This window comes from Caretta caretta, chromosome 2 (genome assembly GCF_965140235.1).
Source record: "Caretta caretta isolate rCarCar2 chromosome 2, rCarCar1.hap1, whole genome shotgun sequence".
NCBI lineage: Eukaryota > Metazoa > Chordata > Testudines > Cheloniidae > Caretta > Caretta caretta.
In genome coordinates, this window is record NC_134207.1 from 37,092,214 (window position 1) to 37,193,949 (window position 101,736).

A 101,736-nucleotide genomic window follows, 5' to 3' on the forward strand; every position below is an offset into this window, starting at 1 on the left:
TTGCAGTCAAGTTCAGAACTCCACATTTGTCCCTGTAACACTTGATGACAAGTATATAATACAATGATCTGCACAAGCCTGTGCAAGTTTCCTAGTAAGCAATAAATTTCATTTAATCTTGGTCTTCCCTAGCATTACACAGATTTTGAGAAAGAAACAAAGCTTGACTACCTACTGTTTAACCTTTCTTTGTTCAAGTGGATAGTAGGGTCTGTATGTACAAATAAGATTCAATTTTTACTTGAATGCTCTTATTCCAGGGGATAGAGTTGGAGGCAAGGAAGTCTGAGTTCCTATATATCCAACCTAGTCTCTTATCAGGAAAGTCCCAAAGCCCTTTGTTCTAAGAATGCCAGCCAGTATACTAATCCTTACTGCCAAACACCTTCATGCCTTTTCCCATGCTACCTCTATGCTCACAATATCCCGCAAAGTCCAAGCTTCAAAGCCACTCTCTCTCCCCTCCCTACACCCACAATCTTTCCATAAGGATTCACTTCTTCCATACTGCCTGCAAGTGAGACAATAGCTATTTAAGAGAATTACTTCCATTTCCTGCTGATTTGTTACCACCACTTGTTGCATCTTATCTAAAACTAAACTGCAAGCTCTTCAGGGCAGGGATCATCTCTTTGTTGGTACTGTAAAGTGCCAAATACTTGTGTGCAATAATATATGAAAGTAGTAACCAAGCCCTGCTCTAGATGATATGAAAGGTAGGGCAAGAGATGAGGCAGAAAAGTCTCCATTTTAACAAGAAACCCTCTGCTTTCCCCTCCACTACAATACAATTGCCTCCCCTCTCACTGCTTTATCTATTCCACACCTTCAAGTCGCATCTTAACACCTTTCCCCTTTGTCAGTGCACATTAAAATCAACACGGGAAATAGTCACAAGGTCTAGGAAATAAATTTCTTATTTATTTGTGTCCAGCTCAGGTGCCCATAATTCAAGAAGGACATTGATAAACTGACGCGAGATCAAAGAAGAGTCAGGAGAATGATTAAAGAATTAGAAAAAACATCCCTTTTAGTGACTGAGCTCTTTGAGTCTATCTGTTCAATTTAACAAAGAGAAGGCTAAGGAGTGACTTGATTCTGGTCTATAAGTACCTACACGATGAACAAATATTTAATAATATGTTCTTCAAGCTATCAGAGAAAGGACTAACATGATTCAAGGGCTGAAAGTTGAAGCTAGACAAATTCAGACTGGAAATAAGCCATAAGTTTTTAAATGATGAGAGTAATTAGTCATTGGAACAATTTACTAAGTGATGGAGTCTCTATCACTGGCAATTTTAAAATCAAGATTGGATGTTTTGCTAAAAGATCTGCTCTAGGAATTATTTTGGGGGGAAGTTTTCTGGTCTGCACCATACAGGAGTTCAAACTGGACCACAATAGTCCCTTCTGGGCTTAGAATCGATGAATGATTTTGTTTTGGAGTTTTGCTACTTTAGCTCAGAACTCCTTCTAAGTTCTTATACACAAGCAGGTCCTTCCTTTAAATGGGCCGGGAGTTTCAATGAAAGCTGCTGCCAAGTCTGCCAGACATATGCCTGCAAGAGTGTTTATACTAAGCAATTAGAAGTCACACTACTGATCTTCCTTGAGCCTTTCAACATTGCTTAGATCCCGATTACAGGGGAAACAACTGACTAGGGGGAAACAGTTCCAAAAGACTACAACACTCCAGAGAGGCACTGATTTACCAAACATTATTTCAAAGCTCAGGACTTGTCCGGATGACTACAATAAGCTTTAGTGTTATAAATCCAGTACTTGGAATCCATCAGTGTTGAAGTAGTGAGTGGAAGATACAGTTTCAAATGCAAATGTCTTGAGAACAGTTACTAGAAATGTTAATAAACTCTTTCTGACAAGAATTAAAAGGATGCTGTCTTGTGTGATGAGGATATAGGGTAAGTAGCAGCTCTTTCTCTAGAATTTTGCATGCTACGTTATAAGAGTAGCCACCATTGCAAATAAGTGAAAACAGAGTAATACATATATATAAGTAGAAATACTGACTAGGCCCAGGGCGTAAGAAGCCTATATCTCTCCCACTCCTCCAGAGAGTAAGGCCATGACTGTCTCCTTAAGAGAAGTTGTGTACGTATATTCACACATGGAACTTTAAATTATAGAAATAAAATCTGCTCCAGTATTTCTCACAACAATGCAGATGTTTATTTTAGTTTACATCGCATCAAATATTTATGTTAAACTGAAAACTTCATTTTTATATGGTCAGATACAGCATATATCACATCTTTACGTTACCTGTATTCATGTTTGGCTGGAGATTTTTACAGTTCTATGCATCAGAATAAGACAGACCATACATTTGCACAGGTATTTTTATTTTCTCCGACAGTGCTTATGGATTATAATTTAAAATATTCTGAAAGCACAGACTGTATATCAATCTCACATACTTTACATCACAATTCAACAACGTTAACATCTGTATCTACTAAATACAGAGAACAAAATGGCATGTTTACACTATCTTCCTTTGTAAACAAGGTCTTTATGAACAATGGTAAATGAAATTAATGCAATCACCATATGAAAGAGGAATTATCCTTTTCTTTAAATAAATGACTGTTTATAAATACTTTCATTCTCTCAATATACATTTACAGACTTGATTGATTAAAAGCAGTAATACCTACACTTTTCTTTAAAAGAAAATGCCAAGAGATGGACCACCATGGGGAAAATTCACCTAAGTAAAGGGAGTAAGAAGCAAGCATAGGATTAACAGAGTTAAAAGTATCATTGTACTTCAACCTCACTTCTGTTTGTTTACACCAACACTATCAGAGGATTGTCAGGATAAGAAAAGGTTTACTTGAAGTCCAGCAAATTGCAATCAATCTTGTAATACACATATGGGTAGTACTCCTGTTGACTGAGGTTTAAGCCTGGAATATCCATAGTTGCCTGTGAAAAAGTTTTTAAAAAAAATTACTAAACATTTTACAATATAATTTGTCAGTGTCCCATTCAGGAGATTACATGACATAGTCAAACATTTAAGATGCACAAAAGTCATGCCATGTTTTGTCTGGTAATGTAAACATTAAGGGAAGAAAAGGATAATATGCCATCAGGCTTCTCAAAATGGAGTAAGATGAATAGAGGAAAAAAGATCTTTCCTCACAAAATATTGGTAGGTTAGCATCAGTAATACATGCCATATTTTCATATGAAATGACATTTGGCTTTGTTACCATAACATAACTATATGGAGCAAAAATGTAGTTACTTGTTTCTTTTTTTCAGTTTCTTAGCTTAATACAATCTTCAGCAAATCACATGCGTTACTGCTACTCCTCTACAATAGTTTGTATTAAAGGATTTTCCTTTACATAACAACATTTAAGTAATGCAGTTTTGTCTAACTATTTTCAAGTGTGGAAATCTAAAGGAGACCCTGAAGAATCAGTATAAATGAAATTTAGATTTGTTTATTTACATCCCTATTTCATTAAACTATTGTATTTAATATTTATGCAAATTTAAAAATTGTACTGGAGGACAATTCAGCTGATCCAAAAGTTTGAACATTAGTCCGCAGGATTAAATATGATTTTTCATTCCCTATTTCTGATCAACATTGACTTCTTACATTAAAAGAATTTTTGAAACATTTTCAGAAGGAACCTTCATGATTATTTGGCTGGACTCCACATTTCACCTGCATTTTGCTCTGAAGACATTGGCTTGTTTTAAGGTCAAATGCTCATGAAAGGTAACAGCTATGGACACTGAAGTTTTATCTAGACACAGAACAAGTATAGTATTGGCAGCAGCAGTACAAGCTTTCCTTGCACTGAGGACCTCTAGAGGTGGAAAGGGTAATTCTGAATTCATGTCCATTCACTCCTTTGCATCTCTGCTGAAACTGCCAAGTAAAAGTATGCTTTTCTTGTTTTTAATAAACAGAAGCAATCCCTCAGATTGGAGATGGCAAATACTATCTCCTGTATTATTTGTGCTTAAAAGTTATGAAATGCCTAGAGATGAATTCTAAACTAAGTTTAAACTTGACTGAAGGCATTTTTCTCAATCCATTTGACTTAAAGTTCTATTTTCTTCTTACTGTGCCACCATGGTACATTGGCCATGGAAAGGTGCTTTAAAAATTGTACAGTGTCTGTTGGACCCACAGCAATCCCCAAGAACACAGAAACAGCTCTTCAGATGACTTGGTTGTAAATTGAGTACTTCCTCCTTTGCAAAAACCCATGCACAAGGCGTCTGGAGAACTCCACTGAATTAATTCCAATAAGAAAAAATGGCCTCTGCAGTAGAGGAGAGCAATGAGGAACGGTTGTACTTAATGGAGAGGATGAGCTTTAAACAAACAAAACAGCTCCTGAAACATGTTTTGTGACCTGCCCCAAGACAATCCATGGAGCATATTTCTTGTTAAACAGCATCCAGAAGAGCCTAGAAGCCTGAGTCTCTTTCTTTCTCATGGAGCAATTCCTTTCAGAGGATTAACACTGTACAGTGAGGCAGACCATTCCCACTTCGTTTTAAGAAAAGACTAATCAATGTAGGGTTGAACGTGGGTGGCAACTGGACACCATAAACACTAGTCATAGAAATTACACAAGTTACTTACATCAATGATAGCTGCTGCACTGCTATCGAGGTGTTTGTATAAATCATTCAAAACCTCTCTCAGTTTCTTCATTGTTTTCTTATTGGGTTGAAGGAGCATTGCCTGGAAATTAACTGGCAAACCATACCTGAGGGAGCAAGCAGAAAGCTGTGACAGATGCTAATGAGATTTTTTTAAAGTGGCTTAAGAGTTTATTCATTCTTACTTCAAACAGTGCTATATCACTTTTTAGGGAGAAGAGACCTTGCTAAAGGTTTCTGGTTCCTGAGAATAAAACATCTGCTTATTTTTTAATTTTGGGAAGACCATATTGTTATTACTGTTTCATCATATTGAGAACTTTGGAAAAGAATTTTATTTCATGTTAAAGAAGAGGAGATATCTAATATTTAGACACCTGTTTTTTTATTCCTTCCATGGTCAATATTGAACTCCCATATTCATTCTTACCAAGCTTCATCCCCCACTTTATTATTATTATTATTTATTATTATTTTAAGTTTTGAAGACTTCAATTAGCTTACTTCTAAGTCTTGGGGTTGCAACAAAATAATTTACCTAGGTTGAAAGATCTCATTTGTGTGGAAAGGCTAGCCCCCTTTCTTATCAATCCCTTCTCACAGCCACCTTTTAACTTCTCTAGGTGCATATTCATCTTCAACACTTTTCATTCTAGTCTCTCATCTTACTTTCCTTACCCACATTGTCTCCCAAGGTAATAAGTCTGCATAGTTGTGGGATGGGCTAGCTGTGGAAAAGACCTATCAAATTAATTTAAGATTCTATTATCAATCCCTACCATTCTTTCAACACTACTCCTTCACTTACCTCATTCTATTCTTTACACTGTTCCGTTATTGTAAATGTAGTATCAAGAAGGTTTCAGTAACTGTCCAAATTAGAAAGCTGCAAACTTCAACTGAGAACCAGATGTTGCTATCCTAACAATCCGCCTTCTTCGCAGAATTCATCCAGTTATTTTAATCAACTTATTAGCTATGCTTCTTGTTCACTTATGAACAAGAGAAAAGCAGAGCATGAGCAAATAGTAAAGCCACATGCTGGGGAAAAAATAAATCTAGTGGTTACTGCTACGCAGAGTCTTGGGTTGCTTTGTATGCCTCAAAGCCTGAGCAATTTTGTATTAAACTGTGTTTACCTAATAATATGACTGAGTGTTTTGTCTTCTGTGTACAGTAACTCCTCACTTAACGTTGTAGTTATGTTCCTGAAAAATGCGACTTTAAGCAAAATGATGTTAAGTGAATCCAATTTCCCCTTAAGAATTAATGTAAATGGGGGGGCGTGTTAGGTTCCAGGGACATTTTTTTCACTGGACAAGACTATATTTTATATTATATTATATATATATATATACACACATACATATACACACACACACACACAGAGTATAAGTTTTAAACAAACAATTTAATACTATACACAGCAATGATTGTGAAGCTTGGTTGAGGTGGTGGAGTCAGAGGGTGGAATATTTCCCAGGGAATGCCTTTCTGCTAAATGATGAACTAGCACTCGGCTGAGCCCTGAAGGGTTAACACATTGTTGTTAATGTAGCCTCACAAGCTACAAGGCAGTGCAGATGGAGAGAGGCATGGCAGACAGTGACAGAGACACACACCGTGTGTGTGTGCGTGTGTGTGAGAGAGAGGCGCATCGCCCCTTTAAGTACGCTGACCCCACTCTAAGTACATTGCCTTTTTAAGTAGATCTGCAAGTTGAGACAGCAGCTGCTGCCAGCAAGCTCCCTCCATCCTGAGCCCTGTTGTGTCCCCCCCTGCTCTATGGAGATGGGGTAAGCGGGGGCCAGGAGCAGGGGGGAGGGGAACACCCTGACATTAGCTCCCCACCCTTCACCCCCCCCTCCCCCCGTACAGCAAGCAGGAGGCTCCCAGGAGCAGCTCCAAGGCAGAAGGCAGGAGCAGCACATGGCAGTGGGGGGAGGGAAAACTGCTGGCAGTTCAGCTTTCCCTTCCCCCACTGCTGGGTGGCTGCCACACAGGGAACTTAGGGGAACGGGGAGCTGATAGGGAGGCTGCTGGTCCACCCTGATGCCAAGCCCCCACCAGCTAGCTCCAACGGGCTGCTCTTCCTGCAAGCAGTGGACAAAGCAGGTGGCTGCCAAAAAATGTTATAAGGGAGCATTGCGAAACTTTAAAAGAGCATGTTCCCTAACTGATCAGCAACGAAACAACATTAACCAGGAAGACTTTAAGTGAGGAATTACTGTATCTTGAATAGATCACTTTATTTATTGCTTGCATTTCTAAGTCTAGAAAGTTTTCTTCTACAAGCCATTCAATTAAAGCAAACCATTAACAGTCAGTGAGGACCTCTTGCTCTAATATACAGAAAGCCCAAGATGCTTAAAGGAGTAAGGCAAGAGCACCTCCAAGAACACTACAGAATGAGCTGAGCCAGATGGTGCATGGATTAAGATCCTCAGTTATCTACACGTCGCTCCAGATAGGTTTTTTAAAATCTAGGAAAAACAGTGACACTCAGCTCCAGATCTATTTACCTTAGAACAGATTCAACAAAAACTCGTAATGCTTTCACATGAATCCATGCAATGAATGCTTCACTGAAATTCACTTTCAGCCACCGAACCAGAGGTCCCTGTTAGAGGGGGAGGAGAGAGGGGACAAGAGACAGGAAGTTATTCACAAGCATCAAAGATTCAGCCTTATTAAAATTTGTTTAAACAGATACTCAGTGTTAAAAATGGTATTACTACAGACACAGAAAATGGATGGATGGAATAGGCGACGCTGGACAGCTAACTCCAAAATGTTTTAGTATAGAGAAATTACAGTAGGGATCTCATATGAAAACTGCACTTGGGTTTACTGAGACTACTCTGGACTTTAAGAATAGCCAAATATCTATTAGTGAAGTTCATAATCACTCTGCTACTGTACTTTTAGCCCATAGAAATCTGTTAACTCTGAAAATTAGGGCAACAATCCTGAGTCATGCCTCATCTACTTTGCTCCACTCCAACGGTATGAAGCAGCCCTAAACCCAGAAACCATACTGTTAAGATCTTCTTTGCATAGGGAGATCTCTGGACAGGATAGAGTCCCCACAGAGAATCAACGTCACTCCTCTTAGCTGCTGGTATAGGGGATGTGGACAGGGCTCTTGTGCACTGGGAATGCCTTAGGTCTGCTGGCAGCAGGCACAGGTTAGATCAGTGATACTGAGACTTCAGTGGTTTAGGAGCCAAACTAGCAATCAACATTATTGAAAAGAGAAACAGTAGTGTGAATTCATTGTTTAATTTACTATAGCGCTATATATTCATAGAGTTTTATATTTTTATATATATATATATATATACACACACACATACACACACACACACACACACTATTCTCACAGCAAAATAATTGACCAATTATCATCTTATCAACTACAATTAACAGTAAAAAAGCAACCTGATTGGTTAATAACTTAGATCAAGTAAAAACTAAATCACACAGTGTTTAAATATGTGCTTTAAAGAGCCACAGGAGACACATTAAAGAGCCACTTGTGGCTCTTGAGCCTGTCTGCCTAGCATTGGGTTAGACTGACCCACTACACAGCAGCCCCAAGATCAGGGGAACACAGAGAGCATCACTTCAACCCCCATCCTCATTTACTTTAGCCAGAGCTAAGGATCTGGCTGGGTATATTGTACCACTGAAGGAGGACAACTTAATGTGTGGTTTCAGAGGAACAGCCGTGTTAGTCTGTATTCGCAAAAAGAAAAGGAGTACTTGTGGCACCTTAGAGACTAACCAATTTATTTGAGCATGAGCTTTCGTGAGCTACAGCTCACTTCATCAGATGTATACCGTGGAAACTGCAGCAGACTTTATATACACACAGAGAATATGAAACAATACCTCCTCCCACCCCACTGTCCTGCTGGTAATAGCTTATCTAAAGTGATCAACAGGTGGGCCATTTCCAGCACAAATCCAGGTTTTCTCACCCTCCACCCCCCCACACAAATTCACTCTCCTGCTGGTGCTAGCCCATCCAAAGTGACAACTCTTTACATAATCAAGTCGGGCTATTTCCTGCATAGATCCAGGTTTTCTCACATCCCCCCCACCCCCATACACACACAAACTCACTCTCCTGCTGGTAATAGCTCATCTAAACTGACCACTCTCCAAGTTTAAATCCAAGTTAAACCAGAATATCTGGGGGGGGGGTAGGAAAAAACAAGAGGAAACAGGCTACCTTGCATAATGACTTAGCCACTCCCAGTCTCTATTTAAGCCTAAATTAATAGTATCCAATTTGCAAATGAATTCCAATTCAGCAGTTTCTCGCTGGAGTCTGGATTTGAAGTTTTTTTGTTTTAAGATAGCGACCTTCATGTCTGTGATTGCGTGACCAGAGAGATTGAAGTGTTCTCCGACTGGTTTATGAATGTTATAATTCTTGACATCTGATTTGTGTCCATTTATTCTTTTACGTAGAGACTGTCCAGTTTGACCAATGTACATGGCAGAGGGGCATTGCTGGCACATGATGGCATATATCACATTGGTGGATGTGCAGGTGAACGAGCCTCTGATAGTGTGGCTGATGTTATTAGGCCCTGTGATGGTGTCCCCTGAATAGATATGTGGGCACAATTGGCAACGGGCTTTGTTGCAAGGATAAGTTCCTGGGTTAGTGGTTCTGTTGTGTGGTATGTGGTTGTTGGTGAGTATTTGCTTCAGGTTGCGGGGCTGTCTGTAGGCAAGGACTGGCCTGTCTCCCAAGACTTGTGAGAGTGTTGGGGTCATCCTTTAGGATAGGTTGTAGATCCTTAATAATGCGTTGGAGGGGTTTTAGTTGGGGGCTGAAGGTGACCGCTAGTGGCGTTCTGTTATTTTCTTTGTTAGGCCTGTCCTGTAGTAGGTAACTTCTGGGAACTCTTCTGGCTCTATCAATCTGTTTCTTTACTTCTGCAGGTGGGTATTGTAGTTGTAAGAAAGCTTGACAGAGATCTTGTAGGTGTTTGTCTCTGTCTGAGGGGTTGGAGCAAATGCGGTTGTATCGCAGAGCTTGGCTGTAGACGATGGATCGTGTGGTGTGGTCAGGGTGAAAGCTGGAGGCATGCAGGTAGGAATAGCGGTCAGTAGGTTTCCGGTATAGGGTGGTGTTTATGTGACCATTGTTTATTAGCACTGTAGTGTCCAGGAAGTGGATCTCTTGTGTGGACTGGACCAGGCTGAGGTTGGTGGTGGGATGGAAATTGTTGAAATCATGGTGGAATTCCTCAAGGGCTTCTTTTCCATGGGTCCAGATGATGAAGATGTCATCAATATAGCGCAAGTAGAGTAGGGGCTTTAGGGGACGAGAGCTGAGGAAGCGTTGTTCTAAATCAGCCATAAAAATGTTGGCATACTGTGGGGCCATGCGGGTACCCATAGCAGTGCCGCTGATCTGAAGGTATACATTGTCCCCAAATGTGAAATAGTTATGGGTAAGGACAAAGTCACAAAGTTCAGCCACCAGGTTAGCCGTGACATTATCGGGGATAGTGTTCTTGACGGCTTGTAGTCCATCTTTGTGTGGAATGTTGGTGTAGAGGGCTTCTACATCCATAGTAGCCAGGATGGTGTTATCAGGAAGATCACCGATGGATTGAAGTTTCCTCAGGAAGTCAGTGGTGTCTTGAAGGTAGCTGGGAGTGCTGGTAGCGTAGGGCCTGAGGAGGGAGTCTACATAGCCAGACAATCCTGCTGTCAGGGTGCCAATGCCTGAGATGATGGGGCGCCCAGGATTTCCAGGTTTATGGATCTTGGGTAGTAGATAGAATATCCCAGGTCGGGGTTCCAGGGGTGTGTCTGTGCGGATTTGATCTTGTGCTTTTTCAGGAAGTTTCTTGAGCAAATGCTGTAGTTGCTTTTGGTAACTCTCAGTGGGATCATAGGGTAATGGCTTGTAGAAACTCGTGTTGGAGAGCTGCCGAGCAGCCTCTTGTTCATATTCCGACCTATTCATGATGACAACAGCACCTCCTTTGTCAGTCTTTTTGATTATGATGTCAGAGTTGTTTCTGAGGCTGTGGATGGCATTGCGTTCCGCATGGCTGAGGTTATGGGGCAAGTGATGCTGCTTTTCCACAATTTCAGCCCGTGCACGTCGGCGGAAGCACTCTATGTAGAAGTCCAGTCTGCTGTTTCGACCTTCAGGAGGAGTCCATCTAGAATCCCTCTTTCTGTAGTGTTGGCAGGGAGACCTCTGTGGATTAGTATGTTGTTCAGAGGTATTTTGGAAATATTCCTTGAGACGGAGACGTCGAAAATAGGATTCTAGGTCACCACAGAACTGTATCATGTTCGTGGGGGTGGAGGGGCAGAAGGAGAGGCCCCGAGATAGAACAGCTGCTTCTGCTGGGCTGAGAGTATAGTTGGATAGGTTAACAATATTGCTAGGTGGGGTGAGGGAACCATAGCTGTGGCCCCTTGTAGCATGTAGTAGTTTAGAAAGTTTAGTGTCCTTTTTCTTTTGTAGAGAAGCAAAGTGTGCGTTGTAAATGGCTTGTCTAGTTTTAGTAAAATCCAGCCACGAGGAAGTTTGTGTGGAAGGTTGGTTCTTTATGAGAGTATCCATTTTTGAGAGCTCATTCTTAATCTTTCCCTGTTTGCTGTAGAGGATCTTGATCAGGTGATTCCGCAGTTTCTTTGAGAGCGTGAGGCACAAACTGTCTGCATAGTCTGTGTGGTATGTAGATTGTAATGGATTTTTTACCTTCAGTCCTTTTGGTACGATGTCCATCTGTTTGCATTTGGAAAGGAAGATGATGTCTGTCTGTATCTGTACAAGTTTTTTCATGCAGTTGATAGATTTCCACTCCATACGGCTAAATGCAGTGCCACCCTGACCACACCACACGATCCATCGTCTACAGCCAAGCTCTGCGATACAACCGCATTTGCTCCAACCCCTCAGACAGAGACAAACACCTACAAGATCTCTGTCAAGCTTTCTTACAACTACAATACCCACCTGCAGAAGTAAAGAAACAGATTGATAGAGCCAGAAGAGTTCCCAGAAGTTACCTACTACAGGACAGGCCTAACAAAGAAAATAACAGAACGCCACTAGCGGTCACCTTCAGCCCCCAACTAAAACCCCTCCAACGCATTATTAAGGATCTACAACCTATCCTAAAGGATGACCCAACACTCTCACAAGTCTTGGGAGACAGGCCAGTCCTTGCCTACAGACAGCCCCGCAACCTGAAGCAAATACTCACCAACAACCACATACCACACAACAGAACCACTAACCCAGGAACTTATCCTTGCAACAAAGCCCGTTGCCAATTGTGCCCACATATCTATTCAGGGGACACCATCACAGGGCCTAATAACATCAGCCACACTATCAGAGGCTCGTTCACCTGCACATCCACCAATGTGATATATGCCATCATGTGCCAGCAATGCCCCTCTGCCATGTACATTGGTCAAACTGGACAGTCTCTACGTAAAAGAATAAATGGACACAAATCAGATGTCAAGAATTATAACATTCATAAACCAGTCGGAGAACACTTCAATCTCTCTGGTCACGCAATCACAGACATGAAGGTCGCTATCTTAAAACAAAAAAACTTCAAATCCAGACTCCAGCGAGAAACTGCTGAATTGGAATTCATTTGCAAATTGGATACTATTAATTTAGGCTTAAATAGAGACTGGGAGTGGCTAAGTCATTATGCAAGGTAGCCTGTTTCCTCTTGTTTTTTCCTACCCCCCCCCCCAGATATTCTGGTTTAACTTGGATTTAAACTTGGAGAGTGGTCAGTTTAGATGAGCTATTACCAGCAGGAGAGAGAGTTTGTGTGTGTATGGGGGTGGGGGGGGATGTGAGAAAACCTGGATCTATGCAGGAAATAGCCCGACTTGATTATGTAAAGAGTTGTCACTTTGGATGGGCTAGCACCAGCAGGAGAGTGAATTTGTGTGGGGGGGTGGAGGGTGAGAAAACCTGGATTTGTGCTGGAAATGGCCCACCTGTTGATCACTTTAGATAAGCTATTACCAGCAGGACAGTGGGGTGGGAGGAGGTATTGTTTCATATTCTCTGTGTGTATATAAAGTCTGCTGCAGTTTCCACGGTATACATCTGATGAAGTGAGCTGTAGCTCACGAAAGCTCATGCTCAAATAAATTGGTTAGTCTCTAAGGTGCCACAAGTACTCCTTTTCTTTTAACTTAATGTGTGTTTTTTCTTCTACTTAAAAGGAGAGAATTGAGTTTTAGCTTTCTGCTTGGACACCATAGTCTTTCTAACAGTGTTTTTGGACTAGAGACATAGTTGTATATTTTATAGAAGACTTTGTAATGCTAGGTTTCAGAGTAACAGCCGTGTTAGTCTGTATTCGCAAAAAGAAAAGGAGTACTTGTGGCACCTTAGAGACTAACCAATTTATTTGAGCATGAGCTTTCGTGAGCTACAGCTCACTTCATCGGATGCATACCATGGAAACTGCAGCAGACTTTATATACACACAGAGAATATGAAACAATACCTCCTCCCACCCCACTGTCCTGCTGGTAATAGCTTATCTAAAGTGATCATCAAGTTGGGCCATTTCCAGCACAAATCCAGGTTTTCTCACCCTCCACCCCCCCACACAAATTCACTCTCCTGCTGGTGATAGCCCAATGCTAGGAGCTACCATCTGTAATGTTTTCAGGCAAGCTACAATGCCTTTAACTGGTGTTCATAGCCAGGATCCACCATATTTCAAGCATGAGTGTAATGGAAACAACTTACATATTATCCAAGTCCTTTTGGGACTGAGTTACCATTTTGGTGAGTTTATTCAATATCAAAAAGACATTCAACAGTTCACATGCAACTGAGTATACCCTTATCTCAAGGATTATCATCTCTGAGCATTATGTCTCAAACCAAAAACAGATATAACAGAGAAAAGGACTCTTGTTGTGAGCTTTGTAGTTGGAGGATGATTGCAACAGTGACCTTTTCATGCCTAAATGCTCAGTTATAGTAATTTCTGTCCAAAATAATATTTAGTTTATGCCAACTTACAAACTGTTTTTTTTTGTCAGTAGATAGCCTGTTCATTTCTTCTTTGTCTGCTTTCATCTCTTCTTCATTATACTGGAAATCACGGACCATAAACCTACATTTGGAGAGGAACAAGAACACTGCAAGTGGCTGCGTAGAGTACTCTTAAATAGGAAATCAATCTGAAGAAGTGATCTTACTTGTATTCCCTGGCTTTGTGTCTGAAGTCATCCACTGCCTTCCTGAACAAGGTGACATTACATAGGTAACTATCTTGGTCCTCAGAAAGAACACTGTAAAAGGAAAAAAAAAAGCGTTACAATTCGCAGGTTTAGAACCTTTATGGGGCTGAAGCATCACAATCAAAATTCTAGTCTGTGGTCACTCAGAACTAGTAAGATCAAATTAGTTGCTTATGAATGGTTCTAGAACAACCCTACCACACCCAGAATACTTAATTTCCAGAGTTTAACTACATTAGAGAATAGTAATTGTAGCTCAGACATGTGCCTTTGTCATCCTTGAGCAAGAGAGGAACTGTTTACATTTTACATTCACATGCTTTCTGGAGTAAAACTGTTAGCTGCGCTAAACCAGATATTTCTCCAATTTAAAGCCATATTTTATTGGAAATGAACTTGAGTTGATTTCATTTCAATGTACGTAGTCATGAGACTTTTCAGTAGTCACATTTATTTTGGTGTCTTTCAGGTGAAAGGAAATGGGTGCAAGTACGGAGGGACAGGAGTTGAGGTAGCAGCGAACTAAGAGTAGGTGATTGGGTGGCATAGAGCTGTGTTAGCCATCTTGGAAAGGGAGTTCTCTAAAGAAGTCCAGCTAACGTCCCAATACAATGTGGCTTTTCTCACAAAAGTTAATCTTTCTAAAAGCCCAAATGCTAAAATGTCTGTAGCGAACAATTAAAGGGATCTAGCTTGTTCCCCACTGCCATGAAATCCATCATCCAACCCACCTGATTTACACCACCCACCCATCTAAGAGCAAAGTGTGCAATATACCTAATTATCAAAATAATCTACAAGGAAACTACTGAAAAATGATGCCTCAAATAGAAAATGACAATTTTGCCTCAGTAATTATAATGCTTTTAACACTTGGAACACACTGTTTGCCTAGCCATCTCCCTTGCCACATTCAAATCCCTCTAAAAAAATCATTTCTATCTCCAAGTAAGATAGGGGCAAGAATAGTAACAAAACAGAAAGGACTGGAAGTTAGGCATCAAGCTTGCATGTGCTCGAGTTACCACGTTATATTACTGTTGCCCTTGTTCTCTCTCCCACTACTGCTATCACATTTGTCTTTACGAACATTTGTTGTGTTAAATTTACATTGTAAGCTCTTAAGGGAAAGGATCATATCTAGGCACTCTTAAAAATCCAGTGTTGCTTAATATGACTTGCAGACAAAGGAAAATGCATTTGCCCATTCCCCCTTCCTGCATGATTTTTTTTTTTTTTTAAATAGTAAAGTTCACTGGATTTCCCCTAGCCAATCCTCTGGCATGTTCCCAAATATTCTCCCCACCAAAAAAACCCAATCTAACACCCACACTCCCCACTCCCATCAAGGATTTGCACTTACACAGATCCATCCTGTTTCTCTGCACCACCCCCAAAACACTACACAATAGTCACCTCCACACCATCATACAGAGGCACACATGTGTGCCTCCTCACACATTTTTTCTAGGTAATGTGCTGACCTCCATGGTTATAGAGTGCCAAAACACCCATTACTCATCTCCAGATCTCCATCCTATCCCCTGCCCAGAACCATCTGCATCAGGTTTCCAGTGATATAACTTATTTGTTTCTAGCCCTTCTAGTAATGGCAACACAGTTACCACTATCAAGCATTGTTTTGTAGAGGGGGGTTTTGTTGTTGTTGTTTTTTAAAATAAGACACTGGGGCCCAGGACTAAAGCAGCACATCTAGACTAGTTTAATTTTCCTGCTTCAATTCTTTGGTCCATGCCTTATAAACACTGGGGCTGACTGACACCTTTGTGAACTACAGAATTTAGAGAGAATCTTAAAGTTTAGAATATTGTACTTGGAGTTGAATTCAGATGAATTATTTAATAAGAACATAGGTAATGACTTTATAATCAATTACTAATCAGCAATTAAAACCCAATTACAAACAAAAGGTCCCAAAGATTTAGGGTGAAGAGGTACTCTTATGCATCATTAAAACCCAATTCAAGCAAATCAAAGATTTACTTTGGAAAAAGCTGAATCATAAAAAACCACTTACTTGCTGGATCGTGGAACTACCATCTCCGATAATGTTTCATATTGCTTAACCCAGTCATTGTAATTTGACCTACAGAATAAATAGGTTATAATTCAAGTTTAGTACTACAACAATAAAACCATGGTAAAAATCAAATGGGTCACAAGAAGCTGGCAGAGAACCCCTGAATATTAAGATACCCACAGGAGTATTTCAAAATTCTTTCTTCCTCTTGCTAATCAAGTTTCCTTCCTATCACTGGAGGACATCAGAAAGTATATGAAATAGGGAATTTGGTCCCCTGTCCTATTTTTCATGGCACGAAATATTGCAAAGAAAACACTCTGAAATGAGAACTCAGAGAAATTGAGAAATAGTATCTGATTTTTAAAAATATTGTTTATAAGTTTACACGTGTATTGTATAAGGTGGGCTATTTTTTAAAGTGAAAAGCAAAGTTTTTCTTAAATCTGGCACAGCTACACAATGAAGTTAATAATTACATGTTTAACACCTCTCAGAGGATCTCCAAATGTCTGACAGACATTGTTCAATGAAGTCTCTCAACACTCCTATGAGATATTTACACCCCTTTTAGGAGTTGGATAAATGTAAGTACAGAGATTAAGAACCAGCTTTTCAGAGACATTATGCACCCCAGCACTCAAAATTAATATGATGCATTTGTGGGTGTTTTATTCCTATTTATGGGAATGGAACCCATCCCTACGCAACCTGCCCAAAGTCAAAACAAGTCAAATGCAGAAGGAAAAATACGATCCATGAGTCTTCACTCTCATTCCCTTGCTACTACCACTAGAATAGATAATATTGCTTTCCTATGGTGTTACACTTAATTCTTACTGAATACTGAACTACTATTTAGTAATGTTGTGTGTATATATTGTAAATTAGAAGCCCACCATCTGCTCCCCACCCCAAAGGGATAGCCTGGTGACGTAAAGGCAGCACAACAAAATGCCTTGAGTTTACTCAGTTTTTGAATCAAGAAATAGTCAGTCTGCTATTTTCCATCCCATTCGCTCTAAAAAAAGATTTGGGTTTCTAGGTTAGCACTTTTTGGCAGAGGAGCAGATTTTCAATTTGAAGCTAATACTTCAAAAATTATCTATACAGTACTCAGCATGTACCTGACAATTCCTCTTGACCCTCATGCCAGTCAGAGCATTCCTTTAGAAGACTTAATGAGATTTCAAGACTACTGAAAGGAATATTCCTTAAATTGCTAGAGGTTGTACATGATTCTAAAGGCAATGCTCAAGCTCTTTGAGAAGATGGGATAAAGAAACTAAATAGAACCTTAATGTATTAAAATTAATGTATGAAAAAAAAGCTTAAGTTAAGTGGTACAAGCTAATACTGAAATTACAAGGCAAATCAGTGACTAGTTCTTTTAGGAAAATTAGGAAAGAAATCCTGGCTTTCATCCAGTATTTTGCTTGGATTTTATTATTTTATATGGACAACTTTTGTAACATTAGCAAGGGGAATCACCTTTCCATACAAAACATTAACGGCCTAATTCCAAATTTTCTCCAAGGGGATTTGTGGATAGTGAGCACCCCCTATGATAAAGCCAAAAAATAGCAACAGTGAGAAAATATCCACACAGGCTTATTATGCCACAGGTGAGCATCCAAAAGTTTGGGCTACATTGTTTTCAGTCTCAAAATTGTCTAAAAGCCATACTATAAACGGTCCTTTCCTACTTCTAACAAAACATATTGTACAAAACTTACATTTTTGCTTGCATTTTGGTTATATTTGTATTCAGTATTTGGTACCACAAGATTACTTACTTTGGTACAACCACCACCAATGTAATTAAGTATTCTGAATCAAGTACAAAGTCCTCTTTCTTTACAATATCAGCCAGACTTCTAGTTAGCAAGCTTCCCCTGTAGAGGAACAAAAACTGCTATAGTAAGTGTATAGTTCAAATCTTAAACTTGGTCTGGATAACTTCTAGTGTTTGGTTAATAACATTTTAGAAAGTACTTCACTTAAGAACTAATTACTAGTATGCAGAGTGCACTTACTACTCTTTCTGTAACTGAAGTTTTTGTAACATAAGAGTTATCAGTGGTTCCACTGTCACTACTATAGCCCATGTGGCGTGGCAGCAGCTGAGGCTCCTGATCAGTGATGAGCTGCCAAAATCTTAACAACGGGTTCCCTCCTCACCCCACGAGGGGGTCGTTGCCTGCCCCTGCCCCCCCGGGACTCCTGCCCCATCCAACCCCCCCGCCCCCCCAGAACCCCTGCCCCCTGACTGCCCCCAGAACTGGGCAGGAGGGTCTCGTGGGCCACCATAGTGGGTGCCCACTCCTAAGAGCCAGAGGCACCCGCCGGGGGGTGACGTGGGGAGTCCCGGAGGTGCTTACCTGGGGCAGCTCCCAGGAAGCATCCGGCAGGTCCCTCTGGCTCCTAGGGGCAGGGGAGCATAGCTGGGGGGGAGCAGGGGGAGTGGCCGCTCCCCCACTGATCACATCAAAAGTGGCGCCTTAGGTGCCGACTCCCTGGGTGCTCCGGGGCTGGAGCACCCAAGTGGAAAATTTGGTGGATGCAGAGCACCCACTGGCAGCTCCCCGCCCTACCCCCAGCCCCAGCTCACCTCTGCTTCCTCCCCTGAACATGCTGCCCTGCCCTGCTTCTCCGCTCCCTCCCCCGGCTTCCCGTGAATCAGCTGTTCGGCGGAAAGCCTGGGAGGGCTGAGAAGCAGGCGGCGGCTTCCCACTCAGGCTCAGGCCGAGGGTGGCGGAGGTGAGCTGGGGCGGGGAGCAGTTCCCCTGCAGCCCCCCCACCCCCGGGTTTACCTGTCTGCAGCGCGGGCAGCCCTCCTCGCGCCCCAGCTCACCTCCACCTCCCTGGGCCTAAGCAGGAAGCCACGGCCTGCTTCTCAGCCCGCCCCGGCTTCCTGCGCAAACAGCTGATTCACAGGAAGCCTGGGGGCAGGGGGTGGAGAAGCAGGGCGGGGCAGCACATTCAGGGGAGGAGGAGGAGGCGGAGGGGAGGTGAGCTGGGGCTGGGAGTAGGGCGGGGAGCTGCCAGTGGGTGCTCTGCACCCATCAAATTTTCTACTTGGGTGCTCCAGGGCTGGAGCACCCATTGAGTTGGCGCCTAAGGTGCCACTTTTGGCCACTTAAATTTAGAAGCCCTTTTAGAACCGGTTGTCCCTCGTGGAACAACCGGTTCTAAAAGGGCTTCTAAATTTAACAACCGGTTCTAGCAAACCAGTGAGAACCGCTCCAGCTCACCACTGCTCCTGACCAATCCATATGTGAGGGTTTGCGATAAAAGTTCTTAAGTCAATTACGTGTTTTTAAGTCCCATTTTAAAAAATGACTTTAAGAGGCAAAAGTACAATTGACTATCAGAGAGACTTAGGAGCCCAAATCACTTCTGAAAAATGTATCCTTAGGGCTTGTATATAGCCACTGGGCATACCCTCCCAAAGTGCATGCCTCCACACAGGAAACACTATAGTCTGGTTACATTAAGGACCTTTCACACGCAGAGAGGAAGGACAGAATGTTACCCTCAGTTACTTAAAGTTACTCCGATTCCCTATTTTCATTACGTTTTATCTTTACCCATTTAAGACATTGTATCTACATTGCTCAACTAATCTGGGTTTTTGGGGACAAGTCACCTATTACTGGAGGAATATATCAAGTTCAATATTAATTGATTTCTTCAGACAGCAACAATAAAAGGAGAAACTTCCTCAAGAGAAGTTTAGGTAGATACTTAAATTATAAGGAAACCAATAGCAACAGGCTCAGGTAATTAGTAGCATTATTCAAGTAGAATACTGTTTGCGTATAACTATAGTGAAGTAAAAATTACTATTTTAGGCCTGTTCACCCCCGTAAACAAGCTAATTATCATGACACACCAGAATTCTGAAACATAGGCACCTCTAAAAACCTACCAAGCCGAAATATAGTATATTCACATTACCAACACTTTGCAGTTAAACTGCCATTTTTCTGTGCTGCATTAGCAAGGTCTAAGATCACTTACGCATTCTTTCTTTCCAAGTTCTGAAGGTTGCCTTTCAGATTGTTATATGCTGATGCTCTTGATTTTAAGTCATTATCAATCTGGGTTACTCCCTTTAAAACACAAGATTCAAAAATCAAATTGTTCACTTTAAGTCTCATAAAAGGATAAATTTAGCAAACAAATTATTTTTTAAATTGTCTCTAAGAAAAAGTTAGAGATTTCATTATTTGTAAGCAGAAATTTGACAAAATTGGAAAAACAAAGCACTGAACAAGTTGTATTGCTACACAATTCTAAAACTGGGAACACATTGCAATCATCTCTAAGGAAATCCAGTGAGTAATGTAGACTGGAACTTGACATTTATGAACCACAAGTTCTATGCTGACATGCGGTTTTTGTTTTCAGAAGTGTCATGAAGTGATGCACACTTCACTCACCTCCCCCTTACCAAATAATATTTCATCTGTATTTTCATGTCAACTATCTTTACAAGATATTTAATTTATTCCAGAAACTTTCAGAGACCCCACAATCGAAATTGTTCATCCATTTTGCTTTGTGCTTCTATAGTGCATTACATGTCCAAAAAACACTATACAAAATATAGTCGCAGAAACAGTTTACCACAACTCTTCTGCCATAAAACACTCTCATCCATTTAAGTGGAACTGACCAACTGCCAGTAGTGAACAGACTATTTTCTAATGCATGATCTTCACTTGTATCATAAAAAAAAAAGTGAACTGTGACCATATTTCATCCCCTACCCAATATATCTCCATATACTCTTCTGTACACTAATGGGAGTTCAAACATGTTGCTCTGTATTAATATTAGATCCTCCAAGTTTAGTTTCCAGACTTCAAAAGGAGTACAAATTTTGAATCTTTAAAGCAGGCTCTCTCTTTACTACTACACACTAAGCTATTTACTAAGTACACTTTTAACTTCCTCCCTCTTGACCTTGATTTCTAATCATATTATTATTCCTTCTATCAAGCCATTTCTTGGCCAAAGGATGTCACTGAGGCCAAGAATTTAGTAAAAAGAAAAGGAGTACTTGTGGCACCTTAGAGACTCACCAATTTATTTGAGCATAAGCTTTCGTGAGCTACAGCTCACTTCATCGGAGATCTTCTACACTTTCCACAGTATGCATCCGATGAAGTGAGCTGTAGCTCACGAAAGCTTATGCTCAAATAAATTGGTTAGTTTCTAAGGTGCCACAAGTACTCCTTTTCTTTTTGCGAATACAGACTAACACGGCTGTTACTCTGAAACCAAGAATTTAGTATGATTCAAAAAGGGAATGGATGTTTACATGGATACAGACTTACACTAGTTAACAACAGTATTTTAGGAAGCAATATAGAACTTCATGCTTCAGGGTTTAAGCCAGTCTGTATCAAGAAGAGACATGAATGGGGGCAGATTACACAGATTACACTGCCTATTGCATGGTTTCTTATACCTTCCTCTGAAGTATATGGCACTGGACACTGTCAGACAAGATACTGGACTAGATGCACTGGGTCTAAATCCAGTATGAAAATTCCTATGTTCCAATTCTAAATATTGTCGTGTTTATACTACACCATTTTTTTTTAACTAAGCAGTTCCCTGATTGTATACTTTGAAGGGAAGATGTAGCAAAGTTTGCATCAGAAAGTCACTTGCCAATTCCATTTAGGAAGTTTCAGTCCTGTTTTATATCTTGGCATAACACCAAGCTATCTCTGCTGAAGGTCTGTAGCAGTTTGTTATAACTAAAATGGTGGGGTCGGGGGAGGGCTGTTTCAGCATGTTTTATGAGAGTTTTCTTCATTTAGTAAAGAGTGCCATGAGATATTTTGGCTTGTGCTGAAATTGCACTGGGCCACATCCAATGTAATTATTGCTGGTTAAAAATCAAAGCATTTCAAAATTAAAAATCAGAGCCTGACTTATTTTATTAGCTACAGATAATTGGGTATGTCTTAACTCCTTTCTTTCTTTCCTCCAGACTATTTTGCCCCCCTTATTCATTCACTGTTTTGGGTCTGATTATTTCCAATTACATTAGCCTACATGCTAGTTTCAAATATAAGGTATCTTTGGCATTACAGACAGATTCTCTGCCCATCTCAGAGCCATCTTGTTATAAGATTCTATTAAGGATTTACATCTGTAATTAGAAGTCTAGTCTCTTAGAATTGCCTACTTCCTCCATGGCTACTCAAGCCAAGTATAACTTGTACTCCACCTTTAAGATTTAGGGGGTCACTGTGAACCTTTAATGATCTTCGATAAAGAGATGGTAAAACAGATATTCCTTTATCACATGGAATTTAGGAAGGCTCTACATGCTGGCTGCCTGTTAAGCATATTGATTTAAAAATGTTTAGTTTATATTATATATATATATATATACACACACACACACACTAAAAGGACTTAGTACAGTGTACCTCTCTGGTCTTATAATTAAACCTAAAACCCACCTCTACTGCTTCTATCTCAAGTATCTAGGTACATATACATTACACAATAATATATGAATGCCTTATTAATAGACAAGAGCAGCAAAGAGTCCTATGGCACCTTATAGACTATCAAATGTACTGGAGCATAAGCTTTCATGGGTGAATACCCAGTTCGTCGGATACATGTCAGATCCAGACTAACACACCTACCCTTCTGATTATTAATAGGTAGTGCCTTTATTTGGGCCTACATTGTTGTCAGAGAGTTTTTCAGTGTTTTTTACCATGACTGCTTCCAAGGTTAGGTTTTTTAGTTACTGGCAACAGGTGTCCCAGTCCCAGCTCCCAGGATTATGTCTGGGGGGACTCAGCTCAGAACCTTTTTCTCCCTATGTGCCAGAGAACACGGGAGTTTGTAGCCAGCTTCAGTTGCTTATCTTACTGGCTCCCCAGGCCTCAGCTGCTGAACTGGTCTTCAGGTTGCCTAGTTTGCCAGCCTACACTTCTGTTTCCTTTGCTCCCTGGCTGCGGGTTGGACTTGGACTCTTTCTCAAGTCCCTGCTCCATGACTCCAGGGTACAGTGAAGGGAACATGCACTGTGATGAAATTAACTCCCCCTTGTGGGGAAAGCATCAGAGTTTTTTTAGGACAATAATATGGAAGACGAGAACCACCAGAGTTATACTTAATGCAAAAGGTATTTTGGAAGTGATCTAAAAACCTCATGCTTCAGGGTTTAAGCTAATCTTTAACTATTAGGAATCAGCAAGAAACTTTCATGTGCGGCAGATTATACCACAGCTGCCTACAGTGAGGTTTCATACATCTGGTGTTGGCCATTCTCAGACATGAGACTGGCTAGATGAACCATGTTGTGATCTAGTATGGCAATTCCTGTGCAGTAAGAGGAAGCTGTAGGCAGGTCCTGGAAGGGTAAGGCAACAGACAGAAACAAGATGTCTGGCCCTGGCTACAGCAAAATGGCAAAATTTCATGCCACCTTGAAAATTCCCAGGTATGCACAGTTGCAGAATTGCAAAGTGCATGGAGCCTGGATTGAGATCAATGTGGCTGGTCACCCCTCAGGACTATTGTTTCAGGTTCTCTACAGACTCAAACAGATGACACTATCAGTTTACACTGTTCATTTCAGGTTCTCCGCAACTCTCAATGGCTAGAAACAGGTGGCTTTAAAAAATAAAAATAATCAAAAGTAAGGTCTGGTGCACAGTTTTGTGGCAGGTGGGCAAGAGCTTTAGCAACTTCCAAGGCTGGGAGGGAGCGGGGAGAGAAATCACAGAGTACACTATCCTGCTTATGTTTGAGCTATTTTTGAAATGCAATTAAATTACACTTACGTTTGTGTAGTTCTCTAAGTGATTTCCATCCTCTACCTCTGGACAGATAAATTACTATAACTATGATTGTTTCTATAGCTAATTTCCATTGCAGGACCAATAATGAGAGAAGATATAGTGGCAAAATCTTCTGTTACTTGTCCAAGTACTCCATACTCTTACTTATTAAACAAAACCAGATTTCAGAGACTGTTTATTTCCTCAAGTATCAGCTCAATAAGACTTTCACAAATCTACCAGTGAAGTTACTGTAAAACTTTTTCCAGAGTTTAAATTCTAGGAGTGGATGAACATTTTACAACTGATCAATTGCCAAAAACAAATCTCTTCATTTTTTCTGCTTTCTTCAAGATTACAAAGAACTCATGACCTTACATAGTTTCACATTTTAACACAAACACATTTCACATAAGAAATATTAAGGTCATGCAGTTTTTATCAAAGCCAGAAGTCAGCCTTCATACTTCCAGTAGGACTAAAGTACTGCAGACACAAAATATATGAAAGTTTAATTACCAAGCCTAGGAACATGATTATTGATAAAGAGGTGATCTTAAGCTATTTATCTAATTTAAGAAATGACAGTTACTACAGCTTGAATTTAGTCTTCCATAACACTGCATCAAACTAAGCGTCAGTTACAGTCTGGATCAGCTACATGGTATATACTGGTATAACAAACTTAGCAAGAAGTTCAAACCAGAGGATGCAATCTGTAAACAGCTGGGGTATGCACCCTAATTGCAGAGCGCATGTCAGCATTCTAGCACTGATCCTTCCTTTTACCTGCAACCTACTTCCATGATTCTCAGTTTTGACCAACTGAACTAAAGAAGAAAAGGAGTACTTGTGGCACCTTAGAGACTAAAATTAATTTGTTAGTCTCTAAGGTGCCACAAGTACTCCTTTTCTTTTTGCGAATACAGACTAATGCGGCTGCTACTCTGAAACCTGAACTAAAGAAGGTACTTCTATGTGCCCTGTGCAGCTGCTTCATGGTTGTCTGGATTTTCTTTTGTGCAAATTCCACCATTAGCCAGTTCAGACACCACACAGGAGAACAGAAACAAACCGTAAAGTACCCTGGAGCTATTAACGCAGTGGAAGAATATACTGAAATCTCTTGTTGCTTTAACACAAGGGGTCATATCTGGCCTGACCTGTGTAATCCCACAGAAATCCATGAGATTATACACGGTGAGAGAACAGATTTTGTTTTAGGAAGAAAAAAAGAGCACAGATACCAAACAAAAGACATAACCAACCTGCCAAACCAGAAGCAAGTTTTGTTTATATATGGTGTTAATATTGAATTTTTTGCTGTAGCCAAATACTACAGTTGTCACAGAACTGGTGATAGGTGGAAAGGAGGTGACCCTTAAGAAAATCTCTCGTTTTGTAAGTAGTTCAGAGTGGAAAAAATTGAGAATCATTGTCAAACTAAGTTCTCGTATCAAGGATGAAAGCAACACAATATATATGTAGTTTGAATTACATGTCATCTTACCTTTGCAATTATTTCTGAAATATTCTTCAGGGACTGTTTGATGGGATACTTGGCCATATCCCACTGGAACCTTATTATATAGGTAACCAAGTCAACTAAAAATGTGAAGGAATGAATGTGTTAAATTTGGTAATAAAGAAAATAGACTTTAATACTTTACTTGTTTGCTATAGTATTGTTTATGATGCCATGGAAGGTACTGAGAAAGACTGCAGACTTTCAGATATATTGGCCCTATTACTAAGGCTGTGTTTACACTGCCACTTTCAGCGCTAAAACTTTAATTGTTCAGGGGTGCGAAAAAGTGACAGAAGTGACAAAAAATTTAGCGCTGAAAAGCACCAGCACGCTCTTGGCAATAAAGCTACCACCCCTCATTTGCGGTGGGTTTTGGTTGTTTTTTTAAAAATCGCCAGGAGAACTCTCCCCTGGTGATAAAGCATGACTACACTGCCCACATCACAGCGCTGCCGTGGCCGCGCTGTAATGTGGGCAGTGTAGACATACCCTTAGACTTATGGTATTAGAATTTCTGATGCTAAAAAGTTATAGGTGCATTAATTGAGATTCTTGCCTTCAGATATTGACTGCTGTAGACCCTTAAAATTGAAGAAATATTAACCTGGAGAACATGGCAGTGATATCTCTTGAGAACCAGCAAAGTGATGAAGACAAAAACAGTATGTCTGCCTACCACCTATGACAGGGATGGCCCAACTGCAGCTTGTGAGCCGCATGCAGCTGTTTTACAGTTAAAGTGTGGCTCACTAAGCCCCTCACACCTCCCCCCCATTCTCCAGCTGCCAGACTGGGGCAGGGGGCTTGTGGCTTCTGCCCTGTGGCAGGGTGGTGGGACTTGGGGCTTCTCCCCTGCTGGGGAGGTACCTGCTGGGGCTCCAGAAGGAGCAGGGCTGAGGCCCTTACCTCCGGCAGGCACGCCCGGCTCTCGAACCTTTGAAGATTATTGTGTGTGGCTGGGAGGGTCAGTAAGTTTGGCCACCCCGACCTATGGCATTCAAGTCTTGGATTTGCACAAAGCTGTTTTTTAATTTAAAAGTTAATTTGGCTCTCAGAATAGCAGCTTCATGCATAGGTGCTGGGAGCAGTTTCTATATAGATATGTATGTATCAGATTTCCTTTCTGTTGAGCACTACTTCAGCAGTTATTTTAACTGAATTTTGTATCTGTCTTTAATATCAATACCAGGCAATAGTAAACTCAGTTTGAATTTGCCAGATTACTTGGTGACAGAATGCTGACATGAGGGATCAGTGCTGTGTTCCACCATAGCCAGTCTTCTGTTTCTAAGAGAAAACTAGCTTGATAAAATGCCACTTGAAAACTTGGGGGAAGGCAGAGATTCTCAGCTAGCTTATGTGAAGAACTTAGTAAGTAAAATTTGGACACCCTTTTATATTAACATAATTTATTGATGGAGTATTGGATTCTAAACAAAATCTTTAAAAATGTATAAAAAGTAAAGAAAAAAATTGGACTTTAAACTGGTGGAGGTATCAAACCAGAGTACCCAAAAGGAACTCAAGGCTTTTCTTGGAAGTGGACAGTTACCATACAGATCTGTACCTATATTTTCTACCCACAATTGGAGGTATCATCCCCTCCGATATAAGTGACTTATGTAAGACTGGTATAAATGACTTATGCAAGAGACAGATGAAAGCATTTTCATGTTTAAACTAAGTTCTCAGTCTGATTCTTTACATGATCTGTTAAGTCGGTAGGAAAAAAAGCAGAAAATCCTGAAACACTTGAGAGAATAAAGTTAACACTTTACCTCCATTAGCCAATAGATTTTCCTGAACTTTATCTTTACTGTCTTCCAGAACATCAGCCATGTATTGGGCCACCTTCTTGACCACTCTGGAGAACAAAGATAGAGCAACAAAACATGAACTGCTTTGAGGATGAAGAAAGCACTGCCATCTTATAAGAGAATCTGTTACATTAGTCCACTGAGTCAAAGACAATTTGGCCCAATCTTTTTTAATACTGTTTTCCAAACAGTTTCAGATCAGTTACATCAAACTTAATTTTTAAATTGCGTTCCTGGAAGCCTCACCTTACAGAATTTTTCCATTTGCAGGAAGCCATCTCCCCAACAACTGCAGACATATCTGTTTTGTTTTTAGGCTTTCATAGGTGCTTGTCATTGTGATGTGACTATCTTCCAGAGTTCCACAGTATTTATATTCTATTTATATTCAGTGGGATTTGGGTGCCTGCCTCCCTTAGGCTCTTCTGAAAAATCCCAGCCCAATGAGGTTGGGAGCATGATTATCTCTATTTAATACAAAGGAAACTGAGACACAGACTGATTAAAGCCATGTCTACTATGCTACTGTAACTCCGTAGCATAGACGCAGATACAGTGACAGAAGGGGTTTTTCCGTCGCTATCAGAACTCCACCTTCCTGAGCATAACTATGGCGTTAAGGGTTGTGCCTTTTCACACACCTAAGCACTGTAGATATGCTAACCTAAGCGTTAAGTGTAGACCAAAGTGTTAAGTGAGTTACCAAAGGCACAAAGACAGACTGTGGATGAGCCAGCAAGAGAACCCAAGTCTCCTGAGTAATAGTCCAGTGCCTTAAACACAAGGCCATCCTTCCTGTCTAGGAAAGTAGAATGCTATTTTAACAGTATTTCAACCATTTACATGTACAAACCTAAAAGATTATTTGCTTTGTTTGAAAGCTTTACAACAAAGTTACCTCACCATTAATCATTTCGCTTTCCCTCCCTTTAAGACTATGTCATCAAACTGTTAACTAACAATTTTAGATTTGGATAAGACAATGGTCATCTATATTGAATGCCTTACTATGTCTGTATCAGTAAGACACACACTGGTTTAGCAGGGACACTGTGAACATAATGCTGTGAAAGGAAAAGGAGTTGTGTTTATTTAGCTCTTCATTTTAAAAAGCAGTTATGTTGCCCAGGCTACAGATACTTTCCCCAACACAAACCTCCTCAGACAACAATGAACAAACTCATGTAAGGCTATACCTAGCAATTTGTAAAATAAACTACCACAAGCAACTGACTGCAGATTTGCTAAGGAAAATGTCAGCCCCACTACTAGTCGGCCATTTGATTAGCTGAGCTTGAAGGCCTTACTCAAGGAAATTGGTTAGTCTCTAAGGTGTTACAAGTACTCCTCATTCTTTTTGCTGATACAGCTAACACGGCTACCACTCTGAAACCTGTCAAGAGCATCTGTTTCTCATGCAGTAACTTTTGAATGTCACGTCTGATCAATTCCAAAATTTCAGGGAATGTTCTAGGCATCAGTGGCCAAAATCCTACTTATTTGGGAGAAAACTGGAAAACCAAAAGGGGACAAGTGGGGAAACATAAGAATGGCCATACAGGGTCAGAGCAAAGGTCCATCTAGCCCAGTATCCTGTCTTCTAACAGTGGCCAATGCCAGATGCCCCAGAGGGAATGAACAAAACTGGTAATCATCATCAAGTGATCCATCCCCTGTTGCCCATTCCCAGTTTCTGGCACATGGAGCTCCTGCCACCTGATTAACAGTCACAGCTTCAAGCACCTCTACAATTGTCCACAGATCAAGCAGGTTGATGGCATTCATTAATGCCTTCCATCATAACTATAGCCTCTTATATTTCTGCTTATCCTCCCAACACTTTAATTTGTTGGCACTCTGAATAACTCATCTTCTAGACAGAAAGAATAATGCTGAATAATGTCGGTGCCAGGGGCAGAGGCATGGTGCCTGAGGAGAAGCTTGGTGTCGAGTCCCCTACTGGTACACTCAGTGCCATGGAGGAGGCATTCTTTGTGCCTCAACTCCATCTCCTTCGCACGGACCTCGGTGGTGCCAGAGGTGCCCGGAGCGCCATAGCTGCTCACCCAAGCATATATTGGCATCAGGGGCAGCGACCTGGAAGGAGACTGCCTCTGTTTTCGAAGTGTTCTCTATGAAGAAATCTGAGCCCTCTTTTTTCCATTTTTCAGAGGGTATGTCTCCTTTCCCATTTGGAGGAGTGCCCAGAGAGGCAGTCTGCTTGTCCAACTCTGGTTGGAGGGATTTCTCCATTAAAATAATTTTTAGCCGGAGATCCCTGTCACATTGGGCTCTGGCTTTCAAATTGCTGCAGTGGGGGCATTTTAGGGGGATATGCCCCTCACCCAGGCAGCGTACATGCAACGACCATAAGGAGCCGCAGCATTTGAAGCCTGAAGAACCAGGCATCTTAGCAGGTAACCATCCCCTGAGGGGAGGTAGCTAACAAAAGAAAACTTTTTTTTTTCCCCAATAAACTAAAACTAACTTTCTATCTAACGATCTAATTAACTATTTTTCTAATGGTTTTAGAGAAGAGTGCTAACACTGCCCCAGAGCTCCATCTTCAGCCGAGGACATTTGAGAAAGAACTGGAGGGCTCAGATCATGCACATGTTACATGCAACACCAACAGCACGTGCAAGAAGGCTACTGGGCACGTGCAATCAGTGTGGACACTGCTACTGTAAATCCCTGATCAACAGCGCCGGGACACACCGACACCTGAAGTGGAGCACCCACAGGAACAGCACTAGAAGAAGAATTATAGCATTAAATGGAAAGATCTTCTAATCTCTTCCTTTTCTTCCCCACCTAAAGAAAGACCAAACCCTTGCCCTTGAAGATAATGAGTCTTTTTTGGAATTGGTAAACTCCATACCACACAACCCGTAGAACAGCAAAGATGCATTCTGTTGAAACAATGGCCCTACAGCAAAATTAATTTCTTTGTAATCCTATATACTTTACCTCAGAGTTAGCTAAGAAGGTATTAACTACTCCTGGGGGAATTCTGCGCCACTGTGTGCCTGAAGAAACATCTCCCCCGGCCCTGCAGAATCCCTTTGCCTCCCCACACTAGTGCTCACTCACCCCTCCCCAGCAGCCTGGAACCATCTGATAGGGCACCTGGAGCAGCTGTGGGAGAGAAGTCACCGCACGGGGGGGGGGAGGGGAGAGGAGAGGGCAGGGGGAAGGAGAGACAGAATTCCCTCTACCCTGCATGGAGCAGCCAGGGCTGGGTCAGATCAACCCCCAGAAACCTTTCCCCCCGCTGCAGGAAGCTCTGCACAGCAGAAGGGGTGTCTGGGTGCAGAGGGTAAGACTCAGCATAGGGGAGCAGGGGTCCAGATGCACTGGTGTCAGGTGGATGGGAGAGCAGCTCCCCATACAGTGACCCCTTCCCCCACTTCCTGGCCCCATCGCACCTCGGCCATTGGGGGAGGGGTCACTGTATGGGAAGCTGCTCCCCCTGTCCACCCGACCCCTGTGCATCTGGACCCCCACCCACACCAAAAACCCCTTTCCCCACTGAGAAGTTTTGTTGTATCTGCGTTACTGAAATATGTTGTGAGGTTGGGAACACCCACAACCAGCCTTTCAGGTGCAAAAATGGAGGAGCTAGACATGCTGATGGCCCATTAAAGGGAATCCACGCTCCCAAGGACTATCCCGAGAACTGTATACAACGGAGACTTCTCAGGAATAGCATGTAGACAGTGGAGACTGCTTGACCCATGTCATAACAAAGGATCTTTCCAGCAAGGTGGAAGAAGCTTTGAAAGGAGGGGAAGTGATATCATCACTTGGCCTCATGCTCCCCACAATTCACTACCTGGAAACATGTTTGGTGGACAAAGACTTTGAACTGGGGAAGTAGTCCTGGGCTGGAGGAGAATTCCAGCCTGTGTACTGAAGATCTGTAACCTGCTTACACTATCAGGGTGAGACACCACTTGATTCAAATCTTGTTTAATTTATAGAACTTACATTGTGCAATTATTTTAATTTTCTTTGGTAACCATCTCTATCCTTTATTCCTACCACTTATAACTTCCCGTAGTTAATAAACCTGTTTCATATTTTACCTAAAACAGCGTATTGTGCTTGAAGTGCTGGGGAAACCTCTGCTCAGTGTATAAAAGCTAGTTCAGGTCCTCTCCACATTGGGCAATAAACTTACACTGGTCAGGCTTCTGACCAGGGCAGGACGGTACATCCCTGGGGTCCTAGGCTGGGGAGCTGGGGGAATTGGCTGGAGTCTCTCTACTGTTAGTTCATGAGTGGCTAGGAGAAGCATTTATGTAACTCAGCTGGATGTGTCCCTGCCTGTGGATGTCACACAGACAGTATCTGGAGAGGTTTGTAGCTTGTCATAGTATAACAGTGTGAGAGGGAGTCCAGGTTGGTAAGCCAGTGGGCTCAGCAGTATTCCAATTCCAGTTGCACCCCAGGAAAACCCGTCATACTCACCATCACTTCCTGTGATTCTTAAGCCAAGATCTGAACACATTTCTCCTGAATCTGGCAGCACACAGCACTTTTTTTTTTTTTTTAAATTAATGAAGGTAACCTTAAGCCTGTTTAGATCTCTCTTTTTATAAAAAGTATGCGTACTACTAAACAATAGGTCAATCTGCTGAAAGGTTGACTATGGAGTTTGACATTGTGAAGGTTGACATGAAGCCTGAGCAACATCAATTATACAATATATACATATATATAGTTATATTACCCCTCCACAAATGCGTCCAACTTAGCCAATTCATCTGACAAACCAACTAAAATATCCAGTGTGCCAACCTAGAAGAGAAAAAATAATTAAAGTTTATTAATGGATTTTAGGTTCAAGTCAAGTCTTAGAGACCAAGCACTTAACAAAAAAAGCTTTACACATTCCATACAAACCCAGACCTTAAGGATTCAAAGCAGTACAAGATGTCTGAATTTGATAATTACCACGGACTTTAATAGGAGTCACACAAATCAAACTTTAAACATTAATTGCTTCCTGAAACTGTCTTAGACTTGACTTAATGTAGCTTGCTACAACAGGGCTTTCTGCACTATACCCATTCAAAATCCTTTGATACTGTCCATCGATACTGAAAAGTCAATTGTGATTTGCTGCAGTCTTTTTGAGTTCTGTATGTAGAAATTGCCAGTGGCTAGTTCCAGATGGTCCAATGGAAGTTATAAGAACACTGAAGTAGGCAGATGTGGGATAATTTGCCACCCATATTAGGTCTCACTCTTATCTAATAATTAGAGATTGGTTTAAGCCCTGAAACATGAGATTTAACATCCCTTCCAAGATTTGTTGCTATTAATAACAACAACTCTGGAAACTCATTATTCATATAAGTGTCCAAAGTACAGTAATGAAGTGTAGTTTTTTAGCATTGGTTCTTACTTTTGCCACCCTCCAAAAAGCAGTCATCTTCCTTTCCTTTTTATATATAAGATATTTGCAGCTACTTTTGCACATTTACTTTCAGGAGACTAAAACGTAACCATTTTAGATTCAATTATTGTGTAATAAAGTGTGGATTATATGAAATATTTTGGGTGCTAGTTATTTGATGTTTAAGTCACAGGAAGGTCTTGGAACTTCATATATGGTTAGACTTCCTCAAATATACAGACAAAAATTGAAGGGTTTTTTTTTTGGGGTGGGGGGAGAGGACATGTAAAATAAGAGCTCAGAAAAATCTCTTGACATGTGCTGGTACATGTTGTTCACATAAAGAAACAAATGTTTTACAAAGAACAAGCACTAAGTCTACGACCTTTAAAAGCCACATTTAAATGCCTTGATTATGTTACACTGAAAATTAAATAAAGGTGCGTTACAAACCTTTATGTAGACACAATCGTTAACCTAAGCTGTTGAAGACTCCAAATCTAACAGATTTCTGTTCTATGCACTCACATGTACATAAAAATGTGCCTCAGGTTGCAATTTTGAATACAATCCCTGTGCCCTTTTCTTGCCTTGAGGGCTAGGGAGGGAAAGAGGATGTTTCACATTCTAATCCCTGGTAGTGGCCTACTTACAGGTTCATATACAGCCAAAAATCCTAAAGTGAATGATTTATGAGATTTTGGTCTCAACAGGGAGAAATCTCAAGAACATCTTGTGATATTTTGATGCCATCCAAACCTTAACCTAAGCTCCCTCTGCACCTGAATACAGCCTCTTTGTCCACACAATGTTTAGGCTGGAAGAACACAACTTTTGGCCATAAAGCGTACACAGGAATTAGAAAGGTTATACACAAGCACAGCACAAAACAGTCTTGACTCCATGAGGAAAGAGTCTTACTTCAGCAAGATCAGAGATAAAGGAAAAAGGGAAGAAATACCCGCTTAGGTCCCCAATGAGGGGTACAACAGTAAAACCCACAGGGAGCTGTCCTTGGTAAGTATTGGCCTCACCCCTGCAGACAGACAATTATTTGATTCTGTGCCAGATCCACAGATGCATTAAGCTTGTGCTTGACACAACTGAAGAGAAGGAGAGGGAAGATTGTTTTAATCTACCTTCTACTCTCAGGATGCTGGATCTGAAACTTCTACCAGCATAATATAAAGTATTTCCAGGGGTGCTTTAAATTATACCAGCTGGAGACGACTCCGAAGAACCTCACCACCCACTGAGAATAAACTGGAGCATTGTGCTCTCTCACTCTCGCTCCCAAGGACAGCGACAGGTAAGCCGGTGGTAGGTAGCCAGTGGCCTCCTATTTAGGAATCATTCCAGTGACAGGCAGGTTTTCCTACCTTCTTCCTTTTCTCCTTCCCCTTTGGTAGATTTTTCTTCTTTTAAAAGTTGATCTGGACTTATAATTTCTTATTGTTTCTGAGACTAGGATGTGTCTTTTCTTACTTAATGTACTGGCTCCCAACTGTGACTGACAGGAAGAAGTAAACCAATTCAAGAGAAACTGCTTTTCAGATTTCCTTTTCCTTGCAATGGTATCCACTGTCTCTTACTACTTTTTTACTCTTGGGGGAATTCTGCACCATTGCACATGTGCAGAAGGCATGTTCCCTCCACAGTTTTGTTTTTTTCTATGCAAAATACGGATTCTGCTGGAGAGGTGTTGCTATTACACCTTTTGCCCAACCAGGGGTTGCTGTGGCACCAGAAGAGAGGGAAGTCAGCTGGCAGAGAAGCTGCGCTCCTCACAGCAGGGCCGGGTGACAAACCATGGGATGGACAGAGTGGGGCAAACAGGGCTGCTGGGGGGGTGGGGGCATCACAGACTGGGGTTCAGAAGGGCTAGTAGGGCGACAGACTGGGGCACAGGCTCAAGAGCTAGTGGGTGACAGCATTGAGCCAGGGGCTGAATGGGAGGGGGGCTGCAGGAACTCATGGGAACAGGGGCACATGCGCCTGACTGAATGGGAGAGGGTAGGGGTCTGACAGGGTCTGCATGGGGTAGGCTTCCCAACTCCCTAACAATCCTTCCCCCCCTTCCCAAAAACAAAACAAAACAAAAACACAACCAACCTTGTTCCATACATCTCCCACTCACATCCAACAACCCTCCAGATTAACTCTCAGACTCCTTCCCAGGAATTACTTCCCCTCCCTCAGTTCTTCCATTACCCCTGACCACCACCCAAACCTTTGCTCTGATTCTGAGGTAAATATATTTCTGTATTGTAGTGTAAATTAATAACTCAACGCTCTGTATTAATATGCCTAGTAAGGTATCTATTTGTCCTGAATTTTTTTTGTCTGTATTGTTAGAAATACTTGCTGACAGGTATTTCAAAATAGATTACCAAAATAATTGAAACTAGTGTGATTCTGTTTTATTTTGACCAAAAAAATGAAGAATTTTAAAATATTGTGTGCAGAGTTTTTGGGGTTTTTTTGCCATAGAATTCCCCCAGAAGTCATTTTTCCATGCAATAACTTGGCAAGACACACTGAGGCAGCACCATTTGCACTGAAGGAGGAAGTGCTGTGTCTGGATATAGGTTCTATCTCTGACAAAGACTCTGATTTTAATCAAGCCATTTCATGGTATCTCATGTGAAAAAGGAGAAGCAGACAATTCAGAAGTGGACCATAGAAAACCCTACCGCAGACAGCTCATATTACAAATCTTAGTTGATCAAAATACATTTATATCTTCTCCTCCATTTAACTACTAACTCATGGTTTCAACATTCTTTTTTTCTTATACAGCAGTTGCCAGATCTAGAAGAATGCAGTGAGTGCGATTTATTGCATCTTCAAGCCTTGCAGAGTAAATAGAATCCAGAACTCAGAATATGTTAAGCAGAATAATTGATTTTTCAGTTATTTTCTTTAAGTGAATTTATTTCTGGTGTTCCGGTCTACATAAACTTCTAATTATCTGCAATTTTCTTCATTAAAATTAAAGTTTCACAATTCAAACCACCAATAACTACCTAACTAGAAACATAAGTTCACTGAGTTTTTGCAGCAGAAGAATCCTGAATTAGATAAAGAAAATATGCACATTTTAGGAAATATGAGAGAGTATTTACGTACCTTTAAGTCAGGAATATTGAACTTTGAATTGGTAGAGAGATTATTATTTTTTGTAGTAGCAGCATGTAGTTTCTCCCATGTCTGTTGACACGTTTTCTCCCCAGGAGCAGAAATAAGCCAGAACTCTGTCATTTTTGTCACTTTATCTTTACACTTAATATGTCTGAAGATAGATGCGAGACACTGGAGAGAAAAAGGATCTATACTTAGCCACAGATTAGTGTCCCTCAAAGTAGTACTGTAACTTTAAAAAAAGTCTACTGTGTTTTCAGAGTACAGTTCAACACACTGCAAAAAGACTACTAAAATACCCCATAATGTTGTTACATTTGTTTTTTTCATTACTTGCCATTTTACTTTTAAATTACCAGCCCTGCAAACTCAACCTAGAAATTGCAAGTTAAGGTGGGTTCTTTCAACTACATAGATTCTCCAATAGGACATAATTTACAAGTCTACTGAAGGTGCACAAGTGATAACAGAATTCAGCTCAAACTCCCACAGCCATATTTACTCTGCAGTGCCAATATAAAGAAGGTTTTTTTTTAAAAAGCCCAGAGAGCAAGCAAATACATCTGAATATATAAGGAGAACAAATTGGCTCAGTAAGGTGGCGTTAAGTTTTACCTGACCACTTTTCAGAGTAGAATCACACTTGAAGAGCTATTGCTTGACAATGAAGTAATTTTTGGACGTTTACTGCTCTGAAGTTAAGAGTGTTTTCCAAGTGGCTAACATGAATAGGGAATTTGTTACACATAATCTAATAGTCACTGAATCTCTGATCTCATCATGGTACTTTACAAAACTGTACACATAATAGACAATTGTTCATTACAACAATGCAAGTACTGAAAGAAAATTACAGTGAGACAAGTAAACTTTTCAAAGAAGATCAAAGAGGAAGTATTTAGGCACTGTTCTAGACATGAAAAACAGAACCAAGCCTATTGAGAGTTACTGGACTTTTTGAATTAGTAAATGAATTTAAAAAAAATCAAGTTTAACACATCACTAAGTGGGCTTTGTTCATTTGACAATTATGGCTTAGTTCTGTTAATTCCTAATATTTTTTTCTATAGTATATTTTGGAAAAGTTGTGAAGTTTTAATGAGACCTCACTAAAGCACTTATAATCTTTCTTGAGAAAGGGGGCCATATCTTTAAGAATCAAAGTGTGTGGGTTAGCAAAGCTCTACTGTACTTTAAAACACATGTATTCCCTTGATTGTATGACTTCCAAATTAATGCAAGTCTCTTCCAATTAGAAGATAAACAGGATGAGGCTCATATTACTAAACTCTACTGTCTGCCCACACAGAAGATTTCCTCAAATGACAACTGCCAATTTATTTCCTCCCTTAATAATATGCCCTTTCACCACCACCAAGATCCCTCTTATAAAGGAAGCTACTTAATGCAATAACAGAATGTGGCACATGACTGCAAAGATTTTATGCCCATGAGTGTGATGTCTATGCAGGGGAAGGAGGGGGTATAATTTTCTGGTACATAAAGCCTAGACATCTACATGAAAAAATGCTAGCTATATTATCTCACATCATTTGACTTCCATAGAATTTGGTCTGCTAAATGTCCCATGTTTCTTGAGAAAATGAGACTTACACCCTTCCCTTCTCATGACTTAGAAACACTCTTTCACTTAATATATGACAAAAATCCAGCATTCCAGGTGCAACGCTAGATGCCTCTTCCACTACCCTCACTCTTAGTTTCTATATACACACTTACAAAGCAAAGCACTGATGTTGCTTGGTGCGTGCATTGTGGGTTCCCTACTCCAACCACCTTTCACATAATTTGTATATTTTATCTGAAAACAGTGGCAGAATGGCTTTGGTTTACTGTATAGCACTTGAGCATTTTACAGCTAACATTTGCTCACAATCTCTTCTGAGTGGAAACTCCCAATCAGCTTTTGGTTCTGCCACTGCATGAGATGGAGCTCCACTCTTCCCCTGCCTCCTAACCCTATCCACAGGAAAAGACCAGAGTTCAATTTAGAGACACACACCCTGACATCTGAAATGCTAAAGTCATTTGTGCTATTTTCTATTTGCCACACTTAAGGTTTGACTAGAATTCGAAAGTACTAAAACTTATTTTTAAAACGGATTTTGTGGGAAGACGGAGGAACTAAAAAACAGGCCTCACTGCAAAATGAGGAAGTAGTTCTTCTGAGAGCATAACAGTGCAAGCAAATATCCTAGCAAAACCAAATCTGACTCATTCACTCCAATAAGTGGAACATTACATGATTCCACTTAGATCTGAAAGGCTCCTCATGCACGTGTTATAAAGTATTTCCAAAAGATGTCTCAGATATGATCAATAAGAGAACAGTTACATTTTCAAGGTGACATGGTCTCACATTCTTTGCATTACAGATAATTATGTTGTGAAAGGTAGCTTCTCTGAACAGAACATGCAGTAATCATTAATAAATTCTTTTAAATACTTAAACTTTTTTCTGAAGAAAACAGTGAATACAGGCTGACTTCAGAATGTCAAGTTTTAGGGATTTTTACAGATAGTACAGAACACCTTTGAAAACTATTTTAACATAGTTCAACGTTTAGTCTATGGTAAAAAATTATAAACTATTGAAAAGAGGGACTTGTAGCAAATCTTTAATTCGGCTGGTACAATAAAAAATACAAGAGGCTGCATTGTAGCCTTATATTGTTATATTCAATTCCTCTTTCTGATAACCAAGACTGGTTTTGACTTAGACTATCTTTACACTAAAAACACAGGAGTGGCACAACTGCAGCTGTGCTGCTGTAATATTTTACTATAGATTTCAGAGTAGCAGCCGTGTTAGTCTGTATCTGCAAAAAGAAAAGGAGGACTTGTGGCACCTTAGAGACTAACCAATTTATTTGAGCATAAGCTTTTGTGAGCTACAGCTCACTTCATCGGATGCATTCTGTGGAAAATACAGTGGGGAGATTTATATACCCAGAGAACATGAAACAATGGGTGTTATCATGCACACTGTAAGGAGAAAAGGAGTACTTGTGGCACCTTAGAGACTAACCAATTTATTTGAGCATGAGCTTTCGTGAGCTACAGCTCACTTCATCAGGAGAGTGATCACTTAAGATGAGCTATTACCAGCAGGAGAGTGGGGGGGAAAAATCCTTTTGTAGTGATAATCAAGGTGGGCCATTTCCAGCAGTTGACAAGAATGTCTGAGGAACGGTTGGCGGGGGGGAAAACAAGAGGAAATAGTTTTACTTCGTGTAATGACCCATCCACTCCCAGTCTCTATTCAAGCCTAAGTTAATTGTATCCAGTTTGCAAATTAATTCCAATTCAGCAGTCTCTCGTTGGAGTCTGTTTTTGAAGTTTTTTTGTTGAAGAATTGCCACTTTTAAGTCTGTCATTGAGTGACCAGAGATTGAAGTGTTCTCTGACTGGTTTTTGAATGTTATAATTCTTGACATCCGATTTGTGTCCATTTATTCTTTTACGTAGAGACTGTCCAGTTTGGCCAAGGTACATGGCAGAGGGGCATTGCTGGCACATGATGGCATATATCACATTGGTAGATGTGCAGGTGAATGAGCCTCTGAGTGTGGCTGATGTGATTAGGCCCTCTGATGGTGTCCCCTGAATAGATATGCGGACACAGTTGGCAACGGTCTTTATTGCAAGGATAGGTTCCTGGGTTAGTGGTTCTGTTGTGTGGTTGCTGGTGAGTATTTGCTTCAGGTTGGGGGGCTGTCTGTAAGCAAGGACTGGCCTGCCTCCCAAGATCTGTGAGAGTGATGGGTTGTCTGGGTACTCTTTAGTGTAGACTATGTTTACACTAAAAACACTAGAGTGGCACAACTGCAGAGGTGCCGCTGTAATACTTTACTGATAGATGTTCACTATAGAAATGGAAGGGGTTCTTCCATCACTGTTGTAAATCCACCTCCCCCAGAGGCAGTAGCTAAATTAATGGAAGAATTCTATCAACCTAGCACCATCTACACTAGGGCTTAGGTCAGTTTAACAACATCTCTCGGGGTTGTGAATTTTCCATACCCCTGAGTGACACCAGAGTCGACCTAACTTTCTAGCGTAGACCAGCCCTAATAATACTGTCATAACTAGCAATAGAAAAAGTATGTGGCTATGTCAGCTGCTCAAATCAGGATCCTAACTAAAACAATTATTTCATTTCCTTGCAGACTGCAGTAACAGTTGCATTTAAACTGTCACCGCTCAGGGCTTGCAAAATTAACTTGCCATCTTGCCCTGTGATGAGAAGGAAGCTTTCCCAGGCAAGGCCCATTAACATCTCCATTTTTAAAAATAGTTTGTTTCTAGTCCTTTGATAGAAAGATATCCTTCCAAACATGGAATGTAAGCCAATGCAGTGCTGTCATCTGAAATGTGCAGACAGAGCTCAGTGCCTCTGCTGCTGCTCAAAGCAGACCTGAGCTGCAGTAGAGTGAAAACTCATAATTCAGACTATTGTGGGCAACAATGAAAGTGAAAAGAATCTGATCAGTTTCATTCTACCACTACTGCTTGGGAAATCATGGAGCTATTCACTGGGAAGCAGACTGAGGGTTTGTCTTCACATACAGAAGCACAGGTGCACTTTAAGTGAAGACACTACTACATCAATGGGAGAGCATCTCCGTTGGTGTAGTTAATCCACCTCCCTGAGAGGTGGTAGCTATGTTGAAGGTAGAAGCGGTCTCCATGAGGGGGTTAAGCCAGTATAAAGCCAGTGTGAAAAAATCCACACCCAAGTGATGTAGTGACACCGATATAGGTGTGTAGTGCAGACCCGGCCTGAAAAACAAAGGCTGGCGGAGGGGTTGAGTAGTAGAGAAATACTCCATTACCATCCTCAGAGAAGACTGAAAGCTGAGGGAAAAGGAAAAGCAGAGGAGATCCATGCACATGTTCATTAGCAGCCAAGTGTGTTTACCCTAGTCAGAGAACATAAATAAGCATTCCTTCTCTTTTTCAGTAGCCAGAAGAGAACAGCACCACTTCAAGTTTCTCAGGCACCTACTAGCTGGAGGTTTATATGAAACTGAAGCCTCCAAGCAGGGTAGGAATTCCAGAACCCTTCCATTTCTCATCAGTTGCAAGAAGAGGTTAGCTTCTTACTTGGGCATTGCCCCACACAGTTCCATCAGCCTTTGACGAGTAGTATAACTATTGTATATATCATATAAAGATAAGCAATAATCTATTATAGGAAAGAAAATATGGCAGAACAAAAAGAGGAGATCGTAGTTTTTACTTAAAACTCACTAGGAGTCCAGTGGCACCTTAAAGACTAACAGATTTATTTGGGCATAAGCTTTCGTGGGTAAAAAACCCACGAGAAGTAGGTTTTTTACCCACAAAAGCTTATGCCCAAATAAATCTGTTAGTCTTTAAGGTGCCACCGGATTCCTCGTTGTTTTTGTGGATACAGACTAACACAGTTACCCCTCTGATACTAAGTTAAGTGATTTTTTCTTCAAAATACATCAATAGAATTGCAATTAAACAGTAAGCCACTGTTTTGTTCCTTTAAATTGCATGGGAGTGTTGATTCAGACTCTTCTCCCGCCACTGCAAACTGTTAGATTTTGTCTTTAGGCTAATAGGTGTTGGGTACATTTTGAAGTCCTGGCATCATAAATAGTATCTGCTGATATTAGCCCAAGCATTGTGATAGCTGAGACTAATATCTGTCAGTTTCTAGGGAAAGTGGTCTCAAATTTGGGAGGAAATATAGATATATGGTTTTGCAGACAATTACTTTTAAATACCGGAAAACAATTATATAAACAAATACCAACTTCCATCCAGGTAAACAAAACTAGAATCATCAGGCCTTTACACCAATGCTGGCAGCAGTTATACCAAAGATTAGTACGATCCTCATTTCAAATTCTAGCACATAGTATTTCAAAAATACTAGTAAATTTTGAAAACTGGGCAGCTTATGAATTAGCAAAAGAAGCAGAGTATATAAAGCAAAGTTCCTTGCAGACTTATTACCCCCAATTTCTTATTCAGACTGTTTTAAATTCTATAGTACAATAACTGAGATCTTGTTTAACTGTCTAATGAACTGGCCGATTCTATCAAAAAAGTATGAAAAACCCCTCTCCGTTTAATTACTTAGTAACAAGTAGTCTGACCTAAATTCAGCTGTTCAGTTTTAGTGTTGCAAGTCAGAGAAAAAATGAGCCCTTTTACAGAAAGACCAAATTCCTAACTGTATTCAGTTTAGAGTCATAAAATTCATATTTTAAAATCTTACTTCAGAAATACATTGACTGTAAATACAGGTTGCCTACAAGGACAGTCAATGTTTTTCCTGCAAAGAGGTTTATCCAATGCTGTTAAAAATAACACTGAAGATTAAAACTACTACTATTGCAATAAATAGGTTTATAAACTGTGCACGATAACACCCAGAAACTCCAATCAAGGTTGGGTCCTATTGTGCTAGGTGCTATACAAATAAATGTAAGGACGCAGTCCCTGATCTGTAGAATCTGCAATCTAAGAGGGTGCAATTATTATTACATTTTTATTGCAAGTAGTTTTCAAGTTGTGCCAGATTAAGATTCTAAGTATAATTTAAGAGTATTACAAGAAACTATTGTAACAATATTCAAAAACTGAATAAAACTGAAGACACTAAGAGCAGCTTAATTGTACATTTTAAAAGTGCCTCTCAGAAGTTTTCAGAGCATGTTTCTAATAACTGAAAGATTAGAAAAGAGATCTGTCAAATTAGTTTGCATTCCACATCTGACAGCACTTTGTGTCCCGAGTTTCACTCAGTTTCCCTTATTTGTGAGGTTTCACAACAACAACTGGGGCTTGGGGGGTGAACAACTTTGAAGAGAAATGATTGACAGGGCAGTAGAGGACAAGTGTAGTACTGAAGACTACTTTTCACTCATTTTAAGAAAAGCTGATTATGTTATGAAAGAATGTCAAAGGAACATAGTATTTGAACCCCCTTGGGTAGTATTCTTTATAGAATTTAGGGTTCAATGAACACTGGTACTGCTAGCGATTTCTCCCCATTGCAATTATTTCTGATATACATTCATAAGAAATCAGAGGTATCCATATTATGTAATGGAATTCTGCCTGCAACAGGGAAATGCATCAATTTCTTCCAAGTCATTGATTTCACAGTGAAATGAAATCAATTTGGCAGATATAGTCTTAAGTGACAGGCCAAACAAAAGGCAAAATTTCTCATTTGCTAGTATAGTTGACACAGAGTAAATAATTCTGAAGTTTCTACGTGTTTGTGGAAAACTAGACACCACTGTTAATTTTGAAAAATAGTTGCAGATGCAGATAGTTCAGTCAAATTGTTTGATTCCTCTAAAGGCTGATTTTTTTCCATTGATGTTGTTATTCTGTTGTAAGACATTCTGTTACATTGAATGGGCAGAAACAATGTCCTGAATCCTGTTGCGTATGAGCAGATCCATGTGCTTATGTAGAGACCCAGTGAAATCATTAAAAGTAACCCCTCCACAATATATTGCAGGAGTGGGACAAAAGTTCTCTCGTCTTCTGAAATGTCACTATGAAAAATTAATCAACTTTTACAAGAAGTATTTGTATACAATTTAAAAACAAAAAGTCACCAAGCTAAGCAAGTTACATAAAAACCTCTCATTGGTTAAGCCTGTGAAAGGATGTCTGGAACTTCTTCAATATTTTCTGAAACTCTGCTTCTTATCTAACTAAAATATTTTTAGAGAGACAAGGTGGGAGAGGTAATATGTTTTACTGGATCAACTTCCATTGGTGAGAGACACAAGCTTTTGAGCTGACGGAGCTCTTCTTCAGGTCTGGGAAACTGCACTAGATACCTTACAGCGACATAGCTGTACCAATGCAGCTGCATCACTATAAGATTTCCCACATAGCCGCTCTATGGCGACAGGAGAGAGCTCTCATGTCGACATAATTAAACCACCCCCAAGAGTGGTGGTAGCTATGTCGGCAGGAGAACGTCTCCTGCTGACGTTGTGCTGTCCACACCGGCGCTGCTGGCAGTGTAACTTATATCACTCAGGGGGCTGCACCTGTGAGCAACGTAAGTTATACGGACAGAAGTGCTAATGTAGACATAGCCTAACTAGAGTGTCACTGCTAAATACAAGATGGAACAGATTGTTTAGCATAAGTAGTCAGCACATATTTCAAGGGACCATTCAAGAAGCCCATTGACACCCCCTCCAGTCATAGGGAAGAAAAGTGAGGGGGAACATGGATTGTTAGTGGGTTTCAGATTGTTGTAATAAGCCATAAATCCAGTGTCTCTATTCAGTCCATAATTTTTAGCGTCTAGCCAAGATATGAATTTAAGCTCCCAGGCTCATTTTTTGAAGGTGTTGTGCAGGTTTTCTTTCAGGATGAGGACTGATAGGTAAGATATAGAGTGACCTATAGTTGCTGCAGTACAGCTGTGCTGCTGTAAGGTACACAGTTTAGACACAGTCTTCATTTCCCAGACCTGAAGAAAAGTTTGTGTAAACTCAAACGCTGGTCTCTCTCACCAGCAGAAGTTAGTCCAATAAAAAGATATTACCTCACCCACCTTGTCTCTCTAATATCCTTGGACCAACACAGCTACAACATTGCATAAAGTATTATTAGTCATTTAATGTTAAGGGGCATAGATAGGATGCTGCAGGCTTGTAGATTATTAGTTATAGGATTGACCAACTGAAGTCTAACATTTCACATGAATCATTTTGCTCCAATTATCTTACCAGAAAATGGAATGTTTTAGCCGGTCTTCAGATGGAAAATTTTTAAATCTTTCCACTATTAGAATACAGGATACTGGGCTACATGGACCATTAGTCTGACTCAGTAGGGACATTATTTTAAAATGATGCATTATTTAACACTTCAGTACTACTGATAGAGAATGTCTATTCTTGTTTATAATAAAAAGGATCAGTAGAGTTTTAATGGAATACACTTACAACTTAGTTTTCATTTTAGTGTCACTGATTAAGCAGCACATTACACTGAATTTTCCTTGATACTCCTTTATAAACATGCCTGTAAGGGATTTCAAGATAAGACTAACGATATTAGCAACTGCTAAACTACAAAAGCAGTCACAGAAACACACAGATGTTTCCTAGTTTTCAAAATACAAGTTTATATATATATATATATATATATATATCGAAAGATTATATTAACTCTGACTGAACTAATGGGGAAAAAAATTATTTTTGGCATCACAATAATTGGATGCTGAAATATGCTTAAAACAACTACACTAGGTACAAGGGGTGGAACTTAATGTACAAAACCTCTTAGAAACATGGAAGTTAAGCCTCAAAGAATTTTTCATCAGGTGATGTTTACTAATGTTTTGGAACATGCCTGCTGCCACATCTATAGAGATCTTTCTTCATTATTATGAATATTTTCATGAAAGCCCTCATGCGGTATCAAGTGAAGAATGGACAGTGGGGAAGATGCATGTCTGTAGAGCCAGCTTTCATGCAGTGTGCCATACATAAGCACAAGCATCCCTAAACAGAAGTTAGAAAGTTCACTAGTAGACCAGTGAGTGTAACTATAATAATGCCAAAACAGGATCTTAACTAGTACGCATTTTATATTGCATTTTTCTAGACTAATTCAGAGGTTTTTATATTCAGCTCTCATCTTTACTAAGGTGAGTGTAAGGTTTCCAGTACCTCAGAGTGTAACTGTGTTGTATATACTTCTTCATTTTTGTCTCCAGAAATCACTTCTGGTATGTATTGCTTTGCTATTAATGTCCCTACATTTCATAAAGGGAAGTCTGCCATAGCAAGGAAGTGATATTTGTACTGGGAAGAATTTGAGGAAACGTAAGCTTCATACAAACACACTGGGGGGAAAAAAGGACATGTTTATACATCATAAGACAATATCACAAGAAGTAGACTACAGTGCTCCATTTGACTGAGCATTCAGTGCCCATCACTACAGAATCTCAGTCATTTCCAGGTTTTCACAAAAGCTTCACTTAAATTTACAAGGGACAAAGACATGCCAAAGTTTTTATCTTCAACCCTTGACATTTCAGGTCAGATGAAGTTTGTGTCCTTGAACCAGTTGCTAGAAGCAGCAATTCTCAGGATATAATCCTGCACACATACAGCTTCTGCATTTACAGCTGACTGACTCAGGCAGGATAGATGGGGTCCTGTAATGATCCCTGATAACTGAAACCTTTGGTGGCCTAGAGAGCCTAGGAGAGGCTGTTGTTATCTCAATAAACAAAATTTTAAAAGCAAGGAGTTGTTAAGTGTTTCATTAGACAATAAAATACTTTAGGACCAGAAATCACTAATTCTGGAGTTTGGTTTCCCATGGGCCCCACAGAGCCAAAGTTTACTGACCAGAAGGCTTTACACAGCTTTGGGGAGGGGGGCTGTTTTTTGCACTTTAGGGACAAGAGCAAAGATTTTTTGATTTAACATTGGGTCAATGGTTAGCCAACATGGTTTTTTAAAGGATGCATGAGACAAAGAGGTACATTGGCAGCACACACCCTACACCCAATTTCAGCATCAGCCTCACCCCCTATTCAGCGGGAGGCCGGGGCCCGGGCTACCCGGTGGAGTCTCTCTTTTCCCCACCGCCTCCCCTCCCCTCCCCCCATCCCCTGAGTGAGAGGCCGGGGACCAGGCCCGCCCGGGAGAGTCTCTCTGCTACCCCTCCCGCAAGCCAATGAGTCAGGGGCCGGGGCCAGGCCTGCCCGGGCGTGTCTCATGCGCTGAGGTGTGACCCGCTCCCAGCCCTGACACCGCAGTGGCCCTCACTCTCGGGGGCCTGTCAGCCCCATTCACCCGGGCCGAGTCTCACCCCCCGGGGCTGGGCCCTTCAACGCTGCTGCTGCTGCTGCTTCGGGACAACGTCTCTCTGCACTCACCGGTGTCCCCGGAGTGGCCGGGCCGGCGCAGGGAGGGAGAGAGGGGGCGGGACGGATCCCGCTGGCGCGCCCGGTGGCAATTTACCCGTCACTGCTCCATCCCCCCGTGACAGCAGCGCTCGCCACCCCCGCAGCAGCCAGTGAGTCACGTGAGGCGCCAGTCAGCTGATCCCTGCGGCAGCTTCACCCAGGGGGACCGGGAGAGGAAGGGGTGGGGCGAAGACCGGAAAGGGCTGTTGATTGGCGGGCGGGGGGCCGGTGAGGCGCCGAGAAGGGTCGGCGGCGCGGATTGTGAAAGCAGGTAGCTGAGGGGGGCGGGGCTGATGGCCCTGAGGGGAGGGCGGTTAGGACGGGTGCCGGGAGGGATGCCGCCGTCTCCAGGTTTCGCTGTGGAGCGGCCTGCACGGGGGGGGGAGAGACGCGAGCAGCCCCCAGCCTGCGCCGCTGTGAGCCTCCCTGTTGTTGAACCCAGTGGGGTATTAGGGGCCGGTTCCAAGCGGCCTGGCCTGGCCTGTCAGCCCGCTGGGAGTCACAGTGAGTTGTCCAAGCTTTGCCCCCGCCCACAGGGCACCACATCGCTGCTGTCTCATCCCTTCCCCGCCCTTGCATTGTAGTAGATGGGTAGGATAGCGTGAGAGCTTGCATGAAACACACTTGCGCCCTTGGGGCCCCAGAGATTAGCCCTTGTACCTAGGGTGGAAGGAGCTCATGCGCTCAGTCTCCAGAGCCGTCACGTCTGCCCTTTCCTCCCTACTAATGCAACAACGATCTTCTTGGAGACATGAAAAGCAATAGATTAAAAAAAAAAAAAAAGAAATAGGCCTGACAAAGGTAAGGAAAGGCCCCATAAAGGGGGCCCTTCAAATCAAAGGGGCAGTTTAGGATTATTTATAGCTCTAGTATTGCCTGCATATAAGAAACTAAACTGAATAAAATAAAGAGACAAAAAGAGGTCCAATAAATTATATTAGCTCACCCACCTTGTCTCTCTAGTATCCTGAGACGGACACAGCTACAACTGCACTGAATAAAATAGTCAGTTGCTGACAGGTTCCATGCCCTGGGTGTTTGGCTTGAAGTTAGTGGTCTGTTACATGTGTGGAAAAATTATCAGCCCTGCAAAACAAGGCTTAAAATCCTAGCTAATGAGCTTTGAGCAGAAGAATTACAAATACAGTACACTGGGTGGGAGCATGTAGTCTGCCTTCTATTATTTGCTGTTCAGTTGTTTTTGTGAGATAGCAAGGTTTTTAAATTTACAACAGTCTTTAAGTGTACGGTATTTTATGTTTGGCACTTTAAGACTCTCCCAACTCTGATTTTTTTTAAAAGATGGGGGGGGGGGGATTTTGCTTTATAAGAATCACCCTTTCAGCCTGTTAATTTTACCTTTCTCAATGTGTTCAGATACTCTGAACATGGCATGAGCATGGCATAGAAGTTAGATAGATTTATTGTCCCTTTAACGTATCTGTTGTGCCTATTCCAGAGTCCTTTAAAGAGCTACTGCAGTAGCAAGAAGAGAAAATAGGGAGCCTTAGCTCATGGTTTCCTTGTTTTGTTGACCTAAAGGGGGACCTTTTATTCTTGGAGAGTGGTAGTAATTTTAAAAAAAGGGGAGGGGGGAAGTACTCTTCCAAGGTAATCTCCAGATCTGGACACATCCTAAACATGATCATCTGACTGGAAGAGAATTTAAGGAATAGAACTGACTAAAAATTTGCTGTTGAGAAATTTCTAAAGGAAATACTTTGACAGCAAAAAAAAAATTTGGAAAAAAAAATGAGAAAAAGCCAATCCCCTCCCCCAAACCCACAGAATTTTAGTTGAAGTGTTTCATTAAAATAACCCAACAGTTGCCATTTCAAAAATGTTTGAAGTTTTAAAATTTTTGGTAGGATGAAAAAAAGTGCCATTTTATCTCACTGTCACCTCATCCCCTTTTGGCCAGTGGAGGAAAATAAGTTAAAGGAAAAAATGGGTATTTTAACCATTAAAACCAATTTTTAAAATTGTGTGTAGTTTATTGGAAAAAAATCCCAAGTGTTGAAACAAAATGAATTACCTGAAATACTTATTTTTTTCAACCGTCTGTAAACATAAAAATCATTCCCCTAACCTGGATAGATTATTACCTCATCCAGTCAGATCAGCACTTGGGCTCCAAGCTCAACAATCCACTGTCTGCCCTTATAAGATTGTGGATCAAGCTAAATTCTAGAGCATTCTTGAAGAAATCACACCCAATCAGTGGACCAAAGATGCCTTGTCTACACTTGGAAAATAGATCATGCTAAATGTCATATACTGTATTGCTTTTAGTAGACAATGGCAGTGTTTAAAAATGTGTGGTTGTGGTTTTAACTACAGTTGGCTAAAGCTTTTTAACAGCAACTTGTCTTTCTATACTAGGTACTAAGTCTTGGTTAACATCCTATTAATATAGTGTTAGAAAACATGTTTTAACATTTTTTTGGTGTAGACATAGGGTTCATAATGTTGGGAAATTCAATGATAATACATTGAGCAAAGCCACTAATACACACTTGTGCCTAAATGTACCCTCCCTATGCTGGTTTTCTAACGACCTGCAGTGAATTTCCTGCTCTCCCACTTCATTCAAGTGATGGTGATGGGCAGAAGAAGACTAAATCTGCCACAGTTTAGTCCAGAATGTGCAGCACTGAAGCTCGCATTGGGGTAAATGGCGCTGCGCCGACCAGATTGAAAATCTCTTCCACTTGGCAAGGTATGTGGCCCTCGTCAAGGGTTTCCTACTGCCAAGGAGGACCTGTCTAACCTGGTCTGAACAGGAAAGCTCCAAACGGACTTAATCATGGATCTTCCACGCCATGAGATGGAGCGACTGAAGGTTCAGGTGCTAGAGATATCTGATCTTGTGTGAGAAGGTTCAGAGAGAGCGACAAGGTAATGGGGGCTCCCATAGTCATGTCTAGGAGGGATGTGTACCAGTGTTGATGGGGCCAGGCCAGTGCTATCAGTATGACCCAAGCTTGATCCCTGCAGATCTTGAGCAGCATCTTGTGAACGAGCGGTATCGGTGGAAAGGTGTATAGGAGAGAACCTCCCCAATGGAGGAGGAATGCATCTGCGCTGGAGTTCAGGCTGTGATTTTGGAAGGAGCAGAACTGTTGGCACTTCCTGTTGTGTCACGTGGCAAAGAGGTCTATTGGGGAAACCCCAACCTCTGGAAGATTCAAATTGCGATGTCTGGGCGAAGGGACCACTCATGGCTGTGGAACAACCTGCTGAGGTGGTCCGTCAGCTCGTTCTGAACCCTGGGGAGGTATGACGCCTGCAGGTAAATTGAATATTCTACACAAGTCCCACAGCATGAGGGCTTCATGGCACAGGGGAGAGGAATGTGCCCATCCCCCAGTTTGTTGATATAGAACATTGCTGTTGTATTGTCAGTCATGTCTGATACACATTGTCCAGTTAGGTAAGGACAGAATGTCTGACATGCTAGGTGCACCAGTCTGACATTGATGTGGAGACGCAAATCTGCTTGCAACCAGAGGCCTTGAGTTCTGCGGTCTCCCAGATGAGCTCCCCAGCCCAAGTCTGATGCATCTGTCAGCCACGACAGAGATAGCTATGGGGCAGCAAAGGGGACCCCTGACCACACCTCCTGAGCGTCGATCCACCACCAGAGGGAGTCGAGGACCAGGCGAGGCAGGGTCATGAGCCTGTCCAGACTGTCCCGAGCTGGGCAATACACTGATACGAGCCACGACTGGAGCGCTCGAAGCCTGAGTCTGGTGTGCTACACCATGTAGGTACAGGCAGCTATGTGTCTGAGGAGTTTCAGGCAGTTTCTCACTGTAGTGGTGGGGAACTGCATGTGGCCTCTTATGTCGTTGAGAGCCTGAAACTTCGCCTGCGGCAGGTATGCCCTAGCTTGGGTCAAGTCCAGTACTGCCCTTATGTACTCCATCCTCTGGATGGGAGACAGTCTATTTTGCTTTGTTTAGGAGTAGACCCAGACTCTCGAAAGTGGCTCTGATAAATGTGACCTGAGTTTCCACCTGGGTCCTGGAGCAGCCTTTGATCAGCCAGTAGTTGAGGTACGGAAACACCTATATTTGGAGCCTCCGCAAGACCACGGTGACAACTGCTGTGCACTTGGGGAATACTCGAGATGCTGCTGACAGGTCGAACGGAAGGACAGTAAATTGATAGTGAGTACCGTTGACCACAAACCTGAGGTACTTCCTTTGGGTCTGAGTGATTGCGATGTGGAAATATGCGTTCTTCAAGTCGAGGGCAGCATACCAATCTGCTGGATCTACTGAGGGGATGATGGAGGCCAAGGAGACCATGTGGAACTTGAGTTTCTTTATGAACTTGTTGAGTTCTCGCAGGTCCAGGGTAGGTCTGAGGCCGCCTTTGGCTTTTGGCATTAGGAAATACTGGGAATAGAAGCCCTCGCCCGTGTGCTGCTGAGGAACTTCTTCCACTGTCCCTAGTGATAGGAGCAACTGCACCTCCTGGACGAGGAGTTGCTCGTGAGAAAAGTCCCTGAAGAGGGACGGGGAAAGAGGGTGGAAGGGCGGGAGGGCACAGAATTAGATGGAATATCCCCTCTTTACCATTCGGAGCACCCAGGGGTCCGAAGTGATACGGGACGACGCACAGTAGAAAGGGGATAGTCAGCAGGAAAAGGTAAGGTGGCATAGATCTAGTCTCTGATCTGGTGCACTGTCCTTGACCGCACCTTCAAAAGACTGGTTTAGGGCCAGAGGGTGGCTTGGGGTGGCCAGAGCTCTGGCCTGAGGATGGGTGTTGCCTCCTCCTGCCACTCCTGTTCCTTCTCCGAGAACCGTCCTGTCGGTTCTGCTGCTGGAATCTGTGAGGAGGTTGTGGTCGGAAGTATCTCCACTGTGTGGCAGGAGAGTGCAGGCCCAACAACTTGAGGGTGGCTTGTGAGTCTTTGAGGCTGTGCAGCCTCTTGTCTGTGTTTTCAGAAAACAGAGTCACACCCTCAAATGGGAGATCCTGAATAGTCTGCTGGACCTCGTCAGGGAGCCCCGAGACTTGGAGCCAGGATCCCCTCCTCATGGCTACCCCAGTCGCCATGATCCTAGTTGCGGCATCTGTAGCGTCCAATGTGGCCTGGAGGGAAGCCTGGGAGACTAGCTTCCCCTCCTCTACCAACGTCGAGAACTCAGTTCGGGAGTCTGATGGGAGGAGCTCTGTAAATTTGGCCATCGCCGCACAGGTGTTTTATGAGTACCTGCTGATGATGGCCTGTTGGTTTGAGATATGGAGCTGAAGACCGCCGGTGGAATAGACCTTTCTCCCAACAACGTCTAGACGCTTGGCCTCCCTGTTTTTTGGGGAGGGCTCTTGGAAACCCTGTCTCTCATGCTGGTTAGCAGCATCCACAACAAGAGAGTGAAGGGGTGGGTGAGAGTATAAATGGTTGAACCCTCTGGAGGGCACAAAATAACTCCTCTCATTATGCTTGGCAGTGAGCGGCAAAGAAGCTGGGGTCTGCCACAGGGTCTTGGTGATGTCCACAATGGTTTTAATTAATGGAAAGGCAATATGGGAAGGTCCTGAGGGGGTGAGGATGTCCACCATGAGATCAGCCTCCCTCGACTACTTCCTCAGCCTTAATGCCCAGACTATGAGCAGCCCTGCGCAGCAACTGCTGCAGCACCCTGTTGTCCTCGAGTGCTGGTGCTACGGCTGTACCTGCCAATGCTTCCATCAGGTGACGAAGAAGAGGAAGCGCTTATAAGGAGCGGATGCTCTCTGCCATCTGCTCCCAGGGGGTCTCTAGGCTCTCGGGGCAGCATCGTTGCCAGTGGTGCGCTTGATGGTGCTAGGGCTGCAGACGCCAGACTATGTGTTGTCGCTGTCATCAGTACGATGAGAGGAACCTCGATGGAGCTGGTGCCGATCTGCACTGACAAAGATGGAGGGCCAGGCCACAGGTGCCTGTGTCATAGTCGACATTGACAACGGTGCTGGCATGGAAGTCGGGTGTGTCAGCGATGCCGAGGTTGTTGCCAAGGGTGGTGCCGGGGTCGGTGCCAAATCCACTGCCGGAGTCAACGACGGTGCCACTGTCAGAGGAATTGGTGTGTGGGCAGGTGCAGAGGGAAGATGCGTAGCTGATGGCAGGATAAAGGTGGCTGAGGCCACAGAAGATGCAGCAGAGCGGTGATCTTGGGTCCCTCCCTGTCCTTGGTGAAAGGCCCATGGGTCCAGAAGGGCCACTGTGGTAAGTTCTGCCACTGCGGAGGCCATGCCTGGGGCTCCCTCCTGTCTCTCCCAGACCTCGATCTGCAGCTTCTGCTCCTCCTGGAGCGATAGGAGTTGGACTCTGACTCTGAGGTCTCAGAGACTGAAGACCACGGAGGAGCTGAGCGGCAAGAGCTCAGGGAGTGGGTAGGCTCTCTGTCTGAGTGGGCTGATGGAGAGGGGGAGCGCCTGGACATCATAGCTGGCTTCCCTCTTGACTGCACCGGGGGGCGGGGTGGGTCTGCCAGTGCTGGAGGTTCTTCCCTCCTTGGGGGTAGAATGGCGCTGTAAGGTACAAGAGGTCCCAAGTGGCTTGGTAAGCTTCTGGCATCAAAGGGAGCTGTCACTGCTGTGTAGGGACCGGTGATTGAGGGGGGCCTGGACTCAACTACCTCGCCTGGGCAGGAGTTGACATGGCCCTGGTAGGGGATCTGGAGCTGTGGCCCGCCCGGGGTCTCACTTCTCTGGATTTAGCTGGAGGTGAGCGGCTGTCCAGCTTCTTTTTCTTCTGAGGCACCAGTGAGTGGGATTGGTGCCTGCTCTCAGCCGGGTCTTGTGAAGTGCCCTGTCGGTGCTGAGCATCCTGGGACGAGTCCTTTCTTGGCTCCGAGCTTGACGACGGTGCTGGGGCTCTCCATATCGAGGATGAAGTGTTAGGAACCGGGTCCTCTGACCCGGGTTGGAGTGAGGCCGTCGGGCTGCCTCCATGAGGATCACCTTAAGCTGCTGTTCCCTTTCTTTAAGAGTTCTAGGGCGGAACTTGCTTCAGATTTTACAGCGATCCTTTTGGTGGCCCTCCCCTAGCTACCGTAGACACTAAGAGTGTGGATTGCTTTTCAGCATGCGCGTTGCATGGGCCACACAGTTTTTAAACCCCGAGGACTGCGGCATACCACAGTTCCGGGGAGGCAGAATGGGGGGCAACGCCCAACAACTTTATACTAAGAACTCCAATACTAATACTAAGAACAGATACTAAGGTAACTATACACAGTAACTATAGAATGCGCTTGCTAAGCAAGGGCTGAGGGAAGTTCCAGCCAACCGTCACTGGCGGTAAGAAGGAACTGAAGGGGTGGCAGGTCGGCAGGGCTTTATATGGAGTGCCATGAAGGCACGGCTCCAGGGGACACCCAGGCCAGCCTGATGGATGCTGCTAGGGGAAAAACCTTCTGGCCACTGCACATGCATGCGCACACACCTGATTGGAATGGACACGAACAAGCACTCGAAGAACAGCTATTTCCCTGAATTTTGTTCAAGACTACAGAAATAGGTTTCAGAGTACTCAGCATGTGTTCAACATTTCTCTTAAGCCCAATGTTGAGAACTTTGGCTATGACCGTGCCATTTATTTTTTCACGATTTTGTTCACAAACTGTCATCAGATTAGGCCAGTTCTTGATATAGTGCTCAAAACAGGCCACTACTGAGTTCCATCGAACGTGTTGTGGGAGAGTTAGCTTGGTTCCTCCCACTTCTTTCAGAGCAGCTGCTGCAAAGTGATTGTTATGGAAGTATTTTGCAGTTTCAACAACATTAGCCTTTATTTCTGGAACACAGAAGTCTTTGGCTAGGAAGTGCATCAAATGAGCACTGCAACCGTATGTTATTAGCTTGGGACTCTCTTCTAAATTTCTTCTCATCTTGGATTCATTTGCAGCATTGTCTGTGACCAAGCTGGGTACTAGACATTTGAATTTTTTTCACAGTTTGTTACAGCTTTTAATGCTACTTCTTGTAAGTATCATGCTGTCTGTGCATTTCCTGATGTATTAATTGTTTCTGTAAGGAAGACATTCCCTTCTCTTGCCACACAAGCACATACAATAGGATTATTGTGGACATTGCTCCACCCATCAAGACTCTGATTATCCATTTTACCCTCTAGACCTTTTGCACACTGCTCAATTTCTCTTTCATATACTTTATCCAGCAATTTGCCTGCGGCATCTGCTCTGTTGGGTGGAATGTATCTTGGTCTTAATGACTGAACCATGTTAATGAAGTTTGGGTTCTCAATCATACGGAAAGGTGAGTTTGTTGCATAAACAATCTGGGCAATTTTTTCATCAATTACCTCTTTTTGTAATCTGCTGGTTCTTATCACAAACTTATCTATGGTTGTTTCTGGATGGTGGTTGTTTTTTTTTCCTTTTTGCCACAGGTGATATACTATGGCTTTGTGACATACATGACGTGACTGAAAAACTATCATTAGCAGATAACTCTGAAACTATAGAAAATTATGGTGATCTTGAAGGTGGATCATCTTCAGAATCCTGTATGTTGAAGATGGATTCTCCTAAACAAAATAAGTCAATGCAGTTATTTAATTATTATTACCATACTGCTCATTTAGTATTACTCATTGCATTCACTAACAGTCAGTACTACTTTAAAGGTGAAATTTGTAAAAGAAAGATCTGCCTATTTCAGCTATTTGTTTTTTATCACAATTGCATCTAAAATGATAATACCATAGAGTAACGAGTATATTTATTGCTCAAAATGAGAATTCAAGAATAGTCCAGAAGGAAGACAGGCAGTCCTTAAGAAAGAAGTAGGAAATAAAGTTTACCAACCTGAAGATCCTGCATGTTCAAACATGTTCCTTTCGTCATCTTCAATGCAGCTTCCCCCTGAGAAGGAACACTTCTCATGATGTTGTTTCATTCGGGCAACCAAGCCTTGCATTTCTTTGTTGCACTGTTTGCATTTTGCGCGCATGCCTGTCTTACCCACAGGTAGAGGAAGTTCATTAAAATATTCCCAAACTGGGTCTCTTTTACGGCCTGCTGCCATCATAGGTTTTCCCTTCTAGTGAGAGAATAGTATGGTGGATCTCAAATCAATGAAGGCTACACTCAGAAAGACCTCAAGATTTCTGGAATATGCTGGTCACACAGTTTCACTTTTGTTTCTACTGCGTGTCCCTCCCTTCTCACATTTATCTCCAGACTTCTTCTCCTTGTCCAGATCTATTCCACCCACAACAATTTTCTGTTCATTGAACTTTCTGAAACTTTGCACTTTTAGAGAGAGGTAAGGGATTGACTCTGTGTACACAAATTTGCAGGGGGACAATAGGGTTGAGGTCTGTTATTCTCACCTCTATATATTATTTATTTTAAAACATTTTTGCTATTAACAAGCATGTTATCTCTGGAGACACAAATCCACAGTTTGAGAACTGCAAAACTAAGCAACTCTGATGGTATCTTCTAGACCAGAGGTGGGCAAACTGTGGCCCGCGGGACCATCCTGCCCAGCCCCTGAGCTCCTGGCCCGGGAGGCTTGCTCCCAGCCCCTCTCACGCTGTTTCCCCTCCCGTGCAGCCCCACAGGCAGCGGGCCTGCAAGCTCCTGCCGCTCTGAGCGGCATGGTAAGGGGCGGTGGCAGCGTGCATGGCAGTGGGGGGGGTGGGGTGTTGGGTAGCAGGTCCCGGGGGGCAGTCAGGGGACAGGGAGCAGGGAGTGGTTAGGGGTGGGGAGTCCCAGGGGGGCAGTCAGGGGACAGGGAGCAGGGGATGGTTGGATGGGGCAGAGGTTCTGGGGTGGTCAGGAGGTGGGGAACACAGGGGAAGGGGTTGGATAGGGTGTAGGAGTCCCGGGGGGTCTGTCGGGGACAGGGGTGTGGAAAGGTTGGGGCAGTCAGGGTATAGGAGTCCCAGGGGGTTTGTCGGGGGCAGGGGTGTGGAAAGGTTGGGGCAGTCAGGGTACGGGGGGGGGCAGTTTGAGGCGGGAGGTCCCAGGAGGGGGAAGTCAGGGGATGGGAAGTAGGAGGAGGCAAATTGGGGGCAGGGGCCAGGCTGTTTGGGGGGCACAGCCTTCCCTACCCATCCCTCCATACAGTTTTGTACCCCGATGTGACTCTCAGGCCAAACAGTTTGCCCACCCCTGTTCTAGACTGAGCACTGAGTCCCACTGGGTAGATAGAAAGATTAACCTAAATAATCTTTACAGAAGCCCCTGGGACCCCATAAGATTGGGTCCCTAATGCATGAAGTATTGGAACTCATTTCCAAAACTTTTCTTAAACATTACATGAATATATTGTCTCATACTATAGAATTTATAATCCCTATTCCATGATGAGATATCTCTGAGCTATAATGTATCTTAATTAAAACTATCTTTAGATAAGTTTTTTCCTCAAAAAGCATTTTATCAAAAAAATCTGTTTTTTTTTTTTAAACATTGATTTTTATCCACCCTGGCTTTTGCATATTGAGTTGGTATGCTACAGTATGAGTTTAATGTACTTATTTACTGATGTTTACAAACAATTCTGAGGATAAAAGGCATAATAGAGGGTTAAGTATTGTAACTTCTAATTCAGGGCACCTGATATAAGCACTTTGACTAAGGATGAGGTGCCTCATCTCTTTGCACTGCAGGTGGTACTCAGAGGCTGCTAGATACAACAGAAATAATACAGCTTACTGTTGGGTGTGCTTACAGATGTGCCTTTAATAACAAGAGGTTCTGGATCAAACAGGGCTATATACTGTATAACCAATCTAGAAAGATTTTCCTTTATTCAGAGAAAACTTTAGTAGTTGACCTTTCTGTCCTAGTTTCCCACTCTTGTCTCATTTAAATTCCTTTTTCAGTGATGCCCACAAATCTAAAGCCATACCAAATACCCTCTCCACCTCATAGGCCTCCACCTCAAGGCCAGAAGAGACCATTGTGACCAGCTCACCTGACTTCCTGCCTAATGCAGATCATAGAACTTCCCCAAAATAATTCCTAGAGCAGATCGTTTTGAAAAATATCGAATCTTGATTAAAAATCCTCAGTGATGGAGAATCCACCATGATCTTTGGTAAATTGCTCCAAAATTAATTACCCATATTGATAAAAATGTACACCTTATTTCCATTCTGAATTTATCTAGCTTCACTTTTCAACCATTCAATTGTTATACCTTGTGCTGCTAGACTGAACAGCCTATTAATATTTGTTCTCTATGTAAGTACTTAGACTATTATCAAGTAATCCATTAACTTTCTCTGTGTTAAAATGAATAGATTGAGCTCTTTGAGTCTATCACTATAAGTAAAGCATTCTTTAATCATTCTTGTGGCTCTTCTCTCAATGCTCTCCAATTTTTCAACATCCTTCTTGAATTGTAGACACCAGAACTGGCCACAGTATTTCAGCAGCCATTGCACCAGTGCCAAATACAGAGGTAAAGTAATCTCTCTGCTTCTACTCAAGATTCTCATTTATGCATCCAGGGATCACATTAGCCCTTTTGCCCATAGGGTCACAGTGGGAGCTCATGTTCAGCTGCTTATCCGCCACAACCTCCAAATCTTTTTCAGTCACTGCTTCCCAGGATAGAGTTCCCCATCATGTAACTATGACCTACATACTTTGTCCCTAGATGTATAGATTTACATTTAGCCATATTAAAAGCACATATTACAGAAGGATAGGACCAGAGAAAAAGTAATAAAAATGAAACCCTCCAAGCTTGTACTTTATTTTGGGCCTCTCAGGGCCTAATCCTGCAAGGTGCTGAGGGCCCTGACCTCCCAGATGTTCAAATTCTCAACACCTTTGAGCTCTCCATGCTGAGGAATGTGAAAGCAGCAGAGCAGTCATCCCCCCTGCCAGCAGCAGTCTGCCTGCTTCTGTGTTCCTTGGGCAGGGAAGAACACGAGCATTCCAATGATTTGCTCTTTGTTCCCCAAAGGGAGCAGCATTCTCAGTTGTCAGATATTTCCCTGGGCTTTGAAAGGGGAGGGCACATGCATGCAGGGCAGCACAGATCTAAACAGTGAACAGGAGAGTGGTCAGGGCAGGCATTGTGGGATACTGGCGGAAGCCAGTTCTTTCGACAAAACAAATAGCAGTGTCTAAACTGAAGCTTTGTCATTTTAACTTTGCCGCAAAAGGATTTATGCCTCTAGATGAGTGGAGTTTTGCCACCAAACGTAGCTTTGTAGTGTGTACACCTCCCCTGTTTTGTTGGCAAAAGGCAGCTTTTGCTGACAGAACTTTGTAGTGTAGACAAGGCCTCATGCTAGTGAAATAAATGGGAGTTTTGCCATTGACTTTAATGAGAACAGATTCAGAGTTCCTCCTGAAAAAACTTAAGCAAATTAATAACTCCTTAGCTTTCACTGGGGTCTTGGCTACACTTGCGAGTTACGGCCCAATAAAGGAGCCCCAGGTGCACTAGCTCACTACCCGTCCACACTGGCAAGGCACATACAGCGCTCTGATTCCCTGGCTAGAGCGCTGCGACTCCACCTCGGCGAGTGGAATAATGTTTGCTGCACCCCCGCTGGAGCGTCGCAGCACCAGTGTGGACGCCCTGGTCCTATAGTGCGTTCTGATCGGCCTCCAGAAGTGTCCCACAATGCCTGTGCTAGTCACTCTAGTCATCACTTTGAACTCTACCTGCCGTCAGGTGACCAACTGTCAGACCCGCTCTTTAAATGCTCTGGGAATTTTAAAATCCCCTTCCTGTTTGCTCAGCCAGGCATGGAGTGCTCTCAGCGAATCTTTACAGGTGCCCATGCCTCCACGCACCAGGCGAGCCCCTGTATGGAGCAATGGCAAGGTGCTGGACCTCATCAGTCTTTGCGGGGAGGAAGCTGTCCAGTCCCAGCTGCGCTCCAGCTGTAGGAATTACGGTACCTTCGGGCAGATATCAAGGAACATGATGGAAAGGGGCCATGACTGGGATGCACTGCAGTGATAGCTCAGTGGTTTGAGCATTGGCCTGCTAACCCCAGGGTTGTGAGTTCAATCCTTAAGGGGGCCATTTAGGGATCTGGGGGGGAAAAATTAGGGATTGGTCCTGCTTTGAGTGGGGATTGGACTAGAAGACCTCCTGAGGTCCCTTCCAACTCTGAGATTCTATGATTCTATGAGCTGCGGAATGCCTACCGCAAAGCCCGTGAAGCAAACAGCCATTCCCGTGCTGCCCCTGTGACCTGCTGATTCTACAAAGAGCTGGACATGATACTTGGGGGCAACCCCACCTCCACTCAGAGTACCACCATAGGCACTTCAGAGCCCAGTGCAACAAGGCAGGACAAGGAGGAGCAAAGTGGGAGCGAGGGTGGTAAGGCGCAGGAAGACACCCCAGAATCCGTAGATGCATGCAGCCAGGAGCTGTTCTCAAGCCAGGAGGAAGGTAGCCAATTGCGACGGCCGGTGCTTGGGGAATGACAAACACCACAGGAGGTTCCCAGTAAGTGTCTTTTATTTTGGGAAGTTATTCGGTGTGGGCTCTTGGGGTGAGGAGGGTTAAGGCTGCATGCATGTCTAGATGCAGAATAGGGTGTTGATGTCCTCTCTCACATCGTGGTAATCGGCCTCAGTGATCTCTTCAGAAGTGTCATCCAGAATTGGGCAATATGCTTGCGCAGGTTTCTCAGGAGAACCACTGTGTTCCTTGTCCCAGTAAGGCTAATTTGTCCACGCCACTGTGCCGTGAGGGGTGGCTGTACTATTGCTGCACACAGGCAAGCTGCCAGGGTGGAAGCCGCATTGTGGTAGAAGACCCTCCCTTGCTTCCCAGGTCACCCTCAGCAGCGAGATATCTTCCAGGACAAACTCCTGTGGAAAATGTGGGGACGGTGTTCAGTATAGGGGTCCCCTACTGCTGATGGATCCCCAAGGCACAGAAACCCAGAGGACAGTACAGCCGTGAAACAATCAGTCACGCTTGACCCTGTGCTTACTCACAATTTTGGGGCTCCCGTGGGTTATGTGCGCTCGCTTTGGGATGGGCAAATTTGCTATTGTGTAGACTGTGCTTGCCCTTAAGTACGGGGGAATCATTGCTCTGTCTGGTGTGAACAATGCTGCCTGCATTTTGCCTTTACAGATGCAACCTTGAGATCTCAGCTGTCCGTGTTATCACCAGCCGAAAGACTCCAAAGAATCAGAAAGAGGCCCCGTAGAAGCAAGGAAGACATGTTGCATGAAGTAATGCAGCATTCAAGTAATGAAAATCAGAAAGTGCAGGAGTGGCGGGACAGTGAAAGGAGGATCTGCCAGCAGAATGAGGAGCGCCAGCACAAAAGCGCGGTGCTCCGGCAGTAAAGCACAGATCGGCCGATAAGCGTAATGGAGCGCCAAGTGGACTTGATCCAGGCACTCGTAGCCATGCAGGTGGAACTTTACCGTGCCCAACCCTCCCTCCCCTCCGCAGCCCTTGTCCCAAAATTATTTCTCTTGTGCCCCCATGTCACCTCCAACCCACTTTCCCCAACATCCGGGTTCTTACTGCCACCAGCTGCCTCCAACACCTGTAGCTTCACCACCCAGCCCTGAAAACTACAACCCTTACCCCCTGCACTCAACCCCCATCATCATGCAGAACAGCTATCCTGAAGTGCAGCACTCATTGCACTGCACTCCAGACAGGAAGGCTGAGTATGAGAATATGGAAATCTGTGATTGTACCATTCCCCACCCCACCCCCTTGCCCTTTCTGTTTCCCAAGCAGTTGTGTTTTTCCAATAAATGGATTTTTTGGCTTTGAAAACATTCTTTATTATTGCATAAAGTAAAGGTACCTTAGCCCAGGAAAGAAACAGGCACTGCAGGTCAGCGTAGCTGACACAGATTCCTACTAACATTGGAACCACTGCACTTCACTCCCGTACGATGCACCAGACATTACTGGTGGCTTGCAGCCTCAAATTGCTCCCTCAAGGCATCCCTAATCCTTTCAGTCCCGCGCTGGGCCCCTCTAATAGCCCTGCTCTCTGGCTGTTGAAATTCAGCCTCCAGGTGTTGAACCTCTGAGTTCCATGCCTGAGCAAATCTTTCATCCTTCCCCTCACAAATGTTATGGAGGGCACAGGATGCGGATATAACCGCGGGGATGCTGTTATCAGCTAGGTCCAGCTTCCAATACAGAGAGTGCCAGCGGCCCTTTAAACGGCCAGAAGCATACTCCACAATCATTCTGCACCGGCTCAGCCTGTTGTTGAACCGCTCCTTGCTGCTGTCAAGGTTCCCTGTGTAGGGTTTCCTGAGCCACAGCATTAAAGGGTAAGCGGGGTTCCAAGGATCACAATGGGCATTTCGACTTCCCCTACAGTGATCTTCTGGTCTGGGAAAAAAGTCCCGGCTTGCTGCTTCCTGAACAGGCCAGTGTTCTGAAAGACGCGCGTGTCATGCACCTTTCCGGGCCAGCCTGCATTAATGTCAATGAAACGCCCATGGTGATCCACAAGCGCCTGGAGAAATACCCTTCCAGTGAAGGTACTCAGAGGCTAGGTGGGCTGGTGCCAGAATTGGAATATGCGTGCCATGTATTGCCCCTCTGGAGTTAGGGGAACCCATTTGTGCAAAGTCAGCCACAATATCATGCATGTTAGCTAGAGTCATGGTTCTTCTGAGCAGGATGCGATTAATGGCCCTGCAAACTTGCATCAACACGATTCCAACAGTCGACTTCCCCACTTCAAACTGGTTAACGACCGATCGGTAGCTGTCTGGAGTTGCCAGCTTCCAGACTGCAATAGCCACCTGCTTCTCCACCGTCAGAGCAGCTTTCAATTGTGTGTCCTTGCGCCGCAGGGTGGGGGCGAGCTCATCACTCAGTCCCATGAAAGTGGTTTTCCTCATGCAAAAGTTCTGCAGCCACTGCTCGTCATCCCAGACTTGCATGACAATGTGATCCCACCACTCAGTGCTTGTTTCCCGAGCCCAAAAGCAGCGTTCCATGGTGGTGAGCATGTCCATGAATGCCACAAGTAAACTCGTGTCATATGCGTTACTCACATCGATATCATCGGAGCCCTCACTGTCACTTTGGATCTTAAGGAATAAGTTGACTGCCAAACGTGACATGCTGGTGAGACTCGTCAGCATACTCCTCAGCAGTTTGGCCTTCATTCCCACAGACGGAAAGGGAAGACAGAGTGCGCAGTACAAAAAGCATTGAAAGATGGCACCAGATGTGGACAGAAACAAAGGGAATGCTGGGATGCGAACCAATGCAGCACAGGGCGTTGGGACAGGACACAGTATGCCCCGTACTCCCTGCCCACTTCCTACAAGCCACAGCGCCAGAATGGGAAGAGGTGTTCTGTGGGATAGCTGCCCATAATACACCTCTCCAAATGCTGCTGCAAGTGCCGCAAATGTGGCCACACAGGTGCGCTTGCAGCTGTCAGTGTGGACAGACTGCAGCGCTTTCATTACTGCGCTCTACGAAGGCGGGTTTAACTCACAGCGCTCTACATCTGCAAGTGTAGCCATGCCCTGAGACTATTCACATGAGTAAGGTTACATAAGTGAGTGAGAGATGGACCTTGGTGATTAAAAGATAGTAATGTATATGGTGTCACAGTGCAGGGACAACTGCACCTGTATTTCTCCCTCATGGTCCAGCAAGGGCAACTACTCTAAACTCCCAGCTACTCAGTCATCACCTCTCTTGGGCAAAAACCTGTCTCTCTCTTCCTCCTGAGGAGGATATTTCCAGACTGCGTAGTATATCTACACTATGAATTCCCCAACAAAGTCCTATTATCTAAGCAGGCCTGCTTTACTTTTCTCCTCAGATGACACACAGTGTTATTGCCACAGGTATAAGTTACCACACAGCTCTTTCTAAGCAAGCACATTCTTAAGGTAAAAACATTACAGAAAAAACATATTAAAAACAATAAAAGAACCTGCACACATGCTAAGAAGCTTACTAGTGATTACCCCGACTCCAACAAAGTTTCTGGCCTGTGAATAGCCCTTCAAACCCCACCCAGGGTTTTTCTGTAGTCACAAATTCCTAACAGCTTTTAGCTCGGCACAAGCACCCTCACGCCTTTATTAGTTTGGGTCTTTGAAGAGATCCAGAATAGGTAATCAGCCAAACAATGGGTTTCTCCTCAAGGTGGAGCACCAAAAGCATGGATCTGGAGATGGGTCATTTGCATTCCCCTGCTCCCAAATATTTCCTAGGAAACCTACTCAACTAATAGTTCATTCTTATCTTAGCCCATTGTTTTAAAGAGTCCTTTAAAGCTCATTAATGCTTCCCAAGTGTTAGTCAGATCTCCTAGACAAGTTACATACAATCCCACGATAACATAAACATTTGCATTTTAATACAGTGAGCTCCTAAAATACTTAATTCAATAAGGTTGGCCAGGATATTGCAGGAAATTGTCATCTTTGTCACATATGATACACTAACTTATTCTGCTAACATAAAATACTTTTACAAAGTATTTCATTTCTATCTCTATGCTTAGACTCTATCATAAAACCTCTGATATTGTGCAATATCTCAGCCTTCTCCAGCTTGCCTCCAAGGCAGAGTTCATTGGCAGCCTGATGCTCCTACCTCATTGCCTATTTAATTGTTCATTTTCCTGTCTGGCAATGAACTCAGACACATTAAAAATGAATTCAGACACATAAAAATATTCTCTGAGGGCTCATGGAAAGTCGTTTCCCTCTTCTTAGGTGTGTGTGTTATGCAGGCAATGAGAGATAAGTTGAAAAAAAAAGTTACTAAAAATCTAGGCAAGACACTGCATCCTTTCAGTACAGTAGGGACCAGCAAACTAATACTGGTCAAATTAAAACCAGCCCAAACCTGTGCCCCAAACCCAACCAAATCTATAATGAGGTTTAATAATATATATCGCGATCATGAGTGGTGAGTAAATTCTGTTTGTTCTACTCACCAAAAGAGAAATGCAAAGCTGTGTCTCTGTCTGAGGGAAAGCCCCAGGTGAAGGCAGCAAAAGTCATTGGATATGTCTACAATACAAGTGTAGTGGGATGGGAGGAGCCTACACAGGAAGGATGGGCTCCACCTAAACCAAAGTGAATCCAGACTGCTGGCACTTAACATTAAAAAGGTTGCAGAGCAGTTTTTAAACTAAGAGATGGGGGAAAGCCGATTACTGCAGAGGCGCACGTGAATCGGACAGAGACTTCTCTTAGAGGAGAGTCTATTGATAGAGATTCTCTAGGTTTTAGTCAGGAGGAGAGGATGAAAGAGGACAAAGTATGGGCCAGATCAGACGAGAAACATTCACATAAAGAATCTGACACATCAGAAAAGGGCAGACAAATAAACAGTGACAAGTTTTTAAAGTGCTTGTACACAAATAATAAGATGGGTGAACTAGAGTGCTTCGTGTTAAAGGAGGATGTTGATATAATACGCATCACAGAAACCTGGTGGAGTGATGACAATCAATGGGACACAATCATTCCGGGGTACAAAATATATCGGAAGGACAGAACAGGTAGTGCTGGGGTGGGGTGCGGAGTGGCACAATATGTGAAAGAAAATGTAGAATCAAGTGAAATAAAAATTTTAAATGCATCCACATGCTCCATAGAATCTTTATGGATAGTAAGTCCATGCTCTAATAAGAATATAACAGTAGGGATCTAATATCGACCACCTGACCAGGACAGTGATAGTGACGATGAAATGCTAAGGGAGATTAGAGATGCTATCAAAATAAAGAACTCAATTATAAAGGGGGATTTCAATTATCCCCATATTGGCTGGGTACATGTCACCTCAGGATGAAATGCAGAGACAAAATTTCTCGATACTTTAAATGACTGCTTCTTGGAGCAGCTGGTACTGATCTAGTCCTGAGTGGAGCGCAGGATCTGGTCCAAGAGGTAACTATAACAGGACCACTTGGAAATAGTGACCATAATATAACAACATTTAACAGTCCTATGGTGAAAAGAACACCACAACAGCCCAACTCGGTGGCATTTAATTTCAGAAAGGGGAACTATGCAAAAATGAGGAGGTTAATTAAACAGAAATTAAAAGGTACAATGATTTGAGTGAAATCCCTGCAAGCTGCATGGACACTTTTCAAAGACGCCATAATAGAGGCTCAACTTAAATGTATGCCCCAAATTAAAAAACACAGTAAAAGAACTAAAAAAGAGCCACTGTGTCTTAACAACCATGTAAAAGAAGCAGTGAGATAAAAAGGCGTCTCTTAAAAAGTGGAAGTCAGATCCTAGTGAGGTAAATAGAAAGGAGCATAAACACTGCCAAATTAAGTGTAAAAATGTAATAAGAAAAGTCAAAAAGGAGTTTGATGAACAGCTAGCCAAAAACTCAATAGGTAACAACAAAATGTTTTTTAAGTACATCAGAAGCAAGAAAGCCTGCTAAGCAACCAGTGGGGCCCCTGGACAATCAAAATACAAAAGGAGCATTTAAAGTCATCACAGAGAAACTAAATGAATTCTTTGCTTCAGTCTTCATGGCTGAGGATGTTAGGGAGATTCCCAAACCTGACCTGTCTTTTGTAGGTGAGAAATCTGAGGAATTGTCACAGATTGAAGTGTCACTAGAGGAGGTTTTGGAATTAATTGATAAATTTAACAGTAACAAGTCACCGGGACCTGATGGCATTCACCAAAGAGTTCTGAAAGAACTCAAATGTGAAATTGTGGAACTATTAACTATGATTTGTAACCTGTCCTTTAAATCAGCTACTGTACCCAGTGACTGGAAGACAGCTAATGTAACGCCAATATTTAAGAAGGGCTCTAGAGGTGATCCTGGCAATTATAGACCGGTAAGTCTAATGTCAGTACTGGGCAAATTAGTTGAAACAATAGTCTGACCATTTTATTCTTTACACATAGAAGAACATAAATTGTTGGGCAAAAATCCACATGGTTTCTGTAAAGGGAAATCATGTCTTACTAATCTATTAGAGTTCTTTGAAGCGGTCAAACAAACGTGTGGACAAGGGGGATCCAGTGGACATAGTGTACTTAGATTTCCAGAAAGCCTTTGACAAAATCCCTCACCAAAGGCTCTTAGGTAAATTAAGTTGTCATGGGATAAGAGGGAAGATCCTTTCATGGATTGAGAACTGGTTAAAAGACAGGGAACAAAGGGTAGGAATAAATGGTAAATTTCTAGAATGGAGAGGGGTAGCTAGTGGTGTTCCCCAAGGGTCAGTCCTAGGACCTATCCTATTCAGCTTATTCATAAATGATCTGGAGAAAAGGGTAAACAGTGAGGTGGCAAAGTTTGCAGATGATACTAAACTGCTCAAGATAGTCAAGACCAAAAGCAGGCTGAAAAGAACTTCAAAAAGATCTCACAAAACTAAGTGATTGGGCAACAAAATGGCAAATGAAATTTAATGTGAATATATGTAAAGTAATGCACATTGGAAAAAATAACCCCAACTATACATACAATATGATGGGGGCTAATTTAGCTACAACTAATCAGGAGAAAGATCTTGAAGTCATCATGGATAGTTCTCTGAAGACGTCCATGCAGTGTGCAGCGGCAGTCAAAAAAGCAAACGGGATGTTAGGAATCATTCAAAAAGGGATAGAAAATAAGACTGAGAATATCTTATTGCCCTTATATAAATCCAGGGTACGCCAACAATTTGAATACTGCGTACTGATGTGGTCCCCTCATCTCAAAAAAGATATACTGGCATTAGCAAAGGTTCAGAAAAAGGCAACTAAAATGATTAGGGGTTTGGAACGGGTCCCATATGGTCTTGGATAAAATCTTTATTTACCTAGTCCCTGAGCAATTTCGGGAGGGTAGCAGGCAAGTGTTCAAATGGCTATGTGCTGATTTGGGGACGGGTTTAATGTGGTGTTTCCAAAGACATAGTGCAGAGATTTAGAACTGACAGCACAAGTGCCTTAATCGCTGAGGGAAAAGAAGCATTTGTGCTGCCAAGGTTGCCAAAGCGTGGATTCTGGGGGATTCCTAGATCATAAGGTTGCCGAAGTTTGCGAGAGAGCAAGGAATACACAATGACATTGGGATTGCTGACTACAAATACATGACTATTGCTGATATTTGGCTCAGTATGCAAACTGAGGTATAGGATATATACAATTGTCTAAAAAACTACTAATTCCTGCCAACAACATATCTTTTCCTGTTAAAACTAGGAAACTCAGTGGCAAAAACCTACATTAATGCAGAGTTAAGGTAGCTTGGAGGTGTGCTGTCCCTTTGCAGAATGCTGCGTTGAACAGAACTCATGCCTCTGAAAACCAGGAAAGGCACGTGGGCAACCTTAGCGCCGCCCTCTTTCAGCAATGCCCCAACACAAACCTTTAATCTGCCAACCCCACAGCTGTTGAAATGTACAAGCTCTTCACCTCCTTTTACAACCCATTCACTCCCACCCATAGGATTCCAGTTAACATTATTAAAGGACAAAAGGGGGAAAAAAGTTGCCCATGCCACCTCTCTGCCCCGCCCCCCCCCCCCCATCTTCTTCAAGCAATGCCTCAATATGCACATAGCAAATGCTCACGCTGGCCCCGGCACTTTCAGATTCAGGAGGTTCCAGGTCATGGGGTACAGTCACCCACTTAGCTAGCTCCCCAGAAAGAACACCACTTGTGTACAATTTAAGAACCACTTCACAGCCTTTTACAACTCCCTTACACTTACTCACAGGATACCATCTCAGCATACACTTTCTCTTAACCATCATTAAAACATTAGAATCCTCTTATTCCACCTCACTGCTGACAATATCCTTTGTAATAAAAGTCCTATGCCCTGCTACTGACATAACTTATGGTACATTGCATCCTGAAGGTACACATGCATCTCTTTCTTTTCCTCACACAGGAGGGGGTAGAAAACATGGATCTCCTCATATCACAGCCACAGCTCTGTCAGGCACCTCAGAGTAATCCACAGATCTCACAAACATACTTCTACCGAGCAAAGCTAACTACTGCCTCCATCAGCCAGCGCAGCATCACCTGACATAGACCACACACACTTTACCTGGAGTGCATGCAGATAATAAATGCTTAGACTGCTCTTCTGTCCCGTCTCACAACTGACAAAACCCTTTGTGGTAAAAGCCCTGTCTCATGCTAATTAAATAACATTCATAATTCTGCACTGAAATGATGCATACTGAAGGAACACATACAGCTCTTTCCTTTACTCACACACATCAGAGGGATGTAGATCTCATATCATAATCACAGCTCTGTCACATATCCTCATATCACAAACACACCTATACCAAGCTTGCCTAACTACTACCTACATTATTTAGTGCAGATATACCTAACACACTGACTGCACCTGGAATGTATGCAGATAATTCCTATTAGCTACTGCCAGCTCCAGGTGAACAGAGGAAAGGTGGCATGGGCAACCTTTTTGTTTTGGTTTAGTTTTTGTCATTTAATAGTATTAGATGAGGTCCTGTAGGTGAGAGTGAATGGGTTGTAAAAGGAGGTGAAGAGCTTGTACATTTCAACAGCTGTGGGGTTGGCAGAGTAAAGAAATGCATGGTATTGTGGTCTATTGAAGCACTGTGGAAAGAAGGCAGAGTTAAGAATACACAGAATACATTTTATACTGTGATTAATGAAAAGACTAAAGTGTTCGCTCTTTTCTAGTCATTTGGAATACAGAAACACCATAAACAGCATTCAAAGAATTCACTCAACCTTTTAATGCATCATTTTGCTCTGTGGTTTCTTGATGGTGGTGACTCTGAAAATACTTTTGGGTCTCTCTTATGTTTGGTCTCTTTTGGAGCTAGGCTAATGTACCAAGTTTTTCTCTGCATCAAATCTTTGATTCAGCTTTATTCTGCTTTGCCTGAGTGACATAGTAACTGACTAGTTTCATCTGGATACTTTGTTTCCAATTACAGTCAAAACAGTGAAATCAGTACTAAACCTGCACTGCATTCACTAGATTTGGAGCACCTGCAGTAAAGCACTAATTTCCTATGGTAATGTGCATATTAAGAATAAGACACTTCTGGGAGACTGTCTGGGGACACTTGTTGCATGAGTTTGAGGAGGCTGGGAGGTAAGGTATTTGGGGTTTATGGCCTGTGTTTTACATGAGGTCAGACTAGATGATCGTAATGGTCCCTTCTGGTCTTAAAAGCTGTGAAAGTGGACTCTTTTTCCCACCTACAACTCAGTTTTAATGATCATCCAAGCACTGAAACCTGGTGCATGCAACTGTGATTATCACTATCTTCCCTCGGTTTCTATAGCGTCTAGCACCTTAGTATGTAAGAGTTGAGGTATAAATATTTTGGATATTAATTAATACCTAGCTCTTCTATCCATACATGTCCTTGTGCTTTATAAAGGAGGTCAGTATTCTTATTCCTATTTTACAGGTGAGGACACGGTAGTATAGAGAGACGAAGTGATTTGCCCAAGGTAACCCAACATACTAGTAGCAGGGCCAGAAATTGAACCCAGGATTCCTGAGTGAGAGTCCAATGTCCTGTCCTCAGCCAATACTGCCAGAAAGAGTGGGTTCTAGGAAAGGTAACCCACTACTCCTTCCTCCTCCGCTCCCCCCATACCTCCCAAAGCAAAAAGGTTAACTTTTCAATTAAAATGCAACACTGGTATAGAAAACTCCTTGAGTTCTCTGTAACACAGCTGCAGTAGGAATAATGATAGTCTCTACCATGCTAGGACTGCATTTAAAGAGGTGGCCTTGACAATGTCCTTTCAGTACTTCAGGAAAATCCTGAAGTAGGAAGAGAGAGCATAGGAAGACTGTTAAAAGCAACAAGGAGTAGAAATGTGAATTTTAGCTTTTGATCTTACAAAGTTTAAATGTTAAGTAAGTCAGCCAAGACCCTTCAGATTTAGATGCATAGAATAAGTATGGAGTTGCAGTGCAGTTCTACCTGTTGTTGTTACAGTAGATGCTATAGTGTAGGCCTAACAAATAGGACAAAACAGTATTGTCTTGTCGCTTAATGCCTTTCATCTGGAAATCTGAAAGGGCTTTACACACAATTAAGCCTTGCAGCAACCCTGTTCAGCAGGAACAGTGAGTTTTATACCCATATTGCAGATAGGTAAACTAAGGCCCGGTTTACACTGCAGAAATTGCACCAGTTTAACTAAATCAGTTTAAAATGGATCTAGTAAATTACCGTATTACACATGGGTAAACTAGGGTGGCCAGGTGCCCAGTTTTCAACTGGAAAACCTGGTCAAAAAGGAGACCTGACAGTGTCCGGTCAGATCTACTGACCAGACACCTAAAGTCCAGTTACTCTGAGCGGGGTAGGTGGGGAGGCTCCAGGTCATCACCTGCTCCAGCCCCTACTCAGCCAGGGGGCAAAATCCTTCATCGGGCAGCTGCAGCTCCCAGCCCTGGCTCTGCAGGCAAGTCCCTCCTGACCCAGGTGGCAGAGGGTGGGAGGTGAAAAACAGCAAGCGAGGAGGGGAGGGAAGGGAAGAGGAATGAAGGGAGGGGTAGGGCCTCGGGGGAAGAGGTGGGGCAGGGGAGGTTCTGACACTCCTGCTGGAATGTCCAGTTTTTAAGTATTACCGAGTTGGCAACCCTAGGATAAACTATGGCCTTGTTTACACTGCAGAAATTGCACCCAGTTTTACTAAATCATGTTGAAATTGATCTCGTAAATTGCTGCAACTTTTCTATTATAGACAAGGCCTATGGCACAGAAAGATTAAGGGCCTAATTTTTGGGACTACGAGTGATTAGCACTTCTGAAAATCTGGCCTCAGGATTTTGCCCAACGGTATATGGTACAGTGAACTAGTGGCAGAGAGAAAAGAATCCAAGAGTTCTAGCTTCCAATCCCCTGCTAGAACCACTAGTCATACCCATAAAACTGGCAGCCAGGAACCAGCAACAATATATATTTATTTGTAAACTTTTGTTTATTATATATATATATTTCCCTTTTTGGATGCTAATTATTCTAGATACTTTTAAATTCAAATTCTATTGTTTGCTGAATACTCTGGGCATTACGGATAAAAAATATAGATATTGCTATGGTTATAAGTGTGGTCTAATACAAGCTACCTGGGAAATTATGGTTACCTTTTTGGATTTTTCCATACCTTTTGCTGCTGTATTCACGGGATACTGTGGTCATTTAGTAAGTCTTGTACTTTGTAGTTGCTGGCAACCATGTAACACTCTTAGGATTTCTGGTGATGTCACAATGACTGGTCAGATGATGACATCTAATTCAAATCCAGATTATGACTGCACGCTATATGGATGGGGAGGCTGTCATATACAAAAAGGGAAGCCCAGTGCATTATCCTAAGGGATAGCTTATGCACGCCAGAGGAATTATGAGGCTCAGTTTGAGGCACAATATCTTCTGGACCTTCTTCTGGAGCGATCCAATTCTGTCATGCTACAGCTCTGTTCTGTCTATAATTTACCCAACATGGACCTCTAGAAAAGTGTAAATGGTCTCATGGGTGTACTGCATATATATGCCTGCATTTGGGTGTGGGGTTTTTTTTCCTAAATAAAATATTTGCTATTATTTCAATTAAGTAATTCTGAAGACCCAGGTTAAGACTACAAGACTGATGGGAGAGTAAATGGTCTCTCATTACTCAGACCAGACCCGAAAATGGGCCTTTCTGCTCCTCAGCATTTTGAACTGTAATACTAACAGTTTTCACATGCGCTTATAGCTGCTGCAGTGTCATCCCCAAGCTTTCAAAAACAATAAGTCAGTCCCCCTTAAAAAAAAAAAATCATGTGATAGTGTGATAGAATGTAAAAACCACTCAATAGGCAGGAAAGGGTTAAGGAACAGTTATGGGCTAAAGATGTCCCACCCCTTAGTTCTTACCGAGCATGCTCAGACTGAGGGCAGGCGTTCAAAAGGCAGCCAAGCAGCTCAGTCTCAGCCTGACTAGCCAGGTTCTTTTTATTTGCTTTCTACTTTTTTAGCTTTTTGGGTTCATGCTTTCAGGTTTTTCTCCACAACCAGGAGGGCTAGAAACCTCTTCATTTAAAAAAAGCAGAGAGTCTCATGTAATCACTTCACTACAAGAACTAGAGCTTTAAGCAAAAGATCAAATATCACAAGATTCACACAATAAATTTGTGAGAGTTGGCAGCACTGCGTCTGGCTTACTATGTACATGGAGACTCCAAACACTGTTGGAGTGTCTTTTAAATAACAAAATATCCACTAATTAGTCATTATTAGTAGTAACTGACCCTACAGATACTCTGACAGTAGCTTTTTAAAGAGTTTTGGGTGTGATCCCACAAACATGCACTGAGGTCTCAGTGGGTCATTGAATCAAGCTGTTAATGCTTCATTTAAAAGAGAGGAAGTTACTAGCAGGATGTTCTCTGTGATCATGTTTTTACAATGAGATAAAGACATTGTAAAATCCTATTGTAGATAGGGCAAGCTATACTTTTACCTTGGATTCTCCTCAACCAGCTTCACTGAGGTGGAGCTGCACCTTGCCCTGTTTACATTAGGGGTAGGATACCCAAGGGGCACTTAGGTACGTAACTGCCATTTTATGCACTTAATATCCAACATTTAGGTGCCAATGGCATTTACAAAACCCTTGGTCAGCTACTGCCTGTCTCTGTAGGCCCTTTTGACTAATATACACTGACTACCATACATATATACTATGCTAATAATATGACCCACAATTTGTATATTTAAGCATTTAAGTATACATATTAATCATTAGTATAGCAGTTACATAGCCCAGATTGGCCTGTACCTGAGGCAGGCAGCCCTGGACCAGCAGCAGCAGTTTGGGTATGTGGAAGGGGGCTAGGGGCAGAAGGTTGGGGAGTGCAGAGGGGTACTTACCTCGGGGTGGGGGACTTCACGGCTCCCACTGGCATGGCCCCCCTGCAGCTCCCCTAGGCGGCAGAGGGGTGGGGGTGAGGGGTGTCTCCATGCTGCCTGCAGGCCCCACAGCTCCCATTGGCTGCAGTTCCTGGCCAATGGGAGCTGTGGTAGCTGGTGCTTGTGGCAGGAGCAGCAGAGCTCCTCCTCTGCTGCCTAGGAGCTGCAAGGATGCGGAACCAGGTAGGAAGCCTCTGCCAGCCCTCCTCCCCCAGTACCAGCAGGGGTCCCAGGCCACGTGCTGTGGCCATGGCCCCCCTCCCCCAGTACCAGCAGGAGTCATGGGCTGTGTGCTGTGGCCATGCCCCTGTCTCCATCAGTACCAGCAGGGGTCCCAGGCCATGCGCCATGGCCCAGCCCCCCCAGTACCAGCAGGAGCCCTGGGCTGTGTGCTGTGGCCATGTCCCCCCTCTCCCAACACCTGTAGTGCCCCCAGACCACCACCACCCCTCCCCCCGAACACCCAGGTATTTTAAGTAAAAGTCATGGACAGGTCACGGCCCATGAATTTTTGTTTACAGACTGTGACCTGTCCATGACTTTTACTAAAAATACCTGTGACTAAAACATAGCATAAGTGTATCGGATTATAAGTAAGGCTAAGTATCCCATAACACCTTACATTAGCTGAAGCAAGCCTTGGCTTGAGTAGATGGAAAACTGTCAGTATCAGGACATATGGTTATTTCTTCATGACAACAGGAAAGGAGTTACTCACACAAACCTAGGAGGTGCCTTCATGACCCGTAGTACCTGGAATGCATGTGCTCAGAACAAAAGTAAAGGAGCATCATAAACTGGAATGCATGGGTTCAGAACAAAAGATAAAGCGAGTGCATGCACCATGATATCAGAAACCAACAAGGTAGAAAGCTGATTAATTAAATCCAGTTTCAAATGGCATAGATAGTAACTTTTTCTAGTAAACAAGTAGAGTATAAAAGGGTGGCTTTAGAGGTGTAACTTTGGGGAGTACACCTTCTGCATAAGGTGAATATACCATCACTGCACGGAACTGCTCTTCGGAGACTGGTATTGCATATAACCTTTTTCTTGTACCATGTTATCAAATGAGACTGACATAGGTTATTTGGTCTCAAATATATTTCATAACAGCATAACGAACCAAAGTGTGGTCAAGCAATTGACTGTGCCTATCAACAGCCCCTAAAGTCCCTTGGCACCTAAGTTGCCACTCTTAAGTCCCCAAGGCACATATATTTTGGTGCCTTGTTACACCAAAGGGCTGACACTGCCCCTAACTCACACCTAAGCCCCTGCAGGTTTCACAACTAGGCATGCCCATCCATCTTGCATTCAGGGCCTGAGCCAATAGGCATGTTAAGAGCATTCCTAAATCCACACAAAAAATGAGCAAAGGTGGTGAACTTTGTAACCTTTAGCGCTGTGGTTAGAGCACTCCCCCAGAGTGTGGGCAACCCAGGTTTAAATCTCCCCTCTGTCTGATGTGAAGCAAGCACTTGGACATAGGCTCCCACCTCAGTGCCCTCACTACTGGGCTACAGGCGATTCTGACTCACGTCTCTCCGTTTCTCCTGTGGAGTTGTTCCACTATGTATTCTCAAATACACTGGGCCAAAGAGAGAGTGAGATTAAGCATCACCTCATAATCTCTGTTAGATATTGGATTAAATCCTGAATCATGAGGTTTTAAACTTCTTTCAAAGATATTAGCATTAACTATTACAGCGCTGGATATTTTTGTTAAATGCCCAATCCCTTTTTGAATCTTGCTAAATTTTTGACCTCGAATACATCCTGTGGCAATGCGTTCCACTGTTCAATTATGAATTGTGTGAGAGAATATTTCCTTTTATCAGTTTTGAATTTGCCACCTGTTAATTCCAGTGAGTGACTCCTTGTTCTGTTCTTCCTGTCTCAGTACACATAAAGTTCTCAATCTGCCTTCTCTATACCAACATTTTTATATCCTTTTAGCATGTCCATTTGCATCTCCTTTCTAAGGTAAATAATCCCATTCTTGTCAAACCCTGATCATGTGAGTGTTTTTTCATGCCCCTGGTCATTTTCATCACCCTTCTTTGGATCCCTTCTATCTGTGCAATTGCACAGGTATTAAACAGTGGAAGTTTTTCAGTAAAAGGTGTGAGAATGGTTGGGAACAGTGCACAGGGAGAAACAGAGGAGGGTGTGAAGGATTGATAGGTGGCTGGCAAGTTCTAGACCTTAATAGAAGAGGTAGGTTAAGTCATTTTTTAAAAAGAAAAGATAACAGATAAGGTGTGCTAGCTGTTTCAAAAAGCTGGGGCAGCAGCAAAAGAGAGCAATGTAAAGAGAGGCCAGAATAAGCCAATTATGGGGAATTACTGGGGCTATCGAGAGATAAATGATATAGGCAGGAGGTGACCTGGCCAGGAATGGTTTTAAAGATGTGACTTAGTCTGTAGGAGAGGGGAGATATGATTATGTTAAAAAAAAAAAAACACTTTCAAAATGCTACAGCACACTGCCACACAAACAGGGGAGTTTGAGTGAGAGTTTGCGGGGCGGGGGGGTGTTTTGGGGTTGTTTAATTGTTTTCTTTTTCCTTGACAGGAGTTTAGGCGAGAAGGCTATAATAGATACAGAGGCAGCAGTGGTAGTGACCCAACGAATGGAAGAGACAATGAAGATGACTGGATATGGAAGCTGTAGGATGTACATGATCCTAGAGTGGGTACTTGAAAAGATCTTTGTTTGTATGAAGTGCCGCCTGATAGAGCTGATGAAAGAGAAGATACGAGGCTTGGAGATGCGGGTGGAAACTATGGTTGAGTTTTGAAGGGGGTTCGAGCAAATGACAGAGCAAAGAAGAGGAAGCTGAAGGGAAAAGTCAAGACTTGCAGATGCAAACTGGACTGAAGAACTTGGAGGGGAGACTGGTCTGTAACTATGGGAACTAGGCAGAGGAAAAGACCGGCTAGTGAAGGAGAAATAGAGTTAGAAGAGAAGAGTGGCTAGTACTGTAAGAAGAGGGAAAGAATCAATGGAGATACCAGAGTTCAGAGCCACAGGAGTGATCATGAGCTAATTCAGTTTAAACTAAATGGAAGAACAAACAAAAATAGATCTGCAACAAGGGTCCTTGATTTCAAAAGAGATAATATTTTTAAATTAAGGGAATTAGTTAGGGAAGTGGACTGGACTGAAAAACTCAAGGATTTGAATGTGGAGGAGACTTGGACTTGCTTTAAGTCAAAGTTGTAGAAGCTATCTGAAGCCTGCATCCTAAGCAAGTGGAAAAAATGTGTAGGGAAGGGTTGTGGACCAAGCTGGATAAACAAGCATCTCAAACAGGTGATTAAAAGAAAGCAGAAAGCCTACAAGGAATGGAAGATGGGATGGATCAGCAAGGAACGCTATGTCTTGGAGGTCAGAAAGTGTAGGGATAATGTGAGAACTGCCAAAAGCCAAGGAGAGTTGGACCTTGCAAAGAGAATTAAAACCAGCAGTAAAAGGTTCTATAGCCATATAAATAAAAAGAAAACAAGGAAGGCAGAAGTGGGACTGCTAAGCACTGAGGATGGGGTGGAGAGTAAAGATTATCTAGGCATGGCCCAACACCTAAACCAGGGGTTCTCAAACTGGGGATCGGGACCCCTCAAGGGGTTGCAAGGTTACTACATGGGGGGGTCGCGACCTGTCAGCCTCCATCCGAAGCTCTGCTTTGCATCCAGCATTTATAATGGTGTGAAATACATAAAAAAGTGTTTTTAATTTATAAGGGGGGTTGCACTCAGAGGCTTGCTATGTGAAAGGGGTCACCAGTACAAAAGTGTGAGAACCCCTAACCTAAACAAATACTTTGCCTCAGTTTCTAATGAGGCTAATGCAGAGCTTAGGGGTAGTGGCAGGGTGACTAATGGGAATCAAGATATGAAGGTAGAAATTACCATATCGGAGGTGAGGTCAAACTCAAACAGTTTAAAGGAATAAATTGGGGTTGGGAGCGGGGAGCAGATAATCTCCATCCAAGAATATTAAAGGAACTGGCACATGCAAGTGCAAGTCCAATAGCAAGGATTTTTAATGAATCTGTGAACTCAGGGGTCATTCCTATTGTTAAAAGAGGGGGAAAATGATAAGGGTTTTTTTTTTTAACTTTAAGCTAAGCACATGTGATGTGGAAGTCACAGAGGGGCAGACCTAGAACCCCCAGTGCCACTTTTTGCTGTATAATCACACGCTGATACCCCTGAATAGTTTATGTGTAGAATTACATATTGTTTCACTTTTTGTCTGAAAAGTAGAAGTTCTCTAAAATGTAATACTTGTCTACATGGGGGAAATTGGGAAATTGACCAGAATAGCTATTGCACCACAAGAGCTATTCTTAGATAGCTCCCTGTGTGTACCCATGTGGCCACTTTATTCTAGAATAAAAATCACTTTATTACAGAATAACTACTGTGTTCACAAAGCACCATAATAAATAAATAAATTGTGGCTTTTATTCCAGAGTAGAGTGTCCAGATAGGGAGCTATTCTGAAATAGCTAGAGCAGAATAGTTCATTCCACAATAGTTATTCTGGTCAATTTCCCCATGTAGATAAGCCTACAGAGTAAAAGGTCTCCACAAACTATTTGGCACTGGGCTAGCTAGCTAGCTTCAGTGAGTTTCTGATTGAGAGCCAAAACATGTTCTTACAAAGGTGCTTTCCAGGTTGATGGCATTAAGACAGAAGCAGTTTGGCTAGCAATTGTGATATACATAACTGCATAACTACTAGCTAGATTGTTGGGCTCAGCGGGTAGTGATCAACGGCTTGATGTCTTGTTGGCAGCCAGTATCAAGCAGAGTACCCCTGAGGCCGGTTTTGTTCAACCTCTTTATTAATGATCTGGATCATAGGATGGATTGCATCCTTGGCGAGTTCGCAGATGACACTAAGCTGAGGGGAGAGGTAGATACACTGGAAGGTAAGGATAGGGTCCAGAGTGACCTAGACAAATTAGAGGATTGGGCCAAAAGAAATCTGATGAGGTTCAACAAGGACAAGTGCAGAGTCCTGCACTTAAGACAGAAGAATCCCATGCACTGATATAAGCTGGAGACTGACTGGCTAAGCAACAGTTCTGCAAAAAAGGACCTGGGGATTACAGTGGGTGAGAAGCTGGATATGAGTCAGCAGTATGCTCTTGTTGCCAAGAAGGCTAACGGCATATTAGGCTGCATTTGTAGGAGCCTTGCCAGCCGATTGAGGGAAGTGATTATTCCCCTCTATTAGGCACTGGTGAGGCCACATCTGGAGTATTGCATCCAGTTTTGGGCCCCCCACTACAGAAAGGATGTGGACAAATTGGAGAGAGTCCAGCGGAAGGCAAAGAAAATGATCAGGGTGCTGGGACACATGACTTACGAGGAGAGGCTCAGGGAACTGGGCTTGTTCAGTCTGCAGAAGAGAAGAGTGAGGGGGGATTTGATAGCAGCCTTCAACTACCTGAAGGGGGGTTCCAAAGAGGATAGAGCTAGGCTGTTCTCAATGGTGGCAGATGACAGAACAAGGAACAAGAGTCTCAAGTTGCAGTGGGGAGGTCTAGCTTGGATATTAGGAAACACTGTTTCACTAGGAGGGAGGTGAAGCACTGGAATGGGTAGCCTAGGGAGGTGGTGGAATCTTCATCCTTAGAGGTTTTTAAGGCCTGTCTTGACAAAGCCCTGGCTGGGATGATTTAGTTGGGGTTGGTCCTGCTTTGAGCAGGGGGTTGGATTATATGACCTCCTGAGGTCTCTTCCAACCCTAATCTTCTAGGATTTGGCCAGAATCCTGAACTCAGCAAAGCTTACACACATGTAGCCTGCCATTTTTGCTGTTTTATCCATTTTTGCTCAAGGCAACAATAGCAGCTACATGCATATGGCAAATAAAAATAGCCAAAGTAAAAGTATTCTAGATTTGTGCCCTCTCGCTTCTTTCTTACCCAAGAATTATCCCTCTCGGAACTCCAAATAATGCTTAACAGCTCAAAAGCTGGAACAGGCTGAACACAATAGAAAGACTAATAAAGTCTTAGTTGTTGGAAAGGCAATTAATCATTCAACATTAAAAGATGTTAGGTAGGGTGGGAGGGAGGAGATAAAACTGCTGAAAATTCCATTCTTACAATCTTGCTGTAGCAAGTGGTTAGAGAAAGTTAATGCAGAAATCACAGCAGTGGAGTTAGCTCCCTTTTTCAACTATGGCCAAAGGAGGTTTCAAATGACTTATGCAGACTAAAGTTTCAAAGTAGCACATGCCTGGAAGGACATTCTAGTCTACCTAGCTAATTCCTTAAATACAATCTAAAGCCAACGTTTGATTGAAGAGAGTTTCACACATGTACTGCGCTTTGCTCAGTGGGTTGACCTAATTGTTCACACAGAAATGCACATACAACAAGATGGTTAATTAACTGCAGATTTCTTTAAACAGATTTTTCTTTCAAAAAGAAAACTGGGAAATCTTTAGACACGTTGTAAAGCTCATAGGAGTTCACGGTTTTTTTTTTTTGTTTGTTTTTGCTTTTTGATGTTTCTTGTTCTTTCTTTGCCTCAGTTACAATGAGAAGCTGTAGTAAATTTCAGTCCCCTGCACTAGAGATTGAAAGCTAATTGTCATTTAATTTGTAAAGATCTTGTGTTATGAGATACCCTGTGCAAGATCAGAATGCGATGCAAAGAAGTGGCCCTCAGGGGTTCCATGCTGCCTCTCAGCAACTTCCACATGGCATGTGCTCAGTTTACAAGAAAAAGAGATTGGTCAAGGTTTCCAGAATTGAGTAGTGATTTTGAGTGCCTCTATTTTTGGATGCCCAAGGTGAGAAGAAGGCTGAAGTGTTTAATGCCTATTTTGAGTCAAATCTTCACTAAAAAAGTTAATGGTGAGCAGATACTTAATACGATATTAACAACAAGGGGAAGGAATAGACGCCAGAATAGGGAAAGAACAGCGTAAAGAATATTTAGGTAAATTAGCCATATTCAAGTTAGCAAAGCCTGATGCAATTCACCCTAAGGTACTTAAGGAACTAGCTGAAGGAATTCTGGAACCCTTAGTGATTATCTTTGAGAACTTCTAGAGGACTGTCGAGGCTGATTCCCCACTCTGGCACTTGGAGTGCAGAAGGATTCTAAAAATTAATACTGGCCACTCCAGGCTGGTATTAATCTCCCAAGGTCACAGCTTGTCTCTGACCTTGGATGGGTAAATGCTGCTACCACCCAAATGCAAAACCCTTTGGAACCCAGGAAGGCTTACTTGGGAATTCCTTCATATGGGGTACCATCAAGCCCTTTCACCCCCTCTCTGGGGAAGAGCTGAGAAAGAAAACAAAGAAAATTAGCGGTTGCCCTCAGCTAATTAAACAACATATGCACAAACCTCTTAGGACACCAAAAATCCAATCCTGTTCTTTAAAAAGGTAATTTTTATTAAAAACAAAAAGAAAGAAAATACATCTGGAACTTAGGCTTTTGCTAGATTTTAAAAACCCACTTACAAAAATTAAACATCAAGAATAACCTTCTTGAGGTCCAGCTTAAAGGTTACAAGCAAAACAAAAAGCGTTTGGGGTTAGCACAGAGGAGTCCACAAGCCAATAAGAAATAAACCTAATCGCATCTTTCTAAACATTCCTGATCTACTTACATATCTGGGTTGTTAAGTAAGTAGTTCTAGATATGATCTGATGATTTTCATATCTGGCTTCAGCTTCTCACAGCATAACTGCTCCCTGTTCCCCTCTTTCCCAGAAAACAACAACAGCACACAAAGGGAAAGCTTTTTCCCCCAATTTTAAAAAGTTCTAACCTTCCCATTGGCTCTTTTGGTCAGGTGCCCACTCCCTTCCTTTTACCTGGACCTTTTTAACGCTTTACAGGTAAAGCGAGTCAAGAATAGCTACCAAGAGGGACTTTATAGCTAACTGGGTGGCTGAGTGTTGATAAAAGGAATTACGCCCCCCTCCATCCCCCACTTCATTTATCACAAGGACAGATGAAGTCCCAAAGGCCAGGAGAAGGGCAAACCTAGTACCTATCTTTAAAAAGGGAAACAAAGAGGACCTGGGAAGTTATAGACCAGTCAGCCTAAATTCAATACCTAGAAAAATACTGGAACAAATTAAACAATCCATTTGTAAGCACCTAGAGGTTAATATGGTTATAAAAAACAGCCAACATGGATATGTCAAGAACAAATCATGCCAAAGCAACCTAATTTCCTTCTTTGACAGAGTTACTGGCCTAGTGGATAGGGGGAAGCAGTAGATGTGATTTATCTGGATTTTTATTAAGGTTTTTGACACAGTCCCATGTGACAGTCTGATAAGTAAACTTGGGAAGTGTGATCTAGATGAAATTACCATAAGGTGGATGCATAAATGGTTGCAAAACCATATTCAAAGAGTTGTTGTCAATGGTTTGCGGTCAAACTTGGAGGATGTATCTAATGGGGCCCTGCAGCAGTCTGTCCTGGGTCTGGTATTCTTCAACATTTTCATTGATGTCTTGGGTAGCGGAGTGGAGAGGATGCATATAAAATTTTCAGGTGACACCATGCTGGAAGGGGTTGCAAGCACTTAGAGGACAGGATTAAAATTCAAAATGATCTTGACAAATTGGAGGACTGATTTGAAATCAACAAAATGACATTCAATAAAGACAAGTGCAAAGTACTTCACTTAAGAAAGCCATGTTTTAATACAATGTAGAGCATTAAAATTACTCTCACAGCACTGGTTGCGGGCACCGACAAAATAATTTTTATCAACTTCACTACTTTGGAAAACAACTGATGTTCAGGCTAGCTTAATGAACTGAGATGTTTCAGTACTGACTTCAGTGATCTTTCTGTAAACCGGAAACCTACTGACCACTTTTCCTACCTACATGCCTCCAGCTTTCACCCTGACCACACCACACGATCCATCGTCTACAGCCAAGCTTTGCGATACAACCGCATTTGCTCCAACCCCTCAGACAGAGACAGACACCTACAAGATCTCTATCAAGCATTCTTACAACTACAGTACCCACCTGCGGAAGTGAAGAAATGGATTGATAGAGCCAGAAGTGTTCCCAGAAGTCACCTACTACAGGACAGGCCTAACAAAGAAAATAACAGAACGCCACTAGCCGTCACCTTCAGCCCCCAACTAAAACCCCTCCAACGCATTATTAAGGATCTACAACCTATCCTGAAGGATGACCCAACACTCTCACAAATCTTGGGAGACAGGCCAGTCTTTGCCTACAGACAGCCCCCCAACCTGAAGCAAATACTCACCAGCAACCACATACCACACAACAGAACCACTAACCCAGGAACCTATCCTTGCAACAAAGCCCGTTGCCAACTGTGCCCACATACCTATTCAGGGGACACCATCACAGGGCCTAATAACATCAGCCACACTATCAGAGGCTCGTTCACCTGCACATCCACCAATGTGATATATGCCATCATGTGCCAGCAATGCACCTCTGCCATGTACATTGGTCAAACTGGACAGTCTCTACGTAAAAGAATAAATGGACACAAATCAGATGTCAAGAATTATAACATTCATAAACCAGTCGGAAAACACTTCAATCTCTCTGGTCATGCAATTACAGACATGAAAGTCACTATTTTACAACAAAAAAACTTCAAATCCAGACTCCAGCGAGAAACTGTTGAATTGGAATTCATTTGCAAATTGGATACAATTAACTTAGGGTTGAATAGAGACTGGGAGTGGCTAAGTCATTATGCAAGGTAGCCTATTTCCCCTTGTTTTTTCCTACCCCCCCCCCCAAGACGTTCTTGTTAAACCCTGGATTTGTGCTGGAAATGGCCCACCTTGATTATCATACACAATGTAAGGAGAGTGGTGACTTTGGATAAGCTATTACCAGCAGGAGAGTGAGTTTGTGTGTGGGGGATGGGGGGGTGAGAAAACCTGGATTTGTGCTGGAAATGGCCCACCTTGATTATCATACACATTGTAAGGAGAGTGATCACTTTAGATAAGCTATTACCAGCGGCAGAGTGGGGTGGGGGGAGGTATTTTTTCATGCTTTGTGTGTGTATATAAAAAGATCTTCTACACTTTCCACAGAATGCATCCGATGAAGTGAGATGTAGCTCACGAAAGCTTATGCTCAAATAAATTGGTTAGTCTCTAAGGTGCCACAAGTACTCCTTTTTTTGTTTTCTGTAAACTGGTTTGCAACAGATGAAGCTGAGTAATCAGTCTATACACCTGAAGCACATCTTGAACTTGTGTTTGTTAGGTTTGGAATTATGATGAGAGGTTTCAAGATTTTGAATAATTTTGTAGCCTGTGTAAATTTCACTGAATACCGGACATTCTCAAATCAATTGCTTCACAGTAGATGTATTTATAAAATTCTTTTACTGAATTTGGGTAGCTGGGTTCACCTGTCCCTATTAGCATTTTCCTGGGAATTTCTCTCTTCCTTGGAAGCTCAGGCCAGTCAACTATCTCCAATTTTAAACTTTTTTCTGGTGGATTTGTTCTCAGTATAAGCTGTAGCATTCATAGGTGCTGACTCCGTGGGTGCTCCAGGCCTGGAGCACCCACGGGGAAAAATTAGTGGGTGCTCTGCACCCACCGGTAGCCAAGCTCCCCGCCCTGCCCCACCTCACCTCACCTCACCTCTACCTCTGTCCCTGAGTGCACTGCATGTCCCCACTTGTCTACCTACCTCACAGTGCTTGCTGTGGCCAAACAGCTGTAGCAAGCTCCGGGAGGGAGGGGGGAGGAGGCGGGGAAGAGGTGGGGCCGGGATTTGGGGAAGGAGTCGGAATAGGGGCAAGGAGGGGGCAGAGTTGGGGCGGGGACTTTGGGGAAGGGGTTGGTATGGGGGCGGGAGGGGGCAGGACAGGGATGGAGTCAGGGCGGGGCCAGGAGCAGAGGGGGGTCAAGCACCCACCAGCGCCAGGAGAAGTTGGCGCGTATGGTGGCATTCATCTAATTGGATGTACTGAGGTGAATTAAATGAGTTAGACTGAAGAATTTGGAACAGATTGTCTAGCATGCTTAACGCTTCTTGAATGAGTTCCCTACCAAAGAGGAAGTGAAACTTTTCTGTTTGAGCTAATTTAAGATCTCATTTCAGAATCTTTCACTGCATCTTTCACAACCTCCCAAGATGCACACAGTTCAAGGTAGTTCTTCAAAATTCAAGCCAATGCCTCTGCACGGAGAATACATCTTGTTGGACAGAGGACACAAGATGCCAGGTGATGAATTTAACACTAACTTATTTTATGTTCTGAAATATCTGATTTGGGTGACTTTTTAAAATTATTTTTGTGATTTTTTTGTAAACAGTTTCAAGAATATCTTTTAGGATGGTGTTAATTGGAATAGTGTCCTGGCATGTCAGATTCAAGGCAAGCCCATAGCAATGAGTATATATAGCTCATGGTTCCTCCTGTTGCAGTTTGGTTGCTTCTCCAATACTATGTCTGCCTTATTAATTAGTGGTGACATCATGGTGATATGCTAGGTTTTCAGTACTCTCAGAAGAAAGATGAAAGCAGGAAGAGCCTGCTGAAAATACTAAGTAACATATGTTATCTTGTTAGAAAAGGACTTGCATTCCAAGGCCATTATACTGAAAATATGCCTGTCACAGGGTGTTCTACTCACCACTGGAGTGCCTCCTTTGGCTACATCGGGGCATTAGCTCTGCCAGTATGATGCTCCTTCCTGTAGTTGCTCATTCTACCTGCCTCTCACTCTCGTTCTCCCAGGATTTGACTGCTCTTGCGTCATGGCTTGGCCCTCTGGCCAGGTCCCTGTAGTTTTCCTCTTCCGGGCCCAGGCCCAGGCCCACCCTCTACACTAGGTTCCAGCCATGGGACCCTACAACAAGAAGTCAGAGTCTGCACAGTCCTAAACCTTACCTAAACCTAGCTGTATCCCTGGGCTACTTCCTATTTTGTCTTCTCCCATCCTGAGTGACTTCAGCCTCACTCTCTGCAGCCCCTTCTACTCTCAGCTAGTGGGCTTAATACAGGCCTCTCCTGTTCCTCTCCAGCTGAGCTTCATCTCTGCTTAGTCCCCCTTGCTCCATGGCTCCTCCTCCAGGTGCAGCCTAGGTGGTTCATTGGCCCACCTAGTCACCTGAAGCCCTTCAGGTCTGGAGTGGGGTGGACACGATCACAAAGCCCTTAAGTGGAGAGGTTGACTGCAACTTTATTCAACTGCTTTTTTGCAGGCAGAAGAGGATCCTTATATATGAGCTGAAAAAGTCAAGACAGATTCACAACTCCAGTTGTTCAAAATGAGATAAAGGAAATCATGGCTCTTAAAATTGTGAAAAATATTTCTGAGAAAAATTCTGGAAAGTGGCATACAGCTATAGTAGATGAAACAGTAGTCTTCTTCAGCAAAGAGCAAGAGCTTTTATGCCTACTGTATGTGAATGATGACATGAAGAGTTCACTGGATTGTACAATTAGTCTGTATATCAGCAGAGGTAAATGTATCAGTAATTAAAGATATATCATTGTGCCCAAATCTGAGGATCTCTAGGGTTTGGCATTATTGAAGTACAATAAACTTTTTGGTAGAAAGCTATTTAGTGGTTCGTTCCCCAAGAAATCTCTACAAGATTTGGTGACCTGGCTGTATCGTGCTTCCACCATAGCAGAGGTTGAACAGACCAAGCAATGGAGGACTCTGCCAACACAGGGAGATGACCTTATCTTTTGAAGAAGCTGTAAACAGTTCTGGCTTGATCTCTGGATCCCCACAGGTACTGCCAGAACAGCCTCCATCACCTCATGACTTTTTAAAAAGGTCTATATAGTGGTTCTTGTACAATGATCTTGTATTACAACAGAAACAGAGTTTAAAGATCTTTCTACTTATTGAGCCATAAAGAAAAGAAGGGAAGTCACATCCTCTTTGGACTTGTTCACAACCCCCAGGTTGAGAATCATAGAATATCAGGGTTGGAAGGGACCTCAGGAGGTCATCTAGTCCAACCCCCTGCTCAAAGCAGGACCAATCCCCAATTAAATCATCCCAGCCAGGGCTTTGTCAAGCCTGACCTTAAAAACTTCTAAGGAAGGAGATTCTACGACCTCCCTAGGTAACGCATTCCAGTGTTTCACCACCCTCCAAGTGAAAAAGTTTTTCCTAATATCCAACCTAAACCTCCCCCACTGCAACTTGAAAAATAATAGCATTCATAGAATATCAGGATTGGAAGGGACCTCAAGAGGTCATCTACTCCATCCTCCTGCTCAAAGCAGGACCAATCTCCAGTTTTTGCCCCAGATCCCTAAATGGGCCCCTCAAGGATTGAGCTCCCAACCCTGGATTTAGCAGGCCAATGGTCAAACCACTGAGCTATCCCTCTCCCCCAATCAGTGCTTAAGCAGAAACTGTTCTTGATATACAAGAGCTACAAGTTCATCCTGGCCTTCGTTTTGAGTAAATAACTAGGAAATGGTGCCAGTACTTGGTGGTTCATGTTCATGGGTTTGACCTCTTCTCTCACAATTCCCCTAGACTCCCAGAAGGCCTCAAAATCTCCTAACAGCTTCTGCTTGAGAGAGAGGAACTAGGAACTGTGGGACAGCTACCCACAGGGCATTGCAGATACAATGGTATAGAAGACCACTAATATGAAAGTGGATATGACACTCTGGGATAGTTGAGTGGTTACCTTCTCCCCTTCTTAGCTTGATGGCTTTGTTTATCTTTTATGTAAATGCATTTCCAGTGTCTTTTGATTTATCTTCAAGGAGATGGAACCACATTCCTTTGTCTAGGGTGGGGTACTTTGTCCTGCCATTTTAAGAACATAATTTCAGCACATATGTATAACTCTTTGTACACATCCCTACATACATCATGCAAGAATATTGGTGATCAGTGATGTATTAGTTTTCCAGTGATATATTATTATATACTACCTTTGGGTATATATCATGACATCAGTGTGTTTGGTGTAGTGAGTATGTCAGGCTTGACAAAAGTGTTGCCACAGAGTAGCAAACCACTAATGGGCCTCTGTATAAAACTAAACTGAAACGGCAGGGGTAGTGTGGACATAATGAACAGTAGGTACTTACACTTGTTCAGTTGACTATGGTCCAGTTCTTGAGGGTGGACAAAGACAGCCGAGGTGGGCCAATTGTCATTGTGACGTTGTGGGAATCACCCAGAATAGTAAGGGGTTCTTTTACCATCTGTCCTGTAACCTTGGGTGCCTTAATGCTGTACTGCTATGGTTCAGAGCCCTGACACCAGTAGCTAGCCTTCAGGCATATAGGTCTCACCCTGGCTCCCCCAGCCTAATTACTCCTTGCAGGGTCACACCAACAGCCCTTCCAGTCCCAAGTCCCTCCAAATCCGTCCTCCCTGAGTTCTTAGCTACCAGACGCTTGGAGTTTTCCCCTCTATTCATCACCCCCAAAAGAGGGAAACCAGCTCACTTGTTATCAGCTCACTTTGGCCCATACACACACCCAGACACACACACACACACACTCCATGCAGTTTGCACAACAGAGACCTGCTTGGGGCAAAAAAAAAACACAAAACCAAAAAGGTTATTTAATAGAAAAATCCAGCACTTAATTTGTAATGAAAGAGGTACTGGGGCTCAAGCAATTTTTTTGCTTTCATAACTAATGTGGCAAGCCCAGAGGTGCTGGGGCTATGAACTGCCAAGCCTAGAGGTGCTGGGACTCAGCCCTGGCAAGCCCCAGCACAAATTAAGCCCTAGAAAAAATCACAGATTCAAAGATGAAATAGTAAGGAAGGGCAAACTCATACCAGTTACACAGCAAAGAAACATAAATGTGCAATTCCAGGCTTTATGCTTCTATATTATACAAATCCCCTTTTCTAATACAAGTTACTTATTGCCTCTGAACAGTTTTACCCTTAGCCCTAGGTGTTCCAGTGTTCACAGACAGCCCCCTGCCTTTGAGATTGTCCCTCAGTTCTGGATGTCTTTCACTTCAAACCCCTTCCCTTTTAACAGGGTTTGCAGAGTTTGTTTCTCTCTCTCTCTCCCTCTCTCTCTCACTTATTCATGGTGGGGGAAATTCCCACTTGACTTGATAGTCAGGATGTCTGTGTCTTCCCATTAACTGCAATGGTCCATCATTTGTCATTTCCTGGGATGTATCATAGATAGTTACTTGCATCTGTTTTTTTGTAAATATCTGGATTGGGAAGAGCCCCTCCCTGCTGTGAGGTACAGTATTTGAAATTGTAGTACAGGTCATGAGCATAGCCCTTTATAGAGATAAATGCATAGTCATAACCACAGTCTGTATACATATCTCATAATGATCATCAAGTTCAGAAGATCACAAGCTTTCATAAAAGATCTTACTCTATATTTTTATACACAACATTGTATACAACCACTTGGTCCAATTGCTTACTCTTTGGAATTCAGACCCCCTATTGGGATGTGTAGATCCTGACTGTCACAGTCAGCTCCTCTATCCAAGTGTCCTAAATGGATCATTACTCACATCTATTCATATATTATGGAGTTCTATAGCTAAGTCCCACATATTTAACCCTTATGGAGAGTTTCATATCAAGTGTTCATTTCAGTAGTGCACTTCTTCACCACCTTAGCCGTAACATATCAGTCCCTTTTTCTGAGACTTCTTAGCATAAGTGCAGTTTCAAAGCATGCACTGATAGTATAAAGATGGAAAAATGTGTGATAATTAAAAATATAAGAAAAATTAAGGGAGAACAGGAAAAAAAATGTAAAGAAATGGGAAGGGAGAAAAAGGAAAGGAGGGCAGGAAGAGGAAAGGAGAGCAATCCAGTTTCCATCCACTAGGAATTAATCAAAAGTTTCTAAAAAGTCCAAACAAAATCTCCTCAAATTTGTCTGAGGGCCCTCTTCTCCAAAATGTTACCAACTCTATATCTGCCAGGTCAGCCAAGTTCCTGTGCCAAGTTGCTATCCCTAGAGGCAGTCTTCTTCTCTAAACAATATGACTCAGTTGGCTACAAGCACTGCTCTAGAGAATGAGTTTTTCTGTGAATTGAAGAGTTTCCAAGTTGATGGGAAATATCACTAAACACAATTCTGTGAGGTAATTTTTAAGGAGATAGCAATTATAATTTTAATCTTATCTACTTCTAGCCAAAAAGGGGACACTATTCTAGGACAGTTCCAAACATGTGAACTAGCGTAGCTCCACCAGCAGTCTGTTTTGGCAAGACCTAATGTGAACAAAGGGGACCAATGTGAACAAAGTATAATTTTCTAGTGCATCAGCTTTAATTATAGATCAGTAATAGAGTTTTTAAATGGTTTGCAAGGCACTTCCCCATTGGCTAGGGCTCAAGGATATACACAAATCCTTGTTCCAAATGTGTCCCAGGCAATCTAATTTAGGGAGGTCTGCTGGGCCAGGAGTTTTTAACAGGCTAAAGTTGGTAGGATGAACCTATGGAGCTCTCTCCACATCAACAACAATTCTGCTGTCTCTGGTGATCCCAGGACCAAATATATCCTTCAAGAGATGCTTACACTGTAACATGCAGTTGGATCGAGTGGGTTGTATTGTTTTTGGAATGCTTGGAATAGCAGAAACTGATCCTCTGAGATCAATAGAGAGCAACTTGATCATTGTTGATCTTCCGAAGATGACATTTTCCAGTATTTCTACATCAGTCCCAGAAATATTCCATTGTGAGAGTGATGGCAAGGTGACATTTAACTTGGGAGAGAATCAAAACATAGCTCTTCTGATGAGCAGTTAAACTGAGGGTTGACTGCATTGTATCACTCTGAATGATCACATCACTGTTGGATTAGTTAGAATCCTTTGTCTCCTCATCCCAGTGGTAGCTCTCCACCTTTTCCTTTATACCTGGAACATCATCCCTGATACAGGCCACTACACCTTCAAATCTCTCCTAAAGAACTCAGGATCTGATTTTTGCTTTCATTAAGACACTTTTTTCACCACTCTCGCAGTATAAAGGAGCCTTAAAGTGGGTATAAATGCCATCTTCCTTTTAGAAGATCTGTGTTTTCCTTGGAATATTGAATGCAATTTACACCCACTTTCAGACCCCTTTACATTCCAGAGTGGTGTAAAAGAATCTTAATTTGAATGAGAATCAGGCCCTCAGTTCCTTCAGCTCACCTCCCAACTTTAGCCATCTCCACACACTCTCATAGCCCAAAATTATCATCAAATTAATGTCATTATCTATATCTATATATTTTCTATATTTATATATATATATACACACACACACAATACCTAGTCAACCTAACCAATTAATAAAATTACAGAAATTTATGCTACATCCCTTTCTCCTATTTCCTTCCTGATGTTCCTGTCTGATTTAGACTGTTTGTTCCTCAGCACAAAATGTCTTCCATCTTATGTCTGGTAAGAGCAATGTACATGTTTGGTGTGATAAAATTTAAAACATTAACTCTCTGTATGACAACCTTTGTATGCCAGGAACCGCTGTCAGAGCAAAAAATGGACATGTGGGATTTGATAATGCAGCTCTAGTGCCCCGAGTAGTTGGATAAACTCCTCATCCATTGCAGTAGCACCAGGTTGCATATCTAGGGGAAGCATCTCACGCAGAAGGCTAGGTCTTTTGGATCTCCAGGGATTGCACTCGCCAAGCAGTGCCACATTAATCTATAATTAACTGGACATTAAAGAATGATATTTTAAAAAACAGGGTGCCCCCATTAAACCTTTCAGTGATTTCTCTGTACTCCTTGATGTGCTTGACTTCCACACATTTCATCATGGCTGCTGTAGTGTAACCTAAGTTCATTTTTCATGAGATACTATGGCTTGGATTTGATTCATACAGTAGAGAACTCCCGTATATGCCATGTGAAAGATCATCACTATGATGCTCAGTGCTCTGCAAAAAATGCCATGACATCAGTGTTTCAATTCAAATACATTGTGTTTAAAAGTGTAAGTTAATAAATGAATGTAAATCAAGATCACCACTAAGAATCAGCTTAATAAAGGTTTCTAACACATTTGTCACAAAGAAATGTAAAGGTCTAACATTTTTAAACTTGCTTATGCATGAGATCACATGGGCAGCTGATCAATTTCACAGGGATGTTTTAGGTTTTGTTGAACAAAGTCTACCACAAAATAATACAAGCTTTGTAACCCAACTTGAAACAATTATAAATTTATCTTGGCATACAACACAGACATGTTAAAAGATGAAAAATAACTGTTAGCTCTGTACAATGAATGGCCCTGTTGTGGGAAATAAATTAGCATGTTATACAAGTAAATAGTAGAACTAATCAAGTTTAATTTACCCTTGGCCATGTCTAACCCAATGTGGTGTTATAAAAAAAAAAGTAATGAAAATGCAATAGAAGTCACTGAAGCTGATGAATAAAAGATACTGTGCACACATGGTGATATCTCAGAAACCGATACAATCTAGGAATGATTACATGCCATTTTACCAGGATAGGGCTTTCCTAAGGATACTGAATTCTTTCCACAGAAAAATCTGTTACACTTTGAAGTCTTCACAGAGTCCTGATGCTGCTCCCACTTGAGCAAATGGTAAAACTCCCGCTGACTTGACGGAGCTAGACTTGGCCCAAAGCAATGTGTCTAATCAGTGGTATGGTGTGGGAGATCCAGGGCAAAGGAGAGGAAGAATGCAGGGGGAAAAATGCATGACCCCAGATTCACCCCACGTTGTACTTTCCATTCCAGTGATAGATGGCTCCTTGACAGTAACTCACCTTCCCTATCTGTTCCAGTGGTACTATAGATGAAGCTAGACATGGTATCAGCTCCTGTACAGAGGAGCAGATTCAGAAAGCAACTCATCCAATCTTCTCTTCCCCTCTGGCACTCAGTTCAGCTACAAGAAAATGTACACAGTCCCATAGATCCAGCAATGGGTCACCCCCATGAGTAGCATGTAACCTTCTGGGGAGTGGGGTAATGAAGAGAAGTGAGAAATAGTTTAAAAATATAAAGAAAAAAATACATAGTGAGGAAGAAAAACAAATGCAGAAAGAAAGTGGATATAAAAAAGGAGAGATGCTGGCAACTTGGCTCGAGGCAGCATGAGGGCAATATAGGGAAACAGCAGGGGCTATCTACTAAACAAGATGGAGGGTAACATTTCCCAAAACACCTAGGTGTCCTAGGGCTTGTCTACACTTATCTTAGTGTAAGCAGAGTCAGGATGAGCTCCACCCTGACATCTGGTGGTGAGGTGTGGCAAGTTATGGAAAAGAACTTCAGGGGCCGATCTCATTTGCACAGGCACACCCACCCCGCCTAGAATGAGGCCATAGCTGCCCAAATGGTCACTTTGGCTGCTGTGGGATCCCCAGTGTCTCTGTTATTGGGGCAGGAAGAATAAATTGTTACTCTCCATCAACTAAGTAGCACTTGCTAGGCAAGGGACATGGGTTCCAAAACTCTGTGAATTGAGAGAGGCTAGAGACAGGTGTTTGTACCTGGTGGGGTGGGCAGGGCCAGGCCCCCTTTGTGAAACATCAATTGCACCTCTGTCTCTCTCCACTGTGGAATGTCAGAGCTAATTTTGGGTCTATTAAGAGTCTAGCTACAGGTACTGTGCTGAATTCACTTTGGCCTTATGGTGCACCAGCACTGAGGCTCCCACTACTACAACCTGAAATCACTAAAGAGCTAAAATCACTGAGCACTGTGTCAAGCAGTGGGGAGCTGTTCGTAGATGGGCTGGTGGAGCAGTTCATGGGATGGCGGGAGCTGCTTGTGTGGAGCACAGCAGAGTGGAGCCGTTCATGGGACAGCTGGCGGAGCGGAGCCGAGCGGCTTGTGAAGCGGATCAGAGTGAAGCCCTGTAGAGCTGTGGGGCAGTCAGCTTCAGGTCACGTAAGGTGCCCCTTACCTCTTCTCCCCTCCCCCCCACATTTTTACCCAGACTGTGGAGTAATACTCTGCAGATAAACTTTTGAACTCTGGGGCTGGACTTTTGGGGTTGTTGGACTTTTTGGACTTTGGGTGATTTTTGGATTGCTGGACTCAAGAGACGTTTGGGTTGTGGGACTCAAGAACCCGAGGGAAAGGACATGGCCCAATTTGCTGGGGTGGGTCTTTGCTCATGGTTTGGTTGATGAACCCTAGTTGTGGTGTTTTCCCAATTTAATGCTGATGTCGTTTACCTCATGTTATTAAAGATTCTCTGCTACACCGAGACTCTGTGCTTGCGAGAGGGGAAGTATTGCCTCTTTGAGGCGCCCAGGAGTGTGTGTAAGATTTTCCCAGGTCACTGGGTGGGGGCTCGAGCCAGTTTTGCATTTGCTTTGATGAGAGGGAAACCCTGTGTACTGAACCTGGCCCTTGCTGCTATCAACTGGCAGAAGGGTTACATTAGGCAGTCGTGCAAGGCTGATAGTAGCTGAATGATCCTGGCTGTCTGTCTTGCATGAGCACAGGCCATCTTGCAATTGCAGGGCAACCTGTATGGGGGGAACTTTTGCAACACTCTTATTGGCACTGTTTACTGTTCCTTGAGCAAGAACACACTGCACCTCAGCTAGTGCTCCCTGCTAACAGATACACTTTGGCTGGTTGGGAGAGTGGATGTGTCCCCTAGCCCAGAGATCGTATTTCCTTGTGGATGTGGTGTGTATGCTGGTGTGTTAGCTGGATGTATTTCTCAGTACATTGTGGAGCTCTGTGAAGGCACACTATCTTGCTGCTTACAATAGGTGGAAAAAGAAGAGGATCAGCTCCCAAACAACCAGTATCACCTCAGCCTTGTCTGACTCAGCCCCTTGGCTTTTATCTGTACCCCCAAACTCACTCAGAAGTTGAGGTCATTGACCATTTTGGCTGGGTCTGATGAAAAGAAACGTATTGAAAACACCAAGCCCATGTCCGTATACTAACCATCCTAATACAAATTGAACAGGAGCCTTTGACATCAGTGACTGCTGGTAGTGAGACAGGGTGGTAACAGTTGAACTTGCAGTTTTTCATTTAAATTTATTTTCTTTTTTAGTATGAAACACCCTTACAACAATGTTTTCTTTTCTTTAAGCAAAACTAGCTATCTAGTTCTATTTTCCTTGTTTATATCTTAACACAGTATCTTTAGTTTGAAACATTTATATTTAATGTTTCATTTTCCACTTATTTTTCTTATTTGATCAACAATGTTGCTTCACGCAATCTTGGATAAACTGGAACTACAGTAACTAATCAAGATCTGTTTAGATGGCTCTCTGGACTCAGAGAATTAAGTAATAGGAATTTCCTTTGACACTCATCCCTGAGGACCACTAACACGATTAATTTATGAAAAGAAAATATGAACTATAAATCAAAGAACTAAGCGCCGGATTCTGGAAAGTGCTGAGTGCATGGGAGAGGAGGCTGCTCGTTCCCTTGAAGAGGCACGGTGGCCAAACTTTTCAAACAGTGACTAAAGTTAGGCACTAAAGCCTATTTTTAGGCACCTAAAAATAAATGGCCTGTGGTTTGATATTCAAAGGTGCTGAGAATAAGCAGCTTCCATTGGGTGCTGCAGGCACTCAGCACTTTTGAAAATAAGGCCACTTACATGCATAAATACCAGCTTAAATGCCTGTTTTTAGGAACTCAGGTTTGAAAATGTTGGCATCAGCACCTTGCAAGGTCAGGCTCTGACTTGCCATGCAATTCAGCTGGCTCTAATATCCTGAACAGTAATTGTACCTCAGTAAAATGCAGACCAACAGAATCTCGACAATTATGTATGATGTTGTATATGTGACATAGGTCCCAGTTCTGCAAACCCTTATATGTATGTTTAATTTTAGTCAAGCAAATATTGCTTAGTATCAGGCCCAACTGCTGGCCTATTATGATTTTTATATTTTATTTGTGAAAATGTGTTAGAAAACCCACAAAGGTTATATAACGTGTTTTGATCTTTTTCAGATGTTCTGTCATCAGCGGTTTCAGGAAAAAAATGCATGCAGTGAAGGAATTTCAAATATAGAGAAAATATTTTCAAATATATTACATAAATATGAATCTAATTATTATGCATGTCCATATGGTTTTTACTACTGTTGTGCCAAATCCTGCTAACCTAACATTAGTGAGTCTACTTACACAAGTAAGGCAAATAGGTCTTGTTGTCTTAAACAGGTTCAACTATTTCTACAAATGTTGTGCAATTTATTTTTAAAAATTGTAGCAGTTCTGTGTTTTTTGTCTGACTGAAGAGTCCTGCCCTTTTCATCCTTGTGGGAACAGACCTCAGCCTTGATTTGTGGTTCTCTCACCCCAAGAATGCATGAGGCAATGCTGTTGATCAAACAAAATGCAGACGCATGTCCATTGACATCTAAGAATGTACTGAAGTGGAATCGCAAGAGAGAGCACTTTCTTTATCCTCTTTTATCTCTCACCTTCCAGTCACAAGAGGGAAATCACTGCTACTTACCAGAGGTGGAAAAACAAGAAGAGAGAAATTGACAGGTGTAAAGCACTCCTCCAAGACTCAGTTGGAAAACTTCCTCTTTTAAGATGGTGAACTAATTAGTTTGATGCCATGTTAATGCCCTCTCAGCTGGAGGAAACTCAACTGAAACCATCATGGACTCTGAAAGATTCTGTAAGTGTAGCCTTAGAAAGCACAAATAGTATGTGTCTCTGTGGGGGTGGGAGGCGGGAGGGAAGGTAACAGATGAGGATTATTAGGCAGCAAAGCAGCTTGAAAACACTTTTAATCAATGCCTGGAACTAGTCCCAAGTAGACATTGGAACAAATTCCAGGTGGACTTTCTTCAGAAAAACTACAGAACTATTAAAGAAAATCTGGGCTATGTAACAAAAATAAAATAATCATAACTGATTATTTATGAAAAGAGTGTTGATATTACCAAGATAAAAAGAACAGGAGTACTTGTGGCACCTTAGAGACTAACAAATGTATTAGAGCATAAGCTTTTGTGGGCTACAGCCCACTTCATCGGATGCACAGAATGGAACATACAGTAAGAAGATATATATATATACATACAGAGAAGGTGGAAGTTGCCTTACAAACTGTAAGAGGCTTATTAATTAAGATGAGCTATTATCAGCAGGAGAAAAAAACGTTTGTAGTGATAATCAAGGTGGCCCATTTAGACAGTTGACAAGAAGGTGTGAGGATACTTAACATAGGGAAATAGATTCAATATGTGTAATGACCCAGCCACTCCCAGTCTCTATTCAAACCCAAGTTAATGGTATCTAGTTTGCATATTAATGCAAGCTCAGCAGTTTCTTGTTGGAGTCTGTTTTCGAAGCTTTTCTGTTGCAAAATTGCCACCCTTAAGTCTTTTACTGAGCGGCCAGAGAAGTTGAAATGTTCTCCTACTGGTTTTTGAATGTTATGATTCCTGCTGTCAGATTGTGTCTATTTATTCTTTTGCATAGAGACTGTCCGGTTTGGTCAATGTACCTGGCAGAGGGGCATTGCTGGCACATGATTGCATATATCACATTGGTAGATGTGCAGGTGAACAAACCCCTGATGGCCTGGCTAATGTGATTAGGTCCTATGATGGAACAGATACTTTGTAATAAAATGCTATTGCATTATTCTTCAGTAAGCACTAATAACAGTAAATAATTTGCATGTGCTGTCTTTTTAATTTTTAAAAACATTTGTCATGAGTCCTGATTTAGCTCTTAAAGATGAACAAATTTATCTAATTTTAGTGTTTTTTTAAACAGTAAATTTAGTGGTTATTAATGGTGCTCAGCTGACTGCTCTGGAAACTGATTTCTTCAAGTTAGCCATAAAAGGTGCTCCGCACATTACCAGAACATTATGTCTCTTCTCTGATCTGGGGGTACTACTTGTAGTGGGAAAGGATAAACTCCACAACAGCAACCTCTTGGCTGATGCTCCTGATTTTGGTAATTTGTGTTACTTGCCTACTAGAACTGGAATGAGACCATCAATTATTTTCCTATAGGGCACTGAACAACCATCAGATGGTAATGGCTTTAGGTCATTTCTGACCTGGGCTGAATTTATGCCTGTGACTTAGAAGCAAGCAGCTCTCTGGTGGATTACAGAAACCCTAAGCCGTTCAGTCCTCCAGTTCTCACTGATTAGTATCAGTGTTTTTGAGTGTGTAATTTGACTCTGGCCAAACAAAATACTGTATATTTGAATACACTCCTTAATTGTCCGTACTCTGCGGGCCAAATCCTCATTTCAGACTGATTTACCTTTAGTCCATGTGTCTCTAGTCCAGCTTTTATTGTGATGTAACTGACAGATATTGCACCTGCATGCAGTATCTTTGGGGGAACATATTGTATTAAGGTTATGAATTGTTTAGGTATCACTGTGGGCCAGGGGTTATATGGGAGGAAGGGAAAAGGGTTGCTTTTAGCTCCCCCAGGAACTAAGAAGAGTGCAGGATGATTAAGATGAATCACCCAGGTTGTAAACGTCTCCAGAGAGATACCTCCCTTGGGGAAGCTCGCATATACTAGTTCAAACTGGGTTTTCCAGAGGCCAACAGACAAAGAAAAGGCTTCTGGCATAAAAATGCTGCTTTTAAACTGAGTTGGAGTTGGGGCCTTCTTTCTAATACAGCAAACGGATAGGACCTCCTGTTCAAGGGGTGTGTGTGTGTGTGTGTTGCAATCCTTGCAGTAGGGTTGAAAATACTTTGACCTACTAGGGCCCCATAAGACTGATGGTTGACTCCTGTTGCGTTTAGTGTGTGTTTAAATCTGTTTATGGTTTTTATTATGTTTTCTCTGTAATGCTTTTACCTTGATTAAATGCACTTGCCTAGTAGGAGCTTTGTGGTGTGGTAACTTGTAACTGCTGGCAATGCACTGTTCATAGGATTTGGAGAGAAAGCAAAGTACGGATGCTGGACTTTCAGCAGACCAGCTTGCTGGGCACATTACAGTGGAAGACAGGAAGCTATACAGCTTTAAAACCCCCGGTTACAAAGGAGTGGGACAAGGGTCCCTGTCCAGAGACAGGTGACAGCTGGAGATCTGAGATCTGACTGGGAACTCCTGGAGTGGACAATAGGCATTGGTGGATACAGATGCAGTTACCCTGAAATTGTGATGGTAACAATCTGGTATCAGTCTGGGGGAGTGTTGCAGTTGGAAAAAGCAGAATTTGGGTTAATGCTGTATTGCTGGATACCTTCAAAATAGGATTACATTTCCCATTATACTTCCCAACTGTCTCTGATTTTGTGGCTCAACCATAATTTGTTTAGTTGTGGCATCTTGATACAGTCCCGTGCGGTCCTATGTTCCATTAAGCCTCCATGTGTGACTTCATGCAATTATACACCTGTAGAAGCTCAGTTAGTGAAAACACTGCCACTAGTATTCCTTTTCCCCTTCCTGTGTGTAAGTGCTTCAGTCTGCACATGGGATGTTCAGCACTGTACTCAGTGTACTGACATATTCTGGGTCTGGGATGAAGATGATCCAAGATAACACTAGGAAGTCATGGCACCTGTTTGTGCTCCAGTTAATTTTGATCCAAACAGCAATTCAGTAAAAACAGACAAAAGGTTAGTGCTGTGTATATGCTCAGTAAAAGACATTCTCCCTCCCGACCGTAACTGTGTTTTTAATAGGTATGCATCATCCCCCTGGCTTCCATCAAAATTTCATTTAACGTACCAGGGAGAGGAAGATGGTGATTCTTTATCTTAAATGTATAGAAATATGAAAATTGCTGTTACTTTCAGAAGGTCCTACTTGTGTCTTTAATCTTAATAAAAAAGATTAAAAGACTTACAGAATCATAAAATTTCTATGAAAACCACCAGTTCCTTGTAACACCTTGTGAAAGAAAAGTCCAGAATCACCACTCCTTTAATTTGTCTCATATAGATGCTCTGTACACTGGGTTGTTCTGCCCTGGGACTGAAATGAAAATTCTAGCTGTGATTCTCTCCCCATCCCCCTCGATTAGGGTGCAGCTGGAGAACAAGAGATTTTAACTGTTTCCAACCCTGATTGAGTCAAATAGTGAGCTGCATTAGAGCAGGAAAGGAATAGTATTGCCAACCCCAAATGTTCAAAAATCATGTTAGGCTCCAAAAAAAATCATGAGAATGGCTTTAAAATAGTGATATTTTATAAAACCTTAAGTGTTAGGTTCTTTTTGTTTGCCTTTTGGTGTTTGAACCTTTAGGGCCAAGTTTTCAAACTTTTCTGCATAATCACCTGGACTAGAGACTTACTCTTTTTTAATGAAAAGTGAGAAACTCACAGAATCACATGACTCCAGGAGCTGAGGCTTTAAGAAAAACACCAGCTTTCACAACTCACTAGAATTGGCAACACTGGAACAGGGGGAGAAGAGTAAATAGAGCATACAGGTAAGGGAATGAGACTTAAATCTGGTGCCACTGCGAAGGTCTGGTGAGGGAGGGAGCGTAAGTGGGGAGAGAGGAAGGAAGAGGTAGCATACGGGAGAAGAGAAAAAGTGACCCACGGGTAGACACATAGGAGGAAGAGAGAAGGAAATGCCTTGGTTTGGTGGCAGAGGTCAAAAAGCCCGGTGTGGAGCCTCTGTAAATCAAAGAAGTATTTTCAGGATGTCTACCCAAATCAATTCTGAACTCCAAACCACTTAATTTTATCATCACTGATTTGAATGTGTATTTTTTGCAATCCAGACAGTGGATTCTTTCCTGCAGCTGTATGTTTTTGACGTGCTGTGTCATGTGGACAAAACATAATTTACTATATACCCAGCTGTAAACACTAAAGGAGGAGAATGTGGGGATTTAAAATGTGGTGAGTCTGCCACACTACCAGTATCTGGGAAAATCTTGAGGCCATGCATGTATTTTGTCCTCTGGTGACCTTTTATCCCATGTGAACAAAAATTGAGTTGCTTACTTACATTACAACAGCCTATGAAATATACACACAAACACATGGATTGGGTCATCTGGTGACTTTTTATCCCATGTGCTTACGTCACAGCCACCTATGAAATATACATATACAGAGCTTTACAATGTACATATTTGGAGATCATGTTTAGTTTTGATATCAGGAGAGATTAAAATGAGGAAGGAGAGAAGTCTCATTGTTTCAGCTGTCTTGTATCACAGCTTGCTATGGACAAAGTGACATCATTGTTCTGTACAATAAGACATTAAAAATATTGATATTTGAGTTGTGACATCAGTTTTATATCACTTCTGAAGGGAATATTACTAATATCACTAATGATGGAAAGATTGTATAAATTGATGGAAATGATAGAAATTTTGCTATTTTCTTTCTCAAATAAATGTACAATACCTGAAAATTTCATAGTCATAGAAATGTAGGGCTGGAAGGGGCCTCAAGAAGTCAGCAAATCCAGTCTCCTGCACTGAGGCAGAACTGAGTAAACCTAGACCATCACTAGCAGGTGTTTGTTCAACCTGTTCTTAAAAACCTCCAATTATGGGGTTTCTACAAACTCCCTTGGAAGCCTAATCCAGATCTTAACTACCCTGATAGTTAGAAAGTTCTTCCTGATGTAAGCAGGGTCTGAATGAACTCTCCCCTAACAGCTAGCTAGGAGGGGGCAAGACTTCAAAAGCAAACTGCATTTACCTGAACAAACCTACTCTGCTTAGATATCCAGCAGATAGAGTGGTGTTGCTCAAAGTGATCAATTTTGGCAGGTGTTGAGTTACAAATCATTTCAATACTGAATGCAGTAGTAGTGAAATGCTGTTATCAATGTTGTCTTTATTGTATGAATAAAGGGGATCAGAACTGTGCTTAACCTGTCTCAAATAACGGGGTCATCCTCAACTGAACGGACCTCATTAAGTCAGGGGCTCGAATGCCAGACCCCCATGAAAGTAAGAGGGGCAGGGGCAGGGTGTGGGTGTTCTAGCAAGGAGATGTGGACTCTCTTCTCCCCCCTGCGCCCCCCCCCCAGGTTTAACTTATTCCTCCCCACTGTTGAAAGATAGAGCTAAATAGGCTTCATTATGAGCCATTTGTTACATTAAGTACTCAATGAGAGCTGAAATTACTTGTGGTGGGGCAGTGTTTCTGCTCAGGCTGCTAAAAACTAAAAATCACTAAGAGACTGATCTACAGAGGTCACAGCAGAGAGGCAGGTGACAGAAAAGGTGG

General features: G+C 42.5%; 1 protein-coding gene and 1 long non-coding RNA gene across 4 annotated transcripts; one reads left to right on the plus strand and one right to left on the minus strand.

The window, feature by feature from the left end:
- Positions 1–2,170: 2,170 nt before the first annotated feature.
- Positions 2,171–46,830, minus strand: ATP6V1C1 (ATPase H+ transporting V1 subunit C1). 2 transcript variants are annotated; one of them, XM_048841415.2, is made up of 13 exons: positions 46,729–46,830; positions 35,690–35,872; positions 31,892–31,959; positions 27,118–27,203; positions 25,322–25,416; positions 20,009–20,100; positions 17,782–17,880; positions 15,983–16,051; positions 13,903–13,995; positions 13,724–13,817; positions 7,185–7,282; positions 4,643–4,769; positions 2,171–2,952 (listed from the first exon to the last, which is right to left on the minus strand). In XM_048841415.2, the coding sequence occupies exons 2-13, from the start codon at positions 35,819–35,821 to the stop codon at positions 2,857–2,859; spliced, it is 1,149 nt and encodes a 382-aa protein (XP_048697372.1). In that variant the 5' UTR covers positions 35,822–35,872; positions 46,729–46,830; the 3' UTR covers positions 2,171–2,856. The 2 variants fall into 2 exon arrangements, with proteins under 2 accessions (XP_048697372.1, XP_048697371.1); XM_048841414.2 differs by having other exon boundaries at positions 46,644–46,811.
- A 43-nt stretch (positions 46,831–46,873) lies between these two features.
- Positions 46,874–61,407, plus strand: LOC125632739 (uncharacterized). 2 transcript variants are annotated; one of them, XR_007355399.2, is made up of 3 exons: positions 46,874–46,944; positions 58,057–60,131; positions 60,771–61,407. It is a non-coding gene; the product is annotated as an uncharacterized LOC125632739 (long non-coding RNA). The 2 variants fall into 2 exon arrangements; XR_012666902.1 differs by lacking the exon at positions 46,874–46,944 and adding an exon at positions 47,006–47,474.
- The last annotated feature ends 40,329 nt before the right edge of the window (positions 61,408–101,736 follow it).

Coding starts and splice junctions, on each gene's coding strand:
- ATP6V1C1 (XM_048841415.2), bottom strand. CDS start 35,821: ATGACAGAGTTCTGGCTTATTTCTGCTCCTGGGGAGAAAACGTGTCAA. Junction 17,881..20,008: donor AACTTGGAAAGAAAGAATGC/GTAAGTGATCTT, acceptor GTTCCTCTACAG/GGGAAGCTTGCTAACTAGAA. Junction 13,818..13,902: donor CACAAAGCCAGGGAATACAA/GTAAGATCACTT, acceptor CTCCAAATGTAG/GTTTATGGTCCGTGATTTCC.